This window comes from Coregonus lavaretus (genome assembly GCF_964263955.1).
Source record: "Coregonus lavaretus genome assembly, chromosome: 33".
Taxonomy (NCBI): domain Eukaryota; kingdom Metazoa; phylum Chordata; class Actinopteri; order Salmoniformes; family Salmonidae; genus Coregonus; species Coregonus lavaretus.
The window spans coordinates 12,610,791-12,754,969 of record NC_140020.1 but is presented as its reverse complement, the minus strand read 5'-3'; the positions used below and the strand labels follow the sequence as shown (position 1 = coordinate 12,754,969).

The window sequence follows — 144,179 nt, the reverse complement described above, 5'->3', positions numbered from 1 at the left end:
CTCTATCCCTGCCTAGACCCAATATCCCTAAGCATCCATGAAATAAACAAAAACATCTGAGATCCCCACATGTACCCAATAACAGCAAATATCATTCTTCAAAAATGAATACAGAAAGAATATGACACAAATTATGTATTACACATGCAAATATGTATATATATCATTGCAGACACTGGAAGGTAGTCCACTACACTTCATCTCCTCAGCAGTGTCGACTTCCAATGCAACGTCGATGATGGAATCTGAACCTTTCCACACCTTCCTTGTTCCACTTCCTCCAGTCCATTCATATTGTCCCTTCATATTGTCCCTTCATATTGTCCATGTTTGAGTATTTGAATCCCCTCTACACATTCCCCCATATGCTTCTGGAAGAAAAGAAAATACCACAACCACATATTATGTGGCGAAATGTGCTCCAAAAGTAGAGAGGAAAATACTTGAAAACACTTGGACTATTAAGCCACCTCCATTTACTGAATGTCATAAATCAGTCATTGAGTCAAGGCATCCCATGGAAAATATAATTGTAAATATCATAAGTAAACTGTGGAGAGCAATTTTTTAATTTTTTATTGGAATTCAGCTAAATGCACTTATAACGTGTTTGCTTAATGTTTACTGATTACTGTTTACTGTGTCTATGTGTTATTTGGTATTTGGGGTGATGTTTATTTTTGTACATTCCAAAAATAGAGCTGTTATTCAGTGATGGAAACAGGCAATTGTGCTTTTCTTTTCCACTCCACCTCTCTCTCTTTTTCCCACAGTATTTTGAACAGCACCTGATACCAATAAAATGAGGTGTGTTCCTCTCCATGCTACATCAAAAGGAAGCTAGACATTTCACATCCACAGTTCAACCAAGTGAACTGGGAGTAGTCCACACTGGTATGTGGGGCTGGCAACAATTAAAACAGATAACAACAACCCACCTATACCGCTCAGGCCTTTTCCTATATGGCACTGACTAACTGCATTATGAAAAATAAAGTTTGGCCTTGTAACTTCAGTGAGATGTTGTTCAGTTCCTGGAGCATGTTTAATTTACTTATGCCCATGAAAAGGGGGGTTATTCTCATTGAAATTCATTGGCATGTTGGAAATCACCAATACCAGTAAATGAAAGCTTATGTGAACCACTGGGAAAGTTCCATGGGTTCAGAAACCTCAAAGAGCCTGGGTTTCACTGCAGGAGCCAAAGGTATGACTTAAATGAGAAAAGACCATAGCACATATCACAAAAATGTACTTTTGTGGCTTCAAGTCTGCTCTGGACAGATCTTTAAGTAAGTTAGTATATACCAATAGCAATATCGTAAGCCTTAACAGTGCAGGGTTGACTACCCCCTATTATGGAGATTATACTGTATGGGGTGTTTTTTCCATTGGCTTTCACTGACTACTGTTAGTTTCAAAAACTGTATTTTCTTAGGTAATATTCATTATCGCAATAATAGCACTTTGGTACTGTCACAGGTGTGACAGATGATCAATCCCAGTCACTTTCTGTGGGTTGCCTGGACCACATTCAGTTGCCAAACGTTTTTGAACGTTGCAGACAGAAATGGCATGAATAGAGCTGACGTGATTCCTTATTCTACATGTCAGAGGGGCATGTTTGTTCTACATAACCTATTTTTATCTGAACGTCCCAAATCGTTGCGTCCTGCTGAACACGCCCCTGGTATCAAGGGCAGTCAAAGTCATGGTCTCCTGCTGGCGCCTCCTTTGGCCATGGCAGGTTATGACTGTTTGGTCTTTGTGTCCCAACACAATACAGTAAAACTGTGATAACCCCACCATATTATGTTTCATTATCAGCACACTGCCTATGAAGTTGGTTACCTTTATATACTGAAAAAAAAATATAAACGCAACATGCAACGATTTCAACGATTTTACTGAGTTACAGTCCATATAAGGAAATCAGTCAATTGAAATAAATTCATTAGGCCCTAATCTATGGATTTCATATGACTGGGCAGGGGTGTAGCCATGGGTGGGCCTGGGAGGGCATAGGCCCACCCACTGGGGAGCCAGCCAATCAGACTGAGTTTTTCCCCACAAAAGGGCTTTATTACAGACAGAAATACTACTCAGTTTCATCCGCTGTCCAGGTGGTTGGTCTCAGACAACCCGCAAGTGAAGAAGCCGGATGTGAAGGTCCTGGGCTGGCGTGGTTACATGTGGTCTGCGTTTGTGAGGCCGGTTGGACGTACTGCCAAATTCTCTAAAATGACGTTGGAGGCGGCTTATGGTAGAGAAATGAACATTTCATTCTCTGGTGGACATTCCTGCAGTCAGCACACCAATTGAACGCTCATTCAAAACTTAAGACATATGTGGCATTGTGTTGTGTTACAAAAATGCACATTTTAGTGTGGCCTTCTAATGGTCCCCAGAACAAGGTGCACCTGTGAGACCTTGACAATTTATTGTTAAAACGAGAGGCTGCCTGGATCTTTAATTTAAAGACCCTTGCTCCCTTAGGTCTCAATGTAGACTTTGATCTGAAGCCATTCTTGTGATTATTGTGATTTTGCTATTCATTGTAAATGTTTGTAGGCCTACAGTATGTAGCCAAATTGTATCTATGATTGTATGCTATCCATTCATGTTTTTTGTATGTTCTGTTTATCTGTGAATTAACCAATGATATCAGGCCGCACCTGGCCATGATTACTGACACCTGTTTGTGTGTCCTTTGACACTATATAAACTAGTGACCCGCAGTGTTTGTCACAATACCCTGATGAAGACAGCTTGTCTGTGGAAACGTTGGTTATTAGGTTATTAAATTATTGCATCTGAGCTCCTAGAGTGTGAGGCTCTCCTTTTCTTTTTCAAGTGTTCTACTCCGCTAGCCAGCACCTCGCCTAAACAGGTGTGCGTTTCTTTCGCCTCCAGAAGCACCTGTGTATTGATCATGCTGTTTAATCAGCTTCTTGAAATGCCACACCTGTCAGGTGGATGGATTATCTTGGCAAAGGAGAAATGCTCACTAACAGGTATGTAAACAAATTTGTGAGAAATTTGAGAGAAAAAAGTTTTTTGTGCGTATGGACAATTTCTGGCATCTTTTATTTCAGCTCATGAAACATGGGACTAACACTTTACATGTTGCATTTATATTTTTGTTCAGTATACATTCATTATACAGTAGGCCTACTGATTTTCTTCTATCCCAAACATATTTTAAAAAACGCATACAGGCTATCAAAACTGCAAACACACACATATAACTGTACCAACATGAGTAATTGGATTACTAAACTGGCAAAGATTTCTATTGTAATGCCCAATAATTACATGAATGTGCCTAAACCAGAAGTTACAGTAGTCTGAATGTGGTTGTTCAAGATTAGAAGAAAGAGTAATGATCCCAGACAGTATTAAGGGTCAGCAATTTTTTCTCCTGATGTTTGATATTGCTGAAAGCTGTGTATTGTGGAGGTTTGCTGAACTGTTCTTCACAAGTCTCCTGATTAACCAAGGCTAAGTGACCGCATTTAAGGGTTTTATTAACACCCTCCTGGTACCACCTTCAAGACAAACAATCATTCTGTTTCAATCTGTCTCTTCAGAGTCTAAAGCCCTGTTCAGCTCTATGAGACCATCATGTCTCCCATGTCTTGCTCACCAGCCTGGTCCCATAGACTAGACGTAACATAGTAAACTTAAATCCAGGACACTCAAATTAGTAAGATATGTTACATTTGGTATGGTTACATAAGACAGAAGGTTAGTAGGGTGGTTGGTCGGGGTGGATATAACGCGAACGTCTAGCAACCAAAGGTTGCGTGTTCAAATCTCATCACAGATAATTTGACCTAATTAGAAACGACTTACTACTTTCTAGCTACTTTGCATGTTAGCTAACCCTTCCTCTAACCCTAACCCTAAACTTAACCCCTAGCCACCTAGCTAATGTTCGCATTAGCCACCTAGCTAACGTTAGCCACAACAATATTGGAATTCATTTTACATATGCTCTTATCCAGAGCGACTTACAGTTATTGAGTGCATACATTTTTCATACTGGCCCCCCGTGGGAATCGAACCCACAACCCTGGCGTTGCAAGTGCCATGCTCTACCAACTGAGCTACACAGGACTTCGTAACATTTCATACTTTTTGCTAATTTGTAACATATTGTACGAATTGCAATTTGTAACATATTGTACGAATTGCAATTCATAACATATCATACGAATTGTAATATCGTAACATATCATACGAAATAGATGATGTACATCCCCAAATTAATACATACCATACGAAACGTAACATATCATACTAATTGGGGTGTCCCGGATTTACGTTTACTGTGTTCCATCTACCCCAGTCGAGGTTGTGCTCACACCAAAACCTATTGACTCAGCTCCCTTGAGAATGGTAGATGGTCTGGGAATCTGGGAATCAAAGAAGTCCAGATGGGTTGGTGTAACTGAAGCAGGTTGATCAAAACTTGTTTGCCCTCCATTTAGGTCTTGAGGCTCTGCTGAAAAGTTGGATGGAGGACTGTTTTTCCATCTGCTCCTTATAATCTTACATTGGAGATTTTTGCTCTTGGGTAAAATAAGCAGAGCTGGTTTACTTTGTCTTGCCTGACGCATGATGTAATTGTGTTGTCGTGATGGTAGCTGTGATTAATTGCAGAAGGCTGGGGAGCCTCAGACATGTGTGGTTCCCTGGATCCCCGCCAGGACACTGTATGCTGTAGGGCCCTGAATAGAGGCCTAAACCTGCATGGGGTTCAGACCATGGTCTAAATTCAGCCCTCTTGTGTTATAAGGACATTTTTCTGAATATTTACATTATTTTGTTAACCGGATTTACCCTAATCCAAAACTCCAAACCTGTCAACATTTCCACAGAAATCCAACCCTGACCTATCAAAGACCTAAGTAAGGATTAAAGTCCTCCAACAAACAGACACATTTGTAACAACTAAATACTGTATAGCTCAATCTGCCTGTGTTTATTGGACATACTTACTGAAGTACAGTCCTTTAATACTGTTAGCAGCTGATTAGCAGGGCATGTTTGAGATAAACAGGAGGTCAAGTAGCCAATGCCACCGCATGATATACACTGTAATGCTTCCCATTAGAAGCGTGAAGCATGACCATGAATTCTTATCTAATCCATTGTCTGTATCCACAAGCCAAAATGTCTTCCTCTTGAGGTTAAAAACATGATGGCACTTCAGAGATGGCATGTTACAGCCTGATAAGAGTATCAATAACATCCTTGTATTGACTCAACAATTACACTCCAATGACCACTGCACATTCCACATTCTCCCTCTCATTAAAACAACACAAATCCTTGCCAATGAGAGTTGTTATAACTGAACAGACAGACTTTCATTCAGTTCAGTTATAATAACTTTCATTGGGAGGCATAGAAAATTACTTCTTCCTCTCACTTAATTAAATATTTTTACTATCTCTGCTAAGGGTACACATTCCAACAAGAATACTTCTTCCAAAGCACAGTATGTCCTAAGTATAAGGGTAAAAGTTCTTAGTAGTTGTTGACCCTACTAACCTCATAAAACATTACGCAGACTGGCTCCCTGAGTAAGTGTTTATGAGAAAGTCTCCAGGCGGGTGGAACTTGACAAACAATTTGAAACAGCACTATTAATATGTCTGTTAGGTCACACCGAGACCAGCTCCCGTAGGTGGAACTCGACGTCCAGTCTCCAGACAGAATCCCCTCTCTGTAGCAGAGGTGCCATTTTCCCCTGCTAGTCCACAGCCAGGGCATGAGGTCATTACATTTTTACATTTTAGTCATTTAGCAGACGCTCTTATCCAGAGCGACTTACAGTTAGTGAGTGCATACATTTTCATACTGGCCCCCCGTGGGAAATGAACCCATGGGGGGCATCACAGGGTGCTCATAAGGCGACCAGTTAGACACCCTGCCAGTCAGAGGGTGCACACTGTGTCCTGCTCCAGGTTTAATGGCGTGCACTAGTGTTTTGGAGAGTGGATGTGGATGAAGGGAAATATGGGCTGGTTGGTGAGACACTAAAACGTCATTGACCAACAGACAAACTGGCTACATCACAAGCTACTGGCTACTCCCTTTCTTTCTGAATACCGTAGTCTAGATGAGAAAGCTGTTGATTATTTGATTTGTTCTACTACGGTAAAACAATATCTAGATCTCACAAAGTATTATTAGTAAATGAAAAAGGTAATATGTGTGTAAATCCTATTACATCAAACATCTAATGAATAATAAATCACACTGCTGTTCAAATAACAGCAAATATTTGAGCTGAGAAAAAAAAATAAGTCAAGGTCTGTTGGTGACCATTGAGCAAATAAACATGTGCACCTGAATGTCCTTAGGTCCAGCCTGAGACCTGACGGCTGATACAGGAAGGGAAAATCCACATACTATTTACTAGATGTATGCAAAGCTTTGCTTTTAAAAGTCTAATGAAAGAAAAACACTCTAGGTTTATTTTAAGTTTGAGGAGAAAGTGAGGTCAAATTTGACAGGATGGCAACCTATCACGCTAGCATGCAACACCTGTTTGAAAAATTGAAAACTGTAAAGCATGAGTCTAGGTCAAACAAAACCCATTTGACTAACGCCAATCTTCGTATTCAAAGAGTTTAGCAGGAAACCAATTAGTGAAGGAGCGTAACCACTTGCCAAGGTATATTGAGAAACTGTCATTCCTGTTGAACCTGCTCAATGCTGCGTGTCACTGTTGGCCCATGAAAGGTGTCTAATTGCTGTTTGGTTTCATGGCTTTCTCTCATTTTTAGAATGGGGAGACTTTGCTGAATAAATTAGAGGAAATTAAGGTTCCGTCCTTAGCCACCCTTGTTTACGTAGCCCCACCCCCAGACTGAAGTTTACACCTGGTCAGACATGAAAGTGAGAGTCTTGTGTTTACCGCTCGCTGCCTGACACTAGCAGCTGAGACTGGCGGGTATGAGTACAATCAGGCAGAGCAAAGCCAAGCAAAACAGAATGCTTTTTGATTCCTGGGACCAGGGGAGTTGGACAGGGGCCAACTTGGACCAGTTGTTAGTGGGTCAGTTTGCCGCAGGGCCAGGCAGCCATCTGGCAAACATCTCCCTTGTTGTCACAGGAGGTTAAGTCACTGAAGGGGCCTAATGTAACCAGGGCACTGTCTTCCATAACACAATTTTCAAAGTATAAACAGCAGCAGCACCATCTCAGTTACTTAACATGAGACAGGGTCAACTGTGTGTGACAAGGGCTCTGCCATTCTGGGTCAAGATAGTCAGTGAGTTTTGTCAATGCTTTTACACATAGAAGTCTCTGCTGTACTGTTTACTTCAGCCATCCTTGGTGATGAACACAATGTCCTCTTCAGTGGTCTGGTGAGGACTGGAGTGATTCCACTAATTTCTTTATGTTCCAAAAGACCACTGGTTTCCACTCAAACTTCCTTTTAAGGGAATGTAAGGGAAGCTTTCTGGAAATTGCAGAACTTTTGAATGCAATTTAATAACCAGTGTGGAACAGATATTAAAATGTACTTGAGGTTTGGTTTGCCTGCCTCACAATGTCTCTAGCAGTTCTCCAAGTGGCGGGACAAAGCCAGACTCTGGGCTGATTTCAGCCAGACCAACCACAGAAAGAGCCTGGTTGTATAAACAAGACACGAAACACAACATCTAGGGAAAACCAAAACTTCTGCTGTTGATCTGCATACCAACTTAGTCTGTACCTTGGGTTATTGGAAATCTATTTATACAAGTACATGTATTGATTATTCTCATGTATCTTCTCAAACTGTAGTTGCTGTATGTCGCATGTTGTTTTGGCATAATTTTTAACATTGGTTGCTCAAAGAAAGTCAGCTATTGACTCATTTTTTCCATTTTGTACATTCAGTGAACTGTGCACCAGTTGTGAATGCTGCAGATGAAAACAGCTAGAGTAGTGTTGTGTTTATTCTGCCTCTTAGGTAAAGTAATGGTCTAATCTGATTGGGTCAGTCTGTCCTGCAGGAAAGAGACATGAGTCATTACTGTAATATTCCTCACTGAGGATAGAGATACTGCCCACTGTACCACCAGACCAGATAGTACACACAGACAGGACACTGGTTACCGTACTCTCTGGTTAACTGTTTGTTTGCTATTGTATACCTCAAATTCATATGTTGTTCACCTCTTGTTCATTTGTTCAGAATCATTCCTTTTAGATATTGTTATGATGTTAAAGGTTTCCCAATTAACATCATGCAGGTTGCCCTATTTTGTATTTTCTATATATGAAGAATGATTCTAGGTTAGTTGTAACTTTCAGATGTATTGAGTTAAGCTGTCAGTAATTGCTTTGACATGGTCTAGTGAAGGTCGTTAGACCAAAAGCTTGGCACACATCTCAAATTAAATATGGTCTCATGTTTATCGAATCATTCTGTGATGACAAGTTCACGGTATTGTTATTGTCTGGGGCCTAGTCCTTCTCTCTAACCCTATCCCAGTAAGGGGTGTAACCGGCCGGGAATTCTGTTTGTTTTTGTTGATTTCATTAAAGACCACTACTGAGCTGTGTTGTCTCCCGCCTCAGCTCGGTTGCCATGGCGAGTGTAATGAGGGCATTCCTGGACTGCTTGTCTTGGCACTGGGTCGCTGGCCAACTGCAATCCCATGAATGAGTGCTTTTCAGGGCCCTCAGCCGTTAGCCTATACCCACCGGCCACGTAGGTATCTACGTGTTTTCTGAACAGTTCCAGGAATGCGAGTGGCGGTGATAAAAATCTAATTCAACTAATAAAGACGTATTATATAACAGCAGCTGTTGATGGAGAGGTAGAAATGGAATCCTCAGTTGGCTGGCTTCAGATTCTTCATCCTACTGCAGGTGGTATTTATCACCACCGCAGGTATTTCACCAGCTGGCCTACCAAGGCCATACTCAAACTTATGAAACATCAACTGTTTATGTTATCACATTGCGTTGTAGACTAACTAATGCACTGTGGTGGGATCATAATCAACTGTAACACTAAGTACTATAATGTATTAGAAAAACATTATGGCAGATTGCAGACAGGTCTCTTGTTGTTTTGGCTCTTAACTAAGCCAAGCACTGCTAATGTACTTATTTACATGCTGTCGTGAGGTAGTGGCTGGCTAACTGTTAAGCTTATTTTTTGGGCAAACATTCTTTCCCCTCCACACTTGAAAGTTCTAAAACCTCATTGCATAAAAGTAATCATGTTTCAAGTGGGTCTCTCGGCACCACACTCCGGCCTTTGATGACCTTCTTAGTTCCGTTATGAAGTCTGCTGTGTAAAGAAGGGCAGAGAGGAGATGGAGACAGATTCATGGACAAAGACCTCCTAATGACCGGAGTCCTGGTCAGGAGACAACAAACAGCAACCAGCATAAACAGGATCTTCTGTGGAATGTTCCAATAACTCCTCTGAAAGACAAGAAACATACAGCAGAGTAGTCTGGAGAAATGCTAACATTGGGAGTGTAAGGGTGGGGGTCGGTGAAAGGGTGGGCAGAGTGTGGGGTGTCTAGGCCTGTATTTGGAACTCTGCACTTTGCCCATGAAACTGTTCAAACCATTCTCTCTTTGGATTCCAAAAAGAACAGAGGGTTCAATACATCTTGGACTTCCAGGCCCCCATATGGGATTCCGTTCAGGAAGAATGGTGGGTTTCACAGACATGGGTCAGAGGTCGGACAGAGAGAGAGGGAGAGAGATGCAGCAGACCTGGGCTCCTCATTCACTGTCATTACCATGGTAGCCCTCTCGGAAGGCATGTGTGTGGCAGTAAATCTCTGTGGATGAAATTATTTTCTGCTGTTTGTTGAAAGAAGTTCAGCACCGTGGCGCTTCCCTGGGTTGGCCTTTCTAGTGTAAATAGCCAGTCAGTTTCCACAGCCAAGGCTATTTATAGACAATCTCATCTATCAAACTAATTTCCACTTTCCAGCCCCTCTACATTTCTTTCCGGTTTCAGCTGGATCCTTTATCCCCCAATTATATTTATTTGTTTCATGCTTTCAAAGAACATTTGATTTAGCCATTCCTAGTCTGTGGGTTTGCTCCATGACACTAATTATGTACACTACCGGTCAAAAGTTTTAGAACACCTACTCATTCAAGGGATTTTCTTTATTTTAACTATTTTCTACATTGTAGAATAATAGTGAAGACATCAAAACTATGAAATAACACATATTATGGCAAGAACAGCTCTAATAAGCAAAGAGAAATGACAGTCCATCATTACTTTAAGACATGAAGGTCAGTCAATACGGAACATTTAAAGGACCGCCACAGGAATGGAAGACCCAGAGTTACCACTGCTGCAGGGGTTAAGTTCATTAGAGTTACCAGCCTCAGAAATTGCAGCCCAAATAAATGCTTCACAGAGTTCAAGTAACAGACACATCTCAACATCAGCTGTTCAGAGGAGACTGTGTGAATCAGGCCTTCATGGTCGAATTGCTGCAAAGAAACCACTACTAAAGGACACCAATAATAAGAAGAGACTTGCTTGGGCCAAGAAACACGAGCAATGGACATTAGACCGGTGGAAATGTGTCCTTTGGTCTGGAGTCCAAATTTGAGATTTTTGGTTTCAACCGGCGTGTCTTTGTGAGATGTGGTGTGGGTGAACGGATGATATGTGCATGTGTAGTTCCCACCGTAAAGCATGGAGGAGGAGGTGTTATGGTGTGGGGGTGCTTTGCTGGTGACATTGTCTGTGATTTATTTAGAATTCAAGGCACACTAAACCAGCATGGCTACCACAACATTCTGCAGCGATACGCCATCCCATCTGGATTGGATTTAGTGGGACTATCATTTGTTTTTCAACAGGACAATGACCCAACACACCTCCAGGCTGTGTAAGGGCTATTTTACCAAGAAGGAGAGTGATGGAGTGCTGCATCAGACAACCTGGCCTCCACAATCCCCCGACCACAACCAAATTGAGATGGTTTGGGATGAGTCGGCTACTTTGAAGAATCTCAAATATAAAATATGTTTTGATTCGTTTAACACTTTTTTGGTTACTACATGATTCCATATGTGTTATTTCATAGTTTCGATATCTTCACTATTATTCTACAATGTAGAAAATAGTAAAACAAATTAAAGAAAAACCCTTGAATGAGTAGGTGTTCGAAAACTTTTGACCGGTAGTGTAGTAATGTCCAACAGTCGGCGAGAGTCTGGGCTATGAATTACCTCAGTCAGCCTTGGTATTTCAAAGAGCCAAAAACTGTAGCCCTCATAATTAGCTAATTTTGAGATCTCTGCCACATGTTCAGTTTAAACAGTGGTGGAGGGACGGTCAGTTTGAAGTTTCAAAGCAGGGAACATTCCTGGAGTGCGCTGCCAACTGCCAATTATGGAATTTTAGTTGGAGATGGTGAGGTGGATATGTATAATATTTGTTCTTATTTGCTTTAGGGTTCAGTAAGTTTAGTGTATAGTTGTTCCCAGACACTTGGATGATCAACCTTTCAACTGAAATAGCATGTCAAAACCTTGTTCATTTAATATCTGATCATTTTAATCTTTGATCTGAATAATTAGGTTAAGAAGAATAAAATGTTAACTTTTTTGCTTAATAAATGACATATTCATCAGAATCATCTTGTGTTCTATACTCAATCATTTTCACTAAGGTTAGCCCACTGTACACTTCAACTTGTAATATTTAACTCATGTTCATAACTTTTATTTTTTTATTTTTTAGGGGGTAGATCAGCTTTAATATTTCAGATAGATTGTAACTTCCATCAATGTAATTGTCTGCATCACTTCCAATCCCCCATATGTTATTTTTTCTCGCAAATATATATACAGCTCTGGAAAAAACTAAGAGACCACTGCAAATTGAATTCGAACACAGGCACACCTCATTCTACTGAATTAGGTACTGATTAGGTGATCACCTGAACCAAATCTTATTTAACAAGGAAAAGTATAAAAACCACTGCTGTGGTCATCACTATCCTCTTGCAATAGGACCAGCTGGATGGCAAAAACAGTGCTAATGGTACCTCAAAAGTAATATTAATGAAAAAATAACTATTGACCATGCCAAAAGAGTTGAAAAGGAAAGTTTTGAGTGAGGAAAAGAAGGGTTCAATTCTGGCTACAGTGAGCGTCAGGTTGCTTCCATCCTTAAAATTTCAATGACGGCGGTTCATAAGAACAAGTTCAAGCAGCAGACATTGGGGACAACAAAGCTACAGAGGGCGAAAACGACTCTCTACTGACCGGGATGACCGCCAACTCATTCGAATGTCACTCAACAACCGTAGGATGACATCAAGTGACCTACAAAAATAATGGTAAATGGCAGCTGGGGTAAAGTGCACGGCGAGGACGGTTCGAAACAGGCTCCTAGGGGCAGGGCTGAAGTCGTGCAAAGCTAGAAAAAAGCCCTTCATCAATGAGAAGCAAAGAAGAGCCAGGCTGAGGTTTGCAAAAGACCATAAGAATTGGACAGTAGAGGACTGGAGTAAGGTCATCTTCTCTGATGAGTCCAATTTTCAGCTTTGCCCAACACCTGGTCGTCTAATGGTTAGACGGAGACCTGGAGAGGCCTACAAGCCACAGTGTCTCGCACCCACTGTGAAATTTGGTGGAGGATCGGTGATGATCTGGGGGTGCTTCAGCAAGGCTGGAATCAGGCAGATTTGTCTTTGTGAAGGATGCATGAATCAAGCCATGTACAAGGTTGTCCTGGAAGAAAACTTGCTTCCTTTTGCTCTGACATTGTTCCCCAACTCTGAGGATTGGTTTTTCCAGTAGGACAATGTGCCATGCCACACAGCCAGGTCAATCAAGGTGTGGATGGAGGACCACCAGATCAAGACCCTGTCATGGCCAGCCCAATCTCCAGACCTGAACGACATTGAAAACTTCTGGAATGTGATCAAGAGGAAGATAGATGGTCACAAGCCATCAAACAAAGCCGAGCTGCTTGAATTTTTGTGCCAGGAGCAGAGCATATGAGCGGAGTGGAGCGGTGAGAATCTCAGCTCCTCGCTCACGGAGCTGTTCACCCCTCCGCTCCCCCCGCTCAAAGCCACATCAGGCCAGTCCGCTCATTATCGCTCAGCGCTCAACGCAGTTTGCATCGCGCTCCACTCAAATCGCCCCCCGCTCACTCCAAAAAAGGAACAAAATCTGCATGTATTTCACTTTTAGCTTAAACCACAGCCTTACTTTATCTCCCCGAATTTGTTGCATACAGACTCATCTCGGATTATCCATTCTGTCTTGAAACGGGGATCTAACACTGACGCTAAAATGAGATGTTAATCAGTATAGTATATTCCATAGCGAATTGACACGTTGTTTGCCAATGTTTCTGCAAAAGCAGCGATGCCCATTGGAAGTGCAGCGTGAGTGTAATCGGTGAGCAGGGATTTGATTTCTGTGACAGCAGGGAGGATCATCCCCAGGTTCCCCAGCTCCTTCTGCATTTTGTCTGTGAGGTCTGCTAGTGGTGTCAGCACACTGACAAGGTGCGTCAGCTGCCGTACTTGATTCAGGGTGATGTTAGCAACATTAGACTTGAGTTTGTTTTACCATAACGGGTCTTTTTGGAACAACCGGATGAACGACTGAATCATCCGCAGCTGGCTGCTCCATCGAATGGCGCAGGCATTTGTGGGGCGGACACCTAATTGGTCGGTTTCCTCTGTGCTCTTGCGTACACTTTTCACCAGGTGCCCGACTTTCACTAACAGCCTATTAATGTTGTCGTGCTTGTTAACGGCGTTTTTGATCGCCAGCTGAAGCATGTGAATGGGGCATCTCAGATGTAAATTTGACAAAGTAAAGTACTGATTTATCATAGTTTCTTGGGGGAGTGTAGCCCGGTTGAGCTGCGCTGGCGAAGTGTTGCATCCCTTCGCGTTCTCCTTTACTCAGCGGTTCATAGTCCATGAAAATCATTTCAAAAAATGCTACATCCAGCTCTCTTTTTCTCTCCCTTGTTATGGTTGGGCCTTTGCGTGCAGTGAATAAACTTTTGAATTCCTCAACCCTTTTCTCTTGTTGCTGCTGCTGCTCCTCTCGCTCTATAAAATACAAATTAATGGATGACACAAATTAAATTAAACAGATGGATTCTGGGTCAGGCTTGAGCATGCTTCAGACTCGTGGTGTGAGCGAGCGAAATTGGAGCGGGACATAGGGCGACGCTCCGTCCTTTTAAAAATGCCGCTCTGCGCTCTGTTCAAAATCCGTCCGCTCACGCTCCACGCTCGCTCCCGCTCCACTCCGCTCATATGCTCTGGCCAGGAGTGGCATAAAGTCACCCAACATCAATGTGAAAGACTGGTGGAGCGCATGCCAAGATGCATGAAAGATGTGATTGAAAATCAGGGTTATTCCACCAAATATTGATTTCTGAACTCTTCCTCTGTTAAAACATTAGTATTGTGTTGTTTAAAAATGAACATTATTCGAGGTCCGACAACACTGCATCTTTTTTGTTATTTTGACAAGTTGTAATTTTCTGCAGATAAATGCTCTAAATGACAATATTGTTATTTGGGAGAAATATTGTCAGTAGTTTATAGAATAAAACAAAAATGTTATTTTTACCCAAACACAAAGCTATAAATAGTAAAACCCGAGAAACTGATAATTTTGCAGTGGTCTCTTAATCTTTTCCAGAGCTGTATATATATATATATATATATTAGGGCTGTCAAAAATAGCGCGTTAACGACGTTAATTAGTTGTTTGCTGTTAATTACGTCAATTTTTTTAACGCATTTCACGCATGCGCAGTGTGACAAATTATTCAGGTCAGGAAAGTGGTTGGGAGCTAGAGGCGAGATGGAGCAAGGTGAGCAAAGTGGGCCTATTGACGGATTCAAATATAAAAAGAATGATGATGGTACAGTTAACAAGTACAAGGTTATTTGCAAGATTTGTAAGAAGGAGTTTCAATTTCACCGGAGCTGTTCAAGCTTGAAGTACCATGTCAACGCCAAACATGCGTTTGCTGGGCCGTCAGATTCAGCAAGTGGTTTGCGCCAGACCACGCTGAATGTTTGCAGGCAATTAACAAAATCAACCTCAGATAATTTGACCAACACAATAGCAAAATGGATTGCAAAGGATTGTAGACCCATTAGCATTGTAGAAGACTCAGGTTTCCTTGATGTTTTGCAAGTGGCGTCTCAAGACTCATTCTATAAGCCACCGTCAAGAGCCACAGCCAAAGACAAATATTATGGTGTGTAGTATGTTTCAGCTTGATTTAAAACACCATTATTTGGCTGTGTTAATAAACAGACATAATATGAAAATTATGTATCTGTGTCCTGTTATTTATCTTTTGGTATGCATTTCAGAAAAAAAATGGTTAGGATTCAGGTGTAATTGCAAATAGTGATTAATCATGATTAATCCACTGAAAATTCTGATTAATTTGATTAAAAATTTTAATCATTTGACAGCCCTAATATATATATATATATATATATATATATATATATATATATATATATATATATATACATACAGCTCTGGAAAAGATTAAGAGACCACTGCAAAATTATCAGTTTCTCGGGTTTTACTATTTATAGCTTTGTGTGTATATATTGTGTATATATATGTGTGTATATATACACATATACAGTCGTGGTCAAAAGTTTTGAGAATGACAAGTATTGGTCTTCACAAAGTTCGCTGCTTCAGTGTTATGAGATATTTTTGTCAGATGGTACTATGGCATACTGAAGTATAATTACAAGCATTCCATAAGTGTCAAAGGCTTTTATTGACAATTACATTAAGTTTATGCAAAGAGTCAATTTTTGCAGTGTTGACCCTTCTTTTTCAAGACCTCAGCAATCTGCCCTGGCATGCTGTCAATTAACTTCTGGGCCACATTCTGACTGATGGCAGCCCATTCTTGCATAATCAATGCTTGGAGTTTGTCCACCCGCCTCTTGAGGATCGACCACAAGTTCTCAATGGGATTAAGGTCTGGGGAGTTTCCTGGCCATGAACCCAAAATGTCGATGTTTTGTTCCCCGAGGCACTTAGTTATCAATTTTGCCTTATGGCAAGGTGCTCCATCATGCTGGAAAAGGCATTGGTCGTCAACAAACTGTTCTTGGATGGTTGGGAGAAGTTGCTCTCGGAGGATGTGTTGGTACCATTCTTTATTCATGGCTGTGTTCTTAGGCAAAATTGTGAGTGAGCCCACTCCCTTGGCTGAGAAGCAACCCCACACATGAATGGTCTCAGGATGCTTTACTGTTGGCATGACACAGGACTGATAGTAGCGCTCACCTTGTCTTCTCTGGACAAGGTGTTTTTCGGATGCCCCAAACAATCGGAAAGGGGATTCATCAGAGAAAATGACTTTACCCCAGTCCTCAGCAGTCCAATCCCTGTACCTTTTGCAGAATATCAGTCTGTCCCTGATGTTTTTCCTGGAGAGAAGTGGCTTCTTTGCTGCCCTTCTTGACACCAGGCCATCCTCCAAAAGTCTTTGCCTCACTGTGCGTGCTGCCATTCCTGAGCAAGCTCTGCACTGGTGGTGCCCCGATCCCGCAGCTGAATCAACTTTAGGAGACGGTCCTGGTGCTTGCTGGACTTTCTTGGGCGCCCTGACGCCTTCTTCACAACAATTGAACCTCTCTCCTTGAAGTTATTGATGATCCGAATTTTTATTTATTTAGGTGCAATCTTACTAGCAGCAATATCCTTGCCTGTGAAGCCCTTTTTGTGCAAAGCAATGATGACGGAACGTGTTTCCTTGCAATGATTTCAAGAACCACCCTCTTTTTATAGCTTCCAGTTTGTTATTCTAACTCAATCAGCATGATAGAGTGATCTCCAGCCTTGTCCTCGTCAACACTCTCACCTGTGTTAACGAGAGAATCACTGACATGATGGCAGCTGGTCCTTTTGTGGCAGGGCTGAAATGCAGTGGAAATGTTTTTTTGGGATTAAGTTCATTTTCATGGCAAAGAGGGACTTTGCAACTAATTGCAATTCATCTGATCACTCTTCATGACATTCTGGAGTATAAGCAAATTGCCATCATCAAAACTGAGGCAGCAGACTTTGTGAAAATTAGTATTTGTGTCATTCTCAAAACTTTTGACCACGACTGTATATATATATATACACATACACACATACATACATACATACATACATACATACATACATACATACATACATACATACATACATACATACATACATACATACATACATACGACCCAGCATTATTCGTCGTCGGGTGAGGTTGTGTCTCTCTCTGGCGGGAGGTACGCTTGGCTTATATGGCTTATATACATAGTTTAAGCTTTGTCGAGTAAAGCTTGAACTATGTACTTAGGTTGTTGTATGTAATTATTGTAGGTATTGTATTCGGCTGAGCCCGGTGAAGCACGAAACTAGCTAACCCACTACCTGGACTAGCTAGCGGGTAGCTACTGGTAACTATTAGCAACTGTGGATAGTTGTTTCACGCCTGAGAGTACCTGTAATTACGCCAGCTAGCTGCCTACAATAATTACATACAATAATGCCTATCATTCAGCTGTTTTTCTAACCTCATTGTTTGAAGCGTTAACGTTAGGTAGTAAGTGGCTACTGTGCTCGAAATGTAGCTAGCTTGTTGCTACCTGGATAGCTACTAAACAATGGCTGGAACGACCTAGCGAACAGACGCGAACTGGCTGAGTCGATTCAGTGGCTAGCTTTGCACTTGGCTAGCTAACAGTAGCTGCTAGGGGTAAGTTATAACCTACATTTGTGTTTTGTTTTTACATACTGGTAGCCAGAGTCGTTCAAGGGAATTCGGAAAACATGGGTGACTAGTTAACGTTAGCTTGGCTCTCTCTGTGTGTTCGTGCCGTGGGAGGAGGGGTTTCTTCGTTGGCAGATAGCAATGGCTAGCTAGTATGCTAACTATTCTAGCTAACTAACTGGCTGAATAAGTTGACGACGGACTCGCTCAAGCTGTCGGGACTAACCCACAACGTTAGACACGGACACAAATGATCTGCTTGGCGTGTTGACACACTGGTGGTTTGTTGTGGCCGAGTATTGGTGCTAAACCGTGTTGTTGGAGTCCGGCATGCTAGTTGGCTGTGGCCTCATATGACTAGGTGCCCTGGACGGATTTCACGGAAGAATACTGTACCAAGTTAGCTAGCTGAATAAACTAAGTTAGTCTATTCCTAGAAAACATTGAACCGCTGTAGTTTACAACAATTTTAGTTTGTGAGGTGGAAGTTGGGAGAGTTATATTTGGGTGTTTCAGTGAAATGTAAATGAGGGAGGCCCCGCTCTCTCGCTTTCCCAGATGTTTAGTTCATTTCATTCCGATCTCCTTTACATTATTGTAGCCATTTTCTGTAGCCTGTCAACTATGCCTCTGTCTATCCCTGTTCTCTCCTCTCCGCACAGGCTATACAAATGACTCACACCGCGTGGCTGCTGCCTCTCTAACCTGGCGGTCCCTGCACGCACGACCCACGTGGAGTTCCAGGTCTCCGGCAGCCTCTGGAACTGCCGTTCTGCGGCCAACAAGGCAGAGTTCATCTCAGCCTATGCTACCCTCCAGTCCCTCGACTTCTTGGCGCTGACGGAAACATGGATTACCACTGAAAACACTGCTACTCCTACTGCTCTCTCCTTGTCTGACCATGTGTTCTCGCATACCCCGAGAGCATCTGGTCAGCGGGGTGGTGACAGAGGAATCCTCATCTCTCCCAAGTGGACATTTTCTCTTTTTCCCCTGACCCATCTGTCTATCTCCTTATTTGAATTCCATGCTGTCACAGTCACTAGCCCATTCAAGCTTAACATCCTTGTCATTTATCGCCCTCCAGGTTCCCTTGGAGAGTTCATCAATGAGCTTGACGCCTTGATAAGTTCCTTTCCTGAGGATGGCTCACCCCTCACAGTTCTGGGTGACTTCAACCTCCCTACATCTACCTTTGACTCATTTCTCTCTGCCTCCTTCTTTCCACTCCTCTCCTCTTTTGACCTCACCCTCTCACCGTCCCCCCCTACTCACAAGGCAGGCAATACGCTTGACCTCATCTTTACTAGATGCTGTTCTTCTACTAATCTCACTGCAACTCCCCTCCATGTCATCGACCACTACTTTGTATCCTTTTCTCTCTCGCTCTCCTCCAACACTACTCACTCTGCCCCTACTCAGATGGTAATGCGCCGTCGCAACCTTCGCTCTCTCTCTCCCGCTACTCTCTCCTCTTCCATCCTATCATCTCTTCCCTCTGCTAAATCCTTCTCCCTCCAATCTCCTGATTCTGCCTCCTCAACCCTCCTCTCCTCCCTTTCTGCATCCTTTGACTCTCTATGTCCCCTATCCTCCCGGCCGGCTCGGTCCTCCCCTCCTGCTCCGTGGCTTGACGACTCATTGCGAGCTCACAGAACAGGGCTCCGGGCAGCCGAACGGAAATGGAAGAAAACTAGACTCCCTGCGGACCTGGCATCTTTTCACTCCCTCCTCTCTACATTTTCTTCATCTGTTTCTGCTGCTAAAGCCACTTTCTACCACTCTAAATTCCAAGCATCTGCCTCTAATCCTAGGAAGCTCTTTGCCACCTTCTCCTCCCTGCTGAATCCTCCCCCCCCCCCCCCCCCCTCCTCCCTCTCTGTGGATGACTTCATCAACCATTTTGAAAAGAAGGTTGACGACATCCGATCCTTTGTTAAGTCAAATGACACTGCTGGTCCTGCTCACACTGCCCTACCCTATGCTTTGACTTCTTTCTCCCCTCTCTCTCCAGATGAAATCTTGCGACTTGTGACGGCCGGCCGCCCAACAACCTGCCTGCTTGACCCTATCCCCTCCTCTCTTCTCCAGACCATCTCCGGTGACCTTCACCCTTACCTCACCTCGCTCATCAACTCATCCTTGACCGCTGGCTATGTCCCTTCCGTCTTCAAGAGAGCGAGAGTTGCACCCCTTCTCAAAAAACCAACACTCTGATGTCAACAACTACAGACCAGTATCCCTTCTTTCTTTTCTCTCCAAAACTCTTGAGCGTGCCGTCTTTAGCCAACTCTCTTGCTATCTCTCTCAGAATGACCTTCTTGATCCAAACCAGTCAGGTTTCAAGACTGGTCATTCAACTGAGACTGCTCTTCTCTGTGTCACGGAGGCTCTCCGCACTGCTAAAGCTAACTCTCTCTCCTCTGCTCTTGTCCTTCTAGACCTGTCTGCTGCCTTTGATACTGTGAACCATTAGATCCTCCTCTCCACCCTCTCTGAATTGGGCATCTCCGGCGCGGCTCACTCTTGGATTGCGTCCTACCTGACCGGTCGCTCCTACCAAGTGGCGTGGCGAGAATCTGTCTCCGCACCACGTGCTCTCACCACTGGTGTCCCCCAGGGCTCAGTTCTAGGCCCTATTCTCGCTATACACCAAGTCACTTGGCTCTGTCATATCCTCACATGGCCTCTCCTATCATTGCTACGCAGACGACACAGAACTAATCTTCTCCTTTCCCCCTTCTGATAACCAGGTGGCGAATCGCATCTCTGCATGTCTGGCAGACATATCAGTGTGGATGATGGATCACCACCTCAAGCTGAACCTCGGCAAGACGGAGCTGCTCTTCCTACCGGGGAAGGACTGCGCGTTCCATGATCTCGCCATCACGGTTGACAACTCCGTTGTGTCCTCCTCCCAGAGTGCGAAGAGCCTTGGCGTGACCCTGGACAACACCCTGTCATTCTCCGCTAACATCAAGGCGGTGACCCGATCCTGTAGGTTCAATGCTCTACAACATTCGGAGAGTACGACCCTGCCTTACACAGGAAGTGGCACAGGTCCTAATCCAGGCACTTGTCATCTCCCGTCTGGATTACTGCAACTCGCTGTTGGCTGGGCTCCCTGCCTGTGCCATTAAACCCCTACAACTCATCCAGAATGCCGCAGCCCATCTGGTGTTCAACCTTCCCAAGTTCTCTCAAGTCACCCCGCTCCTCCGCACACTCCACTGGCTTCCAGTTGAAGCTCGCATCTGCTACAAGACCATGGTGCTTGCCTACGGAGCTGTGAGGGGAACGGCACCTCCATACCTTCAAGCTCTGATCAGTCCCTACACCCAAACGAGGGCATTGCATTCATCCACCTCTGGCCTGCTGGCCCCCCTTCCTCTGCGGAAGCACAGTTCCCGCTCAGCCCAGTCAAAACTGTTCGCTGCTCTGGCACCCCAATGGTGGAACAAGCTCCCTCACGACGCCAGGACAGCGGAGTCACTCACCACCTTCCGGAGACACTTGAAACCCCACCTCTTAAAGGAATACCTGGGATAGGATAAAGTAATCCTTCTACCCCACCTTACCCCACCCCAAAGAAAAAATAAATAAAAAGAAAAAATAACATATTGTAAAGTGGTTATCCCACTGGCTATGAGGTGAATGCACCAATTTGTAAGTCGCTCTGGATAAGAGCGTCTGCTAAATGATGTAAATGTAAATGTACATACATACATACATACATACAGTGAGGGAAAAAAGTTTTTGATCACCTGCTGATTTTGTACGTTTGCCAACTGACAAAGACATGATCAGTCTATAATTTTAATGGTAGGTTTATTTGAACAGTGAGAGACAGAATAACAACAAAAAAATCCAGAAAAACGCATGTCAAAAATGTTATAAATTGATTTGCATTTTAATGAGGGAAATAAGTATTTGACCCCTCTGCAAAACATGACTTAGTACTTGGTGGCAAAACCCGTTTTGGCAATCACAGAGGTCAGACAGTAGTTGGCCACCAGGTTTGCACATATCTCAGAAGGGATTTTGTCCCACTCCTCTTTGCAGATCTTCTCCAAGTCATTAATATTTCGATGCTGACGTTTGGCAACTCGAACCTTCAGCTCCCTCCACAGATTTTCTATGGGATTAAGGTCTGGAGACTGGCTAGGCCACTCCAGGACCTTAATGTGCTTCTTCTTGAGCCACTCCTTTGTTGCCTTGGCCGTGTGTTTTGGGTCATTGTCATGCTGGAATACCCATCCACGACCCATTTTCAATGCCCTGGCCGAGGGAAGGAGGTTCTCACCCAAGATTTGACGGTCCAGTTGATGCCAAAGAGCTCGATTCTGGTCTCATCTGACCACAACACTTTCACCCAGTTCTCCTCTGAATTATTCAGATGTTCATTGGCAAACTTCAGACGGGCCTGTATATGTGCTTTCTTGAGCAGGGGGACCTTGCAGGCGCTGCAGGATTTCAGTCCTTCACGGCGTAGTGAGTTACCAATTGTTTTCTTTGTGACTATGGTCCCAGCTGCCTTGAGATCATTGACAAGATCCTCCCGTGTAGTTCTGGGCTGATTCCTCACCGTTCTCATGATCATTGCAACTCCACGAGGTGAGATCTCGCATGGAGCCCCAGGCCGAGGGAGATTGACAGTTCTTTTGTGTTTCTTCCATTTGCGAATAATCGCACCAACTGTTGTCACCTTCTCACCAAGCTGCTTGGCGATGGTCTTGTAGCCCATTCCAGCCTTGTGTAGGACTACAATCTTGTCCCTGACATCCTTGGAGAGCTCTTTGGTCTTGGCCATGGTGGAGAGTTTGGAATCTGATTGATTGATTGCTTCTGTGGACAGGTGTCTTTTATACAGGTAACAAGATGAGATTAGGAGCACTCCCTTTAAGAGTGTGCTCCTAATCTCAGCTCGTTACCTGTATAAAAGACACCTGGGAGCCAGAAATCTTTCTGATTGAGAGGGGGTCAAATACTTATTTCCCTCATTAAAATGCAAATCAATTTATAACATTTTTGATATGCGTTTTTCTGTATTTTTTTGTTGTTATTCTGTCTCTCACTGTTCAAATAAACCTACGATTAAAATGATAGACTGATCATTTCTTTGTCAGTGGGCAAACGTACAAAATCAGCAGGGGATCAAATACTTTTTTCCCTCACTGTACACACATACATATATACACATACACACATACACATACACATATACACATACATACACACACATACACACACATACACACACATATACATACATACATACATATATACATACAGTTAAAGTCGGAAGTTTACATACACTTAGGTTGGAGTCATTAAAACTCGTTTTTCAACCACTCCACAAATTTCTTGTTAACAAACTATAGTTTGGCAAGTCGGTTAGGACATCTACTTTGTGCATGACACAAGTAATTTTTCCAACAATTGTTTACAGACAGATTATTTCACTTATAATTCACTGTATCACAATTCCAGTGGGTCAGAAGTTTACATACACTAAGTTGACTGTGCCTTTAAACAGCTTGGAAAATTCCAGAAAATGATGTAATGGCTTTAGAAGCTTCTGATAGGCTAATTGACATAATTTGAGTCAATTGGAGGTGTACCTGTGGATGTATTTCAAGGCCTACCTTCAAAATCAGTGCAATTTCCAAATGTCTGAAGGTACCACGTTCATCTGCACAAACAATAGTACGCATGTATAAACAGCATGGGACCACGCAGCCGTCATACCACTCAGGAAGGAGACGCGTTCTGTCTCCTAGAGATGAACGTACTTTGGTGCGAAAAGTGCAAATAAATCCCAGAACAACAGCAAAGGACCTTGTGAAGATGCTGGAGGAAACAGGTACAAAAGTATCTATATCCACAGTAAAATGAGTCCTATATCGACATAACCTGAAAGGCTGCTCAGCAAGGAAGAAGCCACTGCTCTAAAACCGCCATAAAAAAGCCAGACTACGGTTTGCAACTGCACATGGGGACAAAGATCGTACTTTTTGGAGAAATGTCCTCTGGTCTGATGAAACAAAAATAGAACTGTTTGGCTATAATGACCATCATTATGTTTGGAGGAAAAAGGGGGATGCTTGCAAGCCAAAGAACACCATCCCAACCGTGAAGCACGGGGGTGGCAGCATCATGCTGTGGGGGTGCTTTGCTGCAGGAGGGACTGGTGCACTTCACAAATTAGATGGCATCATGAGGAAGGAAGATTATGGGGATATATTGAAGCAACATCTCAAGACATCAGTCAGGAAGTTAAAGCTTGGTCGCAAATAGGTCTTCCAAATGGACAATGACACCAAGCATACTTCCAAAGTTGTGGGAAAATGGCTTAAGGACAACAAAGTCAAGGTATTGGAGTGGCCATCACAAAGCCCTGACCTCAATCCTATGGAACATTTTTGGGCATAACTGAAAAAGCGTGTACGAGCAAGGAGGCCTACAAACCTGACTCAGTTACACCAGCTCTGTCAGGAGGAATGGGCCAAAATTCACCCAACTTATTGTGGGAAGCTTGTGGAAGGCTACCCAAATCGTTTGACCCAAGTTAAACAATTTAAAGGAAATGCAACCAAATACTAATTGAGTGTATGTAAACTTCTGACCCACTGGGAATGTGATGAAAGAAATAAAAGCTAAAATAAATCATTCTCTCTACTATTATTCTGACATTTCACATTCTTAAAATAAAGTGGTGATCCTAACTGACCAAAGACAGGGATTTTTTACTAGGATTAAATGTCAGGAATTTTGAAAAACTGAGTTTAAATGTATTTGGCTAAGGGGTATGTTAACTTCCAACTTCAACTGTACATCCATACACACACACACATATCTTTTTTTAAATTATATTTCCCCTCGTTACTTTCCAACCCCACCACCCCTTCTCCAATTGGAGTAAACTAGTGAACAACTTACTCATTACCCTTAATCAGTATTATAGTGCTGATGACTCAATCATCCCAACAGAGCTCTGTGTACAGAGTAAACTGGGCGTTGGAATATCAGACATACAGGCTGTAGTCTTTCCATCGGTACATCTTGTGTTTATGTTGCTGTTGGTAAAGCACTACAGCTTCTAACTACCTGACCACCTAGGAAACTCTATGAGCTGAGCAAGGTCCCACCTTGCCTAAATGGGGAAACTGGAAAATTCATATTAATAACGTTGCCTGTGCTATTCCAAATGTAGAAGTAAATGTAGTGGATAATGAATTAATGAAGACGCAATGAGAGGAAATGCTGAGTTAACCTGTGTGTTCGGAGGACAGAGGCACTGTACAGGGCGTACTGTGACATCACCTCACCTCCTCTCCTATAACATGGCCAAGGGCTCCCCATGGAAAACTCTCCCAGTGAGGAGATTCTGTGGAGCGCCTTTGGGGAATTCCTTCGTCACAGGGCCCATTCTGGCATCTTGTGAGGTCATCCTATTCCTTACTGGGAGATGAGCAGAGAGGACGAAGTTGTCTTGAGGCAAATCCCACGAGGAATGCACTGCAACAATCTCACAGGAATGCTATGCTGCTGTGGCTGAAAATGGGAATCCATCATGGGGCGCTCCGCCCTCCAGACAGAGCTAGGAAAATGTTGTCCAACTGGAGGCTCTCCATGCCACTACAGTAACACGTGGGTGTCCATTTGCTAATGTATTTATGTCATTATTGCAGTATTATTCCACACAAACACTTCAGCAGAGGAAATCATTGGAATAATACTAGGGAAAGCACAGTGGGGCTATAGCGTGTGACAGTAATCCATGAGTTCCCCCCTTCTCTAGAGGACTTACTATGATTACACTAAGCTTGAACTAGGTTTGGTTTCCCGTCAGCAGAAACAGAAGTTCAGTTGTTATATGCTCTTATAAGCGTCTCAAGGTTTTGCTCGCCTGAGGTAGAGTATCTTATGATAAGCTGTAGACCACACTATTTACCAAGAGAGTTTTCATCTATATTTTTCATAGCTGTCTATTTACCACCACAAACCAATGCTGGCATTAAGATTGCACTGAATGAGTTGTACAAGGCCATTAATCAACAGGAAAACGCTCATCCAGATGCAGCGCTCCTAGTAGCCGGGGACTTTAATGCAGGGAAACTTAAATCCGTTCTACCTCATTTCTACCAGCATGTTAAATGTGCAACCAGAGGGGAAAAAACTCTAGACCACCTTTACTCCACACACAGAGACGCATACAAAGCTCTCCCTCGCCCTCCAGTTGGCAAATCTGACCATAACTCTATCCTCCTGATTCCTGCTTATAAGCAAAAACTGAAGCAGGAAGCACCAGTGATTCGGCTAATAAAAAAGTGGTCAGATGACGCAGATGCTAAGCTACAGGACTGTTTTGCTAGCACAGACTGGAACATGTTCCGGGATTCTTCAGACAGCATTGAGGAGTACACCACATCAGTCACTGGCTTCATCAATAAGTGCATCGATGATGTCGTCCCCACAGTGACCGTACGTACATACCCCAACCAGAAGCCATGGATTACAGGAAACATCCGCACTGAGCTAAAGGGTAGAGCTGCCGCTTTCAAGGAACGGGACTCTAACCCGGACGCTTATAAGAAATCCCGCTATGACCTCCGACGAACCATCAAACAGGCAAAGAGTCAATACAGGTCTAAGATTGAATCATACTACACTGGCTCTGACGCTCGTCGGATGTGGCAGGGCTTGAAAACTATTACAGACTACAAAGGGAAGCACAGCCGCGAGCTGCCCAGTGACACAAGCCTACCAGACGAGCTAAACCACTTCTATGCTCGCTTCGAGGCAAGCAACACTGAAGCATGCATGAGAGCACCAGCTGTTCCGGACGACTATGTGATCACGCTCTCCGTAGCCGATGTGAGTAAGACTTTTAAGCAGGTCAACATTCACAAGGCCGCAGGGCCAGACGGATTACCAGGACGTGTACTCCGAGCATGTGCTGACCAACTGGCAAGTGTCTTCACTGACATTTTCAACATGTCCCTGACTGAGTCTGTAATACCAACATGTTTCAAGCAGACCACCATAGTCCCCGTGCCCAAGAACTCTAAGATAACCTGCCTAAATGACTACCGACCCGTAGCACTGACGTCTGTAGCCATGAAGTGCTTTGAAAGACTGGTCATGGCTCACATCAACAGCATAATCCCAGAAACCCTAGACCCACTCCAATTTGCATACCGCCCCAACAGATCCACAGATGATGCAATCTCTATCGCACTCCACACTGCCCTTTCCCACCTGGACAAGAGGAACACCTACGTGAGAATGCTATTCATTGACTACAGCTCAGCATTCAACACCATAGTGCCCTCAAAGCTCATCACTAAGCTAAGGATCCTGGGACTAAACACCTCCCTCTGCAACTGGATCCTGGACTTCCTGACGGGCCGCCCCCAGGTGGTAAGGGTAGGTAACAACACATCTGCCACACTGATCCTCAACACGGGGGCCCCTCAGGGGTGCGTGCTCAGTCCCCTCCTGTACTCTCTGTTCACCCATGACTGCATGGCCAGACACGACTCCAACACCATCATTAAGTTTGCCGACGACACAACAGTGGTAGGCCTGATCACCGACAACGATGAGACAGCCTATAGGGAGGAGGTCAGAGATCTGGCCGTGTGGTGCCAGGACAACAACCTCTCCCTCAACGTGACCAAGACAAAGGAGATGATTGTGGACTACAGGAAAAAAAAGAGGACTGAGCACGCCCCCATTCTCATCGACGGGGCTGTAGTGGAACAGGTTGAGAGCTTCAAGTTCCTTGGTGTCCACATCACCAACGAACTATCATGGTCCAAACACACCAAGACAGTCGTGAAGAGGGCACGACAAAGCCTATTCCCCCTCAGGAGACTAAAAAGATTTGGCATGGGTCCTCAGATCCTCAAAAAATTCTACAGCTGCACCATCGAGAGCATCCTGACTGGTTGCATCACCGCCTGGTATGGCAACTGCTTGGCCTCTGACCGCAAGGCACTACAGAGGGTAGTGCGTACGGCCCAGTACATCACTGGGGCAAAGCTCCCTGCCATCCAGGACCTCTATACCAGGCGGTGTCAGAGGAAGGCCCTCAAAATTGTCAAACACTCCAGTCACCCTAGTCATAGACTGTTCTCTCTGCTACCGCACGGCAAGCGGTACCGGAGTGCCAAGTCTAGGTCCAAAAGACTTCTCAACAGCTTCTACCCCCAAGCCATAAGACTCCTGAACAGCTAATCATGGCTACCCGGACTATTTGCACTGCCCCCCCACCCCATCCTTTTTACGCTGCTGCTACTCTGTTAAGTATTTATGCATAGTCACTTTAACTCTACCCACATGTACATATTACCTCAACTACCTCAACTAGCCGGTGCCCCCGCACATTGACTATGCAACGGTACCCCCCTGTATATATAGCCTCCCTACTGTCACTTTATTTTATTGTATATATAGCCTCCCTACTGTCACTTTATTTTACTTCTGCTCTTTTTTTCTCAACACTTTTTTGTTGTTGTTTTATTCTTACTTTTTTTGTTTAAAATAAATGCACTGTTGGTTAAGGGCTGTAAGTAAGCATTTCACTGTAATGTCTGCACCTGTTGTATTCGGCGCATGTGACCAATAGAATTTGATTTGATTTGATTTGATTTGAACAGTATTTTTTGAAGGCAGATTAGGAGGTGTGTCTTATAAAACTAATCCAATGGGCCTCCCGAGTGGCGCAGCGGTCTAAGGCACTGCATCACAGTGTTGTGGTGTCACTACAGCCTGGGGTTCGATCCGACCATGACCGGGAGTCCAATAGGGCGGCGCACAATTGGCTCAGCGTTGTCCGGGTTAGGGGAGGGTTTGGCCGGGGAGGCTTTACTTGGCTCATCGCGCTCTAGCGACTCCTTGTGGTGGGCCGGACGCCTGCAGGCTGACTTCGGTCGTCAGTTGGACGGTGTTTCCTCCGACACATTGGTGCGGCTGGCTTCCGTGTTAAGCGAGCGGGTGTTAAGAAGCGCAGTTGGGCGGTTCATGTTTCGGAGGACACACGACTCGACCTTCATCTCTACATAAATAAAACTAATCCAAAGAACATCTGGGTATGGTTACTGTATTGATCAAATTGTTGCTTTTGAGTTTAAACACAGATTCTTAGTCATTTGTGAGTAAGAAATTCAATTTCTGTACCTGTCTCTTCTACTGTATTGGGCCTGTCAATTTTTTGTCCTAATCATCCATTCACTGTGGTATTTAGGCTAATATTTATATTAAAGGCCAAAGGAAATACTTCCAAGATGGTAATAAGCTTTGACTAGTAGGCTGGCTACACGTTAACACATAAGCCAGGTTTTCTCACAAGTTTATGTCTATAATTTATCAAGATCATTTCTGAATACTGTGGAGAACTGGCACGGCTTGTCAAAGACATTCCATTATTAGAAGGAAATAGTCATTTGTTTTCCTCATATCGTTGATAAGACAGTCCAGTCCTGTTTAGTTGACATTCTTCTTTTGAATTTCCTACATAAATTGCCTGGAGGCAATATGAATTGCTTCTATCCAGTCCCATTTCAATCTTACATGTCGTGTCTTTTCTGGAAGGACACAAAAATTGCGATAATAAACCTTGGAAAAATGAAAACAGAGGGGTTTTAGACCACGGAATGTCAAATTCCAGCCTAATCATAGATTAGATCTCTGGTTTGGTTAGAAATACAATCATCATATGATGGAATACCTCAGAGTGAACATTTGCAATTTGAACACAGTCACGTAAACTTCAGACAGAAAAGGTCTGTCTCCCAAATGGCACTCTATTCCCTATATAGTGCACTACTAATGACCAGGACCCACAGAGATCTGGTCAAAAGTAGTGCACTATGTAGAGAATATGGTGCCATTTGGGACGCACTTTGGAAGTGGACATGGAGATAACTGGAATCCCACTGCACAGACAATTACTCCTTGGCAGAACATTTAATACACTGATGTAGCTAGCTTGTATATACACTACCGTTCAAACGTTTGGGGTCACTTAGAAATGTCCTTGTTTTCGAAAGAAAAGCATTTTTTTTGTCCATTAAAACAACATCAAATTGATCAGAAATACAGTGTAGACATTGTTAATGTTGTAAATGGCTATTGTAGCTGGAAACAGCAGATTTTTTATGGAATATCTACATAGGCATACAGAGGCCCATTATCAGCAACCATCAGTCCTGTGTTCCAATGGCACGTTGTGTTTGCTAATCCAAGTTTATCATTTTAAAAGGCTAATTGATCATTAGAAACCCCTTTTGCAATTATGTTAGCACAGCTGAAAACTGTTGTGCTGATTAAAGAAGCAACTGGCCTTCTTGAGACTAGTTGAGTATCTGGAGCATATGCAATTGTGGGTTCGTTTACAGGCTCAAAATGGCCAGAAACAAATAACTTTTTTCTGAAACTCGTCAGTCTATTCTTGTTCTGAGAAATGAAGGCTATTCCATGCGAGAAATTGCCAAGAAACTGAAGATGTCGTACAACGCTGTGTACTACTCCCTTCACAGAACAGCGCAAACTGGATCTAACCAGAATAGAAAGAGGAGTGGGAGGCCCCGGTGCAAAACTGAGCAAGAGGACAAATGCATTAGAGTGTCTAGTTTGAGAAACAGACGCCTCACAGGTCCTCAACTGGCAGCTTCATTAAATAGTACCCGCAAAACACCAGTCTCAACGTCAACAGTGAAGAGGCGACTCCGGGATGCTGACCTTCTAGGCAGAGTTGCAAAGAAAAAGCCATATCTCAGACTGGCCAATAAAAAGAAAATATTAAGATGGGCAAAAGAACACAGACACTGGACAGAAGAAGATTGGAAAAAAAGTGTTATGGACAGACAAATCAAAGTTTGAGGTGTTCGGATCACAAAGAAGAACATTTGTGAGACGCAGACCAAATGAAAAGATGCTGGAGGAGTGCTTGATGCCATCTGTCAAGCATGGTGGAAGCAATGTGATGGTCTGGGGGTGCTTTGGTGGTGGTAAAGTGGGAGATTTGTACAGGGTAAAAGGGATCTTGAAGAAGGAAGGCTATCACTCCATTTTGCAATGCCATGCCATACCGTGTGGACAGCGCTTGATTGGAGCCAATTTCCTCCTACAACAGGACAATGACCCAAAGCACAGCTCCAAACTATGCAATAACTATTTAGAAAGAAGCAGTCAGCTGGTATTCTGTCTATAATGGAGTGGCCAGCACAGTCACTGGAGCTCAACCCTATTGAGCTGTTGTGGGAGCAGCTTGACCGTATGGTACGTAAGAAGTGCCCATCAAGCCAATCCAACTTGTGGGAGGTGCTTCAGGAAGCATGGGGTGAAATCTCTTCAGATTACCTCAACAAATTGACAAGTAGAATGCCAAAGGTCTGCAAGGCTGTAATTGCTGCAAATGGAGGATTCATTGATGAAAGCAAAGTTTGAAGGACACAATTATTATTTATATTAAAAATCATTATTTCTAACATTGTCAATGACTACGTTTCCTATGTGTTTTGCTATATTTCCTATTCAAACTCATTTAATGTATGTTTTCATGGAAAACAAGGAAATGTCTAAGTCACCCCAAGCATTTGAACGGTAGTGTATATATATATATATTTGTTTTTGGAATGGGAACAATAAGGTAGTTTTTTTTACCACAACACCCTCCCCCGTACAGGTCATGGGAAAGTTAGTAACATGGTCAGGTCTGCCACATCCCACAGTGAAGTACATATCTGCCGGGTACTTTATTTACACTGAATGTGGAATCCTTTCCATTACGTCACCAGCTCTTGACCTCTGACCCTAGCTAACTGCTGCCTGTCACTCCAACATAAGCACCCTGTCACTTATTCCAAATTGGACTTGCGGACAGTGGAATCTCTAAGTCATGATCCCATTGGATATACTGTACATACTGTACCTATACCTGTCCTCAAGGGGGTACAGACACTAAAGGGGAAAATTGCTGTGCTATTGTCTGCACCCAATGTGGAATGTTGAATTTGGAATACTTGCCATGCCTAAGCTTGAGTTTCAGACCCCTTTTAGCCACCATGGAAAACCAGAAAGCATGACATTAAAGGTTAACAGACCTGAAAGTATTTACCTATGCGCAATTGAGTGAGGAATGTCTTTGGGGAAAAGGTGTACACCAGCAGGCACTGGCTGAGGAGAGAGAGAGAGAGAGAGAGAGAGAGAGAGAGAGAGAGAGAGAGAGAGAGAGAGAGAGAGAGATCCAGGACAACAGCCTAAGACAGGGAATCTGATGCTAATATACAGCTAAGTTTTACCTCACACAGAGTGGTTTATTAAACACTGCCCTGTGGAGGGGAGTTCAGGTCATCCAGACACCCAACAATTGAAAGCCACACCACACTGTTATTGGTCCAGGAAATCGAGCACACAGTCAAATACGGATTCGCGATAAGCTGCTACTATTTTGACACGACGGGGTTAAGGAACTGGCAACCTCTGCTTGGCCACGAATGAATCTCTGTTGACAGACAGGGTACATTACCATGCCACACACTGTCCAGAGAGAACTTTTTCAGACAGTACAGCCCCTGATGTGCTGCTGCAGTACTGTGTGCTCAGAGCACGTTGGAAAAAATGGGAAAGACAAGCTGCTAGTGAAGATTCCCATATAAGGCCACGCTTCCTCCCAGTCGGTGTGTGCATGCAGTAATAGTATGTCTGGGGCAGCCGCGCATTCCTCCAGCTCTAAGTTCTCTCTGGGAGTTTTTCATTTCCGATTCGGTGGCTGGTGAGGAGCAGGGCTGCCTTTCATAAGATTGAGGTGGAGAGTCTGGTGCTTGTGTGATCCTTTTATCAAAAATATACAAACCCTAGAGTCTAGCCACTTTCCTGCAATCCTCAAGTCTGCTCAGTGTCTAGAGCCTGATGGAGCAAAATACGATCCCACACCTGGAATGTGAAACACCTTTGCTTTAAAGTCCATGGACTAAACTTTATTATTGAGGTGAAAGCACATGGCTATAAAAAGGTATGTGATTGAAACCAACAAATATAACTTATGAGAAAGAGTCTGTAAACTAGACAATTTATACAAACTCCCATTTAAGGACTTGGTTGATTAAATCCCAATACCACTTACTTATTAGACTTATGAAGGATATTGCATAATCTAATATAATATACACTGAGTAAACAAAACAAAACATTAAGGACACCTGCTCTTCCATGACATAGACTGATCAGGTGAATCCAGGTGAAAGCTATGATCCCTTATTGATGTCACTTGTTATATCCACTTCAATCAGTGTAGATGAAGGGGGTGAGTCAGGTTAAAGAAGGACTTTTAAGCCTTGAGACAATTGAGACATGGATTGTGTATGTGTGCCATTCAGAGGGTGAATGGGCAAGACAAAATATTTAAAAACCTTTGAATGGGGTATGGTAGTAGGTGCCAGGCACACCAGTTTCTGTCAAGAAATTCAATATTAGGAAGGTGTTACTAATGTTTGGTATACTCAGTGTATATATAAAGGTTAAATAAAAAATTACAAATAAAAATGTTGTTTTCTTTCAAATAAAAAACACCCCTGAAGGTGTACAGGGGTTTTATAACGGTACCGTTTTGTAACGGTGACTAAATCCAGCCCTGAACTACACTACAGCTCATCCTTTCACAATAAAGTACACTTGTAAGAATAGGTATTGAAAGTATTTGAAGTCACTAGTGAAGAATCCATGTGTGATGAGCTAAGACAACAGTGAGGCAGCTATTCCCAATAACAGGGGAGGTTTACAGTCTCTCTACAGGATAGAACACAACCACCGATTACACATAAAAAGGAAAGTTGAGGGATAGTGCTAAGACTGCACTTTTATTTTGATATGTGACAGCACTTTGGTTTCAGACAGGAGGAATGCTGGATGTCGGGGGGTGGGGGGGAGTCTAGAGAGAGGGGGGCAGGAAACTAGGAAAGAATGCCAAGAATGTCCATGTTTGTCCAGGACTCCATTCAGCCATTTGCACGTCACGGCAGCCCTGGGTGTATAAATGCAGGGAGAGCTCCTAGCTTCAGACACAGAACAACTCCTGCTCCAAGAGAGAGCAACAGCTATACTACTGAAGCTAAACTCTAGCTTTAACCAAGAGAGCTACGAGAACTTAACAGAGAAAAGAACCAGAACGAGAAATTCCTTACAAGATCTACTCAATCCAACGGCAAGCTCCCTGACTACTCGCAAGAGACTAAGGAAGACTTTTGAAGAACCTAAAGACTTATTTTTGTCTAAGATACACAGAGAAAAACGAAGAAAAGCAAAATGTCTGCTGGAATGAACATGAGACTGATTTCTTTCTTCTGCCTCACTCTCTCCTACCTGGTAAGTCAAATACCATTTTACTGAGACTGTCAAGTAATATGGGAACTGTATTGCTGTGTCTATGCACCATTTCCAGAAAGACCGCAATAAGGTGTCAGCATGTCTAGTCCATTACTCCAGCAGTTGAAATGTAAATAGATATATTGTTAACACAGTTATATAAGGCTGTATATGCTCTAGCTCTTGGTGTACTGTAACATTAGTAGTTCTGACCATGTGCTCAGGGTCTAACAGAGCTCCTATCTCTTTGCCCCTCAGGCTGTGGCTCAGGAGTGCAGTGGGCAGTGTAGTTGTCCCGATGTGGCCCCCCAGTGCCCTCCTGGTGTGAGCCTGGTGCCCGACGCCTGCGCCTGCTGCAGGGTGTGTGCCAAACAGATGGGCGAGTTCTGCACAGAGAGGGACGTGTGCGACCCCCACAAAGGACTCTTCTGTGACTTTGGCTCCCCCATCAACCGCCGCATAGGAATCTGTACAGGTGAGTCCCTCTAAACAGGCTCCTTTGTAGTTCTAGTACAATGACTCTGATATTTTTCCTCTGCTGATGTTTGTGTGACTGGAGATGTGACGTTCTCTTCTTATCCTCCGCCTCCCACAGCTAAGGGTGGCGCCACCTGTGTGATCGGAGGGATGGTGTACAGGAGTGGAGAGTCCTTCCAAAGCAGCTGTAAATACCAGTGCACGTGCCTGGACGGTGCCGTGGGCTGTGTGCCCCTGTGCAGCATGGACATCCGCCTGCCCAGCCCTGACTGCCCCATGCCCCGCCGCGTCAAAGTGTCCGGGAAGTGCTGCGAGGAGTGGGTGTGCGATGCCCCCCAACACACAAACAGCTTTGTGGGCTCTGTTCTCGCTGGTGAGTCTCAGTCTTAGACACTTGGACATAAAGCTACATTGTAGTGATATAATCTGGTCAGCTTTTGAATGTGGGGATAAAGAGTCTAACGCCACCTCTCCTTCTCTGCCTGCAGCTTACAGAGAGGAGGAGACCTACGGGCCTGACCCCTCCATGATGAGGGAGAATTGCCTGGTCCAGACCACTGAGTGGAGTGCCTGCTCTAAGACCTGCGGCCTGGGCATCTCTACCAGAGTCACCAATGACAACCGCGAGTGCCGCCTGGAGAAACAGTCCCGCCTGTGCATGGTCAGGCCCTGCGAGTCCCACATGGAGCAAAGCATTAGGGTAAACACATCCTTGAACCACTACCCAAATTAGCCTACCCATTCACTAGAATAGAAACACTTCCTCAAATCAAGAAGGAAGGAATGGTCACTAATGTTTGTCTTTCGATTTGCTTTGCTCTTACAGAAAGGAAAGAAATGCATCCGCACTCCAAGAGTGTCCAAGCCCATGAAGTTTGAGATCTCTGGCTGCACCACCACCAAGTCCTACCGCCCCAAGTTCTGCGGAGTGTGCACCGATGGTCGCTGCTGCACCCCCCACAGAACCACCACCCTGCCCATGGAGTTCAAATGCCCCGACGGTCAGGTCATGAAGAAGCAGATGATGTTCATCAAGACCTGTGCATGCCACTACAACTGCCCCAGCGAGAACGACATCTTTGAGTCCATGTACTACAAGAAGATGCTTGGAGACATGGCATAAACCATTACATCACCAAAGAGCAAAAAACAACCAATGAGTCTTAACTTGAATCCAACAGATATCCATCTCATCTCGCAGCACAAAATGTGTTTTTCTTTTGATTTGTTATTTTCTTATTTGACTATTTTGTATTTTGTACAAGGACAGAAATCTATATGCATATATTCAATGTATATATGTATGAGTGTATTGATGGATGTTTAGGGCCACTTGCCCTAAAGAGGGGGGAAAGACAGGGGGCTGCTCTGCGGCCCCAAGAAAAATACTGCACTATAGTTCTACTATGTGACAACCTATGTTGTTGTCACAAATTGGCTGATGCCATGTTCCCCTCCCCCTAAACTGAGGTGGGGATCCAACTAACTGGGCCGTTTCCAACCTCGGAGCACTTGCAGTAACGAAGAGTGAAGACTTTTAACCCCAGTAGGGAAACTGAAATCCTTTACCCACCAGAGTGCTAGTTGAATGTGGCCTTGTGTATAGTTCACTGTTTGCAGAGCCTAACTGATGCAGTGTTAATGACAGGTCATGGTTTATCCCATGCTGAAAAACAGCCGTCCTCCCAGACAAGGAGCGTAGTGTGCATGCTTTGAGGGTTTGCCACAGCACTGAGAAAAGAGGTGTTTGACTTTGACTGACTGATTCAGGTTGCAAGGAAGGAATCTGTATTTTGTCAAAAAAAAGACTGGATGCTTTGTAGCTTCATTCCTTTTTGAGATATTATTGATGCTGTAAATATTGTACATATTGTTGTACAGTTGTTAATTTAAAGTTGAAAAAAAACGTTTGTCTTTTGTTTTTCTCTTGCTTCAATATGTTTATTGATAGCTTATTTGCTGGGTTTGACTGTTCCTGTGACAGTTTTGTGTACTATTTTATTGAGAAGTGTGACAAAAAAGTTACATGTTTTTACTTTTGTAGTTTGGAATAAAATATTATATTTTTTATATAAAACATAATGCCTTCCTCCCTTCTTTTGCTCCACTCTTTCAGTGTGTTATTCCAGCTGAGATTTAAAAGGTAGCCTACCCTACAGAACTTTTCCCCTCATCATACCCAAATGATGTCCCAAACTTTGACATATGACTTCAACCACTAATAAGTTATAGCATTTTTACACAGCAGTTACGTGTTCACACATTCTGTTCAACAACAGCAGTCAGACCACTGAAATTCCACTCATTGGATTGTGTGTGGTCCAGGTCCATGCTTTGTCAGACCACCCAGTCTCTAAGCCTAAGGTGTAGTCTATGTTTCACTTTTTAGCCACAACACCAGCAGCAGACTGCCGGCTCATCCGACATGTTTTTCTAAAGTTCTCTATTCTCTGCCCTGTGATGCATGGAGGGAGCAGCAGGCTGCCTGTTCTGTTACACACTAACCAGACAGCAGACTGAGGAAACTGACTCTGGCAGTGTCTGAGGAAAGGAGCAGTCTCAGGCTGTGTCTACATAGGCAGACCAATTCTGATCTTTTGCCCAATTATTGGAAAAAGAGCTGATTTTCGTAACATTGCAAAAATCTGAAACCTTTTGTCCAAGGATTATGCAGAAAAGCTAATCCATGCTTTTAACACTTCTAGAATAGACTACTGCAATGCTCTACTCGATTAGACTACTGCAACGCTCTACTCGAATTAGACTACTGCAATGCTCTACTCGATTAGACTACTGCAATGCTCTACTCGAATTAGACTACTGCAATGCTCTACTCGATTAGACTACTGCAATGCTCTACTCGATTAGACTACTGCAATGCTCTACTCGAATTAGACTACTGCAATGCTCTACTCGATTAGACTACTGCAATGCTCTACTCGATTAGACTACTGCAATGCTCTACTCGAATTAGACTACTGCAATGCTCTACTCTCCTGCTACCCGGATGAAGTACTAAATAAACTTTAGTTAGGTGACAAGACGCAGGCCTCCTTATTGTCCCTAGAATTTCTAAGCAAACAGCTGGAGGCAGGGCTTTCTCCTATAGAGCTCAATATTTATGGAATGGTCTTTTTTATTTCACCTTTATTTAACCAGGTAAGCCAGTTGAGAACAAGTTCTCATTTACAACTGCGACATGGCCAAGATAAAGCAAAGCAGTGCGATAAAAACAACAACACAGAGTTACATATGGGGTAAAACAAAACATAAAGTCAAAAATACAACAGAAAATAGAAAATATATAAACAGTGTGTGCAAATGTAGCAAGTTATGGAGGTAAGGCAATAAATAGGCCTTAGTGCAAAATAATTACAATTAGTATTAACACTGGAATGATAGATGTGCAAGAGATGATGTTTAAATAGAGATACTGGGGTGCAAATGAGCAAAATAAATAACAATATGGGGATGAGGTAGTTGGGTGGGATAATTTCAGATGGGCTGTGTACAGGTGCAGTGATCGGTAAGGTGCTCTGACAACTGATGCTTAAAGTTAGTGAGGGAGATAAGAGTCTCCAGCTTCAGAGATTTTTGCCAGTCATTGGCAGCAGAGAACTGGAAGGAATGGCGGCAAAAGGAGGTGTTGGCTTTGGGGATGACCAGTGAGATATACCTGCTGGAGCGCATACTACGGGTGGGTGTTGCTATGGTGACCAATGAGCTAAGATAAGACAGGGATTTGCCTAGCAGTGATTTATAGATGGCCTGGAGCCAGTGGGTTTGGTGACGAATATGTAGTGAGGGCCAGTCAACAAGAGCGTACAGGTCACAGTGGTGGGTAGTGTATGGGGCTTTGGAGACAAAACGGATGGCACTGTGATAGACCATCCAATTTGCTGAGTAGAGTGTTGGAGGCTATTTTGTAAATGACATCGCCGAAGTCAAGGATCGGTAGGATAGTCAGTTTTACGAGGGCATGTTTGGCAGCATGAGTGAAGGAGGCTTTGTTGCGAAATAGGAAGCCGATTCTGAATTTAACTTTGGATTGGAGATGCTTAATGTGAGTCTGGAAGGAGAGTTTACGGTCTAACCAGACACCTAGGTATTTGTAGTTGTCCACATACTCTAGGTCAGACCCGTCGAGCGTAGTGATTCTAGTCGGGTGGGCGGGTGCCAGCAGCGTTCGATTGAAGAGAATGCATTTAGTTTTACTTGTGTTTAAGAGCAGTTGGAGGCTACGGAAGGAGTGTTGTATGGCATTGAAGCTCGTTTGGAGGTTTGTTAACACAGTGTCCAATGAAGGGCCAGATGTATACAAAATGGTGTCGTCTGCGTAGAGGTGGATCTGAGAATCACCAGCAACAAGAGAGACATCATTGATGTACACAGAGAAAAGAGACAGCCCGAGAATTGAACCCTGTGGCACCCCCATTGAGACTGCCATAGGTCCAGACAACAGGCCCTCCGATTTGACACATTGAACTCTATCTGAGAAGTAGTTGGTGAACCAGGCGAGGCAGTCATTTGAGAAACCAAGGCTATTTAGTCTGCCAATAAGAATGCGGTGGTTGACAGAGTCGAAAGCCTTGGCCAGGTCGATGAAGACGGCTGCACAGTACTGTCTATTATCGATCGTGGTTATAATATCGTTTAGGACCTTGAGCGTGGCTGAGGTGCACCCATGACCAGCTCGGAAACCGGATTGCATAGCGGAGAAGGTACGGTGTGATTCGAAATGGTTGGTGATCTGTTTGTTAACTTGGCTTTCAAAAACTTTCGAAAGGCAGGGCAGGATGGATATAGGTCTGTAACAGTTTGGATCTAGAATGTCACTTCCTTTGAAGAGGGGGATGACCGCGGCAGCTTTCCAATCTCTGGGGATCTCAGACGTTACGAAAGAGAGTTTGAACAGGCTAGTAATAGGGGTTGCAACAATTTCGGCGGCTAATTTTAGAAAGAAAGGGTCCAGATTGTCTAGCCCAGATGATTTGTAGGGGTACAGATTTTGCAGCACTTTCAGAACATCAGCTGTCTGAATTTGTGTGAAGGAGAAGCGGGAGGGGCATGGGCAAGTTGCAGCTGAGGGTGCAGAGCTGGTGACCGGGGTAGTGGTAGCCAGGTGGAAAGCATGGCCAGCCGTAGCAAAATGCTTGTTGAAATTCTCGATTATTGTAGATTTATCGGTGGTGATAGTGTTTCCTAGCCTCAGTGCAGTGGGCAGCTGGGAGGAGGTGCTCTTATTCTCCATGGACTTTACAGTGTCCCAAAACTTTTTGGAGTTAGTGCTACAGGATGCAAATTTCTGTTTGAAAAAGCTAGCCTTTGCTTTCCTAACTGCTTGTGTATATTGGTTCCTAACTTCCCTGAAAAGTTGCATATCGCGGGGGCTATTCGATGCTAATGCAGTACGCCACATGATGTTTTTGTGCTGGTCAAGGGCAGTCAAGTCTGAGGAGAACCAGGGGCTATATCTGTTCTTAGTTCTGCATTTTTTGAATGGGGCATGCTTATTTAAGATTGAGAGGAAAGCACTATCCATGTGAGAGATGCAGACTCAGTCTCGACCTTTAAGTCTTTACTGAAGACTCATCTCTTCAGTAGGTCCTATGATTGAGTGTAGTCTGGCCCAGGGGTGCGAAGGTGAACGGCAAGACACTGGAGTGATGAACCGCCCTTGCTGTCTTTGCCTGGCCAGCTCCCCTCTCTCCACTGGGATTCTCTGCCTCTGACCCTATTGCAGGGGCTGAGTCACTGGCTTACTAGTGCTTTTCCATGCCTTCCCTAGGAGTGGTGCGTCACGTCGTGCCAGGCTTTTTGCGCTGTACTCGACTTGAGTGGGTTGAGTCACTGACATGATCTTACTGTCCGGTTTTGCGCCCCCTCGGGCTCGTGCGGTGGAGGAGATCTTTGTGGGCTACACTCAGCTTTGTCTCAGGGTAGTAAGTTGGTGGTCTGTTGATATCCCTCTAGTGGTGTGGGGGCTGTGCTTTGGCAAAGTAGGTGGGGTTATATCCTGCCTGGTTGGCCCTGTCCGGGGGTATTGTCAGACAGGGCCACAGTGTCTCCCGACCCCCCCTGTCTACGGCCTCCAGTATCTATGCTGCAATAGTCTATGTGCCGGGGGGCTAGGGTCAGTCTGTCCTATCTGGTGAAATTCTCCTGTCTTATCTGGTTTTCTGTGTGAACTTAAGTATGCTCCCTCTAATTCTCCCATCTGTGTGAACTTAAGTATGCTCCCTCTAATTCTCCCATTCTCTCTCGCTCTCTCTCTCTCTCTCTCTCTCTCTCTCTCTCTCTCTCTCTCTCTCTCTCTCTCTCTCACTCTCTCGGAGGACCTGAACCCTAGGACCATGCCTCAGGACTACCTGGCCTGATGACTCCTGGCTGTCCCCAGTACACCTGGTTGTGCTGCTGATACAGTTTCTGCTGTTTTACCTGTGGCTATGGAACCCTGACCTGTTCACCGGACGTGCTACCTTGTCCCAGACCTGCTGTTTTCGACCCTCTCTCTCTCTTTCTCTCTCTCTCTCTCCCTCCCTCTCTCTCTCTCTCTCTCTCTCTCTCTCTCTCTCTCTCTCTCTCTCTACTGCACCTGCTGTCTCAACCTATGAAAGCCAACTGACATTTACTCCTGAGGTGCTGACCTTTTGCACCCTCTATTTGACACTGCTGGTCATCTATGAACGTTTGATCATCTTGAAGAACGATCTGGCCATGTACTCTTATAATCTCCATCCAGCACAGCCAGAAGAGGACTGGCCAGCCTGGTTCCTCTCTAGGTTTCTTCCTAGGTTCCTGCCTTTCTAGGGAGTTTTTCCTAGCCACCGTGCTTCTACTTCTGCATTGCTTGCTGTTTGGGGTTTTAGGCTGGGTTTCTGTATAAGCACTTTGTGACATCTACTGATGTAAAAAGGGCTTTATAAATCAATTTGATTTGATTTGATTAATTAGTGGAAAAATATCAGAATTGGTCTGCCTGTGTAAAAGCAGCCTTACTGGCAGCCTTCCCACTGGGCACAAACTGGTTAAATCAGCGTTGTTTCAACATAATTTATCTACGTATTGTGATGTGGAATCTATGTGGAAAATTCATTGGATTTGCAAAAAGTTGTTTTGTGGGTGAAAATTCAACCACAGAATTATTATTATTTTTTAAAGTCATTTAGCAGACGCTCTTATCCAGAGCGACTTACAGTTAGTGAGTGCATACATTATTACATTTTTCATACTGGCCCCCCGTGGGAATCGAACCCACAACCCTGGCGTTGCAAACGCCATGCTCTACCAACTGAGCTACATCCCTGCCGGCCATTCCCTCCCCTACCCTGGACGACGCTGGGCCAATTGTGCGCCGCCCCATGGGTCTCCCGGTTGCAGCCGGCTACGACAGAGCCTGTATTCGAACCAGGATCTCTAGTGGCACAGCTAGCACTGCGATGCAGTGCCTTAGACCACTGTGTCACTCGGAAGGCTATGTCGTCATGGTAACCAATTTTCAACACAGACAACCCTTGTATAAAATATGTTACATTTGTACCTTTGAAACAATGTCAGATCTTCAACATTATATCCACTATCAGAAAGGGAAAAAAACAATAGGCTAGGCAGCACCTCCTACTGGAGCCATGGTCTATCCATTTGGTCTCCCATCTTGGGTTTTAACCAAGCTCTGCTTAGCTTTGAAATGTGTCACTGGCTCCTACAAATGTGCTATCATGAGAATTCATTCCAAAGGGTAGGTTTAACAGAGCAGATGAAATGTTACCATACTCTATGTCATTTATCATCAATGATGCTATTTAGGCCTATATAGCATTTGCGAAGTCATCAACAGCTTTTTTTCAATTCAACCCAGGATTCAACTAAAAATAGACAATACATATAAGCCTAGCTGTTTCAAGCTTTGATTGATGTCAAATTTAATCTTCATGTTTATAATGAATATGTTGGATTCACGTCTCCATTTCAACCAACAATATAAATTAAAGAATTGGGCTAAATCAAATCAAACTTTATTTAAAGTGCATTTAAAGTTTGCTTTGATTTGATTTAGCACAGTGATAACATATTAAATTGTTGTATAAATACAAAATATCTCACATTGTATTCCCATTTGAACTTTGTTGTGCTTTTAAATGGTTGAAAGTGCGTTGAGATGACATCTAAAACCAAACTCTGACATTGTTTTTCAATTTGAATTTGGTTGTGCTTTTAGATGGTTGAAAGCATAGGGATAACACATTGGGAATTCAACAAACTTCTGGCTGTCTTTTTGAGTGGGTGAATAAAGGTTGAAACCTCATTGATCAACCTCTCAAACAAAAATTACCCACATTTCCACGTTGAAGTGACGTGGTGTGCCCAGTAGGTTGTGCTTTAACACTCACTATCAGTGTCCCGCCACTGGGAAAACTCACATCACACTGAACTGGGCCTGGGTAAACATCAAAGACAACACAGACACCTATGATGGTGATCGGCAAACGGGACTTACCTCATACCAAAGGATAAGCCACAAAAATATTTACAGTAATTGGCTGATTAACACAGTGGAAATACTTTTCCTGTCACTGATTAGCAGGGTCTTTGGTTGTTTTCCAGAAGAAATGAAAGAGCCATTGGGTCTAAAACCTGTAAATCCCCCTCAGACTTTCCACAAAGGGCTCTTTTCATCTACCTATTGGCTTTTTTCAACAACAAAAGAATCTTGACTGAATTTAGCCTTAGTCTGGCTCGTGTTGTTGTTGGGGGGTGACTAGAGTGTTAGACAATCATATCAACAATATAGTGTGATTTGTTTTATCAATGGTATTGAGAAGGCTTTAACTTTGAGAACATAGGCCGTAGGCTAGTTAGATTATCAGATATCACATGTGGAAGACAAAAAAAAATTATCAGGCCAGATGTAAACTCAAAAGTAAGCAAAAGTACCCAAATCCCTTTAACAGTACCTCATGATTTGAACAAAGTGCTTCACCTGTAGTAAATGTTTTCCCTCCAGAATGCTCTCCCTTGTAGCTCTCTAAACTCTCATGCATTTTAGACTTCCTACATTATCCCTCAATGCTGGGTTTAGAATGAACCTGTACTGCCCCCCAGTGTATATTCAATGACCTGGGGTATTCACTAAGACATGCAACGTTTTTTAGTCCCAAATGAACCACTACATGGCTGCAGCATTAAGGAACAAAAACATTGGATGGCCTTATTGAACAATTAAATTAAATTAGGTTACCCACAGAAGCAGGCCAACCTATGCTAAATGCACAAATACAGAAGGGTCATACGCTTTAAATGGTTATCACTGTATAATTGAGATTATTGAATAGGTTATCTTCTATACAATCTATAAATTATCTATACCATGTCATGAGTCCTTGGGAGCCCAGTGGCTGCTCTTACTGATATACATATCTTATTTTGTCCATTGAAAGTGGTCTAAAGCCTCTTAGTTTACAATTCAGTGACGGGTCCGTTTTGTAGGTCTGAGTTAGAATAGTAGCAGTGGGGAACCGTAACAGCCTTCTACACCTTCAGATCAGGCCTAAGGATTTATACAATTATGTATTATTTTTTCTTTAAATTCCGTTTTAATTTCTATTTAATATTTTCTATAATTTAAATTATATTCTGATTTCATCTCTTCAGCTTGTGTTGGAAAGGTAAGGGTTAACACTGAAGTGAAAAAAAGATCCAATCAGTATTTTTTCTTTGGTGGCCTCTGGGGAGAAAAATCTAGCTAGCTGTACTCCTGAGTGGCGCAGTGGTCTAAGGCACTGCATCGCAGTGCTAACTGTGCCACTAGAGATCCTGGTTCGAATCCAGGCTCTGTCGCAGCCGGCCGCGACCGGGAGACTCATGGGCGGTGCACAATTGGTCCAGGGTAGGGGAGGGAATGGCCGGCAGGGATGTAGCTCAGTTGATAGAGCATAGTGTTTGCAATGCCAGGGTTGTGGGTTCGATTCCCACGGGGGGCCAGTATAAAAATAAAAAAAAGATGTATTCACTAACTGTAAGTCGCTCTGGATAAGAGCGTCTGCTAAATAATGTAAATGTAGCTAAGTGAGCCATTGGCCAGGCCCTCAGAAGCTAGACAGAAGGCATCTGTCATTCAACTGCATTAGGGCAGAATTTTGGAGTGACTGGGAAATCAACCAACCACATTTCTAACTTGCAATGGGTGGGACCGTGTTTAAAATAATGTTTTTTTTAAACTTCCTCACTTCTGCCTTTTCTAATGCCTACATGCAAAACACATGTCACTCCTGAGAGCACAATTAGTAGTTTAGTTTTCCCACCTATTGTTGTAGTGTGTGGTGGCTGCAGCCACAGCAAGACAGTGTTATCAAGGAGGATGTTTTTGCTAATTTGTTAACATTGCCCTTCAATATAACTTTCGACAATAAGTTAAGTTCCAAATGATCATCTTTTTTTTTTTTTTGCAGTTCGTTTGATGTTAGCCAGCTGATTAGCCTCATTACTTTTTAAATTATTTATTTTTTTACATAGCCTAGGCCTACTGGTTGTATGAATTTGGGATCTGTCCCAGAGTCTGTTTGCAAGGCTATTTATTTATCGCGCAGAATGACAAGCTGACCAATAGAATAGGTAAACTTCTCTACTATGGGGAATATTAGATTGACATAGGCTAGTGATTTTGCTGTTCGTTACTCTTCTTGTTGGCTGAGGAAAAGTAAATGTGGCAGTTATTCTAACATCTTCAAAGTGCGCAGTGGAATGTTCTGTTAAATGAATAACCATAATCTAAATGTGATTTATGTAATTCTGAGCACCATGGCTGGATGCCCTACTCAGGTTACATACCAATGCATATGGGTCCGGTAAATTTCTCAAATGTCCATTAAATTAAAATGCTGCTGGTCAAATGTCTAGCGCCACATTTTCCTAACGGAACCCTGGTTCAGAGATAACACCTAAGTTCTTCCGACTGGCATGGAAGTGGCTCGTTTCTAGAAGTGTAAGGATAATTAGAGTCTGAAACTAGGGTATTTGGTGCAGTGTCTCTTGTTATGTCAGTCACGGACAGTCACTCAATTAGCCATGTCAGCTAACAATTTTTTGATTAGTAAATTAGTCTAGCCAGCTATCTAAACTTGTAGTTATCATGGCTGAATACCGACTAGGCACGTGCCCAGGGGCCCTGACCTCCAGGGGGCCCACATTGATTTTGTTAGTCACTCTCACTCAGATATCATATTAACATGGCATAAGTAATGGAAAAATGTGTATAATTGCAGGAAATTAGCTTTGAAACTGCTACAATTTCTCACCACACCATGACAAAATGGAAATGGACTTTAACTGCAAAAATTGTATCTCTGCCCTATGGCAAAGTGAGTAGAATCGCATTACATTTAGTATACAATTGCAGCATTTTCTCTCCGCCCATGGGAAAATGTGTAGAATTCCAGAAAACTTGCTTTAAAACTGCAACATTTTCTCTAAGCAAACATGGCAAAATGTGTAGAATTGCAGGAAAAACTTACATTTTTCTCTCCACCCTCAAGACAGGGGCCAGTAAAATGTTTTGCCCACAAGTTGGGTGGGGCCCCCCAACAAAATCTCGCTTAGGGCCTCCAAAAGGGTAGGGCCGGCCCTGGCTACTGGTATAATGCATTTAGTTAAGAGCATTAAGCAGTTTAACTGCACAAATAGATTGATTGCACAAATCAATTGACTGCATGTGTGGGTACTATGATTGTGGGTAGGCAAGCCACTGCGGCCCCTTGTGATGAGTTCAGATTTTTTGTGGCCCCTACCCCCATCAACGTTGCCCATACTACATGGTAGTTACATAGGCATGTACAGTATAATTACAGTGTAGGGAGATATTGTTAAATAGTAACCTTATACCTAAAACTGTGACCTGTTTGTGCATTAGTATACACATCAAAAACGTCAATCTGAGTTATAGGACTATCTCCATTTTGAGATTAGTTGCAAATCATTGAAACAGCATGCTGTAATGTAACAAATAATGTAACATAGGTTTCAGGCAACTTGATGTAAAGTGGGAATTTCCATAAAGGCCAAGTCAGAAGTGTCATGGACAAAATGTTTGTGGAATGAGCCTATGACCATGTTGTTGTCTCTTTAAAGCCACACTGTAAAATGTTCATACCATCAAAGAGTGGGCCACCAACAAAACACAAACAGTGGAGCAAGTAGTATTGCACGGTATACCGAAACTTCAATGATAGAATGATAGAGGCCTCTAGCGCCAAAAGGCCATTTTAGCATGGTCAGTGCCATTGAGGGTTTTCGCCATTTTAAAGTAGTCAATGTAGCACAGACAGAAGGGGAAACCAAGACACGTCACCGGGCTATAAAGCTGAAGCATCCATTTAGAAAGTTTTCTCACCACCAAATATGGTAGTGAGAGGAAGTCCAGTCACGGGTAGTGGGAGGGGATGGAACTAGGTGAAACTGGGCCTAGGTTCTGCACATTTTCTAATCGATGAATCATCTGATCTTAATAAATTTTTTCTGTTCCCAAAACTACAATCTATTACAACCACAGTACACTAAGTTTTATAGACTTGAAGCTTTGCCAAAGTATTAAAAACATTTGTTGTTTAGGAGTTCAAGGTCGAATTTAGTTTGTGCACACACGCACTTCACAGAGGAGGCGTTCCCTAACGGTAATATGCAAATACTGCTACAACTCGCCAATAGGATCTCGCTAGCTCATGCTTAGCTTTGCCCACCTTGCTTGTTTTGCCCACTATGCTTAATTGGCTCCCACTGTAAACGACACATATGAACTATCTTGGGTTAGTTATAAATATATTTGAAAGTAGTCAACTGTGTGGGGATTCCTATGGTTGTAGCCTCAATGGCGCTGCCGATGCTGTCACAGACACTATAATGGCACAAATATAAAGATGAGTCCTCTATCTATCTCTATGGATCATCTATGCTCGAGCCTCGCACTGAGTGTGCGTGAATGATGTCATGTGTCTTAAAGACACAGTGCACACTTTTATAAAAGAAGAGAATGCTTCTTCTATGCAAATGTTGTTGATCAGTACAATAAAGTAAGTCCCAAATGTAAGGGAAACAGATTGTTTTTCATTTGTAGCCCCATGAAAACAGCCAAAACAAGCTCAATAACAAGCTCAATAACTATTGAATATGCATTCACCTGTATCGTAAATAGGCCTAGGCTAAATCTTGATTTACCCAGTTTATCAATAGACTAGAGATTTCCATTCAAATAAATGATTACCATTATGTTATATAGTTATATTGGTTAAAAAAAACAGTCAAATTGATTGTATGATTGTATAATTGATTCATTTAATGCATATATTCAAACATTTCAAATGTAATGATATTGAACTCAAAAGATATGTCTGGATCAAGTACCATTCTGTGACTTTGGCTAATAAGCCTTCTTTTTTTTATCTTGGTATTGTTTTGGTATCGTTTTGGTATCATTTTGGTGTTGAGTATTGTGATGGTACTGAGTATCGTGATGCTAAACCTGGTATCGAAGTCAAAATTCGGGTATCGTGACAACACTAGGAGCAAGTGTAATGTTCACATGCAATGCAAATACTGTAGCACTTGATTACTGTGATGTATAGGAATGACATTCCATGAGAGCAGCATTATTATATTTTTATGATTTGAAGTTACTATGTGTTTACAGTATATGACAACAAGAACATGAACGATTGATGGATGATAAGGTAATATACTTGTATTATTCTAATCAGGGTAGGCCTATTTTTAAGTAATGTACCTCAAAATCAAGGAGAGTTCTTCATTAGTTAAAATTACTGGAAATCTTATTCTAACTGGAAAAATTGCAGACTGTGGCTTTAAGGGGGAATACGCGCCAACTGTTCCAAATATGGTCATGTCACCGTCCGTAAACAAGGTTCAACCTCCACCCAGTGTGCGTGAGCCTTTGCAGGAAAGATAATAGTGGAAATAGGGCAGGTTCAGGGACTGGATATAATAGTCGCGTTGGCATGATTTCTAAATGACAGGATATTCATTGCGCCGCTGCACACATTTTTCAACAACAACCCTGATCTGCTTTCTAGGACGGTGGATCTACCTACAACAAGCTCACCATGGGTTTGTAACCATTGCAACCTGCGCTCGTGCTCAACTTCGGAAACTATGAGGAGTAGATTTGGAGACGCGCAAGAATGTTGCAATTCAGCGGTAACTGTTTCTTACCATAGGGTCGTTAGCTGTATATGAGTAGCCTATGTGTCGTGACTTAACAGTAGCAGTGACTGTCAATGGTGGTAGTGCCCACTATCTTGGTTTATTATCATTGCAGATTGCACAATTTCATGCGAAATCAGACATGAATATACAGGAGGTGGACCTGGTGTCTGTGAGGAAACGTGCGTAATGTTGACTTTGGATGTATGGAGATGTCGAGCAACTGAGTATCCATAAGAACACATAACAGTGATTGTCAACCAAAACAGACATTGAAAAAATGAGTCAAGTTGAAGGGATATCATTGACGGTCCCCTCCTTTGGTCCTGGCTCGGACCCTGAGGGTGCCCACGGGGACTCTGCTGGCTCCCGGAAAGAGAGTGTCAGCGGTGCCCCCATTCCGGCCGCCGGGACACTCTGGCACGACTCTGTGGTCAGCGGAAGCATCAGTCCTAATATCCTGAGCTGCCGGAAGGACAGTGGCGGCTTGTTGTCTACGGGGAAATGTAAAAGCAGGGCTGTCACGGTGGCATATGTCGTCAACAGCGAGCTCACTCAGCCACACACCTCAGAGAACATGGCCCTGCATTGCCTGAAAGACGCGTGCGACTCCGTCGGAAGTAAACTGGAAATCATACACTTTGGGAAGATCGACTTTGGAGATACGTGTGTGCTTGACCAGTTCTATAATGCAGGTACGAGGTGGTGGTGACATGCAGCATGCATCTGATGGGCTATTGAATGTGTTGCCCTCAAACTATCAGAACCAAACCATATCAACTTTTGTCATTGTCTATTCTTCTGAATCAAACTCCAGCCATCAAACCTCAACCTACACATACCATATATCACCAAAGTAGAACAGGTTCACTACTGTTCTATAACCATTGCAGTGGGTGGGAATGGGGCCATACACATGCCACACCAGTTGTCTCTCTCTAAGGTTGCTTCCATTGTGGTTGCCATGAGCACACAGGAAACTGCACATAACATTGTGTGACCATGTCTTAGAAGCATTAAATGAACTAACCTCCCCAGCCTACTTCTTTCCACATTGCCTATCGCCTAGCCATTTGTCTTAACCTGGAATCCATTGGGCACTGGAGAGTCTCAACAAGGGAATGTCTCATTTGCTCCACAAATTGGGGAATGGGGATAATTTTCCCACACACATTTTCCTTTACCATTATGTGCCCCTAGAAGTGAGGCTCCCTAGCATCATGGATCATTTTGCTTAGTTTGGGTGGAGGTTCGAGTTTCCATTACACTCCAGAAGTGAACTGAACCTTTTAACTCAAACTAAAGTACTTTTCATTCCTTGCCCATTAGTGATGACGGAAAACAAATCGATTGTTACATATTGCAATATTATTTTTGACTTCAAGTATCGATTTGTAAAAATATATATATATATATTTGCTACTGTAGGTAGCGTTAGCTAGCGCTAGTCGTCTGTACCTGCGTCAATTCTCTGGTATTTTTCATCCTATAACTTGTTCTCCATCTTCTTTTTAAATAGTGAGCCAACATGTTTTCAGCACTTTTATTTCCCTGACTGATCAAACATGGTCTTTCTTGCCTCTCTGCAGCAGACTAGCCTAGTGAGCAATATGTTTGGAACATCAAATCGCAATAAAATCGCAGTATGGAATCGTAATACATATAGAATCGTGGGAATCGCAATACATATCGTATCGGCACCTAAGTATCATGATAATATCGTATCGTGAGGTCCCTAGCAATTCCCAGCCATATTGCCCATGTCTCTAATTTTGCCCTTAATCCCAATGGAAATGTGCTGCCTAGTGGGGCCTCTTAAAAAATCAGATTTTTATTTTACTGTGTTTTTACAAGGATTAGGCTATGCCTTCAAATGAATAGCAGCTGATGCCCGGGATTTTGTACCATGGTCCACTCTAGTCAACTATGATGTTATTTTCCAACCCTAAAGGTTTGAAATATAGGATGGGAGATGGTGAGGGACATACTATAAAGGATTCAAACCATGTTGCAGAAAAATTTAAGTTGTAAATAGGTTGATAATGCAATTGTATCCATGACATGCATAAAATACACTGTAATAACACTAAGTACATACACTGAGTATACCAAACATTAGGAACACCTTCCTAATATTAAGTTGCACCCCCCACGTTTGCCCTCAGAACAGCCTCAATTCGTAGGGGCATGGACTCTACAAGGTATCGAAAGCATTCCACAGGGATGCTGGCCCATGTTGACTCCAATGCTTTCCACATTTGTGTAAAGTTGGCTAGATATCTTTTGGGTGGTGGATAGGGCTGTGGCGGTCATAACATTTTGTCAGCCGGTAACTGCAGGTCTCACGGTAATTGACCCGTTAATTAACATAAACACATTTAGCATCTCCTGGCTTCCACACACAGCCTACACACATTACATTGGAAGACAGTCATATGGAGGTGTTTGGTCATGGATGCCTCTGATGATGATGAACGCCACTGATGCAGACCTTTGGAACATCTACATTTTAACAAATATAATAAATCCATAGCCTACACCATCACAATAAATCCATTATGTATTTTAGACAGGTCTAAAGGAACATGATATGAAGAAAATGTAGTCTATTTCAGAAGAACAGAATAGCATACTCTGAGTTGTCCTTATGTTAGGTCCTGATCTGGCTATGCCAAATGGCTATGGGTTACACTAGTTCATTTAGCAGACAAGATTTGCTTATAATTCCGTGGCATTATTTTATAGTATTTTATAGTATAAAGAATACAATTGAACATAGCTGAATAAAATAGAAAGTATGTTTTCTCCAAAAGATTTCTGAGGGAATGCGCACATGAGGCTATTCTGTGTTGAGCGGTTAACAAAGAAGCAGTTCTTCCTATATGCTTAATTTAGAGTTATTTATGCAACTTTAGTTGTGATCAAAACATATAGTCCAACGTTTGTATTTTTAATACATTCTAAGGATGCATGATGCGACTCTAATGATGATTTGAAAAAACTTGCATGAAAGGCATGAGCGCTGCTTTGTTATTTTCGCAGACTGCTCACATTTCATCAGTCTCTCATACTCAATTTGACAAGCACTTGATAATGCCTCGAATTTCCCGGCGGCATCCCCTTTGTGTGGCCTTAATGCCCCCTAAAAAAATCATAGTACAAAAGTTGATCTATTCTATTCTGTGTGAGAAATAAATATTCCAAACATAGTCTGGGACAGTTGTGGGATGTGATAGATCCCAAATTAATACAACCACTAGCATCAAAAAACCTTTTTTAAGCAATGAGGCTGACGCAACAGATCAGAACGTTTAGCTTAAAAGGTTGATAAACGATTAGGCTATTTCTTCAAATTATAAGCGCAGCAATGCGCACACGGCAGTATTCTATAAGCGCGAATGTTCCAAAATGCAATCAATTAACGGGAAAACACCATTCTCAAAAGTGACCACAAATGCGATTATGCATGTAATGCTTTTATTATAAAGGCATATTTTTATGGTGAAAATGTACTTCCCCAAACTTGAAACTCACACGCTGTCTATGTATGCCAGTTATGCTCTACACCTGTTGTAAAGCAGATTCATGTGCTTCATTTTAAGAAGTTATTTGGCCACTTTAGTTGTGATACAAACCGTATCAAAACATATAAGCCTATGGGCTAGGCTACATGAGGTATGCGACTATGATTTAAAAAATTCGCAAAAAAAGTAATTAGCTGTTTCTTACCTTACTGTACACTAGCTGGGCATCATTCACAAGTGATAATATATCATTCACAAGTGATAGGCTAATATTGTCACCCATCAGACTATTCTTGATTTAATCTTGTCTTTACATATACTAAATAATATATGTGTGAATTTTTATTTTATTTAGAATGGACCATTATCATGCACCTGTCTCGAAACAGAGGCAGGGGGAAAAAATACATGTCATCTATGCACTTAAATAGCAAATGGAGGATGCTTTTCCCGTTGTTCATTTTCATGCCAGCCAGCCAAGTGCTTAATATTTAGAAAGTTGAGAAATACACTGAACAAAAATATAAACGCAACATGTAAAGTGTTGGTCCCATGTTTCATGAGCTGAAATAAAAATCCCAGAAATGTTCCATACGCACAAAAAAGCTTATTTCTCTCAAATGTTGTGCACAAATTTGTTTACATCCGTGTTAGTGAGCATTTCTCCTGAGCCAAGATAATACATCCACCTGACAGGTGTGGCATATCAAGAAGCTGATTAAACAGAATTAATATTCTGATTGGCTGGGCATGGCTCCCCAGTGGGTGGGCCTGGCTGCCAAGTGGGTGGGCCTATGCCCTCCAAGGCTCACCCATCGCTGCACCCCTGCCCAGTCATGTGAAATCTATAGATTAGGGCCTTTCAATTGACTGATTTCCTTATATGAACTGTAAATCAGTAAATCTTTGAAATTGTTGCATGTTGCGTTTATATTTTTGTTCAGTATAAATATAGTAGGCCTAGCCTATAGAAAGCTGATGGGATCCTCATCTTTTTAATAGAGGCCATCACTCTGTTTTCTCGTGCAATTGCATAGCCTATAGAAATGTTGCACAACATGAGCTCATGGGCTCTCATGAAGTGTTTGATTAGATCTTTGATTACATTTGCATTGATGTCAGAGTGATTAGAGGGACAATAGAGTGCTGAGTACCAGGCAGTTAGCAAGTTTGGTAGGCTACTAATGACCATCAGCAGCATCAGAGCTTGGAGAAGCCTAATTACCGTGACTAAACGGTCACGTGGAATTTGACTGCCTTCATGACTGTGGACCATTCTTGAACCTAGCAGCGTTGCAGTTCTTGACACAAACCAGTGCGCCTGGCACATCTTTTGCCTTACCCATTCACTCTCTGAATGGCACACATACACAATCCATGTCTCAATTGTCTCAAGGATTAGAAATCATTCTTTAACCTGTGTCCTCCCCTTCAGCTACACTGATTGAAGTGGATTTAACAAGTGACATCAATAAGGGATCATAGCTTTCACAGTCTGGAAAGGTGTTCTTATTGTTTTGTATACTCGGTGTATACTCCATAGCTCTGTAGTTCAATTGGTAGAGCATGGCGCTTGTAACGCCAGGGTAGTGGGTTCGATCCCCGGGACCACCCATACGTAAAATATTTATGCACACATGACTGTAAGTCGCTTTGGATAAAAGCGTCTGCTAAATGGCATATTATTATTATTACTATTAATACAATAGGGCATTTTCTAGATGAAGAAATGATAAAACACCTGTGTTGTAAAGACTTAGCTGACATCACAGCTAACGCGTTGTTGGTTGTCATAACATAACATTATTGGTTGTGTAAACAGAACTCAATTTGTTCCCTTTCTTTGGTTTGGCTATTTTAAACAGGGCCTCTGTGGAATTTTCTGTATAATTCGCACGGGAGGTGGGAAGTGGTTCCCAGAAACCCTTTTTGTATCTATTCAAAATGTACACAAGCTTTATTGAAATGACAGAAGCTCCCTAAAGATTGCCAACTTCTTTATCATGTTCCTACAACAGGACATTTTAGGGATGGAATCATGGAACACAAGGAAGAGAAAAAAACTAAAGCTTTTGTATACAATGAACTAGATGCCTGACCGCTTGACTCCTTATTTGGAAAATGTAAACTACCATGAATTCCCACATTATGAATGACAGTCCAGACCTCATAAGAAGGGAGCATTCACAGAACATGTAAATAAGTGCATCAGGAATGTGTAAGTGGAAGCACATGTTCACAGTATATCAAATAGCTGTTCTGATCCACGTTTGATGTTCACATGTTGTGACCTCGCTGAGTAAACGCAGCAGTGGCTATTGACTTAACCCAGAGCTCTCTGAAATGAGATGTTCTGGTCCCCCTTGGTCAGTTCAGAGTAATGATCGAAGACCTCTATGTTGATAAATGTGTCTGTTTTTCTTAATATGTATTGTATATTGTACAGTGCATTCGGAAGGTATTCAGACCCCTTGACTTTTACCACATTTTGATACGTTACAGCCTTATTCTAAAATTGATTAAATAGTTTTTTCCTCATCAATCTAGACACAATACCCCATAATGACAAAGCAAAAAAGGTTTTTAATTTGTTTTGCAAATTGATAAAAATAAAACATCTGAAATATGACATTTACATAAGTATTCAGACCCTTTACTCAGTACATTGTTGAAGCACCTTTGGCAGTGATTACACTGCCTGTCTTCTTGGGTATGACGCTACAAGCTTGGCACAACTGTATTTGGGGAGTTTCTCCCATTCTTCTCTGCAGACCCTTTCAAGCTCTGTCAGGTTGGATTGGGAGCGTCGCTGCAGAGCTTTTTTCAGGTTTCTCCAGAGATGTTCAATCGGGTTCAAGTCGGGCTCTGGCTGGGCCACTCAAGGACATTCAGAGACTTGTCCCGAAGACACTCCTGCGTAGTCTTGGCTGTGTGCTTAGGGTCGCTGTCATGTTGGAAGGTGAACCTTCGCCCCAGTCTGAGGTCCTGAGTGCTCTAGAGTAGATTTTCATCAAGGATCTCTCTGTACTTTGCTCCGTTCATCTTTGCCTCGAATGTGACTAGTCTCCCAGTCCCTGCCACTGAAAAACATCCCCACAGCATGATGCTGCCACCACCATGCTTCGGCGTAGGGATGGTGCCATGTTTCCTCCAGACGTGACGCTTGGCATTCAGGCCAAAGAGTTCAATCTTGGTTTCACCAGACCAGAGAATTTTGTTTCTCATGGTCTGAGAGTCTTTAGGTGCCTTTCTGGCAAACTCCAAGTGGGCTTTCATGTGCCTTTTACTGAGGAGTGGCTTCCGTCTGGCCACTCTACCATAAAGGCCTGATTGGTGGAGTACTGCAGAGATGGTTGTCCTTCTGGAAGGTTCTCCCATCTCCACAGAGGAATTCTAGAGCTCTGTCAGAGTGACCATCGGGTTCTTGGTCACCTCCCTGACCAATGCCCTTCTCCCCCAATTGCTCAGTTTGGCCGGGCGGCCAGCTCTAGGAAGAGTCTTGGAGGTTCTAAACTTCTTCTATTTAAGAATGATGGAGGCCACTGTGTTCTTGGGGACCTTCAATGCTGCAGAAAGGTTTCAATCGTTCACCTACTCTGCATCTCACAAAGACACGGCGGTTGGAACCAAAAATCTCAAATTTGGACTCATCAGACCAAAGGACAGATTTCCACCGGTCTAATGTCCATTGCTCGTGTTTCTTGGCCCAAGCAAGTCTCTTCTTATTATTGTTGTCCTTTAGTAGTGGTTTGTTTGCAGCAATTCGACCATGAAGGCCTGATTCACACAGTCCCCTCTGAACAGTTGATGTTGAGATGTGTCTGTTACTTGAACTCTGTGAAGCATTTATTTTGGCTGCAATCTGAGGCTGGTAACTCTGCAGCAGAGGTAACTCTGGGTCTTCCTTTCCTGTGGCGGTCCTCATGAGAGCCAGTTTCATCATAGCGCTTGATGGTTTTTTCGACTGCACTTGAATAAAGTTCTTGGCATTTTCCGAATTGACTGACCTTCATGTCTTAAAGTAATGATGGACTGTCGTTTCTCTTTGCTTATTTGAGTTGTTCTTGCCATAATATGAACTTGGTCTTTTACCAAATAGGGCTATCTTCTGTATACCACCCCCTACCTTGTCACAACTGATTGGCTCAAACGCATTAAGAAGGAAAGAAATTCCACATATTAACTTTTAACAAGGCACACCTGTTAATTGAAATGAATTCATGAAGCTGGTTGAGGGAATGCCAAGAGTGTGCAAAGCTGTCATCAAGGCAAAGGGTGGCTATGTTGAAGAATCTGAAATATAACATATATTTTGATTTGTTTAACACTTGTTTTACTTTGGTTACTACAGGATTCCATATGTGTTATTTCATAGTTTTGATGTCTTCACTATTATTCTACAATGTAGAAAATAGTAAAAATAAAGAAAAACTCAGGAATGAGTAGGTGTGTCCAAACTTTTGACTGGTACTGTATATATATACAGTGGGGAAAAAAAGTATTTAGTCAGCCACCAATTGTGCAAGTTCTCCCACTTAAAAAGATGAGAGAGGCCTGTAATTTTCATCATAGGTACACGTCAACTATGACAGACAAATTGAGAGAAAAAAATCCAGAAAATCACATTGTAGGATTTTTTATGAATTTATTTGCAAATTATGGTGGAAAATAAGTATTTGGTCACCTACAAACAAGCAAGATTTCTGGCTCTCATAGACCTGTAACTTCTTCTTTAAGAGGCTCCTCTGTCCTCCACTCGTTACCTGTATTAATGGCACCTGTTTGAACTTGTTATCAGTATAAAAGACACCTGTCCACAACCTCAAACAGTCACACTCCAAACACCACTATGGCCAAGACCAAAGAGCTGCCAAAGGACACCAGAAACAAAATTGTAGACCTGCACCAGGCTGGGAAGACTGAATCTGCAATAGGTAAGCAGCTTGGTTTGAAGAAATCAACTGTGGGAGCAATTATTAGGAAATGGAAGACATACAAGACCACTGATAATCTCCCTTGATCTGGGGCTCCACGCAAGATCTCACCCCGTGGGGTCAAAATGATCACAAGAACGGTGAGCAAAAACCCCAGAACCACACGGGGGGACCTAGTGAATGACCTGCAGAGAGCTGGGACCAAAGTAACAAAGCCTACCATCAGTAACACACTACACCGCCAGGGACTCAAATCCTGCAGTGCCAGACGTGTCCCCCTGCTTAAGCCAGTACATGTCCAGGCCCGTCTGAAGTTTGCTAGAGTGCATTTGGATGATCCAGAAGAGGATTGGGAGAATGTCATATGGTCAGATGAAACCAAAATAGAACTTTTTGGTAAAAACTCAACTCGTCGTGTTTGGAGGACAAAGAATGCTGAGTTGCATCCAAAGAACACCATACCTACTGTGAAGCATGGGGGTGGAAACATCATGCTTTGGGGCAGTTTTTCTGCAAAGGGACCAGGACGACTGATCCGTGTAAAGGAAAGAATGAATGGGGCCATGTATCGTGAGATTTTGAGTGAAAACCTCCTTCCATCAGCAAGGGCATTGAAGATGAAACGTGGCTGGGTCTTTCAGCATGACAATGATCCCAAACACACCGCCCGGGCAATGAAGGAGTGGCTTCGTAAGAAGCATTTCAAGGTCCTGGAGTGGCCTAGCCAGTCTCCAGATCTCAACCCCATAGAAAATCTTTGGAGGGAGTTGAAAGTCCGTGTTGCCCAGCGACAGCCCCAAAACATCACTGCTCTATAGGAGATCTGCATGGAGGAATGGGCCAAAATACCAGCAACAGTGTGTGAAAACCTTGTGAAGACTTACAGAAAACGTTTGACCTGTGTCATTGCCAACAAAGGGTATATAACAAAGTATTGAGAAACTTTTGTTATTGACCAAATACTTATTTTCCACCATAATTTGCAAATAAATTCATAAAAAATCCTACAATGTGATTTTCTGGAATTTTTTTAATCATTTTGTCTGTCATAGTTGATGTGTACCTATGATGAAAATTACAGGCCTCTCTCATCTTTTTAAGTGGGAGAACTTGCACAATTGGTGGCTGACTAAATACTTTTTTTCCCCACTGTATATACAGTGGGGGAAAAAGTATTTAGTCAGCCACCAATTGTGCAAGTTCTCCCACTTAAAAAGATGAGAGAGGCCTGTAATTTTCATCATAGGTACACATCAACTATGACAGACAAAATTATAATTTTTTTCTCCAGAAAATCACATTGTAGGATTTTTTATGAATTTATTTGCAAATTATGGTGGAAAATAAGTATTTGGTCAATAACAAAAGTTTCTCAATACTTTGTTGTATACCCTTTGTTGGCAATGACACAGGTCAAACGTTTACTGTAAGTCTTCACAAGGTTTTCACACACTGTTGCTGGTATTTTGGCCCATTCCTCCATGCAGATCTCCTCTAGCGCAGTGATGTTTTGGGGCTGTCGCTGGGCAACACAGACTTTCAACTCCCTCCAAAGATTTTCTATGGGGTTGAGATCTGGAGACTGGCTAGGCCACTCCAGGACCTTGAAATGCTTCTTACGAAGCCACTCCTTCGTTGCCCGGGCGGTGTGTTTGGGATCATTGTCATGCTGAAAAACCCAGCCACGTTTCATCTTCAATGCCCTTGCTGATGGAAGGAGGTTTTCACTCAAAATCTCATGATACATGGCCCCATTCATTCTTTCTTTCCTTTACACGGATCAGTCGTCCTGGTCCCTTTGCAGAAAAACAGCCCCAAAGCATGATGTTTCCACCCCCATGCTTCACAGTAGGTATGGTGTTCTTTGGATGCAACTCAGCATTCTTTGTCCTCCAAACACGACGTGTTGAGTTTTTACCAAAAAGTTATATTTTGGTTTCATCTGACCATATGACATTCTCCCAATCCTCTTCTGGATCATCCAAATGCACTCTAGCAAACTTCAGACGGGCCTGGACGTGTACTGGCTTAAGCAGGGGGACACGTCTGGCACTGCAGGATTTGAGTCCCTGGCGGCGTAGTGTGTTACTGATGGTAGGCTCTGTTACTTTGGTCCCAGCTCTCTGCAGGTCATTCACTAGGTCCCCCCATGTGGTTCTGGGATTTTTGCTCACCGTTCTTGTGATGATTTTGACCCCACGGGGTGAGATCTTGCGTGGAGCCCCAGATCGAGGGAGATTATCAGTGGTCTTGTATGTCTTCCATTTCCTAATAATTGCTCCCACAGTTGATTTCTTCAAACCAAGCTGCTTACCTATTGCAGATTCAGTCTTCCCAGCCTGGTGCAGGTCTACAATTTTGTTTCTGGTGTCCTTTGACAGCTCTTTGGTCTTGGCCATAGTGGAGTTTGGAGTGTGACTGTTTAAGGTTGTGGACAGGTGTCTTTTATACTGATAACAAGTTCAAACAGGTGCCATTAATACAGGTAACGAGTGGAGGACAGAGGAGCCTCTTAAAGAAGAAGTTACAGGTCTGTGAGAGCCAGAAATCTTGCTTGTTTGTAGGTGACCAAATACTTATTTTCCACCATAATTTGCAAATAAATTCATAAAAAATCCTACAATGTGATTTTCTGGATTTTTTTTCTCAATTTGTCTGTCATAGTTGACGTGTACATATGATGAAAATTACAGGCCTCTTTCATCTTTTTAAGTGGGAGAACTTGCACAATTGGTGGCTGACTAAATACTTTTTTCCCCCACTGTATATATATATATATATATATATATATATATATATCAATTGAATTTACCACCGGTGGACTCTAATCAAGTTGTAGAAACATCTCAAGGATGATCAATGGAAACAGGATGCACCTGAGCTTAATTTGATCAATTTTAATATAAAGCTGTAATGTAACAAAATGTGGAAAAAAGGAAGTCTGAATACTTTCCAAATGCGCTGTATGTGTTTGATGTATTTACGCAGGGCTCATCTGTAAAATAGACCCTAGTCTCAGTATGACTTCCCTGTCAAAATAAATGTTAAATAAATAAATCCCATCAATAGATAAAGGTCAAACCACATGTTCAAGCCACATAAGGTGAGCCGGTGGTGTAGGCTACTGTTAAAAAGTTTTAAGGCTTTTTGCTCTATGCTGGTGGATAGAACGGCTGACTCCAGTAAGACAAGGGGTGGCGGTCTGTGTATATTTGTAAACAACAGCTGGTGAATAAAATCGAATACTAAGGAAGTCTTGAGGTTTTGCTCGCCTGAGGTAGAGTACCTCATGATAAGCTGTAGACCACACTATTTACCGAGAGAGTTTTCATCTATATTTTTCATAGCTGTCTATTAACCACCACAAACCGATGCAGGCACAACGATTGCACTCAATGAGCTGTATAAGGCCATAAGTAAACAGGAAAACGCTCATCCAGAGGCAGCACTCCTAGTGGCTGGGGACTTTAATGCAGGGAAACTTAAATCCGTTCTACCTAATTTCTACCAGCATGTTAAATGTGCAATCAGAGGGAAAAAAACTCTAGACCACCTTTACTCCACACACAGAGATGCATATAAAGCTCTCCCTCGCCCTCCATTTGGCAAATCTGACCATAACTCTATCCTCCTGATTCCTGCTTATAAGCAAAAACTAAAACAGGAAGCACCAGTGACTCGGTTAATAAGGAAGTGGTCAGATGACACAGATCTTAAGCTACATGACTGTTTTGCTAGCACAGACTGGAATATGTTCCGGGAATCTTCCGATAGCATTGAGGAGTACACCACATTTTTTCCCCCACCTTTATTTAACCAGGTAAGCCAGTTGAGAACAAGTTCTCATTTACAACTGTGACCTGTCCAAGATAAAGCAAAGCAGTGCGATTAAAAACAACAACAACATAGAGTTACATATGGAATAAACAAAATGTACAGTCAATAACACAATAGAAAATCTATATACAGTGTGGGCAAATTTAGTAAGTTATGGAGGTAAGGCAATAAATAGGCCATAGTGCAAAATAATTACAATTTAGTATTAACACTGGAGTGATAGATGTGCAGAAGATGATGTGCAAATAGAGATACTGGGGAGCAAATTAGCAAAATAAATAACAATGTAAATAACAATATGGGGATGAGGTAGTTGGGTGGGCTAATTACAGATGGGCTGTGTACAGGTGCAGTGATCGGTAAGCTGCTCTGACAACTGATGCTTAAAGTTAGTGAGGGAGATAAGTGTCTCCAGCTTCAGAGATTTTTGCAGTTCGTTCCAGTCATTTGCAGCAGAGAACTGGAAGGAATGGCGGCCAAAGGAGGTGTTGGCTTTGGGGATGACCAGTGAGATATACCTGCTGGAACGCATACTACTGGTGGGTGTTGCTATGGTGACCAATGATCTAAGATAAGGTGGGGATTTGCCTAGAAGTAATTTATAGAAAACCTGGAGCCAGTGGGTTTGGCGACGAATATGTAGTGAGGGCCAGCCAACGAGAGCGTACAGGTCACAATGGTGGGTAGCATATGGGGCTTTGGTGACAAAACGGATGGCACTGTGATAGACTACATCCAATTTGCTGAGTAGAGTGTTGGAAGCTATTTTATAAATGACATCGCCGAAGTCAAGGATCGGTAGGATAGTCAGTTTTACGAGGGCATGTTTAGCAGCATGAGTGAAGGAGGCTTTGTTGCGAAATAGGAAGCCGATTCTAGATTTAACTTTGGATTGGAGATGCTTAATGTGAGTCTGGAAGGAGAGTTTACGGTCTAACCAGACACCTAGGTATTTGTAGTTGTCCACATATTCTAAGTCAGACCCGCCGAGAGTAGTGATTCTAGTCGGGCAGGCGGGTGCAAGCAGCGTTCGATTGAAGAGCATGCATTTAGTTTTACTAGCGTTTAAGAGCAGTTGGAGGCCACGGAAGGAGTGTTGTATGGCATTGAAGCTCGTTTGGAGGTTTGTTAACACAGTGTCCAATGAAGGGCCAGATGTATACAAAATGGTGTCGTCTGCGTAGAGGTGGATCTGAGAATCACCAGCAGCAAGAGCGACATCATTGATATACACAGAGAATAGAGTCGGCCCGAGAATTGAACCCTGTGGCATCCCCATAGAGACTGCCAGAGGTCCAGACAACAGGCCCTCTGATTTGACATATTGAACTCTATCTGAGAAGTAGTTGGTGAACCAGGCGAGGCAGTCATTTGAAAAACCAAGGCTATTTAGTCTGCCAATAAGAATGCGGTGATTGACAGAGTCAAAAGCCTTGGCCAGGTCGATGAAGACGGCTGCACAGTACTGTCTTTTATCGATCGCGGTTATAATATCATTTAGGACCTTGAGCGTGGCTGAGGTGCACCCATGACCAGCTCGGAAACCAGATTGCATAGCGGAGAAGGTACGGTGGGATTAGAAATGGTCGGTGATCTGTTTGTTAACTTGGCTTTCAAATACTTTCGAAAGGCAGGGCAGGATGGATATATTTTGGCTGTGAATTTTTGAAAGAATGGGTCCAGATTGTCTAGCCCAGCTGATTTGTAGGGGTCCAGATTTAGCAGCTCTTTCAGGACATCAGCTATCTGAATTTGGGTGAAGGAGAAGCTGGGGGGGCATGGGCAAGTTGCAGCGGAGGGTGCAGAGCTGGTGGCCGGGGTAGGGGTAGCCAGGTGGAAAGCATGTCCAGCCGTAGCAAAATGCTTATTGAAATTCTCGATTATCGTAGATTTATCGGTGGTGATAGTGTTTCCTAGCCTCAGTGCAGTGGGTAGCTGGGAGGAGGTGCTCTTATTCTCCATGGACTTTACAGTGTCCCAAAACCTTTTTGAGTTAGTGCTACAGGATGCACATTTCTGTTTGAAAAAGCTAGCCTTTGCTTTCCTAACTGATTGTGTATATTGGTTCCTGACTTCCCTGAAAAGTTGCATATCGCGGGGGCTGTTCGATGCTAATGCAGTACGCTACAGGATGTTTTTGTGCTGGTCAAGGGCAGTCAAGTCTGGGGTGAACCAGGGGCTATATCTGTTCTTAGTTCTGAATTTTTTGAATGGGGCATGCTAATAGAAGATTGAGAGGAAAGCACTTTTGAAGAACATCCAGGCATCCTCTACTGACGGAATGAGGTCAATATCCATCCAGGATACCTGGGCCAGGTCAATTAGAAAGACCTGCTCGCTGAAGTTTGACCGCGGACCCATTACGGACGCAGGCAATGAGGCAGTGATCGCTGAGATCCTGGTTGAAGACAGCGGAGGAGTATTTAGAGGGTAAATTAGTCAGGATGATATCTATACGGATTTAGGGTTGTCCTGGTAGGTTGCTTGATAATTTGTGTGAGATTGAGGGCATCTAGTTTGGATTGGCCAGGGTGTTAAGCATATCCCAGTTTAGGTCACCAAGCAGTACGAACTCTGAGGATAGATGGGTGGCAAGCAATTCACATATGGTGTCCAGGGCACAACTGGGGGCTGAGGGGGGTCTGTAGCAAGCGGTAACAGTGAGAGACTTATTTCTGGAAAGGTGGATTTTTAGAAGTAGAAGCTCAAACTGTTTGGGCACAGACCTGGATATTATGATAGAGCTCTGCAGGCTATCTCTACAGTAGTTTGCAACCCCTTTGGCAGTTCTATCTAGATGGAAAATGTTTTAGTTCGGAATGGAAATTACTGAATTTTTGGTGGCCTTCCTAAGCCAAGATTCAGACACTGCTAGAACATCAGGGTTGGCAGAGTGTGCTAACGCAGTGAATAACTCAAACTTGGGGAGGAGACTTCTGATGTTAACATGCAAGAAAACAAGGCTTTTTTTTTTTTAAAGTCGACAAATGATAGCGCCTGGGGGGTAGGAGTGATACTGGGGGCTACAGGGCCTGGGTTAACCTCTACATCACCAGAGGAACATAGGAGGAATAGAATAAGGATACGGCTAAAGGCTTTAAGAACTGGTCGTCTAGTGCGTTGGGTACAGAGAAAAGGGGCAGATTTCCGGCCGTTGTAGAATAGATTCAAGCCATTATGTACAGACAAGGATATGGTAGGATATGAGTACAGTGGAGGTACACCTAAGCATTGGGTAACAATGAAAGAGATAGCATCACTGGAGGTATCGATTTAGCCGGTCTCCGCGTGTATGGGGGGTGGGACAAAGGAGCTCTCTGAGGCTGGTTGAGCTGAACTTGGGGCTCTACAGTGAAATGGTATAATAAGAACTAACCCAAACAGCAATAGGCTAGGCATATTGACATGGGAGAGAGGCATATTGACATGGGAGAGAGGCATAACGCAATCACAGGTGTTATTCGAGAGGGCTAAGGCAACAACTGGTAATGGCGACGAAAGTTTGGGCTGAGGCTAAACAGATAAACAGGATGGGGTACCGTGTAAAGGAACAATCCAGCAGGCATTAGCTGTGTAGCTGAGTGATCATAAGGTCCAGTGAACAGCACTAAGTAAGTCTGGGAGCAGATAGTAGGCTAGGAGGTCCCGTCCGGTTGACAGAGAGGTAGATAGCCGGGAGATGGGCCTGGCTCGAGGCTAGCTCAAGGCTAACTGGTACGTCGGGAGGTGGTGATTAGCCAACAACAGCAATTCGGGTTGCAGCTAGCTAGTTGCGATGGTCCGGTGTTAAGGTCCAGTGATTCAGTGATTCCTGGCAGAAAATCAGATATGCTCTGGGTCGATAGCACGCTGTGCAGACTGGCCGATAATTGTCCAGGCTAGAGCTGGCTGGTAGGTAGTGCAGGCCACGGACAGTGGTGAAGACCGCTAACGGTGGCTAATAGCAAGTAGCTAGTTAGCTGGCTAGTTTCAGCCTTAGGTTCTTGATAAAAATAAAGAAATAATAGAATCCGTTCCACATTGGGTGAGGCGGGTTGCAGGAAGGTATATTTAGTTAAAGGATGGAAAGTGAGATAGAGAAATATATACGAATAAAAGATAAGTCACTGGCTTCATCAACAAGTGCATTGACGACATCGTCCCCACAGTGACCATACGTACATACCCCAACCAGAAGCCATGGATTACAGGCAACATCCGCACTGAGCTAAAGGGTAGAGCTGCTGGTTTCAAGAAGCGGGACTCTAACCCGGACGCTTATAAGAAATCCCGCTATGCCCTCCGACGAACCATAAAATAGGCAAAGAGTCAATACAGGACTAAGATTGAATCGTACTACACCGGCTCTGACGCTCATCGGATGTGGCAGGGCTTGCAAACTATTACAGACTACAAAGGGAAGCACAGCCGCAAGCTACCCAGTGGCACAAGCCTACCAGACGAGCTAAATCACTTCTGTGCTCGCTTCGAGGCAAGCAACACTGAAGCATGCATGAGAGCATCAGCTTTTCCGGATGACTATGTGATCAAGCTCTCTGTAGCCGATGTGAGTAAGACTTTTAAGCAGGTCAACATTCACAAGGCCGCAGGGCCAGACGGATTACCAGGACGTGTACTCCGAGCATGCGCTGACCAACTGGCTAGTGTCTTCACTGACATTTTCAACATGTCCCTGACTGAGTCTGTAATACCAACATGTTTCAAGCAGACCACCATAGTCCCTGTGCCCAAGAACACTAAGATAACCTGTCTAAATGACTACCGACCCGTAGCACTCAAGTCTGTAGCGATGAAGTGCTTTGAAAGGCTGGTCATGGCTCACATCAACACCATTATCCCAGAAACCCTAGAACCACTCAAATTTGCATACCAGCCAAACAGATCCACAGATGATGCAATCTCTATTGCTCTCCACACTGCCCTTTCCCACCTGGATAAGAGGAACACCTACGTAAGAATGCTATTCATTGACTACAGCTCAGCGTTCAACACCATAGTGCCCTCAAAGCTCATCACTAAGCTAAGGACCCTGGGACTAAACACCTCCCTCTGCAACTGGATCCTGGACTTCCTGATGGGCCGCCCCCAGGTGATAAGGGTAGGTAACAACACATCCGCCACGCTGATCCTCAACATGGGGGCCCCTCAGGGGTGTGTGCTCAGTCCCCTCCTGTACTCCCTGTTCACCCATGACTGCAGGGCCAGGCACGATTCCAACACCATCATTAAGTTTGCAGACGACAACAGTGGTAGGCCTGATCACCGACAATGATGAGACAGCCTATAGGGAGGAGGTCAGAGACCTGGCAGTGTGGTGCCAGGATAACAACCTCTCCCTCAATGTGATCAAGACAAAGGAGATGATTGTGGACTACAGGAAAAAAAAAGAGGACTGAGCACACCCCCATTCTCATCGACGGGGCTGTAGTGGAACAGGTTGAGAGCTTCAAGTTCCTTGGTGTCCACATCACCAACAAACTATCATGGTCAAACACACCAAGACAGTCGTGAAGATGGCATGACAAAGCCTATTCCCCCTCAGGAGACTGAAAAGATTTGGCATGGGTCCTCAGAACCTCAAAAAGTTATACAGCTGCACCATCGAGAGCATCCTGACTGGTTGCATCACCGCCTGGTATGGCAACTGCTCGGCCTCTGACCGCAAGGCACTACAGAGGGTAGTGAGTACGGCCCAGTACATCACTGGGGCCAAGCTTCCTGCCATCCAGGACCTCTATACCAGGCGGTGTCAGAGGAAGGCCCTGAAATGTATCAAAGACTCCAGCCACCCTATTCATAGACTGTTCTCTCTGCTACCGCACGGCAAGCGGTACCAGAGCGCCAAATCAAGGTCCAAAAGGCTTCTAAATAGCTTATACCCCCAAGCCATAAGACTCCTGAACAGCTAATCATGGCTACACAGACTATTTGCATTGCCCTCACTCTAATGTCTACACCTGTTGTATTCGGCGCATGTAGCAAATAACATTTTGATTTGACCTGTCCCTACTCATTTCAGGTTGTCCCAAAAGGAAGAACTGAACTGCAGCACCATATCCCTGGAGGGAGGCTCTTATAAAGGAAACAGTGAACAGTTGTTGTGATACAGTACATCTCTTATGGAGGGAACAACAGTCCCCAAACAACATTATTTAATCTCATGTGGTACCAAGTGGCTTTTGTATTAAATGAGACAGAATACTGAATGTAAAGTCAAGTCTGTGTCCTTTGATAAGAGCTCATGCTATTTTGGAGAAGCACCTATAGAGTATATACTGGATTCAAAGGTTATCAGTCACTCTACATTACAGTATAACCCTACACATTCCACGTTCAGCATTGTTTTGACTGCCAGAGGATTCCTGTACAAGATCCCACATGCACTCTGGTCTGACCTGAAGGCTGGCTGACGGCTGTCATCCTCTGCTCCCATTGGTTGTCAACTAAGTTGTTTATCCAAATCAAATCAAATCAAATTGTACAGTGAAATGCTTACTTACAAGCCCTTAACCAACAATGTAATTTTAAGAAAGAATACCAAATAAATAAATAAATAAAACAAAAGAACACAAAAAATACAAAAATAATAAGAAATAAAAGTAATGAATAATTAAAGAGCAGCAGTAAAATAACAATAGTGAGGCTATATACAGGGGGTACCAGTACCGAGTCAATGTGCGGGGGCACCGGTTAGTCGAGGTAATTGAGGTAATATGTACATACACTTAGGTTGGAGTCATTAAAACTTGTTTTTCAACCACTCCACAAATTTCTTGTTAACAAACTATAGTTTTGGCAAGTCGGTTAGGACATCTACTTTGTGCATGACACAAGTATCACAATTCCAGTGGGTCAGAAGTTTACATACACTAAGTTGACTGTGCCTTTAAACAGCTGGAAAATTCCAGAAAATGATGTCATGGCTTTATAAGCTTCTGATAGGCTAATTGACATAATTTGAGTCAATTGGAGGTGTACCTGTGTATGTAATTCAACGCCTACCTTCAAACTCAGTGCCTCTTTGCTTGACATCATGGGAAAATCAAAAGAAATCAGCCACCACAAGTCTGGTTCATCCTTGGGAGCAATTTCCAAAAGCCTGAAGGTACCACGTTCATCTGTACAAACAATAGTACGCAAGTATAAACACCATGGGACCACGCAGCCGTCATACCGCTCAGGAAGGAGACGCATTCTGTCTCCTAGAGATGAATGTACTTTGGTGCGAAAAGTGCAAATCAATCCCAGAACAACAGCAAAGGACCTTGTGAAGATGCTGGAGGAAACAGGTACAAAAGTATTTACAGTAAAACGAGTCCTATATCGACACAGAGCATATGAGCGGAGTGGAGCGGTGAGAATCTCAGCTCCTCGCTCACGGAGCTGTTCACCCCTCCGCTCCCCCGCTCAAAGCCACATCAGGCCAGTCCGCTCATTATCGCTCAGCGCTCAACGCAGTTTGCATCGCGCTCCACTCAAATCGCCCCCCGCTCACTCCAAAAAATGAACAAAATCTGCATGTATTTCACTTTTAGCTTAAACCACAGCCTTACTTTATCTCCCCGAATTTGTTGCATACAGACTCATCTCGGATTATCCATTCTGTCTTGAAACGGGGATCTAACACTGACGCTAAAATGAGATGTTAATCAGTATAGTATATTCCATAGCGAATTGACACGTTGTTTGCCAATGTTTCTGCAAAAGCAGCGATGCCCATTGGAAGTGCAGCGTGAGTGTAATCGGTGAGCAGGGATTTGATTTTTGTGACAGCAGGGAGGATCATCCCCAGGTTCCCCAGCTCCTTCTGCATTTTGTCTGTGAGATCTGCTAGTGGTGTCAGCACACTGACAAGGTGCGTCAGCTGCCGTACTTGATTCAGGGTGATGTTAGCAACATTAGACTTGAGTTTGTTTTGCCATAACGGGTATTTTTGGAACAACCGGATGAACGACTGAATCATCCGCAGCTGGCTGCTCCATCGAATGGCGCAGGCATTTGTGGGGCGGACACCTAATTGGTCGGTTTCCTCTGTGCTCTTGCGTACACTTTTCACCAGGTGCCCGACTTTCACTAACAGCCTATTAATGTTGTCGTGCTCGTTAAAGGCGTTTTTGATCGCCAGCTGAAGCATGTGAATGGGGCATCTCAGATGTAGATTTTTCTTGGGGGGTGTAGCCCGGTTGAGCTGCGCTGGCGAAGTGTTGCATCCCTTCGCGTTCTCCTTTACTCAGCGGTTCATAGTCCATGAAAATAATTTCAAAAATGCAGCTCTCTCCAGCTCTCTTTTTCTCTCCCTTGTTATGGTTGGGCCTTTGCGTGCAGTGAATACACTTTTGAATTCCTCAACCCTTTTCTCTTGTTGCTGCTGCTGCTCCTCTCGCTCTATAAAATACAAATTCATGGACGACACAAATTAAATTAAACAGATGGATTCTGGGTCAGGCTTGAGCATGCTTCAGACTCGTGGTGTGAGCGAGCGAAATTGGAGCGGGACATAGGGCGACGCTCCGTCCTTTTAAAAATGCCGCTCTGCGCTCTGTTCAAAATCCGTCCGCTCACGCTCCACGCTCGCTCCCGCTCCACTCCGCTCATATGCTCTGTATCGACATAACCTGAAAGGCCGCTCAGCAAGGAAGAAGCCACTGCTCCAAAACCGCCATAAAAAAGCCAGACTACGGTTTGCAACTGCACATGGGGACAAAGATCATACTTTTTGGAGAAATGTCCCCTGGTCTGATGAAACAAAAATAGAACTGTTTGGCCATAATGACCATTGTTATGTTTGGAGGGAAAAGGGGGCGGCTTGCAAGCTGAAGAACACCATCCCAACCATGAAGCACGGGGTGGCAGCATCATGCTGTGGGGGTGCTTTGCTGCAGGAGGGACTGGTGCACTTCACAAAATAGAGTCTCCCAGTCCCTGCCGCTGAAAAACATCCCCACAGCATGATGCTGCCACCACCATGCTTCACCGTAGGGATGGTGCCAGGTTTCCTCCAGACGTGACACTTGGCATTCAGGCTAAAGAGATCAATCTTGGTTTCATCAGACCAGAGAATCTTGTTTCTCATGGTCTGAGAGTCTTTAGGTGCCTTTTGGCAAACTCCAAGTGGGCTGTCATGTGCCTTTTACTGAGGAGTGGCTTCCGTCTGGTCACTGATTGGTGGAGTACTGCAGAGATGGTTGTCCTTCTGGAAGGTTCTCCCATCTCCACAGAGGAACTCTAGAGCTCTGTCAGAGTGACCATCGGGTTCTTGGTCACCTCCCTGACCAAGGCCGTTCTCCCCCAATTGCTCAGTTTGGCCGGGCGGCCAGCTCTAGGAAGAGTCTTGGTGGTTCCAAACTTCTTCCATTTAAGAATGATGGAGGCCACTGTGTTCTTGGGGACCTTCAATGCTGCAGACATTTTTTGGTACCCTTCCCAAGATCTGTGCCTCGACACAATCCTGTCTCGGAGCTCTACGGACAATTCCTTCGACCTCTTGGCTTGGTTTTTGCTCTGACATGCACTGTCAACTGTGGGACCTTTATATGGACAGATGTGTGCTTTTCCAAATCATGTCCAATCAATTGAATTTACCACAGGTGGACTCCAATCAAGTTGTAGAAACATCTCAAGGATGAGCAATGGAAACAGGATGCACCTGAGCTCAATTTCGAGTCTCATAGCAAAGGGTCTGAATACTCATGTAAATAAGGTATTTTTTAATTTATTTCTTTATAAATGTGCAGAAATTTCTACAAACCTGTTTTCACTTTGTAATTATGGGGTATTATGTTGAGATTGCTGAATATATATATTTTTTTCATCCATTTTAAAATAAGGCTGTAAAGTATCAAAATGTGGAAAAAGTCAAGGGGTCTGAATACTTTCCGAAGGCACTGTATGCTAGTGTGAACAGAAACTAAACTATCAAAAGCCGAGTATTCTTTCTGCCAGATTACTCACATTTCCTGTCGGGGCTGGGGCTTGTCTCTTTCCTCCATTTTGCAGTTATTTCAAAAAAATAAAGTAGTATTTCTTATTTTTGGGCAGGGTTTCCAAACGGCTGAATAACCATTGTGAAAGGACCCTGCATGCTATGGGGGTTTATTTATAGAAGCAGGAATGGCACGCACAATTTAAACACCAATATAGTGTCTCATTCCCTGGGTTGTTTTAGCAGAACAATACTGAACCTAATTTGGGCACTTAAACCTATTTAAGTGGTTTGGTTTCTTGGGCAAGTAAACCTGATCTGAAAATAACTATATACGTCTGAGTGCTTGAATTACTTCCTAGAAGCAGCTAGCAACACTGGTTGCTGTGTGAATTGAATATTAGTCCCGTTGGCTATTTCTTGACTGACTTTATGACATCATGGTGCACTGATGGTTCCCTCTTCAAGTCAGCTCCTACTTGACGGCATGGAAACATAATGACATGTGAACAGAGCACACTCGGCAGATAGAGGTCTCCAAGAACATGAACTCTGCTGTTCTTGGAAATGTCACATTTCTCTGGGCTTTACGTCACCCCTGTACCAGCAGACACAAGGTCATGTTGCATCCTTGGGGAAAAGAGAAGTGCAGTCTGGGAAACATTCATTTCCAGTGGAGACTAGGGACGGTCATTATTCTACACATGGGTTTGTTCTGTCCTGCGTCCTCCTCGGTAGGGCTGAGCGACAGGGAAATCCATTCACACTAGTGCACTAGTAAACTCTCCTCATTCCTCCTGAGTGATAAGGGGAAAGTGCACATCATGGATGGAAAGACAGTGATGTCTTTATTCAACACTGTCATAGTTTGATAATAGATGGATTATCACTGATTGAAATTTGTTTAAAAATGAACGATTAGCCTAAGCTTCTCAGTCATTCTATTGTCTATCCACCATGGTGCGATACCAAAAGCTCAAATTCCCAGCAAATGCCAGAGAATTTTCATGCTACAATCTGAAATAAGTATGATTTATTTTCTGAAGTGTACTCATCTTGTTGTATAGTGCTGTGGAAAAGTATTTGCCCCCTTTCTGATTTTCTCTATTTTTGCATATTTTTGATACTGAATGTTATCAGATCTTCAACCAAAACCTAATATTAGATAAAGGGAACCTGAGTTTACAAATGGTGGCACAACCACTGTTTGGTTTTCACCAGACATAATGGGACCCATCTCGTCCAAAAAGTTGACTAAAGTTTGTCAAAAAGCACCTGGAAGCACCTGGATGATCATCAAGACTCTTGGAAGAATGTTCTATGGACAGATGAGTCAAAAGTATTAACCTTTTGGATGACATGGTGGTAGTAGTGTGATGGTTTTGGGATGCTTTGCTGCCTCAGGACCTGTATGACTTGCCTTAATAGAAGGAACCATGAATTCTGCTCTGTATCAGATAATTCTACAGGAGAATGTCAGGCCATCTGTCTGTGAGCTGAAGCTGAAGCGCAGCTGGGTCATGCAGCAAGACAATGATCCAAAACACACAATCAAGTCTACATGAAAATGGTTAAAAAACAACACATTTGAAGTTTTGGAATGGCCCAAACAAAGTCCAGACCTAATCCCAATTGAGATGTTGTGGCAGTACTTGAAACGAGCAGTTCATGCTTGAAACCCCACAAATGTCGCCGAGTTAAAGCAGTTCTGCATGCAAGAGTGGGCCAAAATTCCTCTACAGTGATGTGAGAGACTGATCAACAACTACAGGAAAGCATTTGGTTGCAGTCATTGCAGCTAAAGGTGGCACAACCAGTTATTGAGTGTAAGGTGTAAGGCAATTACTTTTTCACACAGGGGAATTGGGTGTTGCATAACTTTGTTAATAAAATAAAATAATTGTTATTTGTAAACTCAGATTTCCTTTATCTAATATTAGGTTTTGGTTGAAGATCTGATAACATTCAGTATCAAAAATAGAGAAATCAGAAAGTGGGCAAATACTTTTTCACTGCACTTTTTCATGTGTGGTCAGAGATAAGCTTGAAGTAAAGGTACAGGAAGTAATTTTTTGATATGCTTGAGATACGGGTTTCTTGCCTGTCTACATTTGCATACATATTCAAGTGGTTTTCTGAGGCTCTGATACACATTGTGTGGCTTGTTTGAAAATGAAAGCTCTGTGAATGTGAGCATTTCATGAGAATGTATGGGAATTCAAGATTCAAGAGTATTTATTCAAGTGTTTGCATAGGCCCATGGGTTTAAAATAATTGATTCTTTGTCTCCCAGACACCTGCCAGGCGGGCACACACTCTGGCATGGACTAAAAGAGGGAAGATCCACAGAAACCGACACAATCTATAGCATTTAGCCATGACACTCCCATGTGTTCCTCTGATCTTTTTCTGATTGACCAGTAATACTCCCACGGAGGTATAATAATCATGGGTGGAGGGCAGGACGGCAGGACGGCAGGCAGAGTGAATTAGTGAAATTAATCTTTAAACCCAGTCCAATAATGACCACTCCAGTGGCTCCAGGCAGAACATAGCATAGCTTCCCAGCCCACCTCCCTTCATCCCTCCCAGTCACTGCTACTACTATCTGAAGGCTACTGCTGGAAGAACAGGCTGGTGGTTGTTAAAAAGTGGAACTGTTAGAGAATATTGAATTTCCACTTCTGCTTTGAGCAGGATTAAGGGAGTCAATTTAGTTTGGTCCTCAGTGTATGCACTTGATTAGAAAGCTATCAGAACTCTTACTACTTCTATTTTGTTACGTTTCTTCCCCCACCTCATTTTGGTCCAAATGAGAGTCACTGACTGCTCTCACTGTGTGTTTACGAACCACAGGCAAGGAGTTACAATGGGTCAACACATCGGACACAGCAGCAGGTCCTCAAGATGAGGACTAAGGGCTGGACTAGAGTACCTCTGAGGCACTGGGTCTAAGCAGCAGCCCTGTTATTAGAACACCCATCATCTGAGGAACATTTAGGAGCCCATTCTTCTTTTCTCCAGCTGTTTGTGTGCACCCTCTGGGGCAAAGGGTCAGATAAAACTAATGTTTTTTTTGTGACTTATTTGTAAATGTTTTGGTTTTCTCAATGATTTAGTGTTTGTTGTTCATCAGAATAAGTATCAGTAAAAGTGCTTGGTAAGGAGAAACATCAGTCTCAGTCCCAAGACTATTCAACACTGTATTACCAAGAGTCACGACTGCAGCAGTAGCAGTCAAGTTCACAGAACAGTTAAGGACACAGAGTATAAGTAAGAGCTACAGTCTGTCCTCGCCCATTGTTGTGTCTGTGTGCTGTTCTAAGGAGTGAAATGAAAAGTGGTTGGTTCTGGCTGTACATGGATAGAGCCTACTCAGTAAAAGGCACAAGTTCCAAGAACTCACACATTGTTCGTCTACTATTTCCAGAGCCCCATGTCCTCCCCTGTTGTTCACCGTTCAGTTTTTTTGGAAAAGGTCAGCCCTGGGGGAGATGTGAGAAATGGGCAGTGCCAACAAAGGGGGTGGCCGATTGTGACATCTCATGTGTCACAGTTTAGACGCTCAGGTGTTCCAACCTTGGTTTGAGGATTCAGGGCAGGCCATAAGCAAACAAGAAAATGCTCATCCAGAAGCAGTGCTCCTAGTGGCCGGGGACTTTAATGCAGGCAAAATTAAATCAGTTTTACCTCATTTCTACCAGCATGTCACATCTGCAACTAGAGGAAAAAATACTATAGACCACCTTTACTCCACACACAGAGACGCATACAAAGCTCTCCCTCGCCCTCCATTTGGAAAATCTGACTATAATTCTATCCTCCTGATTCCTGCTTACAAGCAAAAACTAAAGCAGGAAGTAGCAGTGACTCGCTCAATACGTAAATTGTCAGATGACGCGCATGCTACGCTACAGGACTATTTTGCTAGCACAGACTGGAATATGTTCCGGGATTCATCCAATGGCATTGAGGAGCATGCCACCTCACTCACCGGCTTCATCAATAAGTGCATCGACGACGTCGTCCCCATAGTGACCGTACGTACATATCCCAACCAGAAGCCATGGATTACAGGCAACATCCGCACAGAGCTAAAGGCTAGAGCTGCCACTTTCAAGGAGCGAGACACTATAAGAAATCTCAATATGCCCTCAAGACAAACCATCAAACAGGAAAAGCATCAAGATTGAATCCTACTACACCGGCTCTGATGCTCGTCGAATGTGGCAGGGCTTGCAAACTATTACCGACCACTACCGTGGTCCTCTGTAGCTCAGCTGGTAGAGCACGGCGCTTGTAACGCCAAGGTAGTGGGTTCGATCCCCGGGACCACCCATACACAAAAAATGTATGCACGCATGACTGTAAGTCGCTTTGAATAAAAGCGTCTGCTAAATGGCATATTATTATTATTTATTATTACAAAGGGAAACCCAGCCGCGAGCTGTCCAGTGACGTGAGCCTACCAGACGAGCAAAATGCCTTTTAAGCTCGCTTCGAGGCAAGCAACACTGAAGCATGCATGAGAGCACCAGCTGTTCCCGGACGACTGTGTGATCACGCTCTCCATAGCCGATGTGAGCAAGACCTTGAAACAGGTCAACATTCACAAGGCCACGGGGCCAGACGGATTAAATCAAATCAAAATCAAATTTAATTTGTCACATACACGTGTTTAGCAGATGTTATTGCGGGTGTAGCGAAATGCTTGTGCTTCTAGCTCCGACAGTGCAGTAATATCTAACAAGTAATATCTAACAATTTCACAACATATACCCAATACACACAAATCCATGTAGGAATGGAATTTAAGAATATATACATACAGTTGAAGTCGGAAGTTTACATACACCTTAGCCAAATACATTTAAACTCAGTTTTTCACAATTCCTGACAATTAATCCTAGTAAAAATTCCCTGTCTTAGGTCAGTTAGGATCACCACTGTATTTTAAGAATGTGAAATGTCAGAATAATAGTAGAGAGTGATTTATTTCAGCTTTTATTTATTTCATCACATTCCCAGTGGGTCAGAAGTTTACATACACTCAATTATTATTTGGTAGCATTGCCTTTATTTCGGGTAGCCTTCCACAAGCTTCCCACAATAAGTTGGGTGAATTTTGGCCCATTCCTCCTGACAGAGCTGGTGTAACTGAGTCAGGTTTGTAGGCCTCGTTGCTCGCACATGCTTTTTCAGTTCTGCTCACACATTTTATATAGGATTGAGGTCAGGGCTTTGTGATGGCCACTCCAATACCTTGACTTTGTTGTCCTTAAGCCATTTTGCCACAACTTTGGAAGTATGCTTGGGGTCATTGTCCATTTGGAAGACCCATTAGCGACCAAGCTTTAACTTCCTGACTGATATCTTGAGATGTTGCTTCAATATATCCACATAATTTTCCTTCCTCATGATGCCATCTATTTTGTGAAGTGCACCAGTCCCTCCTGCAGCAAAGCACCCCCACAGCATGATGCTGCCACCCCGCGCTTCACGGTTGGGATGGTGTTCTTCGGCTTGCAAGCGTCCCTCTTTTTCCTCCAAACATAACAATGGTCATTATGGCCAAACAGTTATATTTTTGTTTCATCAGACCAGAGGACATTTCTCCAAAAACTACGATCTTTGTCCCCATGTGTAGTTGCAAACCGTAGTCAATCTTTTTTATGGCGGTTTTGGAGCAGTGGCTTCTTCCTTGCTGAGCAGCCTTTCAGGTTATGTCGATATAGGTCTTGTTTTACTGTGGATATAGATACTTTTGCACCTGTTTCCTCCAGCATCTTCACAAGGTTTAATTTGAGTAGCTACACTGTTTGCATTCTGCCATATTCCCAGTCACCTTGTCATGGTTAAATTCGGTGGTTCGCGCTTTCAGTTTTGCGCGAATGCTGCCATCTATCCACGGTTTCTGGTTAGGGTAGGTTTGAATAGTCACAGTGGGCACAACATGACCTATACACTTCCTGATAAACTCAGTCACTGTTTCAGTGTATTTCCAGGATGTGTACTCAGAGCATGTGCGGACCAACTGGCAAGTGTCTTCACTGACATTTTCAACCTCTCCCTGACCGAGTATGTAATACCTACATGTTTCAAGCAGACCACCGTAGTCCCTGTGCCCAAGAAAGTGAAGGTAACCTGCCTAAATGACTACCGCCCCGTAGCACTCAGGTCGGTAGCCATGAAGTGCTTTGAAAGGCTGGTCATAGCTCACATCAACACCATCATCCCAGAAACACTAGACCCACTCCAATTCGCATACCGCCCTAACAGATCCACAGATGGCGCAATCTCAATCGCACTCCACACTGCCCTTTCCCACCTGGACAAAAGGAACACCTATGTGAGAATGCTGTTCATTGACTACAGCTCAACGTTCAACACCATAGTGCCCACAAAGCTCATCACTAAGCTAAGGACCCTGGGACTAAACACCTCCCTCTGCAACTGGATCCTGTACTTCTTGACGGGCCACCCCCAGGTGGTAAGGGTAGGCGTACAACACATCTGCCACGCTGATCCTTAACACTGGGGCCCCTCAGGGGTGCGTGCTTAGTCCCCTCCTGTACTCCCTGTTCACCCACGACTACGTAGCCAAGCATGACTGCAACAACATCATTAAGTTTGCTGACGACACAACAGTGGTAGGCCTGATCACCGACAACGATGATAAAGCCTATCGGGAGGAGGTCAGAGACCTGGCAGTGTGGTGCCAGGCCAACAACATCTCCCTCAATGTGAGAAAGACAAAGGAGATGATCGTGGACTACAGGAAAAGGAGGGCTGAACAGATTCCCATTAACATCGATGGGGCTGTAGTGGAGCGGGTCGAGAGTTTCAAGTTCCTTGGTGTCCACATCACCAACAAACTATCATGGTCCAAACACACCAAGACAGTCGTGAAGAGTGCACGACAACACCTTTTCCCCCTCAGGAGACTGAAAAGATTTAGCATGGGTCCCCAGATCCTCAAAAGGTTATACAGCTGCACCATCGAGAGCATCCTGACCGGTTGCATCACCGCCTGGTATGGCAACTGCTCGGCATCCGACTGTAAGGCACTACAGAGGGTACATTACTGGGGCCAATTTTCCTGCCATCCAGGACCTATATACTAGGCGGTATAAGAGGAAGGCCCAAAAAATTGTCAAAGACCCCAGTTTCACAAGTTATAGACATGGCAAGCAGTATCGGAGTGCCAAATCTAGGTCCAAAAGGCTCCTTAACAGCTTCTACCCCCTAGCCATAAGACTGCTGAACAATTAATGTCCACCCGGACTATTTACATTAACAACCCCCCCCCCCCCCCCCCCCTTTGTTTTTACACTGCTGCTACTCACTGTTTATTATCTATGCATAGTCACTTTATTTTAATGTGTTACATTTTATTTTATTTTTTACTTTAGTTTATTTAGTAAATATTTTCTTAACTCTATTTCTTGAACTGCATTGTTGGTTAAGGGCTTGTAAGTAAGCATTTCACGGTATTCAGCGCGTGTGACAAATTTGATTTGAAGTATCTCTTGTCCCATTACATAGCACTATAGTACTTTTGAAACACACAGTGCCAGTGCAACCATGCATCATGGAGTCAATTTTACAGTAGTGTATCATTCCTCACAAGACACCTCAGTGTTGTCAGCTCCGAGCTGAGGATCTCTTTGCTCAGAGACCACTCATGTCTCCTCTTACTCTCTAATACAATACTCTCATTCTCTGTGTCTCAGTGGAGGCTCCTCAGAGGAGGAAGGGGAGGACCATCCTCCTCAGTGAATTTCATAAACATTAAAATAATGAAACATTAAAGTTATCCTTTTTAGATAACAACTATACTAAATATATTAACGTCACCAAATAATTGATTAAAACACACTGTTTTGCAATGAAGGTCTACAGTAGCTTCAACAGCACTCTGTAGGGTAGCACCATGGTGTAGCCGGAGGACAGCTAGTTTCCGTCCTCCTCTGGGTAAATTGACTTCTATATAAAACCTAGGTTGCTCATGGTCCTCACCCCCTTCCATAGACTTACACAGTAATTATGACAACTTCCAGAGGACATCCTCCAACCTATCAGAGCTCTTGCAGCATGAACTGACAGGTTGTCCACCCAATCAAAGGATCAGAGAAGGAATCTAGTACTGAAAGCATAAGCTACAGCTAGCTAGAACTGCAGTGCATAAAATGTGGTGAGTAGTTGACTCAAAGAGAGAGAAAGACAATAGTTGAACAAATTAATTTCTTAAAAAATGAAGGAGAAGCAATAGAGAGAGAGAGAGGGAGAGAGAGAGCTATATTTCGTAGTATTTTTTTTCACTTTCACTTTCACTTAGCTAGCGAATGCAGCTATCTAGTTTAGCCTACTCAAACACCCGGCTCAAACTGTCACGAATTCAGCCGAGGCTGCCCCTCCTCCTTGCTCGGGCAAGTTTCGGCATTTGTCGTCACCGGCTTACTAGCCACTACCGCTCCATTTATCATCACTCCATTTGTCTTTTCTTGTCTTGTCTTGTCAATCACACACACCTGGTACTCATTCCCTCATTAGTCTGTGTATAAGTGTTCCCTCGCCCCCTTGTCTTTTGTGAGTGATTGGTCATTGTGAGAGTAAGTAGCTCGGTTGAGCTACTCTTTCCTTGTATGTAGCCAAGGTGGATTTTCCCTTGTGCTAGTTTCGTTTTGACGCTTGCTGCGCTTTATTCATGTACACTGAATAAACTCTGGATTTCGGTGTTTTACCTCCTGCGCCTGACTCCGTCATTCACACCTCATCACAGAATCACTCACCTCTATGGAGTCAGCAGGAGAGGAGTGCATGCCTGGAATAGTGGCAAGGGTCCAGGAACATTCCACTATGCTGGCCAGCTTGGGGGAAGCTATGTATTGGGTTCTTCAGGTCGTCCAACGCCTGGAGAGAAGAGGAACCGATCCGTCGAGACCAGCTGGCCAACCGGATCCAGCCACCTACATCACAGCACCCGGAGGGATCCAGATATCTCGACCACGGGCGTTCGATGGGACGCCGGCTCTATGTCAGGGATTCCTTCTCCAACTGGAGCTCTACTGCTCCAGTGTCAGGCCGGCGCCATCAGATCGAGAGCAGGTGTCCGTCCTCATTTCCTGCCTCTCGGGGAAAGCCCTGGAGTGGGCCAACGCGCTTTGGAGAGAAGGAGGAGCCGCGTTGGAGGACTACAGGGCGTTCGCCCGCCTATTTCGGGCGGTTTCGATCACCCGCCCGAGGGTCGAGAGGCGGGTGAGCATCTGGTCCACTTGAGGCAGGGGACAAGGACAGTACAGGAGTTTGCGCTGGAGTTCCAGATTCTGGCAGCAGGATCCGGGTGGAACGAGCGGGCCCTGATCAACCAGTTCCGGTTCCATCTACGGGAGGACGTCCGACGGGAGCTAGCCTGCCGTGACACCAGTTTGTCTTTTACCGAACTGGTGGACATGGCCATTCGTCTGAATAACCTGCTGGCAACCAGAGGACGTCCTGGAGGAGGTCTGCCCGTTCCCGCCCCGACCAACGTGGATCCAAAGCTCATGGAGCTGGGTGGTACCGCACACAGAGAGAGCGAAAGACGACAGCGCCAGTACCAATCGGATGGCACAAAGGGACATTCCACCACACGTTGTCGTCAGTGCTCTTTTGGGTCAGGAGGCGGCCGGCAGGGCACTCTCGCATCACTCCAGGTATTGAGCACCCACACTTGTTCAGAGCCCTCTGCTGCGCACTGTACCATACCCATATACTTCCCTGATTACATGAGAGTTCCCAAGTGTAAGGCGCTAGTAGATTCAGGCGCAGCTGGGAACTTTATGGATAAAACTTTCGCACGCCTCCAGGGCATTTCATTAGTTCCCCTATCCATTCCACGCCCCATCAGAGCACTTGATAGTCGACCATTAGGGTCCGGGTTGATAAAGGAAGTCACGGTACCAGTCACCATGATCACACAGGAGACGCATTGTGAGCAGGTCACTTTTTCCATCATTGAGTCTCCTGCTTTCCCTGTGGTGTTAGGGATTCCGTGGCTAGCACTCTACAACCCCACTTTCTCATGGCCGCAGAGGGTTCTCACGGGGTGGTCGTGTTGGGTGTTTCTGTTGGTGCAACCACGGTGGAAAGTCCAGACGGTGCCTCCACAGTGCGCATTCCCCCCGAATACCATGATCTGGCAAAAGTTTTCTCCAAGAATAAAGCCACTAAATTTCCACCTCATCGGGCGGGGGATTGCGCAATAAACCTTTGGGGAGACGCTGTACCTCCCTCGTCATGTGTATCCCCTATCGCAGGCGGAGACGGAGGCTATGGAGACATACGTCACCGAGTCCCTGCGCCAGGGGTACATACGTCCCTCCACTTCACCCGCCTCCTCAAGTTTATTTTTGGTGAAGAAGAAAGACGGCGGTCTGCGCCCGTGCATTGACTATCGACCACTGAACAGGGAGACGATTAGAATTAGTTATCCTCTCCCCCTCATTCCGTCAGTGGTTGAGTCATTGCATGGAGCGCGCTTCTTCACTAAATTAGATCTCAGGAGTGCGTACAACCTGGTGCGTATCCGAGAGGGAGATGAGTGGAAGACAGCATTCAGCACAACCACGGCGCATTATGAATACCTGGTGATGCCCTATGGTTTGATGAATGCTCCCTCAGTCTTCCAGTCCTTTGTGAACAAGGTGTTTCGGGACATGCTTGGTCGCGGTGTAGTGGTCTACATCGATGACATCTTAGTGTATTCCGCTACGTGCGCCGAGCATGTGTCCCTGGTTCGCAAAGTACTGGCCCGACTGTTGGAAAATGACCTTTATGCTAAGGCAGAAAAGTGTATGTTTTTCCAGCAGTCCGTCTCCTTCCTCAGATACCGCATTTCTACCACAGGTGTGGAGATGGAGGGCGACCGCATTGCAGCTGTGTGTAATTGGCCGACTCCAACCACGGTAAAGGAGGTGCAGCGCTTCCTTGGCTTCACCAACTATTATCGGAGGTTTATCCGGGGCTTTGGCAAGGTCGCAGCTCCCATTACATCTCTGTTGAAGGGTGGGCCGTCCCAGCTCCGCTGGTCTGCTGAGGCTGACAGGGCCTTCAGTAACCTGAGGGAACTGTTCACCTCGGCCCCGGTACTGGCCCACCCCGATCCATAACTACCGTTCGTAGTCGAGGTGGATGCGTCCGAGGTTGGGATGGGAGCAGTCCTGTCTCAACGCTCGGGCACGCCACCCAAGCTCCGCCCCTGTGCGTTCTTCTCAAAGAAGCTCAGTCCGGCAGAGCAGAACTACGGCATTGGTGATCAGGAGCTGTTGGCTGTTGTCTGAGCTCTGACCATGTGGAGACATTGGCTCGAGGGGGCGAAACACCCATTCCACGTCTGGACAGACCACCGTAACCTGGAGTACATCCGGGCAGCGAGGAGGCTGATCCCTTGCCAGGCCAGGTGGGCCCTATTCTTCACCCGGTTTGATTTCACACTGTCATACATTCTGGGTACGAAGAACTTGAAGGCAGACGCACTGTCCCGGCTGTATGATACAGAGGAGAGGCCCAGAGACAATACCCCCATACTGCCAGACTCATGCATTGTGGTGCCGGTAGTATGGGTTGATGGACGCGGATATAGCGCAGGCATTACGCACAGATTCATCTCCACCGCAGTGTCCAGCTGGGCTGCAGTATCTGTGATCGTCTGATCTACTGGGCACACACGTTTTTCCCTTGTACTAGTTTCGTTTTGACGCTTGCTGCGCTTTATTCATGTACACTGCATAAACTCTGGATTTCGGTGTTTTACCTCCTGCGCCTGACTCCGTCATTCACACCTCATCACATAAACAGAGAGGGATGCTATGTTAGCTAGCTGGCTATGGCTATCCAACACTGGAACTCTTCCAAGTCAAGGTAAGCTTTTGGTTTTATTAATTTATTGCCACCAGGGCCCGCCGGTGTAACTGCTAAACTGCTTGCTGACTGTAGACTGTACTGCATGATTGTAGCGGGTTTACTAACTCGTTAGTTGTAGTAGCTATGTTGACTAGCTATGACGTTAGCTAGTATGGTGACAACGATGTAGGCTGTGTGTAGCGGTTAGCGGTTATGATATGAAGGTTTGGCCAGGAAAGATTTTTTCGCCTGGTCACAGACAGCTGATGTGTTGTGCACTGAAGTCCACAAGCGAAGGGAAAAGGTGAGAGGAAGAGAGCGCGTAGATGCGAGAAGAAATTCTACAATGAGCTAAATGATCAGGCTGTTTTTTATGTGGCTGCTATGTAAGTGAACTGTGTTTGCATGTGATCAGGGGTGTGTTGTATTCATTTTGCCGATTCTGTTGAAAAACGTTTCTTAAACGGAAGCAAAAGGAACGAAACGGGGATAAACATACCAGAATTTGTCCAATAGAAACTCTTGTTTGTAACTGTTGGACTAATGATTACAGCCTAGATTAACTAGATGCAGGCAAGATTGTGCAAGGCGGTATTGAATGTGTCACTGTCTGTCACCTTCATTACTCTAATACTTCTCTCAACATCTGCACCTCCGTTGTAAACTTTCATTCATAGGCTAGGTTGTAGCAACCTCATGATGGGTATAGGGAAAATTTGAGTATCATGTAGTAGCCAAACCTATCGATGTCACATAGAGCTGGGTGAATAGAATATGAATGACAGTCATTCAATATGCTGTAATAGAAATAAGGCCATGCTAAAAAAAAAAAATAGTCCTCTCTCATCTTAAACGTCAACGACCGCCACTGGTGTCTACAACATTTTCCATATGTCTATATGTTCCTAAGTTACCATTCATGTAAGCTAATATTTGCTCTGGCTCAAACCTAATCTTACAGTGCCTTTAGAAAGTATTCACACCCCTTGACTTTTTCCACATTTTATTACGTTACAGCCTTATTCTAAAATGTATTAAATTGTTTTTTTTCTTCATCAATCAACACACAATACCCCATAATGTCAAAGCAAAAACAGGTTATATATATAAAAAAATATATATTTAATCAATTTTAGAATAAGGCTGTAACGTAACAAAATGTGGAAAAAGTCAAGGGGTCTGAATACTTTCTGAAGGCACTGTATATAAGGCAGAAGTTTCCAAGGAGAGCGCTGTATATAGCCTACCCCACCCATTTCAAGCCAGGCTGTCTCCACTGGGACCTTTTTCTTTGTGTCACCACACAGCAGCACACACAACAGTACGCACATTAAAATAGATTGCCTATTTGCTTTGATTATCCTTTTGGCGTTGGCTGTCTGTATGGATGTTTGGTTCTCAGTGAGTGAGACTAGCGTTGGGTCTGTAGTGGACTGGAACCCAGGTATTACAGTGAAAGGGTGCTCCATTGGAAGGGATTACAAGCTCTATGCTAAGCTATATGTAATGTGTATGTTGACATGGAAGGGGAAACTTGGAAGCACATGAAAAGGTGGGGTGGGTCTGTTAAATGTTATCTCTCTGGAGAGCACTGTCATTACAAAACACTGAAGCACTGTTTTAGCCCAGTTTTATTTTTGCTGTTATCAGTCAGTGGGAGCTACCAGAGGGACCTCTGGAAAAATCACACCCCAGACTTAATACCAGACAATGTTATTTTGGCCTTTTCTTTTGGAAGATTTAGTGACGTCACTGTCTGGTCCAAAAATGACGATTTGGGCAAATTGAAGATCCTACTCCAAATCAACTGTACAGGCATTATTGTCCCATCAGGAAGCATCAATCTCATCTCATCTAATTTCATTTGACACTTAAACAAACTGGTAAATGTGAAGAAACTGCATAGGAAGCTACAATACGTTATAGGCATAACATATGTTATACTATAGACCTACGTACAGTTGTTCAGTGTTAAGCCCACTAACAGGCTATCTCTGTCCCTCCCAGACATAGCTGTGGTGGAGATGACGGACGCTTTCCGCCAGCCCTCCCTGTTCTACCACCTGGGTGTGAGGGAGAGCTTCAGCATGGCCAACAACATCATCCTGTACTGTGACACCAACTCCGACTCGCGACAGTCCCTGCAGGTAAGCTGTGTGGTTCACACTCGCGCGCACACACACACATGCACACATGCCTTACATAAATGTATCTGCAGCCTGTCAGCCTTTTTTCTCATCACTTTGTACATACTTTAATCAACTTAATGTTTCCACAATGGATGTAATGTCTTAAGGTTCATCAGGTTAATGACAAAGGTCTATATTTAGAATCTGAGTGTGTGGGGAACATGTAATAGCTGTCATTGCTGTTATAGTGACAGTTCAACACATTAGTTATTTGTTTGAAGGGGGATGCATTAACACCTAGACAGGAAATTGTGTGTTTCATAAGACATTAGGCCTATGTAAAATAGCATTTGACTGAGGAAAAACAATCAATTTGGTTTAATATTGCACGCCATTACATCCATTACATCCATTTAGCCCTCTAGTCTTGTAAAAGAGAATTTTGTAGACAGGGAAATGTAATTGATAGACTGACTCATTTCCTGGCATTTGCAGAAGAGGTTTGCATATGTGTCAATTTTGGTGTTGTCTATGCCCTTGGGCCTGAGTCCTCAGGTGATGTACAGTTGATTAAACATTAGCCTAAACTGGTTTGCAAAGTGAGAGAGCCCTTGCAGCTGCAAGGGAATCCCCTAACAATGACCACCGCCAACAACACACAAGCATGCAAATTAGAGAATGTGGGGAGGGGAGACTATGGTTTCCTGTGCATACAATGCCTTCAGAAAGTATTCACACCCCTTGACTTTTTCCACATTGTGATGTGATACAGCCTGAATTTAAAATAGATTAAATTGAGATTTTGTGTCACTGGCCTACACAAATACCCCATAATGTCAAAGTGGAATTATGTTTTTAGACATTTTTACAAATCAATACAAAATGAAAAGCTGAAATGTCTTGAGTCAATAAGCATTCAACCCCTTTGTTATGGCAAGCCTAAATACGTTCAGGAGTAGAAATTTGCTTAATAAGTCACATAATAAGTTGCATGGACTCGAACTGTGTGCAATAATAGTGTTTAACATTATTTTTGAATGACTACCTCATCTCTGTAACCCACACATACAATTATCTGTAAGGTCCCTCAGTCAAGCAGTGAATTTCAAGCACAGATTCAACCACAAAGACCAGGGAGGTTTTCCAATGCCTTGCAAAGAAGGGCACCTATTGGTACACTGCAGTGGCGGTCGGTGTCGTTTAAAATGAGAGAGGATGATAAAAAAAATTATGAGCATGGCCTTATTTCTATTACAGCATATTGGATGACTGTCATTCAATGTAACATCGATAGGTTTAGGCTACTACATGATACTCAAATTTTCCCTATACCCATCATGAGGTTGCTACAACCTAGCTTATGAATGAAAGTGTACAACGTAGGTGCACACAGGTCGAGGGAAAGATTTGAGGTGATAGACATTGACACATGGACAGACAGTGACACCACCTTGCACAGTCTTGCCTGCATCTAGCTGACCTAGGGTGTAATCATTAGTCCAACAGTTGCAAACAAGAGTTTCTATTGGACAAATTCATGTATGTTTATCCCATTTTCGTTCCGTTGCTTCCGTTTAAGAAACGTTTTTCAACAGAATCGGCAGAATGAAAACACCCCTGATCACACGCCACATATAAACATTCATTCTGTGATATTTTGATTGGGTGGACAACATGTCAGTTCATGCTGCAAGAGATCTGAAAGGTTGGAGGATATCCTCCGGAAGTTTTCATAATGAATGTGTAAGTCTATGGAAGGGGGTAAGAACCATAAGCCTCCTAGGTTTTGTATTGAAGTCAATGTACCCAGAGGAGGACAGAAGCTAGCTGTCCTCCGGCTACACCATGGTGCTACCCTACAGAGTGCTGATGAGGCAACTGTAGACCTTTATTGCAAAACAGTGTGTTTTAATCAATTATTTGGTGACGTGATTATATTTTGTGTAGTTTTATCTAAAAAGGACGATAACATTTTAAATGTTTCACTATTTTTATTTTTATGAAATTCACTGAGGAGGATGGTCCTCCCCTTCCTCCTCTGAGGAGCCTCCACTAGTACACTGAACAACAATTTGAACACAACATGTAAAGTGTTGGCCCCCTGTTTCATGACCTGAAATAAAAGATCCCAGAAATGTTCCATACGCACAAAAAGCTTATTTCTCTCAAATTGTGTGCACAAATGTGTTTACATCCCTGTTAGTGAGCATTGCCAAGATAATCCATCCACCTGACAGATACCTGTGGCATATCAAGAAGCTGATTAAACAGCAGGATCATTACACAGGTGCACCTTGTGCTGGGGACAATAAAAGGCTATTCTAAAATGTGCAGTTTTGTCACACAACACAATGCCACAGATGTCTCAAGTTGAGGGAGCGTGCAATTGGCATGCTAACTGCAGGAATGTCCACCAGAGCTGTTGCAGGAATGTCCACCAGAGCTGTTGCCAGATAATTGAATGTTCATTTCTTTACCATAAGCCACCTCCAACGTCATTTTGGAGAATTTGGCAGTACGTCCAACTGGCCTCACAACCGCAGACCACGTGTATGGCGTCGTGTGGGCGAGCGGTTTGCTGATGTCAACGTTGTGAACAGAGTGCCCCATAGTGGCGTTGGGGTTATGGTATGGGCAGGCATAAGCTACGGACAACAAACACAATTGCATTTTATCGATGGCAATTTGAATGCACAGAGATAGAGTGACGAGATCCTGAGGCCCATTGTCGTGCCATTCATCTGCTGCCATCACCTCACGTTTCAGCATAATAATGCACGGCCCCATGTCGCAAGGATCTATACACAATTCCTGGTAGCTGAAAATGTCCCAGTTCTTCCATGGCCTGCATACTCACCAGACATGTCACCCATTGAGCATGTTTGGGATGCTCTGGATCAACGTGTACGACAGAGTGTTCCAATTCCGCCAATATCCAGCACCTTCGCACAGCAATTGAAGAGGAGGAGGCCAACATTCCACAGGCCACAATCAACAGCCTGATCAACTCTATGTGAAGGAGATGTGTCGCACTGCATGAGGCAAATGGTGGTTACACCAGATACTGACTGGTTTTCTGATCCACCCCCCTACCTTTTTTTAAAGGTATTTTTGACCAACAGATGCATATCTGTATTTCCAGTCATGTGAAATCCATAGATTAGGGCCTAATGAATCACCATGAGACCAATGGTGACTTTAAAACAGTTACAGTTTAATGGCTGTGATAGGAGAGACATTTGGATGGATCAACAACATTGTAGTTACTCCAAAATAAGAAAGAAGCCTGTAGAGAATAACAAATATTCCAAAACATGCATCCTGATTGCAATAAGGCACTAAAGTAAAACTGCAAATAAAATGTGGCCAAGAAATGAACTTTATGTCCTGAATACAAAGCATTATATTTGGGGCAAAACCAACACAACACATCACTAAGTACCACTATTCATATTTTCAAGCATGGTGGTGCCTGCATCATGTTATGGGTATGCTTGTCATCAGCAAGGGCTAGGGAGTTTTTTTTAAATTAAAATAAACGGAATAGAGCTAAGCACAGGCAAAATTCTGGAGGAAAACCTGGTTCATTCTGCTTTCCAACAGACACTGGGAGATAAATTCAGCTTTTAGCAGGACAATAACCTTAAACACAAGGTAAAATATACACTGGAGTTGCTTACCAAGACGACATTAAATGTTCCTGAGTGGCCTAGTTACAGTTTTGACTTAAATCAGGTTGAAAATGTCTGTCTAGCAATGATCAACAACCAACTTGACAGAGCTTGAAGAATTTTCAAAAGAATAATGTGGAAGTATTGCATAATCCAGGTGTGCAAAGCTCTTAGAGATTTACCCAGAAAGACTCACAGCTGTAATCACTGCCAAAGGTGATTCTAATATGTATTGACTCAGGGTTGTGAATACTTATGTAAATTAGATATTTCTGTAATTCACTTTCACTAAATGTACAAAATGTTCAAAAATACATGTTTTCACTCATTATGGAGTATTGTGTGTAGATGGGTGAGAAAAATTTAATCCATTTTGAATCCAGGCTGTAACACAACAAAATGTGGAATAAGTCAAGCGTAATGAATACTTTCTGAAGGCACTGCAGAAATCAAGATACACCACACACACTCATATGACCTGCAATGCTCTGCTCTGACATTGTCATTGACATAAAAAAAGCATTGCAATATTTTGAAATTGTCATAAAATCCTCAAAGAATAACCTCTTCAAATAATAAGTAATCAAATAATCTATTGCAAAGTGTACCCTAAAATAAATATTATGCCTGTAATCTTGATGAACTGCCCTGCATCTCCACTTGCCTACACTTCGACACCCTGCAGTAAAGAAAACGACTTTCTGTAGTGGTTTTACCAGATCTGTACCAGCTCCCTCATTGAAGGTTAAGAGTAACAATGGCTGTTAACCTTTATAGAATGTTAGAATAACTCCTTAAGAGCCTGTGGTTCAACCTCTTTTTAAAGTGCCTTTTCCCACATACAGTGGGGAGAACAAGTATTTGATACACTGCCGATTTTGCAGGTTTTCCTACTTACAAAGCATGTAGAGGTCTGTAATTTTTATCGTAGGTACACTTCAACTGTGAGAGACGGAATCCAGAAAATCACATTGTATGATTTTTAAGTAATTAATTTGCATTTTATTGCATGACATAAGTATTTGATACATCAGAAAAGCAGAACTTAATATTTGGTACAGAAACCTTTTACAGAGATCATACGTTTCCTGTAGGTCTTGACCAGGTTTGCACACACTGCAGCAGGGATTTTGACCCACTCCTCCATACAGACCTTCTCCAGATCCTTCAGGTTTCGGGGCTGTCGCTGGGCAATACGGACATTCAGCTCCCTCCAAAGATGTTCTATTGGGTTCAGGTCTGGAGACTGGCTAGGCCACTCCAGGACCTTGAGATGCTTCTTACGGAGCCACTCCTTAGTTGCCCTGTCTGTGTGTTTCTGGTCGTTGTCATGCTGGAAGACCCAGCCACGACCCATCTTCAATGCTCTTACTGAGGGAAGGAGGTTGTTGGCCAAGATCTCGCGATACATGGCCCCATCCATCCTCCCCTCAATACGGTGCAGTCGTCCTGTCCCCTTTGCAGAAAAGCATCCCCAAAGAATGATGTTTCCACCTCCATGCTTCACGGTTGGGATGGTGTTCTTGGGGTTGTACTCATCCTTCTTCTTCCTCCAAACACGGTGAGTGGAGTTTAGACCAAAAAGCTATATTTTTGTCTTATCAGACCACATGACCTTCTCCCATTCCTCCTCTGGATCATCCAGATGGTCATTGACAAACTTCAGACGGGCCTGGACATGCGCTGGCTTGAGCAGGGGGACCTTGCGTGCGCTGCAGGATTTTAATCCATGACGGCGTAGTGTGTTACTAATGGTTTTCTTTGAGACTGTGGTCCCAGCTCTCTTCAGGTCATTGACCATGTCCTGCCGTGTAGTTCTGGGCTGATCCCTCACCTTCCTCATGATCATTGATGCCCCACGAGGTGAGATCTTGCATGGAGCCCCAGACCGAGGGTGATTGACCGTCATCTTGAACTTCTTCCATTTTCTAATAATTGCGCCAACAGTTGTTGCCTTCTCACCAAGCTGCTTGCCTATTGTCCTGTAGCCCATCCCAGCATTGTGCAGGTCTACAATTTTATCCCTGATGTCCTTACACAGCTCTCTGGTCTTGGCCATTGTGGAGAGGTTGGAGTCTGTTTGATTGAGTGTGTGGACAGGTGTCTTTTATACAGGTAACGAGTTCAAACAGGTGCAGTTAATACAGGTAATGAGTGGAGAGCAGGAGGGCTTCTTAAAGAAAAACTAACAGGGCTGTGAGAGCCGGAATTCTTACTGGTTGGTAGGTGATTAAATACTTATGTCATGCAATAAAATGCAAATGAATTACTTAAAAATCATACAATGTGATTTTCTGGATTTTTGTTTTAGATTCCGTCTCTCACAGTTGAAGTGTACCTATGATAAAAATTACAGACCTCTACATGCTTTGTAAGTAGGAAAACCTGCAAAATCAGCAGTGTATCAAATACTTGTTCTCCCCACTGTATAACATTTCCCTGGTTGTTTGCTGGCACTTACAGTATGACACTGCAAAAATAAGTGCTAGCGAGACTGTATTAGCATTTCTACTGGTTCTGTTTACAACTACAGGAATCCATTTATAGCAGGAGTCCATTTATGATGTAAAGATATCTCTAGTCAATGAACCGTGGCCAATGTAATGTTTCAGTGATTTTTCTACATCAGCCTTGCAAACTCACTTACTCACCACAATACAGTATTGACTTTTCTCTTTTTCTTTTGCAGGATATTATTTGCCAGAAGAACACTGTAAGTACACAAACTTCTAACTCTCTCTCTATTTCAAAGCTGTTAGAAGCAAAACCTCTCCTCTCTTTCTTCTTGCACCTTTCCTGTGTGAAAGTAAGTGCAATAAACAGTTATTTTTTTCTCACGGCAGCATTCAGCAACACACCAGTGTCTGCTACAATCAGCCCATTTTAATTACCCAGTTCAGTATCCCTCTAGTTTGGCTTTGTGCATTCTGCTTTGTGTACAGTAAACTAAAGCATTTTCCCTTACTCAGAGATTTTTCCAGGATAGCTTTACTTGGTTGACAGGCAGCCTTATTATCAGGGTGACTGGGGAATGTGCTGTGGAATGCAGCAAGAGAATGAGTTCACTTTCAATTTCACCTCTCATTTTCGATTTCCTGCCACTGTGCTGTGTCGACACAGCAGTGGTTTAAGCTCCCCCGTCTGTAACACAGTGTCTGCCACTCCTTCTGCCCAGTGATAGCTAGATTAGAAAAGGAGACAACACACAGTCTGGCTGGCTTTCTTATATAGAATAATAGGATATGGTGACACTGATGCACTGTGGAATGAGGGGGGGGGGGGGGGGACTGTGAGTTTGAGGCAAGGGCATGGACATGGAGCCTCCTGAGCAGCTGGCCTAAGTGGCTTATGGAGTGGAATATGGTGGCTTGTGCTCCAGGAAGCAGGTTGATGGGCTGATCTGTGTGTGGCGACAGAGCCTTGTGAAGAGGACTGATTACTGCATTATAGTGAGAGTGCACTACTGCACTCCGTGACTGACTATCTCTCTCCATCTGTGTCTACACACCACTTTCCTTCCCTTTGCTCTGAGAAAACAAACACACCACGCCACAGATATGACACATTAGTGGCACTCTGACCTCGTCACACACACACTACTCAGTCCCGTCTACCCCTCCCCCTTTATACGAATGGGTTAATCTCATACTGCCTAACTGGGTGATTTAACTCCTTAATTACTGTAACATGCAAACACCCTGGCTTCATCCCAAATGGCAGCTTATGTATTCCCTTTATAGTGCCCTACTTTTGACCAGGGCCGATAGGGCTGTGGTCAAAAGTAGTGCACTATGTAGGGAAGAAGTTGCGATTTAGGACACCCGCCTAGTGTTCTGTCCGTGTGCTCCTTGTGTTGTTTTTGGGACCTTCGTGTCACCTACCCTCAGAGACTTGCTGCTGAGGTGAGAAGCATCCAGCTACAGATTATTCGCGCTAACGCCGCCTGGTCTGCGAACCTCAGTGCGCATATGTGTGCGTCTCAGATGGTATGTGTGCGCACAACCTGTAGACGCTTGTTGATTACCTGTATCACGTGAGTCACTAGCTTTGTTCCAGGGCGTCAGTGTGCTACGCACATACCAGTCACGCACTAGCTCTGGTCCAGGGTGTTATATTAACTACTGTTGCTTCTGCAGCTAGCCAGTACACACTAGCTAGGCTAGCTAGCTATTACACGCTAGCTAGTACACACTACCTAGCTAGTACACACTACCTAGCTAGTACACACTATCTAGCTAGTACACACTATAGCTAGCTAGTACACCCTAGCTAGTAATGTTACATACCAGCTAGCTAGTAGGCCTACAACACTAGCTAGCTAGCTAGTACACACTAGCTAGTACAATGCTAGCTAGCTAGTACACACTAACTAGTACAGACTAGCTAGTGCAAAGCTTCTAATTATAAATGTAATTTCACCACCAGGCTGTAAAAATAAGCATCATGACATTTTTCTACAGTACCAAGCCTATTATTCATTGTCTTTATGCCCTCATTTTAAAGGGTAACGCACCATCCTTTCTGGCACCATTAGACCTGTCTGAGCTCGTATGTCGACTCTCACAGTGTCTGTGTCATGAAAAGGTATCTGCTGGAGCCAGACCCCAATAAGGTTAGGCTCCAGCAGATACCTTATCACACCACATATACTGTGAGACATACAAGATGAGACAAGATGTCAAATGGTGCCAGAGAGGATGGTGCATTACCGCCACCAACAGCACAGGTGGTGAAATTACATTTAGAATTAGAAGCACTAGCTAGTTGCACAGACAAAAGCTGTTGGTTATCAGTATCTTTGCTAGTAGTACTAAGTATCTAGCTAGCGCTACTAGCTAGCCGGTAGCTTGGTTGTAGTGATTTTTGGCATTAAGATTGTATCAAAAAATTATCAAAACCAAACTCATCCTGAACACATACAGTGCCTTCAGAAAGTATTCGTACCCCTTGACATTTTCCACATTTTGTTGTGTTACAGCCTGAATTTGTGGCCTACACACAATACCCCATAATGTCAAAGTGGATTATTATTATTTGTTTTACAAATTAATGAAAAATGAAAAGCTGAAATGTCTTGAGTCATTAAGTATTCATCCCCTTTGTTATGGCAAGCCTAAATAAGTTCAGGAGTAGAAATGTAAATGTGCTTAATAAGTTGCATGGACTCACTCTGTGTGTATAATTGTGTTTAACATTCTTTTTGAATGACTACCTCATCTCTGTACCCCACACATAAAATTATCTGTAAGGCCCCTTAGTCGAGCAGTGAACACACATTCAAACACAGATTCAACCACAAAGACCAGGAAGGTTTTCCAATGCCTCACAAAGAAGGGCACCTATTGATAGATGGGTAAAAAAAAAGCTGACATTGAATATCCCTTTGAGCATGGTGAGGTTATTAAATACACTTTAGATGATGTATCAATACACCCAGTCACTACAAAGATACAGGCGTCCTTCCTAACTCAGTTGCCGGAGAGGAAGGAAACCGTTCAGGGATTTCACCATGAGGCCAATGGTGACTTTAAAACAGTTACAGAGTTTAATGGCTGTGATAGGAGAAAAATGTGGATGGATCAACAACATTGTAGTTACTCCAAAATACTAACCTAATTGACAGAGTGAAAATAATGAAAAGAAAGCAAATGTTTGTATTCTCTACATGTTTGCAATAAAGTAAAACTGCAATAAAAATTAACTTTATGTCCTGAATACAAAGCGTAATATGTGGGGCAAATCCAACACAACACATCACTGAGTACCACTATTCAATTTTCAAACATGGTGGTGTCTGCATCATGTTATGGGTATGCTTGTCGTCGGCAAGGACTAGGGAGTTTTTTTAGGATAAAAATAAACGGAATAGAGCTAAGCACAGGCAAAATCCTGGAGGAAAACCTGGTTCAGTCTGCTTTCCAACAGACACTGGGAGACAAGTGTTTTATTTTTCATAAATCTTCTACAAATGTTAGAATTTGTCTTCCACTTTGTCATTACAGAGTGTTTTGTGTAGATCGTTAACAAAAAATGACAAATAAATCAATTTTAATCCCACCTTGTAACACAACAAAATGTGTAAAAAGTCAAAGGGTGTGAATACTTTCTGAAGCACTGTAGCTAGCTAACTCATCCAACTTTGACCACTATGATACTAACATAATGCCCTGGACCAGAGCTAGTGCGCCATCTGGTATGTGCGTAGCACCCTGATGCCCTAGAACACGTTGAGAGTTGAGGTTGCACGCGCACATACCAACTGAGACGCAAAAATACAATTTGAGACACATGTGCTTTGCGATTTGCAGACCAGGCGGCGTCAGCGCGCATAATCTGCAGTTGGATGCTTCTCATTGGCTGACATTGCCGGGGAGAAGGACAGTCTCAATGGCACCTAGCGATTAAAAAATGTATAAATCTGTGATGTGTTGTCATCATGTAATCCGCTAGGGCATGAATCACGCAGTGTGTGGCTCAATATAGGACAGGATGTTGTAATCTGTGTCTGTACCTAGCCGTGACAAGATTTCACTGGTTATTTTGGAAAGATATGGCATGACTGGTGATGATGTCATAAAAAATAAGATTGCAGAGGAGGAAGCAGTTTTACTGTGGAACGTTCCAATTTCTACAGGCAGAAGTTGAGCCTCTGTTTACTTCCTTTTGTTGCAAGTGTGAGTAGCAAGCAGCCGGGATGTGTTCTTGAAGATGGAATTGAAACAGAGAGGTTAAAATAGCCACTGACTGTGCACTCAGGATTCATCCCTTTCCGTACCCTACTGTAGCCTATATGTTCAAGTATATTTAGCCTCCATCAACTCAAGCTTTTCAAGTGCTGAGTGTTGAGTCTACTGTAAATGACAGACTAAAATGACATCAATTATCACGTTTCAAGAGAAGACACAGATGCAGACATTGTTGAAGTAACAAAAGTTTATTACAAAAACAGGGGGCAGGCAAAGGTCAGTAATCCAGATCAGAGTCCAAAAGGTACAGAATGGCAGGCAGTCTCAGGGCAGGCAGAATGGTCAAAACCGGGAAAACTAGAAAACAGGAACTTGAGAAAGACAGGAGCAAGGGGAAAACCGCTGGTAGGCTTGACGAAACAAAATGAACTGGCAACAGACAAACAGAGAACGCAGTGTATAAATACACTGGGGATAATGGGGAAGATGGGCGACACCTGGAGGGGGGTGGAGACAATCACAAAGACAGGTGAAACAGATCAGGGTGTGACATCAATGATAGATTTACTGGTACTCTCTACAAATACCACATGCAAATACAGTTGGACGAGAGTAGTAAGACAGACGTGGTTTGAATTGATTTCCATGAGCAACATGAATGGAGTTTTAAGGCTAGTTCTGTCCTGAGGGAAGTGTGAGCAGCCCGGTTAAACAGATCCTTATGCCACTGTCATTACTACTTTAGACAGACTCAATTATGTCCATGGGTACAACCACACCATTGTCTCTGCAGATCAGATTCTCCTCCTTATGTCACAACACTATGTCACAAAATGACCAGCACGAGGCAGGCACTTACCACTGTCCTCCCATTGTATATACAGTGGGGAGAACAAGTATTTGATACACTGCCGATTTTGCAGGTTTTCCTACTTACAAAGCATGTAGAGGTCTGTAATTTTTATCATAGGTACACTTCAACTGTGAGAGACAGAATCTAAAACAAAAATCCAGAAAATCACATTGTATGATTTTTAAGTAATTCATTTGCATTTTATTGCATGACATAAGTATTTGATCACCTACCAACAGATCCAACCTGTTCTCCCCACTGTAACGCATGCAGTCAACATGCAATGTAATATAATCGAACAGAAACAACCTCTACATTAGCACGGTCCCAGATCTGTTTGTGTTTTAGAATCATAGAGCACAAACAGATCTGGGACCAGGCGACCTCCGTATGTTTACAACCCAACACATTGCTGTTCTGTTTCCATCCAGACATGCTCAGCCAACTACAGCTTCATCCCGTACATGGTGACGCCCCACAACAAGGTGTACTGCTGTGAGAGCAGCCTGATGAAGGGCCTGACAGAGCTGATGCAGCCCAGCTACGAGATGCTGCTGGGACCCATCTGCATGCCCCTGCTGGACCGCTTCATCCAGCTGTTCAAGGTGCCCCAGGCTAACTCCTGGTGAGTAGTAGAGAGATGTGTAGGGTTAGACGCTAGGTCTAAAGCTCCTGTTGACTAGGTTGTTGGGGTTAGACACTGGGCTGCTGGGCCTAAGTCACATGTTTGCTGTACTCACACCTTGCTGTAGTGAAACAGGTGTCGCCTCGCTAGGGAAGTTGTGAACATGCACAACAAGGTGATGATTACAGGGCTATTATTGCCAACAGAGGTGTATTAACGTGACCTAAAGTGTACTGTATAACAGCTGGATTTTGCGTTGTCTTGTGTAATTGTCTGTGGTTGATTAAGCAACATGTATGACTAGCTGATGAAGTGCGGTATGACTGTAGCCATACTATAGTTTAATGGAGTCATTGAAAGTGTGATTACCCGATAAGCTTTACCTAATTTCAAATGTGCAATGTTTTTTGTTAGTCTGTTCTTCTTTTCATCAGATATTGCACTTCATGAGTATTCCTCAGAGTCCATTGTATTATCCAATTCACTCATTTTGGATAATACATGGTGCATTACTTTATTTGGTGTGTCCCTCTGCAACACTTTGGCTTGCATAGCAATCTCAGTTTTAATGTTAGCATTGCTTAGTTCTGTCCTAATGTTTAAGGCTTCTCTCTCTGCCAATTTTCAGCATCACAGTCTCTTCCAGGAATAGGGAGTCATATTTTAGAGAGCTGAGAGAAAAGTGCAGCTCCAACATTACAGTGAAGAATACATTGAAGGGGCTTACCAGGGAAGACATTCATGAGCTCCACATTCAGCTGCCGCGAGGAAGTAAATAACTGACATACTGCATATGTTTAAGAGGGTAGACTATTTATAATCGTGTCAGGCAAGGCAAGATCAAAGACATTGTAGCCAATATCAAAAGTTGCCTGAGAGGAATAGATACATGTTTTTCAATTATCAATGGTTGATTCTATCCCCATTCCCCATATTTATTTCCCCAGAAAGTCACACCAATACATAATAATGGTTTATTTGCAGAAAAGTTGATTTCTAGTGTGAAATAACATCTCTCTGTGAATCTCTCCGTTTCCCCACAGCCAATACTTCAGAGAAACCATTCTCAACGAGATTCGGAAAGCACGGGAATTGTTCACAGGGATGGAGCTGGCCTCAGAACTCAGCCGAATTCAACAACGATTGGACAACGTAGAGTGCCTTTCAGCTGACATTGTCATCAACCTGCTTCTGTCCTACAGGGACATCCAGGTACATTTGGCCTTCTTCAGCTTGTCAGATGCTATCGGCGTGGGCCATTTAGACGGACTGAAATGCTCAGCATAAATGTTTTATGGCCTCCCTCAGTCCCTTTGCTAACTGAATTTTATATCAGAAGAATTACTATTTTGGGCTTCCTGTGGAAAGCTGCAGATTAAGTATTTGTCATCTTCCTGTGGCTCATCTGCAACTGCACTGCAGTATGTTCTCTATGCATTGCCATTCACCCTACACCCTCCCATCCTGCCAGCCATAGGCAACCACCCGCCACATTAATAAATGATGCCAACAACAAGAGCTACAAGGAGAGGCTGAATTATTCAACGTGTTTTGGATAAATATATACTGGACCAAAAATGTTGGAAGAGGGGACATTCGATTATTGAAGTACTTGAAGAAGCCGACAATGTCCTTCCCAAAGTAGTGACTTTGTAAGGGAACATGGACATAGATATTTTAGGTTTCATGTAAACTATAGCAACCAAGATGTGGCTGAGTGGGTACATGATTTTCAATACAACGATCTGTTTTTCTATGCTTGTATGTAACGTAGGATTATGAATCCATAGTGAAGCTGGTGGAGACCTTGGAGAAGCTTCCTACATTCGACCCTGTGGCCAATCCCCATGTCAAGTTCCACCATGCCTTTGCACTGAATCGGTAAGACCCCCAGCATGTAACACCTGTTTTTTCCTACGCACGCACACGCACACACACACACACACACACACACACACACACACACACACACACACACACACACACACACACACACACACACACACACACACACACACACACAGACAGACACACACATAACATGCATGTGCTGAACATGTGTGTCTGTGCTCTGAGTCGGAACATCACACATGTTCAGCTTGGAAAGTATTTTACTGCCTGCTCTTTAACATGCTGCCTCACTTGTAAACGCACACTGGGTTTCCACCTGTAATAAAGCAAGTTGCTCTTTCATTTCGGAGCCATTGGAAAATTCCTGCATGCTACAACGCAACATTGGTGTCTAGCCAGTTAAGAGAACATTTTACTGCATTTTACACACTCAAAGAAATCTGTTGCACATTCTTTGCATAATTGGGAAAACATTGAATGGCCCATAAATTAAGATTGTTGCCATGAGTCTGTGTGATTGTTTAGACAGCAGCCCATTTGTTCCCAATTTCCCCCAACTAGAGGTGGTCCATGACTCAGCAGTTTAGTGCACCATAGCAAAAATATTGCCATTATCCTGCAACAATGAAGCATGGATAATTATATTTAAATCTCTTCTTTTAAACATGTCTGACAAGCAGAGTTTTCTGTTGAGTAATTGGGTTAAGCTGGTGAGAAAACAGCAGCAGCAGGGATGTAAATGCTAGAGTCGAAGCCTTTCCTGTTGCGCTCCCTCCCTACTTCCCCTCCATGTTTGACTGTTGGATGACTGGAGTGGGCTAGGCTGACTCACTGCTTAGCTTTGGCCCCCTCCAGTTGCCCTTCAGCGGCACACTAGTGTGAAGTGAAAGCTAGGGAGCGGAGAGCAGCCTGAGCTGCAGCCTCCATAAGAGGTGCCGTAATCCCATTCCCTCTGGATAGGCTCCATGGAAAAAGCTGCTAGTTCCTTTGCTTTATTTAACATCCATCTGTCATTAATTAGGTGGCTAGCTAGTTCACCAATTCACTGTCCAGGTCTTCATAATTTGCACATGCCTGAATTTACAATAAAAATTGGTTAGTTTAGCTTTTCATCTAGATAAACAGCTGATGAACACATTTGGATGAATGCTAGCTCGCTAGATCGTGTCAATCGTTAGCTAGCTAGCTTGACTAGTGGGCTGATAAGAGCAAACTCAGCATTGTATGTCCAAATTATTGAATTGAAAATGCATATCAAAGTAATTTGTTGAACATTTTAACATTAATTTTGTTAATAAATAAACGTAACACTCACATTCCACAAAGTTATTCCTCTTTCTTCTGGAAAATGTTCTATGAAGAGGTGACTTCCGTCCGCCATTAGTTGTTGCCAGAAGTTGGGAGTTTTACCTGTGGCGCAAGGTGTTATGGGATATCCTACCCGGCGAAGGAAACACCAGAGAGGAAGGGGCGAAATTAATAGGCCTATATTCTAAAATCAGTGATAGGCCTACATTGGATTCTGACTCAAAATCTTCCAAATGAAGGTAGGGCATACCTCGGAGAAGGCATCATTTTAAGTTACCTTGGGAATAGGACATGGCAATTTGAATGTCCTGCCTTGATGCACTATCCTTGCCGATTGAAGGCACCCTATTCCCTATAAAAAGGGAATAGGATACCATTTGGGACTCACCTCTTGTCTGTCTCTGATCATTGGTTCTTCCCTCTGCTGTTTTCAGGAGGAACCTCCCGGGGGACCGTCACAAGGCCCTGGACATCATGCTGCCCCTGGTGAAGGCTGACAACCAGGTGGCTTCAGACATCTACTGTCTGGTGGGACGCATCTACAAGGACATGTTCCTGGAGTCTCACTTCGCTGACAAAGAGAGCAGGGACAGTGGCACGGCCTGGTGAGAGCTGCACACACACACACACGCACACACACTGGTGAGAGACTGGCTGCTGATGAGAGTCATTACCTCTCACTCCCCTCTCACTCCTCACTAGCCAGAGAAGAAGCGAAGACCACCTCTCAACTACAGATAATGAACATCCGTGTCATCTGACATGGAGCAAAGAGGCTGCAAGGTCTGACAGAAGCTGATTTGAAACGGCACAACCACCAGTGATAATATGAAGATAATTGCGGTCTTCCTGGAATGATTATGTCTCGCATCGAGAAGATTTATGGCATCTCATTAGAATAACTCCCCATCGGGCTATCCTTGTCCTCTGTTCCAACCCAGGCAATGTCTTTGGAGAGCCTTCTCATGTTATTCACACTCATTCCCTCAGTGGAACAGATTGCTCATTAAGTAAATTAGGGTTTTTATCTGCGAGTGCCAAGCTTTGTGCAAGTGGTTCATCTGTGCAGCCTGCAAAATAAGTCTAATTGTTTTGGATGCTTTTTACAAAACTAGGGAGGTGAAAAGGATATAAGTTCTCACTAAGGACACATCAGCAATTACTGTAGGAACATAATGTCTGATTTAAAAATGAAGCATGTGTAATATTGGTGATTCTACGTTAGCTTCTCTGTCTTTCCTCTCAGGTTTAAGAAGGGGTTTGAGTCCGAGCCGACATTACACTCTGGCATCAACTACGCCGTTCTACTCCTGGCAGCGGGACACCAGTTTGACGCCTCCTTCGAGCTCCGCAAAGTCGGTGAGTATTGACTAACACTTTATTCTCATTGATATCTAATGTTTTGCCTTGAGCTGCCTGACGGTGCATTGGACTTGGCTGTTTTCCATTAGAACTGCTGATGACTAATAATAATTGAGTTACTGACCTGCATTCTCCCTTTACAGCACTTATTCTCTTATCATAAAATGTGAGATCAATATATACTTAAGTGACAGATACTGCTCATTCAAATGAACAGCCTGCTTATGATGAGACACTCCCATAAAAGGTAGTCTGGGTGTGAACAGAGAGCCTGATACTGTATTGCAGGGGTTAATATGAAACATCAGATTGCACATACACAACAACGTTTCTATTTTTTTCATTTTTTGCAAGGGAGTTTTGTGCTGTTTGGCTCCCAATCCTTTGTGTTTGCTGTGAAATCTGAGGCTCAGAAAGTAGCTCAGGAATGTGAGAAACAGGACAGACAGTCCTAGGAATCAACCGTGGGCCCCCTCCCAGTCCTTGCCCCCCCTCCCTGCCCTCCTCTACTCTGCCCTATCCCGGGCTGCCTGAGCAAGACATGTAGTGGCAGCGTCCCTCAGCGAGGTCAAAAACAACAACCATGCTCCATTATCACTCTGCAATTTAGTAGCAACATGTCAAGCAACTACATTGCATGTTAAGATTTATCCAAAGTGGGTACTGAGATTCTCCAAGCTACATTTCAGGTGAAATGCTTGACATAAGGGTAAGCGTTACAGTGCCCAGCCCATTCCCAAACCCCCGCTGTGCAGTACATCCCATTGTGCTCTCCTTCGCTAAGAATCTGATCTCTATGAGGAAATAACAGACGGTATAAAAATAACACAAAATAGGACATAGTATCTCGAAACGTTGCACAATAAAACGGTGGAAGGATTCAACAGTGTGGAGTATCTTTCTTTTATATTATAATAATACACAGGAGGTTAGTGGTGCCTTAATTGGGTAGGACTGGCTCGTGGTAATGGCTGGAGCGGAATTGGTGGAATGGTATCAAATACATGGTTTCTTTTTGTTTGATGCCATTCCATTTGCTCCGTTCCAGCCATTATTATGAGCCGTTTTCCCCTCAGCAGCCTCCACTGTTATAATATGTTCCTGACCTGACCTTGTTGTTCTCTCCAGGAGTGAAGCTGAGCAGCCTACTGGGGAAGAAGGGCAGCCTGGACAAGCTGCAGAGCTACTGGGATGTGGGCTTCTTCCTGGGGGCTAGCATCCTGGCCTGTGACAACACCAGGGTCATACAGGCCTCCGAGAAACTCTTCAAACTGAAGGCTCCTGTCTGGTGAGCGAGGCTTTTTTTTACATTTAAAGCTCAACATATAGAGAAATTATTTCAACCTATTTTGCACAATTTAAATGTCCTTTATCTTCTTGTAGTCAGTCAGTGACCTATTTTCTTTTGATGCTTAAGATTTTGACAATCTATTCAAACTTATTTAGCTCTGTTTAACTGCCTTTTCTTTTCCTGCAGTCAAAGGCCTTTTACATTTCCTTTAAGCTAACGTCTGTGTTGACTGCACCCCAGGTATCTGCGCTCTCTTGTGGAGACCATCCTGATTTACCAGCACTTCAAAAAGCCCTCTGTGGAGCAGCCGCCGCCCATACAGGAACTGGTGGACTTCTGGATGGACTTCCTGGTGGAGGCCACAAAGAAAGACGTCTCGTCTGTCCGCTTCCCCGTATGTTTCCCATGCTCTCTTTGCCTTCCTTCCTGGCATTCTTCACTGTTTAGACTTGACCTTGACAGTTAGACATATACAGCGCCTTTGAAAAGGATTCAGACCCCTTCCCTTTTTCCACATTTTGTTAAGTTACAGCCTTATACTAAAATTGATTAAATAAAAAAAATTCCTCATCAATCTACACACAATACCCCATAATGACAAAGCAAAAACAGGTTTTTAGACATTTTTGCAAATGTATTAAAAATTAGAAACAGAAATATCACATTTACATAAGTATTCAGACCCTTTGCTATGAGACTCGAAATTGAGCTCAGGTGCATCCTGTTTCCATTGATCATCCTTGATGTTTCTACAACTTGATTGGAGTCCACCTGTGGTAAATTCAATTGATTGGACATGATTTGGAAAGGCACACACCTGTCTATATAAGGTCCCACAGTTGACAGTGCATGTCAGAGCAAAAATCAAGCCATGAGGTCGAAGGAATTGTCCATAGAGCTCCGACACAGGATTGTATCGAGGCACAGATCTGGGGAAGGGTATCAAAACATTTCTTCAGCATTGAAGGTCCCCAAGAACACAGTGGCCTCCATCATTCTTAAATGGAAGAAGTTTGGAACCACCAAGACTCTTCCTAGAGCTGGCCACCCGGCCAAACTGAGCAATTGGGGAGAAGGGCCTTCATCAGGGAGGTGACCAACAACCCGATGGTCACTCTGACAGAGTTCCTCTGTGGAGATGGGAGAACCTTCCAGAAGGACAACCATCTCTGCAGCACTCCACCAATCAGGCCTTTATGGTAGAGTGGCCAGACAGAAGCCACTCCTCAGTAAAAAGCACATGACAGCCTGCTTGGAGTTTGCCAAAAGGCACCTAAAGGACTCTCAGACAATGAGAAACAAGCGCCACATCTAGAGGAAACGTGGCACCATCCCTACGGTGAAGCATGGTGGTGGCAGCATCATGCTGTGGGGATGTTTTTCAGCGACAGGGACTGGGAGACTAGTCAGGATCGAGGGAAAGATGAACGGAGCAAAGTACAGAGAGATCCTTGATGAAAACCTGCTCCAGAGCGCTCAGGACCTCAGACTGGGACGAAGGTTCACCTTTCAACAGGACAACGACCCTAAGCACTCAGCCAAGACAACGCAGGAGTGGCTTCGGGACAAGTCTCTGAATGTCCTTGAGTGGCCCAGCCAGAGCCCGGACTTGAACCCGATCGAACATCTCTGGAGAGACCTGAAAATAGCGACGCTCCCCATCCAACCTGACAGAGCTTGAGAGGATCTGCAGAGAGGAATGGGAGAAACTCCCCAAATACAGGTGTGCCAAGCTTGTAGCGACATACCCAAGAAGACTCAAGGCTGTAATTGCCGCCAAAGGTGCTTCAACAAAGTACTGAGTAAAGGGTCTGAATACTTTGCAAACATTTCTAAAAACCTGTTTTTGCTTTGCCATTATGGGGTACTGTATGTAGATTGATCAGGGAAAAATATTTTTTAAATCCATTTTAGAATAAGGCTGTAACGTAACAAAATGTGGAAAAAGTCAAGGGGTCTGAATACTTTCTGAATGCACTGTACATACATCAACCATAACAATGGTACCAGCTGAGGCAGTTTTCCTAGACTGTTTACTTTCTCAGCTTTATTGTGAAATGTCTTGATGTTCTATTGGTTGTCCTTTTTCAAGGTGTTGATATTGGAGCCCACTAAAGTCTATCAGCCTTCGTACTTGTCCATAAACAACGATGTGGAGGAGAACACTGTCTCCATCTGGCATGTTGCCCCTGATGACAAGGTAAGTTACTGACCACAGGAAGAGTGTGTGACAACTTCCTTGTGTCTTTGCTTTGTGTCTCAGAAAAGAAGTACAGCCCTGGAGTACAGCTCTCTCTCTCTCTCTCTTTCTCTCAACACATTTTGATCAGTCATCAGAGGTACATTTTGAGGTGTCAGTCATCGTCATATTTTCTGACGTTCATGTTTTTCTGATCTTTCTAACAGCACAGGGGGGTCCATGAGTGGAACTTCAGCGCCATGTCAGTACGGGGTGTCAGGTTGGTGATCTCACAGCTGTCCTGATCTACACACTCATTGTAATGTATGGGCAATAACGCCACTGCTCTCTACTCTTCTCCTCTCTACTCTCCTCCGCTTTACTCTCCTCCTGTGTAACTTATGCCAACAACATAACAGATAATAATGTGGCCACCTAGTCCCCAAGGCAATATTTGTCAGAGGAGGTCCCTCAATGCCTCTCCCTCCTTCACCCTCCCTGCCAACCTCCAACTGATCTCCCACTTTAGAGGGCCTTTGTGAGATGTTGCTAGGGAGCATATATTTCTTAGTGCCCACTTGCCCTCCAGTGCACTAGGAGACAATGGCAGTTCCCTTGCCTGCAGCAGTGTGCCATGGTGTGCTGAATTCAACCACTCATTCACTGCTCTGCTCCACTCCGCTCAGCCCTGGCCTTAGTTAACTGGCTTAAAATCCCTGTTCGCTCAGCTGAACACTGGTGGAGACTCAACAGTGTGTATGTGTGTGTGTGGGAACGAATGCTCAGAGTTATACTCGTTCTTTCAGAGTTACTGTAACTTGTTGTATGTGAATAAATGAAGAAGATTGTTTGGTAGTAAGAGACTCTTGCAGCTCTGGTGAAAATGAAAAGCTTCTGCAGTTAGATACTACTGGAATGATTTCTCAGAAGATTCTGGCTACACCCAGTTGTCCAGTCTATGCCAGTGTTCTATAGATGTCATGTGAATTCCCTTGTCTTCAATTCTTTAACTGTCAACTCCTCTTCCTCAGTATTTCCAAGTTTGACGAGCGCAGTGCCTTCCTGTACGTGCTGCACAACTCAGAGGACTTCCAGATCTACTTCTGCACAGAGATGCACTGCAAAAGGTCTGTCTGTCACTCTGTGCCGTGATCGCTCCATCTCACAAGCATGTGAGCTGTTCTCCAAGGGAGCGTCTGTACTGTAGAAACTTGTGACTCTCACAGAGAAGAATCAAAGCACAGCCAGCCAGTCTCAGCTCCACAGTTTGATTCAGTGAGTCAGTGCTGGTGTGATGGGGGTTTATGAGTGTGTGAAAGGGTGCCTGTCTGGGCTCTGTGTTATTTCACAACTGCTCTTGTGACATATTTGTAAGTGCAGTAAAGGTTATCTGGTGTTAGTGTGGGTGTAAGTTGAGTATTTCAACTCAAATATGGAATTGTACTGATGTGACTGCTCTGTGTGTTGCAGGTTCTGTGATCTGGTCAACAGCCTCGCAGAGGAAGCATGGAAAGGCCCGGAAGATGGGGAGTGTGACACTGATGCCCTAGAGGTGAAGGAGGAGAGAGGGATACTCCTTTTCTAGCCACAAACTTTTATTTCTATGTTGTTTCCAACAGGATTACCTGATGTACAGTATATGTATATATGTACTGTATACAAGGTCTAGGATGTATTCTGCAGAAACAGTCTCTCCGATTGTTTCCCAAATCTATATAAAACCAGATACAGGCCATGTAAAGTGTTGAAATGGATAGAGACAACTTCCTACAGTGTGAAAGTGGGTCACGCTGTTCATGCAATGGAAACCAACAGAGTGTACTGTAGGAAAAGCACTTGCTCGTCTATTCACCTGTTCTCCCAGTGGTGCAACAAAACAATTGCCTGTGAATAATTACCCAAAACAATGACACAGCCTCTTCCTGTCTAACACTAGCATGGCCCAGATCAGATGCCCCAACTGTTTTTTGAACACTGTTTGATCTGGGCCACACCTTTGTAAAGCTCCTATTTCCCTTTGTTTCTATCAGTTAGTACCCAGCCACAACTATCCCTTTATAGCTCACCTGTTCTTAGATGTACCTATATCCCTGTTATAACTCTAGATTGTAATGGTCCTTGAAGTTAAAATGCAACAAAATGTCATCTTTAACATAATTTCCTCCTGTGGTTGACTCCTCAGTACGACTATGAGTATAATGAGCACGGGGAGAGGGTGGTTCTGGGAAAAGGCACGTTTGGAGTGGTGTACGCCGGCCGGGACCTTAGCAACCAGGTGCGGCTGGCCATCAAGGAGATACCGGAGAGAGACAGCAGGTAAGAGAACATGTTAACTGGACTTTCTCCAAAAAGATCCTACCACTCAGCTCCTACCATTCACCCATCCATGACACTTTCACTGTCTTTTTATGACGCACTTTGCTAATGGAAGGCTGTATAGCAACAGGTCCCTGTGTCGTTATGTAAAGTGAGTGAGTGGTAATTCAGAGCATAACAACTGAAGTGGTTTCCTGAGAGTGATCATTTGATTGGCAGATCGAAGGGGCGCGAAAGCACTCGTTTGAGCCGTCCACTGTGTTAGCTCTGTGCTAGACCTGCTCTCCTGTGGTGGGTCCTTTCCTTGGGACATACTATACACCTGATCGAGTGACTGGGCAATGAACGAATAGTGGGGAAAAGGGTCGCCTAGCAACTAATGTACCAAGTACTCCACTCCACTGCCTTGCGCTGCCTTCCACCACCATCTCTGGTCTACTCATTGTTCTAACTACTCCTGGCTTATTATGGGACTCCTTCAGAGCCCAATCAGCCCAGAAGATTCCTCTGTCACGCATTGTTCCACTGATGACATCGCAAGTCATTAGAGGGCTCTCATGGGCTAACTCAAAAGTGTGAGGAATGATTATTGAGAGAGAGAGAGACAGAGAGAGACAGAGAGAGAGAGAGAGAGAGGAGAGAGAGAGAGAGAGAGAGAGAGAGAGAGAGAGAGAGAGAGAGAGAGAGAGAGAGAGAGAGAGAGAGAGAGAGAGAGAGAGAGAGAGAGAGAGAGAGAGAGAGAGAGAGAGAGAGAGAGAGAGAGAGAGAGAGAGAGAGAGAGAGAGAGAGAGAGAGAGAGAGAGAGAGAGAGAGAGAGAGAGAGAGAGAGAGAGAGAGAGAGAGAGAGAGAGAGAGAGAGAGAGAGAGAGAGAGAGAGAGAGAGAGAGAGAGAGAGAGAGAGAGAGAGAGAGAGAGAGAGAGAGAGAGAGAGACTGTCCTTTCTCCTGGGAGATGTAACAGTGGATGTTCTGTCCAAGGTACTCTCAGCCCCTCCATGAGGAGATTGCCCTTCACAGACACCTGAAGCACAAGAACATTGTGCAGTACTTGGGCTCCATCAGCGAGAATAGTTTTATCAAGATCTTCATGGAGCAGGTTCCCGGAGGTAAGAAGGCTATCCGTGCAGCATTAGAAAGGTAAAATGATCTAGTCAATGCCCAACCATGTCTTATAAGCCTATGTTGCATCTTTACTCAGTGAAGGACAACAAGAAGTGAGTAGATTTCCTCCACTACACCTAGAAACAAATAAAAACACATATCTTGTCTGATTTATGTAATATGTAGCCTGGCTTACTGATTGAATACTCTACCGTCCTGCTGATAGTAAAGCAGAATGTGTTGATTATGTATTCAACTTTGTCCTGTGGTTGGTCTCCAGGAAGCCTGTCTGCTCTGCTGAGGTCTAAATGGGGCCCTCTGAAGAACAACGAACCCACCATCGGCTTCTACACCAGACAGATCCTGGAGGGACTCAAATACCTCCATGACAACCAGATCGCTCACAGAGACATCAAGGTGAAGCCTGCTCTACTTCAAAGCCTTTGGCCATTGTGCAGTATGCGCCTGGCCAATAGGGAGGCCACATTCTTGTCAGTGGTACAGAAATGATTTGATTTGTAATTGTTGCCTGGCTCTAGTATGATGACTTCCCCTTATCATCCTACCGGAAGGTTAACATGACGTGACGTAACTCAATCTCAGTCATAAATAATAAAACACACTGACCACACTCCCATCCCATAATAGAAACATTCATTTAGGTTAGCATACTCTTTCTCACATACCCAGGACAAGATAGGTCTCAAAATTTTGCCTCATTTAACAATAGTGTCTCATAAAATGACCTCAACAGCCATTTACATGAAGTGGTGAATATAGCCCACTGTAAGAACTGTTGCTGATTGCCTTCTAGGAAACACCTTAGATTACCAGGCTGTTATCATAGTCCTTGGGTTAAGGTTAATGAATGGAGATTACTTGGAATGGAGCTCTTTTCTCATCCCCTTGGTTGTCTTTATATCCACAGGGTGATAATGTGCTTATAAACACATATAGCGGAGTTCTGAAGATATCTGACTTTGGTACCTCTAAACGGCTGGCTGGGATCAACCCCTGCACTGAGACTTTCACTGGTATGTACTGGTCTGTCTGACTGGGTTTATAACAACTGGTATGTACTGGTCCGTCTGACTGGGTTTATAACAACTGGTATGTACTGGTCTGTCTGACTGGGTTTATAACAACTGGTATGTACTTGTCTGTCTGACTGGGTTTATAACAACTGGTATGCACTGGTCTTCCTGACTGGGTTTATAACAACTGTTATGTACTGGTCTTCCTGACTGGGTTTATAACAACTGGTATGTACTGGTCTGTCTGACTGGATTGATAACAACTGGTATGTACTGGTCTTCCTAACTGGGTTTATAACCACCGAGCTTCCTCTCCCTACATTGTAAAAATGCCTTGATGGAACAGGCTGTTCGAAAATGGGCTGAACCCTCAACCCACACAGTGATCCCACTCACTATTTACAATAACTATAGTTTTGCTGAGATTTAATCTCTAAGAAACTATTTGTGTTGTGGGCTTGAGGATTTATCTTGTTTTAGCTCATCATCCTGTAAATTACGTATCTCAGAATAGCCTGCCGTTGATATTCAGAGTGGTCAGGTCAGTGTGCCAGGGTTATGCCAGCGTTGACATTGTGTCAGCTAATGGTAGCACAGCTTGACCCTTTTGTTAAGATCATCTGATTGGAGTACCTTTGCATCTTGAAACCATCCAGTACAGTCAGTTTCTCCTGTGTAAGTTGTACGCCAATGTGTCTCTGCTAGTTTCACCATAGCACTTAGCTTACCTTTTTAAAAGCTCAATTAAAGCTTCACTTAGGATAGCACTTAGCGGAATTTCACTTGCACAGAATTAAACTTAGCCGTAGAGCTAGGGTTCCAAATCCGTGAACATTTAATAAACCAGGATTTCTGGAAAACCAGGGAATTTATTGAAATTTCCCGGAATTTTGCAGCCCTACCTAGAGCCCATGTTCAATCTCCCTAAAGTCACCATACCCCTATATATATCTACCTCCATCACTCCAGTATCCCTGCACATTGTAAATACTTATTGTGTTCATATTTCTTCTTATTTCTTGTGTTTTTTTTCTAGTATTACATTGTTATTGATTATTGCATTGTTATTGATTATTGCATTAAAACTTGAACTTGAAAACCTGATTTGCTTGTATCAGCACTGATATGCAAATTTTACAAATGCAACTTGTAACTAGTAGCTATGATATTTGTATAATTTCCTGTCTGTTTGGTGTGTTGTTGTTTTGCAGGGACACTACAGTACATGGCCCCTGAGATCATAGATAAAGGCCCTCGAGGCTACGGCAAGCCTGCGGACATCTGGTCTCTTGGCTGCACCATCATTGAGATGGCCACTGGGAAACCTCCCTTCTATGAGCTGGGGGAACCACAGGCTGCCATGTTCAAGGTCAGAGTTCAGAGGTCAACTAAAGCTCAGATCATTGACCTTAGTTCACTTTCCATTGGTGAATAGTGTTTTTGTCTGGCTGGCTAAAAACGTAGTAGTAGCCCTATCAAAATGATGGCTTTGAATAATGAGCCTACCCTCATTCTGTTGTTCATTGTGATTTATGGTTCTGCTGACCTATTTCTCTCAGTAGTGACGTCAGAAACAGAAATAGGTCAAATAAAATCACATTTTATTAGTCGCGTACACATATTTGCAGTATGAAAATGTATGCACTCACTAACTGTAAGTCGCTCTGGATAAGAGCGTCTGCTAAATTACTAAAAATGTTTTAGTTTTTTTTATAATATCGCAGGTGCAGCGAAATGCTTGTGTTTCTAGCTCCAACAGTGCAGTAATACCTAGCAATACAAAACAATACCCACAAATCCCAAAAATAAAAATATATCAGAACGAGCAAAATCAGAGTCCGGAATATAAATATACAGCATGTGGACACCTGCTTGTCGAAAATCACATTCCAAAATCATGGGTAGCATCCACCCTTCTGGGAAGGCTTTCCACTAGATGTTGGAACATTGTTGCGGAGACTTGCTTCCATTCAGCGAAAGAGCATTAGTGAGGTCGGGCACTGATGTTGGGCACACAGGTGGACTTTATTTAACTAATTATGTGACTTCTGAAGGTAATTGGTTGCACCAGATCTTATTTAAGGGCTTCATAGCAAAGGGGGTGAATACATATGCACGCACCACTTTTCCGTTATTTATTTTTCAGAATTTCTTTAACAAGTTCTTTTTTTCATTTCACTTCACCAATTTGGACAATTTTGTGTATGTCCATTACATGAAATCCAAATAAAAATCTATTTAAATTACAGGTTGTAATGGAACAAAATAGGAAAAACGCCAAGGGGGATGAATACTTTTGCAAGGCACTGTACATATGAAGTAGGTAAAATATTATTAAAGTGACCAGTGTTCAATGACTATGGCGTGACCAGTGTTCAATGACTATGGCAGCAGTCTCTAAGGTGCAGGGTAGAGTACCAGGTGGTAGCTGGCTTTTAACAGTGACTAAGGTTCAGGGCAGGGTACAGTCTGATGGCCTGGAGATGGAAGCTGTTTTTCAGTCTCTCCGTACCAGTTTTGATGCACCTGTACTGTCTCCGCTTTCTAGATGGTAGCGGGTGAACAGGCCGTGCCTCGGGTGGCTGAGGTCCTTGATGATCTTCTTGGCATTCCTGTGACACCGGGTGCTGTAGATGTCCTGGAGGGCAGGCAGTGTGCCCCCGGTGATGCGTTGGGCTGACCGCACCACCCTCTGGAGAGCCCTGCGGTTGTGGATGGTGCAGTTGCCGTACCAGGCGGTGATACAGCCCAACAGGATGATCTCAATGGTGTATCTGTAGAAGTTTGTGAGTGTCTTAGGGGCCAAGCAGAATTCCTTCAGCCTCATGAGATTGAAGAGGTGCTGTTGTGCCTTCTTCACAACACTGTCTGTGTGAATGGACTATTTCAGGTCATCAGTGATGTGCATGCCGAGGAACTTTGGCGGCCCTGTGGATGGGAGTGTGCTCTCTCTGCTGTCTCCTGAAGTCCACGATCAGCTCCTTCGTTTTGTTGACGTTGAGGGAGAGGGTATTTTCCTGGCACCACTCTGCCAGGGCTCTCACCTCCTCCCTGTAGGCTGTCTCGTCATTGTTGGTAATCAGGCCTACCACTGTTGTGTCGTCAGCAAACTTGATGATTGAGTTGGAGACTTGCGTGGCCACGCAGTTATGGGTGAATAGGGAGTACAGGAGGGGGCTGAGCACGCACCCCTGTGGGGCCCCCATGTTGAGGATCAGAGTAGCGGAGGTGTTTTTGCCTACCTTCACCACTTGGTTTCGGCCCGTCAGGAAGTCCAGGACCCAGTTGCACGGGGCGTGGTTCAGACCCAGGGCCCCAAGCTTAATGATGAGCTTGGATGGCACTATGGTGTTGAAGGCTGTGCTGTAGTCGATGAACAGCATTCTTACATAGGTATACCTCTTGTCCAGGTGCGATAGGGCAGTACGATGGTGATTGCGTCGTCTGTGGATCTGTTGGGGCGGTATGCAAATTGTAGTGGGCCTATGGTGTCGGGTAAATTGGAGGTGAAATGATCCTTAACTAGCCTCTCAAAGCACTTCGTTATGACAGAAGTGAGTGCTATGGGGCGATAGTAATTTAGTTCAGTTACCTTCACTTTCTTGGGTACAGGAACAATGATGGACATCTTGAAGCAAGTGGGGACAACAGACTGGGATAGGGAGATATTGAATATGTCCTTAGACATTTCAGCCAGCTGGTCTGCATATGCTCTAAGGACGCGGCTTGGGATGCCATCTGGGCCGGCAGCCTTGCGAGGAGGGTTAACACGCTTAAATGTCTTACTTACGTCAGCCACAGAGAACGAGAGCTCACAGTCCTTGTGAGCGGCAGTGGCCCGTGTCGGCGGCTCCGTATTTTCCTTGAAGCAGGCGAAGAAGGTGTATAGCTTGTCCAGGAGCGAGGCATTGGTGTCCGCGATTTGGCTGACTTTCCCTTTATAATCCATGATTGTCTGGAGTCCCTGCCACGTACATCTCGTGTCTGAGCCATTGAATTGTGACTCCACTTTGTGCCTGCACTGTTGTTTTGCCTCTTTGTTCGCCTTACGGAGGTCAGAGCTGATCTGTTTGTACTCGTCCATGTTCCCAGTCACCTTGCCGTGGTTAAATGCAGTGGTTCACAATTTCAGTTTTGCGCAAATGCTGCCATCTATCCACGGTTTTTGGTTTGGATAACTTCTAATCGTCACAGTGGGAACAACATCCCCCCCCCCCCCCCCCCCCCCGCCCCAAATTGTAAAGTGGTTATCCCACTGGCTATAGGGTGAACGCACCAATTTGTGAGTCGCTCTGGCTAAGAGCGTCTGCTAAATGACGTTAATGTGCCCTTGAGCAAGGCACTTAACCCTAATTGCTCCTGTAAGTCGCTCTGGATAAGAGCGTCTGCTAAATGACTAAAATGTTAAATGTAAATGTTATGCACTTCCTGATGAACTCAGTCACCTACTCAGTGTATATGTAAATATTATTATTAGAGACAACCCGCAACATTTCCCAGTCCGCGTGATCAAAACAATCTTGAAGCATAGATTCCGATTGGTCAGACCAACATTGAACAGTCCTTACCACGGGTACTTCCTGTTTAAGGGAGGGAGGACCTTTTAGCCGTCCCGGAAGGGAGAATAGCAATGATCGAGAGTGTTCGATGCGCGAGTAGCACAGAGGTGTTGATCAAATTTCGGTAGCGTTTTCCTCATATTTCTTTTATTAAAGTCCCCAGCTACAATAAATGCGGCCTCAGGATATGTGGTTTCCAGTTTGCAAAAAGTCCAGTGTAGTTCATTGAGAGCCGTCGCAGTGTCGGCTTGGGGGGGAATATACAGGGCAGTGATGATGACAGATGGCTGTCCTTACACGCCTCCAGGCACATGCCTCCATGATTGACTCACCAGGACAGTAGTATCTCAAACATAGCATGCTGTCAGCCCTGTGTTTGTAAGGAAAAAGCTCAACGTTTTGTTAAGTTTGTGGTTAGTAGCTAAAAACATAAGCGTGATTGGATTACATACAGTGGGGAGAACAAGTATTTGATACACTGCCGATTTTGCAGGTTTTCCTACTTATAAAGCATGTAGAGGTCTGTAATTTTTATCATAGGTACACTTCAACTGTGAGAGACGGTATCTAAAACAAAAATCCAGAAAATCACATTGTATGATTTTTAAGTAATTAATTTGCATTTTATTGCATGACAAAAGTATTTGATCACCTACCAACCAGTAAGAATTCCGGCTCTCACAGACCTGTTAGTTTTTCTTTAAGATGCCCTCCTTTTCTCCACTCATTACCTGTATTAACTGCACCTGTTTGAACTCGTTACCTGTATAAAAGACACCTGTCCACACACTCAATCAAACAGACTCTATCCTCTCCACAATGGCCAAGACCAGAGAGCTGTGTAAGGACATCAGAGATAAAATTGTAGACCTGCACAAGGCTGGGATGGGCTACAGGACAATAGGCAAGCAGCTTGGTGAGAAGGCAACAACTGTTGGCGCAATTATTAGAAAAGGGAAGAAGTTCAAGATGACGGTCAATCACTCTCAGTCTGGGGCTCCATGCAAGATCTCACCTCGTGGGGCATCAATGATCATGAGGAAGGTGAGGGATCAGCCCAGAACTACACGGCAGGACCTGGTCAATGACCTGAAGAGAGCTGGGACCACAGTCTCAAAGAAAACCATTAGTAACACACTACGCCATCATGGATTAAAATCCTGCGGCGCACGCAAGGTCCCCCTGCTCAAGCCAGCGCATGTCCAGGCCCGTCTGAAGTTTGCCAATGACCATCTGGATGATCCAGAGGTAGAATGGGAGAAGGTCATGTGGTCTGATGAGACAAATATAGAGCTTTTTGGTCTAAACTCCACTCGCCGTGTTTGGAGGAAGAAGAAGGATGAGTACAACCCCAAGAACACCATCCCAACCATGAAGCATGGAGGTGGAAACATCATTCTTTGGGGATGCTTTTCTGCAAAGGGGACAGGACGACTGCACCATATTGAGGGGAGGATGGATGGGGCCATGTATTGCGAGATCTTGGCCAACAACCTCCTTCCCTCAGTAAGAGCATTGAAGATGGGTCGTGGCTGGGTCTTCCAGCATGACAACGACCAGAAACACACAGCCAGGGCAACTAAGGAGTGCCTCCGTAAGAAGCATCTCAAGGTCCTGGAGTGGCCTAGCCAGTCTCCAGACCTGAACCCAATAGAAAATCTTTGGAGGGAGCGGAAAGTCTGTATTGCCCAGTGACAGCCATGAAACCTGAAGGATCTGGAGAAGGTCTGTATGGAGGAGTGGGCCAAAATCCCTGCTGCAGTGTGTGCAAACCTGGTCAAGACCTACAGGAAACGTATGATCTCTGTAATTGCAAACAAAGGTTTTTGTACCAAATATTAAGTTCTGCTTTTCTGATGTATCAAATACTCATGTCATGCAATAAAATGCAAATTAATTACTTAAAAATCATACAATGTGATTTTCTGGATTTTTGTTTTAGATTCCGTCTCTCACAGTTGAAGTGTACCTATGATAAAAAATTACAGACCTCTACATGCTTTGTAAGTAGGAAAACCTGCAAAATCGGCAGTGTATCAAATACTTGTTCTCCCCACTGTACTTATTCAACTGTGAGATTAGACCTAGTACCTAGAGGTAGACTGTGTAGTACAGTCTATCCTTTGTGTGTTGTTTTAAGTCTCCGTTCCACTGATGAGCCCTCCTCAAGCTTTTTCCACTTGTATTAATCTGAAGTGGGCATTTCAGGTGTTTTCCTCATCAGCAATATTACATAGACTGCACATATGTAGTCCATTAAACACTAGTGTAGTCCAGGAAGCACCAGTGATTCGGTTAATAAAAAAGTGGTCAGATGACGCAGATGCTAAGCTACAGGACTGTTTTGCTAGCACAGACTGGAACATGTTCCGGGATTCTTCAGACAGCATTGAGGAGTACACCACATCAGTCACTGGCTTCATCAATAAGTGCATCGATGATGTCGTCCCCACAGTGACCGTACGTACATACCCCAACCAGAAGCCATGGATTACAGGAAACATCCGCACTGAGCTAAAGGGTAGAGCTGCCGCTTTCAAGGAACGGGACTCTAACCCGGACGCTTATAAGAAATCCCGCTATGACCTCCGACGAACCATCAAACAGGCAAAGAGTCAATACAGGTCTAAGATTGAATCATACTACACTGGCTCTGACGCTCGTCGGATGTGGCAGGGCTTGAAAACTATTACAGACTACAAAGGGAAGCACAGCCGCGAGCTGCCCAGTGACACAATCCTACCAGACGAGCTAAACCACTTCTATGCTCGCTTCGAGGCAAGCAACACTGAAGCATGCATGAGAGCACCAGCTGTTCCGGATGACTATGTGATCACGCTCTCCGTAGCCGATGTGAGTAAGACTTTTAAGCAGGTCAACATTCACAAGGCCGCAGGGCCAGACGGATTACCAGGACGTGTACTCCGAGCATGTGCTGACCAACTGGCAAGTGTCTTCACTGACATTTTCAACATGTCCCTGACTGAGTCTGTAATACCAACATGTTTCAAGCAGACCACCATAGTCCCCGTGCCCAAGAACTCTAAGATAACCTGCCTAAATGACTACCGACCCGTAGCACTGACGTCTGTAGCCATGAAGTGCTTTGAAAGACTGGTCATGGCTCACATCAACAGCATAATCCCAGAAACCCTAGACCCACTCCAATTTGCATACCGCCCCCAACAGATCCACAGATGATGCAATCTCTATCGCACTCCACACTGCCCTTTCCCACCTGGACAAGAGGAACACCTACGTGAGAATGCTATTCATTGACTACAGCTCAGCATTCAACACCATAGTGCCCTCTAAGCTCATCACTAAGCTAAGGATCCTGGGACTAAACACCTCCCTCTGCAACTGGATCCTGGACTTCCTGACGGGCCGCCCCCAGGTGGTAAGGGTAGGTAACAACACATCTGCCACACTGATCCTCAACACGGGGGCCCCTCAGGGGTGCGTGCTCAGTCCCCTCCTGTACTCTCTGTTCACCCATGACTGCATGGCCAGGCACGACTCCAACACCATCATTAAGTTTGCCGACGACACAACAGTGGTAGGCCTGATCACCGACAACGATGAGACAGCCTATAGGGAGGAGGTCAGAGATCTGGCCGTGTGGTGTCAGGACAACAACCTCTCCCTCAACGTGACCAAGACAAAGGAGATGATTGTGGACTACAGGAAAAAAAAGAGGACTGAGCACGCCCCCATTCTCATCGACGGGGCTGTAGTGGAACAGGTTGAGAGCTTCAAGTTCCTTGGTGTCCACATCACCAACGAACTATCATGGTCCAAACACACCAAGACAGTCGTGAAGAGGGCACGACAAAGCCTATTCCCCCTCAGGAGACTAAAAAGATTTGGCATGGGTCCTCAGATCCTCAAAAAATTCTACAGCTGCACCATCGAGAGCATCCTGACTGGTTGCATCACTGCCTGGTATGGCAACTGCTTGGCCTCTGACCGCAAGGCACTACAGAGGGTAGTGCGTACGGCCCAGTACATCACTGGGGCAAAGCTTCCTGCCATCCAGGACCTCTATACCAGGCGGTGTCAGAGGAAGGCCCTCAAAATTGTCAAAGACTCCAGCCACCCTAGTCATAGACTGTTCTCTCTGCTACCGCACGGCAAGCGGTACCGGAGTGCCAAGTCTAGGTCCAAAAGACTTCTCAACAGCTTCTACCCCCAAGCCATAAGACTCCTGAACAGCTAATCATGGCTACCCGGACTATTTGCACTGCCCCCCCCACCCCATCCTTTTTACGCTGCTGCTACTCTGTTAAGTATTTATGCATAGTCACTTTAACTCTACCCACATGTACATATTACCTCAACTACCTCAACTAGCCGGTGCCCCCGCACATTGACTCTGCAACGGTACCCCCCTGTATATATAGCCTCCCTACTGTCACTTTATTTTACTTCTGCTCTTTTTTTCTCAACACTTTTTTTTTGTTGTTGTTTTATTCTTACTTTTTTTGTTTAAAATAAATGCACTGTTGGTTAAGGGCTGTAAGTAAGCATTTCACTGTAATGTCTGCACCTGTTGTATTCGGCGCATGTGACCAATACAATTTGATTTGATTTGATTTGACTAGAGCTAATGATCCAACTGGGTATTCTGCGGAGTGTGATGAAGATCATGTGGAATGCGGGCAAGAATTGAATTACAGTAGTAAATTGCTGTGCATTTTCCAGTGCTTTTAAACCACTGTTTTGTAGCAGGTTTTATTAGATCTCTAATGGAACACATGTAACCACCTTTTAGAAGACATTCAGCAGCTATTCTGTCTGTCTCATCCTGTGTGACTTAAGAAAGTGCAGATTCATCACTGGTGTAATGCTTTTCCTAACACTGTCATCTTTCTATGTAATGGCTTACATGAGCAACTACCACTTAGAAATTCATGCAGTCATTTTTCATCTATACTGTTATACAGATGAGAAAGCATTTGGCAACAATCCTCACATAAACTTTCCTGCTCCACTTAATATTTTGGAATGTCTCCACTGGGAGGGGCATTACATTCCTAATCTCAAGCCTACATTCCGGAGCAATGTTTGGAATTTGTAGTGCCTATCATCAGACGAGCTTCTTGCCTGGAGTTGCTGCATTCGTCCTTCACTGTCAACTTGACCTCCTGTACTGTGATGGCATGAGCTCACCTGCATAGTGTTACAGCGCCACAGAGCGATGGGTTAAAAGAGATCAGTTCACCATCCATAAACTAATGTCACCTCAATCAAGCCAACTCTCCTCTTACTGACTTTCTTCTAAGTGACTGCCCTCTCTGAGGTTCCCTTGGTCCTGTATGCTCTTAGCTTTAGCATGACTTGGCTAGGTGATTTGGCTAGGTCACTTGACTTGTTGTTTTGACTTGACTACAGGTTAGGCCCTTAGCTCTAACATGGCTGGGTTTCATCTTGGCTGTAGCTGCAGGTTCTTAGCTCAAGCATTACTGTGCTGTGTTTTATCTTGGCTACAGGTTGGCATGTTCAAGATCCATCCTGAGATCCCAGATTCCATGTCAATGGAGGCCAAGGCCTTTATCCTACGCTGCTTTGAGCCCGACCCCGACCAGAGGGCCACCGCCCTGCACCTACTCACTGATGAGTTCCTCACCGTCACCAGCCGCAAGAAGAGGGGCAAGAGCAGCTTTACAGGTAGCTAGGACAACGCTTCACCGGTCAATCAGTGAAGTAGTTAGTAGGATATAGATATATCTGAATAGAAAGACTATTGCTACTAGATACTTTATGTTTTAGATACTTTTTGTTGTTGTTTTTCCATAATTCATATCATTGAATAAAAATATCTGTTTTTCTCCTCAGCTCTGACACCAGGAGGTTCAGGTGAGTTCATTTGAGCGCTTGTCTGTGCTTCTTCCTCTTTAGAGTACACTGAGTCTGAGCCTAACGACATTAGGCTAAACCAATTGTCATGTTGACAACCCTACCCTGAGATGATTCACTCACAGAAGTAGTACTGTAATGTAAAAGAACCAGAAGGCTCTGGTTTTCTTTGTGTAACAGTGTTGTAACTGTGTCCGCCTGCCTGTATCTGTCTCTGTGCCATCCAGAGTACCTGCGCAGCATCTCTCTGCCAGTGCCTGTGGTGGTGGAAGACACCAGCAGCAGCAGCGAGTACGGTTCCATCTCCCCTGAGAACGACCTCAACACCAACCCCTTCATCTTCAAGCCCAGCACCAAGTGTTACAGGGATCGGGACGTCAAAGCAACCCGCTCCCTGTTCCTCAGGTAACACAACATACAGTCAGCACCATATGTATTTGTGAAACTAAAATTTTTATGTGTCTCTTCACTCCAGCATTTTGGGTTTGAGATCACAAAAACACACTAACACTGCACCTCTACCATCTCAATTCATCTGACAATAAGCAGTGCCAGAAAAACAAAATCTGGAGGAAAGAGATAAACGCTGACGCTCTACATGATCTGGAAATAATGGACAACGTAGGTATCTTGTACATCTACGGAGTACATTAGTTCCAGATAACGTACAGAGCGGAGTCATTTATCGCATTTATACCACGATGCCAAAGAATGTCATGTAATATTTGTGAACTTTGTTATTCTGCTGTACAAATATGTTTACAAAAAATAATCCCTGGTCTCTCTAATCTAACCTGTGTTCCCCACCAGTATCCCAGTGGAGAACTTTGAGGACCACAGTGCTCCTCCGTCTCCTGATGAGAAGGACTCTGGCTTCTTCATGCTGAGGAAGGACAGCGAGAGGAGGGCCACTCTACACCGCATCCTCACTGAGGACAGAGACAAGGTGGTGGCCAACCTCGTGGAGGCTCTCAAACAGGTCAGTTAGCATCTAGTCTGGTAGTGGACAGGGTGAGGGGTAGCCTGGGCATAGTTCTGTTTGTGCCCTGGTGTGTCACGCGGCATGACAATGACCATATGAGTTGGCAAGACAGCACAAACAGATCTGGGACCAGGCTAGATGAGGGACTGTCTAAAGAGGAAAACAAACCCCTTATCATCTGGACTCCTTTCTTCACCTTCACCCTCCTCTCATCACCCCTTCTCTCCATCCTCCTCTCCCCTGTCTGTGCAGGGTTCTGAGACATCGGACACTAAGTTGAGACATCAGCATATCTCCACCCTGGTGGTCAGTCTGGGGGACTTTGTGCGCATGGCGGACAGGAAGATCATAGCCAGCACCCTCTCCCAGCTCAAATTGGAGCTAGACTTTGACAGCACGGCCATTAGCCAACTACAGGTGGTGCTATTTGGGTTCCAGGACGCAGTAAGTGCTCTTTCTTCACCTATTAGTAGCTCTCTCTATAAGCATTATATGGCCTATGATAATTAAAATATCCCATTGTCTATTTATCCACTGTGAATGGGTTGGAATTTAAATTGTCCTTGTATAGACCAAAGGCTCTGGAGACATTGAAGTATGATTCAAGGGGATTTCTGTGAATTGTTCTCAACTGAATTATGTCGCCATGCTGCCATTGTTTAAACAAACAGTTCAGACAATTGACTGTGAAACACTTTTGACCTTTAAGAAAGGGTAATAGAAGGGAAATGTGTCAGCTTAAAGCACATCATTTAAAGAGGCTGATTCTGTCCTCTGCCTCACAAATACAATTATGCAAATGAAATGACACTAGCCTGTAGCTGGCTGTGAGGTATTACGTCTCAGTCAATACTGAGCTTTGATACCCCCTAGTGGATACATATGAAACCAGCTCTGGTCTAATGGGTGCACTGTCTGAAAAATATGATTATCAATTCAATTCACGATACAGACTTGTTTTTCACACTTGGATTTTCCAGAATGCATGGCTTTTTATAAATGGCTGTCTCTCTTTATTTCTGGGAAATGCTGTTTCCATAGACTCATTATATAGGGGGATATCTCAGATTACTGGGCAACCACCACATGCAATGTAAACAGACACCCGCTGGAGTCTGTTTTCCTTTCCACAAATGTGGAGGATACTGGTAGATGTGGATGCATACGTGTCTGTAGTACGTGTGTGTGGATCAGCTGTTTATTAATGGATTGTGTGTGTGTGTGTGTGTGTGTGTGTGTGTGTGTGTGTGTGTGTGTGTGTGTGTGTGTGTGTGTGTGTGTGTGTGTGTGTGTGTGTGTGTGTGTGGTGTGACTGACCAATGCATCGCCAGGTAAACAAAGTACTACGAAACCACAACATCAAGCCCCACTGGATGTTCGCCCTGGACAATATCATCCGTAAAGCGGTGCAGACTGCCATCACCATCCTGGTGCCAGGTAATAGCTGTGTCTCTAGCCCCAGAGTTTTAAACGATATATTATGCCCCCTAGGGCCCAGGACACTGGCCGCCAACTAAACATAGGAGTATGACTTTAAACAGAGCCCCAATCTAATCATAAGATAGATGTGTAACCTTGGATACAGAGATGCACTAGATACTATGTATATGGGGCATTTAACAAGAATATTATAGAAATGTGTCAACCAGTCAGATGTTGTTATAACAATTGCATTTAAAGATTATTGTAATCATACTGTGATCTTTATTGAGGCTTAATGTTTCATGTTACCTCTTTCAAGGTGCAGTTTAGCTGTTGGATATGAAGTAGTTGTCATGATATTGCTAGTATTGCTGTAACGGTGTAATGATGTATCATGTGTCCTTACTCAGAGCTGAGGCCCCACTTCAGCCTGGCCTCGGAGGATGATCCGGCCGATCAAGATAACATCGACGATGACGTGGAGCCTGAGGATAACTCCGCCCATCAGAGCAGAGCCCCTCCCAACACTGTCCATGACGACACGGTCGCCACCTCCGGCGTGAGCACGCTCAGTTCCACCGTTTCACACAGATCCCATAATGCCCAGCACTCCGTCACCATGGAACTAGGCAGGATGAAGCTGGAAACCAAGAGGTGGGTCGTCGTGCTGTCGTAACCATGACAACGACTGTCAGACACAAAACTACAACCTTTGCTACTAACACCACATCTGTGATCAATCAGTAGTAGTTATTGCCTGTAGCTTCACATTGTTTCTTCACCAATGTAAATTATGTTATGTAGAAGGGCCCCAACACAGGGGCCTAAACACAAATATGTTTATTTTGGCTATTTTCATCATGGCGCCTGCAGTAACCGTGTTTAGTAGTATTGCATTACCTCATTGAATGACCCTGTGTCTCCCCCTCCCCTCCTCTCTCCCTGCTGTGTCACCACAGGCTGATGGAGAAGTTGCTGGCGAGGGAGAGAGAGTACCAGGCTGTCCTCCAGGATGTCCTGGATGAGAGGGAACAGGAGATCAAACTACTGAGGATCCGCTCAGAACACGTCGGTGAGCACATCCCAACATACACTAGTACACACCTTTATCTGAGAGCACGAGCATTAAAAAGACTGCTTTTTAAAGGACTAATGGAAATATTTGTACAAAACAAACATCAGGAAACAGACAATGCATATTATTTGATATGTCTTCTATGATTGGTTATATGGTAGATGTTAATAGTTGGACATGTACTTATGTGTGTGACAGATATGCCTACATCATCTGTGAGCCAGAGGAGCCAGTCCACTGCGAGCCATGGGGACCCAGAGCTGATCAAGTGGCTGAGACTCCATGGGGCTGACGATGACTCCATGGACAGGGTAGGTCCTATGTAAACAAACTCACGTCCATGTAACCCTATCCCCCTATACTACAGTAAACTGTTTGCATTGTTGTAAAGCTGTTAAGACTAACGGCCTGGGTGTACCTGGAGGCTATTCATTGATTGTTAGTACGCTTTATGCATACTGTATGTGTAAAGCCTTTATAACAGATACACAGTTGAGCACCATCTATTGGCCCCGAGCTTAATCTCTTTCAGGTACCTATGATTTTATCCATGAACCATTTTCCATTTTGTAGATTTTGACCGAGGATTACACTTTGGATGACCTTCTCCAGTATGTGATGAGAGATGACCTGAAGAGTTTGGGATTAAGGTATACAACATACAGTATTCTCTCCCACACTGTCAAATACCCAGCCATGTCAAATACCTGATTGAAACACTGTAATATCGCAAGTGGTGATAACAGTCTCTCTTCATCTTTCTCATGTTTTCCTCCTCAGAGGTGGGATGCTGTGTAAGCTATGGAAGGCCATCACAGACTACAGACAGAAACCAGTGTGTGGAGCCCTTGTGTCTAGTTAGCCACCTCTATAGTACAGGACATTTACCACAACAACAACAACAACTCAGTATTCTCAACACTCACTACTGCACTTTAATCTCAGTATTTATCAGACCAAGACTCAGTCCTGATGGGGGACAGCTCCAGTGTAGTTTATCATGTATGGAGTATTGACACGTGAGTTGTAGAACTCTGTGTGTGTGTGTGAGAGACCTTGTTGGGTTATGGAAATTGTTTTTGGAAATTACTATTTTCAAATGGGGTTACTTTTTCATGTAAAAGTAAATAAGTGCCACTGGTTTTATCATGTTCAACAGTTATGACACATTTTAAGCAGGTGCTCCAAGATTCACAGGGCAAACAGTGAAACATATCTGACAATTTAACCTTTAAATGTTAAATGTTATTTGGTTGTAGAATTCTCCCCTTACATGTGTTTACTTTCATTAGATTGACCATTTTCTAAAACAAGCCTGAGAGACAAAATACAACGTTAACTGATGTGTTTGATCTGTACATTATCTTGATAAACAACATTGTTATTGCTAGTGGCTTCTTATCACTGTTTTATTTAAATGTGCTTTTATGGATATGGCCTACTCTCAACGCCATCACTGCATGCCTGCCCTTTTGTACCTTTGTTTAACTGGCTTTGAAGGCTTTGAAACATCATAGCTCTTGACTTATTTTGTCCAAGTAATTTTTTTACATCATTTACATATGATGGGGTAAATTATCTAAATATATAGCACATTTTATTGACAGTAAATTACTATTTTCAGTTAAACAATTTACAAACGGCTAGATGTCATATCAAATGTGTAACGCAAATTTGTGTTGGCTAATCAGGGGTTCACAGCAAAGCTGGCGTTGTTATAAGTATTCTCACTTAAACCCTCATATCCGCCGCCCTGTTTGACCTAGAGACTTGAAACTTTGTAAGTAGGCCTCTTTCCTCATGCTGAACAAATTTGCCTCAAGGACCCATAAGGTCCGTCAGGATAGATTTTCCTCCATCTTTGAAACTTATTTACATGAACCATAGTACCAAATGACACCAAAATTAAGTTTTGTTGAAATGTGTCCATTTTGTTTCATATTCATGAAACATATTGTTCTGTAACACAAAAATGTGTCTTAAAAACGTAACTGTGAAATAAAGTGTAAACTGAAATAATACTTAGGGACTATTATGGACCTTACATTTCTACAACTGAACACAAATAATGTGTCATGATTTCAAAATGTTCACAGGTCTAGTAGCCTAATAATATTAAATAAATATTCAGTTCTTCTTAATCCTGCAGACATATCTCTATCATAGGGAGATGCATAAAACCAAAACTGACTGAATATGAAACATCATCCGTGACGTCAATGCTAAGGGATTGGTCAAAAGATGGCTGAGTTATTGTTAAATCAGGAAATCCGATTTTACGTGTCCATCTAAACAACTGTAAATCCACTCCACAGTGGCCTATCACATTTTAAACTTGTCATCGCTATCATGGTAAATGTGGTATTGATATCTCAAAAAACAAGGAAACTATTAACAACTCATTCTTTGCATATGTAATGCTAATGCTCAAAATCATCTTCTCCTCATCAACCATATGTCAGATACTCCATATTTTGATTGCACATAAAGGAAGATGGTTCCAGCATGACAGAGTGCTTGCTTTGTTACCCAACCGAGCTTGTCCATTTTGTCATCCTGTGAACCCTATCCATTGCTGCCTTCAGCTATATTTTAGAGATATTATTGATACTGGCAATGGAACAAAATTATGATGTAATTTACGCATTTTAATTCAAATTTTGTCAAATGTTTATATTTGATAGGAAAAACCTGAGGACCCAATTAATATTTTACTCTGTAAGATTTATGGCGGTATGGAGTTTTATTTAGCCTGCTTTCATTTGTAGCCTATATATTATCTTTAAAAATTGCTTTCAATCAAATGTATATGTTTGAATTAAAATCATAACTGAAAAGACATTTTCATATTGTTATACCACCAACCTGTTCTTTTTTATTTAAAATATTTCTGTCAGAAATACACAAATTATGTTTCGTTCAAATGTGTCCGTTTTGTTTCATATTCATGATAGATTTATGACGTTATTTGTGCAATAACATATTGTTGTGTAACACAAAAATGTGTCTTAATGTACATGTGAAATAAAGTGTAAACTGAAATAATGAACTGAACACAAATAATGTGCCATGCAGTGGCGGCTGGTGAAAAATATTCTCGGTGGGGCTGTGCCATACTTTTTTTTTCCTGTAACCATCGCGATATATTTTAACACAAACTGCAGGACAGCAGTGCTCAGTGAAACATTCAGTAATTATTTAATGCCAATATTAAAAAGTTGAGGCATTCTTACACAAAAACATATTACACAAACCCAAGCCTTTCATTTGCATTTAAAGTGAACTTTTCACCATTGGTAGTAAACAGGCAACGCAACAGGCATGCTGTCAGAACAGAGTGGAAAGTGGACAATAACATGAAATTATTATAAAGTTTATAGGAAATCTTACACTGTATAAAAGGATGTATAATATAGAAATGGATATCAAGTGGATGAACTCAAACCTTTGACTGGAAGAATAGCATACAGTATTTTATGATCATACTAAATGTGACTAATTGTTAATGTGCTCCAGAACTGCAACAATTAATTGATACAAACAACATATATACAGTAATATTAGCAAAGACACTATTAAGACTTTCTAGAGTACCATATATAACTGGATTTTTTATGCTAAGGTCAACTATATACAAAGAAACATGCGGCCAGAGCTGCTCTGTGTGTGTGTGTCTGTCATCTTATTTGTACAGGAATTTTGCCCGTCTGTCCTTCTGAGTGGCAAACCTCTCAATGACCCTTTGATTAAAGTCAGGAATGTCCCTGACAAGTTTCTTCTCCATGGAGAGCATGGCCAGAGCGTTCAGGCGATCCTGTGTCATGCTGTTTCTCAGGAAGGTCTTGATCCTTTTCAGTGTAGAGAAGCACCTTTCTGACTCAGCAGTTGTCATGGGTGTGGTGATGAGGATCTTGAGGAGGCTGGCAGTCTCTGTGAAAGTGCTCTGAAGGTTGTTCTCCATGAAGAACTGGTACAGGGGCACTGCACCACTACAAGCCTTGAACTCACTGTTCTCATAGATGAGGGACAGTTCGGTTTTGAGCTTGGCCTTGTTCAACATGGGGTACGCCTCCACGGTTGTTTCAAGCGCTGTATCGGGGAACTTCACACTGTGTTGTGGGAACAACTCTCCGTGCAATAGTGTTGCGCTGATGAGGTGCTGGGTGAAGGAGAACCTCTCTTTGGCATGACTCAGGATGGTATCACATACCTGTAAAAGATACATCATCAGCTTTAATTTGCAATTAAGCTATTTTGATGCAAGTGATCCTGACTGACACATGCCTATGTCCAACTCAAGTATATGATTACCAAGGTGCTGATTGTTCAGGGTTTTGGCTACATACTACCAGGCCTGAAAATAGTTCTAGGGGGAAACACTGACAATTACATCACAACTTACCTCTATAGCCAACCTCTGTTGTTCTCCTGGTCCCAGCATCCTCCGTCGCTTGATGGGCTGTTGCTGCTCGTCAGATGCGCTGTCCCCACACAAAGAGGGAATTGAGGCCCTGGGTCCAAAAAATAAAGTTTAATTTGATAACTTGCAATCAGACTTCTTAACTCACTGTAATTCCCCCTCAACACACAACCAGTGACTTTTATATTTATATATATATATATATATATATATATATATATATATATATATATATATATAGACAGACAGACAGACAGACAGATAGTGTGTATATACACACAAACTATGTCTAGTAACTGCTTTTAACCTGTGATGTACATAATTAACTGATGTTATTACGTTTTAAAGCCTTTTTCTATTACATTTGTGAGAGGGATGCAACATCATTTTGTTCTGCTGTGCACTTAGCAATAAAGTTAATCTTCAATAACAACTAGGCCTCTTCTAGAAATTGACCTGGTGGACACCTGAATAATTATTACAAACTGTGTAGTACTTTCCTGCATTATTATCAACGTCTGATTGTGTCTTCTCTTTCCTTTTAAAATACTAAAACAAATATAATTGTGACGGCTCTATGATAATCACTCACTTTGATGACCAGACACATTTAGGCTTTTAAACTGTTGTAAGTGAACTATTCATCTTTCTAACAACATCTTTATCAGCCAATAGTAAATATAGTTATTTACCTGATTGTTAGCATGCTGTCTGTGAACCTCTGGACAAGTGCTTTAATGAAGACAGGGTCGATGTTCCTCTTCTGCAGCTGGCTGAAAAGCATGTCCACATTTGGCATGATCTTGTGGAACAGTGCCAGGAAAAAACAGAAAGCCTCGTCTTCGAGCATCCTCACAAAGCCCCCCGCCTCTCTGACAGTCGGGGCATCAAAGTTCCCAGAGTCTCTGATGGTCTGGAAACACGTTAGGAGGTCATCCCTGTACTCGTACACAGTGTTTACAGCGCGACTGTGGAAGTTCCACCGTGTTGTAGAGGCTCTGGGGAGTCTATGCGCAACCACTTCGTCAAGCACGGTGGTTCGCTTGGGAGACCTGGAGAAGAAAGCAGAAAATCCTGCAAGGTCGGAAAAGAAAGTGCCGATCCTGGGGATGCGTGAAGTAGCCTGCTGCATGATGAGGTTCAGCTGATGTGCATAGCAGTGGACGTAGTGCGCATTTTCGTACACATCCACTATTTTACGCTGCACTCCGCCGGTGGCTCCCCTCATCACACTTGCTCCGTCGTAAGCCTGGGCAATAAGTTTGGCCTTTTGTCCATGTGAGAGTATGGTGCTGAGCCTCTCCAGCAGCGCTGTAGCGATGGTGTCGGCGGTTGCGTTCTCGATCAAAATGAACTCGAAAAAACGCTCTTGGACGTTACTTTTAGCATCGATGTAGCGTATCACAAGCACCAACTGGCAGTGGGTGGAAACGTCAGTCGTCTCGTCAGCTTGAATGGCGATAAAATCAGCACTCTTTACTTCCTCCAGGATGTAATCCTTAAGCACTGACAGCATACAGTCCAACAGCTCGTTCTGTATCGTCTTTGACGTGCCCTTAAAAACGGTAGCTGTCTTCAGGTGCTCCTCCAGCACACTGTCGAGGGAGGCAACAAAATCCACTAAGCCCCGGAAAATGCCGGGGTTGTCCGAGGAGTCAGTCTCCTCGTGCCCACGCAAGGCCAACTCAAAAGCCCCACAGAACTTCACACAATCGATAATTTTGGATAGAATGTGCCTGTTTTTATCCACCTCCTCATTGTGTTTCCTCACCGCAATCCTGTGGCCGTCATCCAGCTGCGTAGCAATGTTCACCCTTCCTAATACAGCTAGCTTTACAGAGTTGTCCATGTGTGCCCTGGTGTTCTCATGTTTCTTTACCTTCTCTGACAGGTGCTTCATATCCCTCACTCCGGTACCTGTCCATGCTGAATCTGACCCCGTCGTTTTAAAAAGCAAGCACGGAAAGCAAAATAAAGCATTAGCATCAGTGCACCCAGCTAGCCAAGCCTTCCTGGTGTACCAGCTACGGGAGAAGCCGCGCATATACTGCTTCCCTTTCTCGCTAGCCTGCTGTCTGATTGAGAGGTCAGGTTGATCTGGGCCCAGCTCTTTCACCCGAACTTTCTCTGACAAAGTTCTCCTCTCAAACGGATCTTGGAGGAGAGATTTCACCGAGTTAGGGTTGGGTCTTGGAGGAGTAACGTTTGCGCTCGCCATTGTCGTCTAGTAAAAATGGCGCCACTGGAGCCCGGTCCTTATTTTATCAGGGGCGAGCTTGGGGCGATAAAATAATCGCCCTCCTTGGATTCGAATTAAAATCGCTGATTAGCTACATTTTATGTCATACATTCATATCTTAAATTAGCAATTGGCTTAACTGCTACGTAGACCCGCCTCCTCGGGGCACTTTCTGTATCGCCCAGAGCTGACGAGGCGTTTGACAGGCAGAGGAAAGGTTGCGAATATGATTTTCTATCATATCTTACACATATTACTGTGTGCATTCCATATTTCAAACACACAAATATTGACATACTGATGTTTTTATTATTATTATTATTATTATTATTTTTTTATTTTTATTTTTTTAAATAATTTTATTTAAGGGGGCGGCGCCCTAGCGCCCTCTATCGGCCAGCCGCCACTGGTGCCATGATTTCCTAAGTTGAATGCACCAATTTGTAAGTCGCTCTGTATAAGAGCGTCTGCTAAATGACTTAAATGTAATGTAAATTATGTCAAAATATTCACAGGTCTAATAGTCAAATAATATTCAGTAAATCTACAGTTTTTCTTAATCTTGCAGACATATCTCTATCATAGGGAGTTGCATAAAACCAAAATTGACAGGTGTGCAGAGACTGAGTATGAAACATCATCCGTGACGTCAATGCTTTCTTTAGGCCTCCAATCACTGTGGCTGGATGTGGATGTCCTGCGCTACGGATGTTGGGCGCTCCCTGCGCAGTGCGGTCATGATACCGACAAAAGGCCTTTAGCATCGCAGAAAATAATAATAATAAGAAGAAGAAGCACAAGTGCTCACCAGGGACTCTAGATTATTGGATATGAAACAAGCAGATGGAACAATATGATGATTTTTCTTTTGCGTTATAGGTTTCTGGTGTTGAAATAAGAAGGGCCTCTGCTCATCTGTCGGAAAATAGCTGAGAGGGATGCTATTTAACTGCGTAAACATAATGGCTTTGGCTCAGCATCATCGACTCATTTCGTGTATGCTGCTGCTCTGTATAGTGACTAGTATTCAAACCCGATCCTCTCAAATATCGGACTTGAAATCTAAAATATCGGGGGTGGAGGAGCTCTTAGAGGAATTCCGCAAGCAGCTCCAACAGGACCAGACGTATACCAGGGAGGAGGAGGAGGTGGTTGACGTCTGCCTGGCTGATTTCAACGCCGTAGAGGAGCACATCATCCGAGCCAGTGCCTCCATTGAGCAGGGGGCCACCTTCCTCTCGGCTCCTGACCGGGTGTACAGTTGGAAAGACTGTCTCCATGCCTGCTGCGCAGACCCTCACTGCACCGTGGCGGTGGTCCAGGAGGACCTGATACAGTCGGACGACAGCCTCAGCTGCTATTTGTTCAGCTGCACCTATAGAAATAAAAACGTATGTTCATTCGCAGCACAGGCAGGGTTTAGCACCTACAGTCGGTATCACAATACAACAGGACACCTCACCTCCTCCAGTGGCAATGGAGATGTGAACAAATTGGTCAATTTGATTAGGAGACCTGAGGAAAAACCTAGAGTTGATGATGACACTCAAATGCCAGGTGAGGTTCTGTCTGCTGTTAATTATATTGAATATAAATCACAGGTTTTCAATAAGATACAATATACATGCAAGTGTATTGCTTATGATAAAACATTCATAATGCATACCTAACTGGTTGCTGTTAATTCTGTTCCCATAACCCCTAGCAATTATCAGACTGGTGTTTGGCTTGGGTTAATAATTTGCTATTGCCCCCTGCTTCTAAAATTAGATTTAATCTGAGTGAGTGAATCCAGGTGCGTTTGACAAGGTTAGCTCTGACTGGGTTGTTTTCAGACATGGACGAGCCACCCCGCAGTGATGCCGGCCAGGATGTAGTCATCCAGCTGCCCACTAACTGGGCGGTACTGGACGGCCGGGACAGTGTGGACGACCATGGGGTCACCCGCTACGAATGGGCCATGGTGAAGGGTGACCCGGCCATCAACATGAAGGTAAACACTGAAACACAGAAGAGTGCACTGAAAACAATGAAGCAGGTGTCATTGGTTGAAAATGTGGGGCAGGTAGACTAGCGGATAAAGAGGCTAGCCAGCAGCCGGAGGGTGGTCAGGTAGAATCCCGGGTCTAACGGAAAAAATTGGTGGCAAGTGAGCTGGCAACTGGAGGGTTGCTGGTATCAAATCCTAGATGCCATTGCCTGCCGGTGTGCCCTTGAGCAAGGCACTTAACCCCCCATAACAACAGCTCCACGGGCGCCCAGTGTGGCAACCCCCCACTCCAACCTGTATACCGGTATGTATGTGTGTCCTGTCCGAAGATGGATGACTAGGAGGAGACCTGGCTGACGACTGTGGCACGTTTTGTGAGCATGGAGATGCCAAAAATAGCCAGACTAGTAAAATTGGGCTAACGAACAGAAGGTGGGTTTTGTAGAAATGCCATCAGTGCGTGTTCTGCAAACAGTACAGCGGATGAAGGCGCGGCATGAGCGTGGGGAACGGATAGACGTGGTTATGGACAGCGAGGAAGAAGGAGAAGCGCCGAGTGCAGAGGGAAGATGTGTATTGAGGAAGAATGGTGTCAAGTACTACAAACCGTACTCTGCTGTCTCTGATGGCTCAGTAATTGAACCTGACGAAATGAGGATGAATTATCTGCTGTGGCAGTTGTGGTGAAGACCTCCGAGTAAGAGGCTCGTCCCGATGGTCATGCAAAGGATGATTCTGGCCCAGTGGGAGTGAGATTTTGGGAGAAAGTTGATCCCTGCCTTTTGGCTGACCCATATGTAGTCTCAGGCTGGGTAGAAAATAAATTAGCTACTGTTAAATCGGTGAAGGTAGCTTGAAGTATACTTTTTTCTGTGTTTCTTCCGTCCAGAGGGAGCGGGCACTTCGCGTCACACGCCTCATGACAAGACCTGTGACTTGCTTTGCTCTCCGGAACAGGGCGCCTTTGAACGGAGTGATTACTGGGGTGGCGTTGAGGTGGAGCAACTGAAATGGAAGATTCCCTGTGTCTGTGATGCCCGCCATTTGGTGCGACGCAGACCCGGTGGCAAGCGTGGTGAAACTGAGAAGACACTGTCTGTCCTTTTGAGTTTTGAAGCAGAGTCTTTACGTGACAAAGTCATATTAGGATATGTCAGTTATCCAGTGACAGCATTTATGCCGAACCCACTAAGGTATTTCAGATGCCAAGCTTATGGTCATGTTGCAGCAGTGTGTAGGAGGGAGATTCCGAGATGTGAGAAGTATGCAAGAGGGAGGGCATGGGACAAAGGAATGTGTAGTATCGGTGGAAAAAACTGTGTGTGCCAATGTTGCTGGGGATCAGAAGTGCCCGGTGCGAGAGAGACAGGTTGAGGTTGCCAGTGTCAGAGTAGAACAGAAGGTGTCGTATGCTGAGGCAGTGAAGAGAGTAGAGGATGATGGTCAAGGGTGAGTAGTAGGCCTAGGCCAAAACAGAGTGGTATGGCTTCTTAGCATTCATTGCCATGGTTATCAACTGTACCGCAGAAATTGAACATAAATCACAGAGAATAGATGATGTGGTGGCAGCTGCAAAGACTTTGGTGTATGAGGTTTTACTGCAGAAGTTACAAGGTGTGTTGAACGAAAGAGTCCCGTCCTCCCAGGCCATTGGCCTGGTGTAGGATCAGTTAGGGTCAAAGTAGTGGAATGGGGTGGTGTTTATTTATTTTTATTTTTTATTTTTTATGAAATAGTGGTATATAGGTGTAGGGTTAGTTGGTGCTGCAATTTTAACCTTCCTTTTTATTTTTGTATCACAAAATGTAACGGGATCGACCACAGACTCCCACACAGTAGGTGGCGTCATGCACAAACAAATGTGCCAAAGCCATGATACCAAAGAAGAAAAATAAGAAGTATGTGGCCTTTGGATGGTTTGGGATAAAGTGGAAGTCACATTTCGGTTGGTGTCAAGTCCTCCTCTTGTTCACCATCCAAAGGACACAGGGACAACTCAAATTTCCAACTCAATCTTTTTTATTTTTAGTTTGCTTTCAGTTGATTGGTCTGTCCAGTAAATTAGCCAGTACATTAGGTTGTAAACCTTTAAAGACAGAATAAAAAGTTACCATTTTAATTAAACATTTTAATTAACTTAAATTAGTTTAAACATTTAAATAAACATTCTAAATAACTTAAATGAATTAACCATTTAAGCCTTTTACCATTGGCGTCTTTGGACTGAACCTGTGAGTGAACTTGGAATCTTCTTTCTGAAGTTTGTTCTTCTGAATGACTGAGCCCCTCCATGCCTTCACAGGTGCTCCAAATCAGTGAAAATGATTGATCAGGTGACAAGCAGCCGGTTTGCTGCTGCTGGTGCACTCTGGGAAGTGTAGTTCTTTGATTCACTCCTGAGATTCAGCTCAACAGTTGGACCTTGTGTACAATTGACAAATAAAGTGATCTTCATATACTCCTGAGAGTTGTAATCTTGAATGTCATAATGTTGCACTGTAGTTAGCTCTGATATAGCAGGTCTGAAAATCACGGCTGTCTCTTTGTTATAAGGTGAGCCATACAATGCGGTAGTATAGTCAACATGGATTTTTGCATGGTGCAGCCAGAGATCCATAATACCCTGCTGCACAGATGTAGATAAGAGGTTGTTATATCCGACCTGCCCCAGGGACAAGAGCCCTGTTGTGGGCTGAGAAGTGATATGAAATAGTGAGTTTTTAGTTAGTGGAAAACTCGTAATAAACATGACTCTCTTAACAAACTTGGGATTGATAAACGCTTTGTGTCATTTAGATTTTACTTTAGAAATTGTGTTTTGGTCTTTGTTTGTAACTAGGACATGGCGTCCTTGAAACCAGCCCAATGTTTCCAGTAGGCTGTGTCTTTGCTTTCTGTCTAAAATGTTATCCCTTTACCTCTGTAGGTGACCCAGCCAGGGTTACTGAAAATCAGTGGTCTACAGAAGGGCGCCTTTACCTTCCAGATGACTGTCACCGACACCGCGGGACAGAAGAGCTCAGACAATGTCACTGTGACAGTGCTGGCTCCAAAACACCAAGCTGAAGGTGACAAACACTTCAATCTCCTCTCTGACTGAAAGTTATTACTAGCCAGATGTGACTCCTCATGTTCATCTATCATTCATTAGTGGATCTCGCCTCATTTCTGCTAATGTCAATAGCAATGTTGTGTTGTTGTGGTAAAATTGATTTGTGCTTCTCTGTGATCCTGTTAACTGTACAATTGCAATACAGGCAGTGAACTTTGCACTGCAATTGAATCCATGCCTCCATGGATTGAATCCATTGGATAATGAAAGAGAACCTGCTATTTAGTGCTCAAACGAATTGAGTAGTTCTCCCCTAGTCAATTGGCTGGCGGCCTGATACGGCCATTCATATGGCAGGGAATCATTTTGATCTATTCACTGCATTGAGGGGCCATGGATGAGATATGCAGATATGGATGAGATAAGGAACTCAGTCCGGCGTTCAACTTACTCTTGAAAGTTGTAATAGTAGAATGCACAAGGTGCAATTTCGTAATTGGGTAGTGCATCATCAGCTTTCCTCGTCATGTCAGTCATTGCATACCTCAGAGAGCTATTTAAACTTGTCAGAATTGTCCATATCAACTAGCCCATGACAGTTAAACAATTTTAGCTAGGTTTTTTAGCCCATTTTGTTGTAATGTTTGAGTCACTGAAATATCACATGGACATACATAAGACATGACAATATGTGTACAATTGCAGGAAATGAGCTTTCAAACTGCAAAAATGTATCAACACCCATGACAAAATGTGTAAAATTGCAGGAAATCAGCTTTAAAACTGCTAAATGTTCTATCTGCCAACAAGAGGGGTGTAAACAGTTTGTGTAATGAACAGTGCTTGTGCCCATAGAAATAGATGTGGCGCGTGGGATGTTCCCCAATGCTGGAAGGGGGGCCTGAGTGAAAACGTTTGGGAACCGTTGATCTAGAGTAATGAACAGACGAAGAGGGTGGGGGTTGTTTCTGGAGCTGGAGTATGAAGGTCACTGTCACAAGGCCTATATAAGATGTGTCTAAACCTATAAGGGATGAATATCCTCAAAGACCGATATTACAGTAACATAATGGGTCCAATGTACTATTATCCATTTCTTCAGTCTTATCCTGAATTCCAACAAATATAAGATGGGTGACCTATTGAATACACAGAACAGCACTTTAACAAAGCATCCATAGGAAGAATGTTAAGTATACCTGGGGACTGTCATACCATGACGGGAAGCAGCATTGTCCGGACCGCTGGGACAAGGTTTTTGCCGGAGCTGTGAGTCACTCACATTAGTCTGTCCTCCTCACACTGACAGCCACAGGGAGGCAGGAGCTCCTGGAAATGGTTGGCTTTGCTGTAAAAACAAAGGTTAACCCTGGGAATTGGCCTATATGGAGAGGGCTAAATTGAAATGTTTCTTACAGAAGAAATATGAAAAGCATATGCATAACGATGGTAGCAATTGAAAGGGAACAGTTTGGCGATAATGGGAAAATTATTAGACCAAAGGTGAGAACACAACAGTTCACCTGACACAAGTGTGAATTTTACATTTACTGTACTTTTTGCCGCATTTGTTGATAGTGAAATCTTCTGGATACATTCAGTAAAATGCTAAGACTATTCCTGGAGAATGTGAGGTAGGTGCAACATAAGACAAAGAAATGACACGGGTTTGAGTAAGAGGACAAACTGGTGTCTCCATGTGGACTCTCCACAGTGTGCACAGTTCCTAAGCAATTTCAATGCATTTTATGACTCAAAGAAGAGTTTTCAACTATAAGGTACTTTTTTGAGCTCTCCTAGCTGTGCCGTTGAGGAACTAGAGCAAGCACACTTGTAGTTGTTTAGTTTGGAACACAACCCTGCATCCCCGCCATCACACAACTACTGTTGTTGTTTACGCAATCCCCAAAAACAGCCCATTATAAATTGCAATCTGGGTCAGGTGGGCATGATTTGAAAGCTTGTTCTATTACCAACATGACTAGCTAAGTTATAAAATACGATCTTACAGTGGTAGGCTTTTACATGGCAATTCAGAGAAACAGATCGTCATTTTGGTGTGCATAGAAAGGAGTCATGCGTGAATTCAGGTGCGTGTGCTGCGGCGACTTTTCTTCACAATAAACAAACATACCCAGGGTATGACGACATGTCATCTTGTAACTATACATCAAACATAGTGATCATAAACGTTGACACTGTATAGGACATGCGTTTTATGATTTAGAGATGTTAAGTACACATTTGGACTGTCTGGCTTGCTTGTATGACATCAACGCGGTATTTATTATAATCCTCAACATCTCATCTTTCAAAATACAAAGAGTAATCTTCATTTACAGCATTTCCCTCACTCAGACAAAAATAAAAAGTTGCCCTATTACCGGGAGGGATGGGGGCAACTTGTCACGAGTGGTGTTCATGTTCAGAACATCTGTCACTCAAAACCCATACAGCAGCTGTCAGACAACCCACGTTACCGGACAGCCACTACGTTCCAATTTAGGCGCTTATTAGTGCCCAAATCTGCCATTTTCAACCCGTATACAGGTACCAGTGTAAAGGGCTACATGAATCAAATGTTGTTGTAATATATTACAATCATATTCTAATATAATAATAATATAGAGGGCTGTAGGTTTCCTGTGTGGACTTGCGTGTACTAGGTTGGATTGTAGTTTGAGACTTGATGAGTGTACTAGGATGGAGAGTAGTTTGAGACTTTAGTGTAGTTTTAGACTTGATAGTACCAAGATGGAGTGTAGTTTGAGACTTGACTATACTAGGATGGAGTGTAGTTTTAGAATTGAGTGTACTAGGATGGAGTGTCGTTTTAGAATTGAGTGTACTAGGATGGAGTACAGTTTGAGACTTGAGTGTAGTTTTAGACTTGACTATACTAGGATGAAGTGTCGTTTTAGAATTGAGTGTACTAGGATGGAGTGTCGTTTTAGAATTGAGTGTACTAGGATGGAGTACAGTTTGAGACTTGAGTGTAGTTTTAGACTTGAGTGTACTAGGATGGAGTGTAGTTTTAGACTTGAGTGTACTAGGATGGAGTGTAGTTTTAGACTTGAGTGTACTAGGATGGAGTGTAGTTTTAGACTTGAGTGTACTAGGATGCAGTACAGGCTGGAATATCAGAGCAAGGAGGGCTGCCGTAAATGAATGATGAGCAGGTGAATGTGTGTTTGCACTGTGTCTGAGAGCCCAAGATGACCCTACCCTCTCCTCTCTACAGTTGATGGGAACAGGAAGTCAGTGACCATCCCTGCAGGTCTACCCAGCCCACACAGGCCTGTGGCCCAGCCAGAGGAGACTGAGGACCACTCCATGGCCCAGGGTGGGCCCAGGAAGACCATGGAGGAGGCCAGACCACCTCCACCACAAGCCCCACAGACTCCACAGTCTGGTGACTGGAGCAAGCCAGTGCCCCGAGTCTTACCACAGCCAAGTCACAGTGAAGAGGAGAGCCCTGTCAGTCAAGGTACTGTCATTGTGTAGCTATTATCTAGCTACAGTATGTTACTACCTAGCTAGCTAAAAACCCAGTAGGCAATTTAATGCACATCAAAACACCATATAAATAGCTTTAAACAAAAACCTGTAAGGGTTAACATCAACTACAGAATAAAGGTTTTGATCAGCTGTGAAGGAATTCTATCCATTTGGCATGGCTGCACATCATTCTAGTTGGCCAGAGTTTTGTCTGTGCTAGCGGTGAGCGGAAGACCTTTGTGTGTTAGTAAGTGCAGAGAGAGGCAGATTCTGCCCCTGCAGGCAGCCATTGAGCCTCCCCCACCACCAAACACACAGAGCTGATCTGGAAACTTTGGAGCAAGGTAGAATGCAGGCCACAGGGGCGATATGTGAGACATGTAGGGCTGGGATTGGAGTGAGCAGGCCTGGGATAGGAGTGAGCCTGGCAGGGGGCCTTCATCCCCATGACCCCCCTGAGCGCTGGAGCAAAGCACTCCTCTGTCCTCTGTCCTCTGATCCCTGGGTTAGGCTAGCCTGAGACAGACGAGGCGGTTGACTTCCCATGTTACCTTATCGCAGACTTATCAGAGACCACCTGACCAAATCTCTCCCTCCCTCTCTCTGCTCTCTCTATGTTCCACCAAACCAAATATCCCCCTCTCTCTGTTCTCTCTCTGTCCCAGCAGAGCTCTGTGCAGCGCCCCCTGCTGTGGGGCCATGTAAAGGCGTCTTCCCACGCTGGTTCTATGACCCTGTGGCTGAAGAGTGCAAGCACTTCATCTACGGAGGCTGCAAGGGCAACCATAACAACTTCCTGCAGCAGGCAGACTGCGTCAATGAATGTATAAAAAAAACAGGTGGGATTTTGCTAGTAGAGTACATTTTTTCAGAATTATCTGGATTCTGATGTGCATGCTCATTACATATTGTATGAGGTGTATATAATGTAGGAATACAATTATGCAAATGAATAATGGAAACAAAATGATTCAGGTCCTGCTATCAAGCAAACGACCATGGCACCTCCCCCCACCACCAAACACACAGAGACAGGTACATTTAATTATCTTGTGATGATTACTCCTGAACATGATAATGAATGAGCTTAATACAATCTCTCACCTGTTTCAGTCTTAACCAGTACATTTACAGCAGAGGCCCCTAAAGTGACCATGAAGTGGCCAGAGACCAAACCACTACCAGAGAGTGACATGTTCCCAATATCCAAACCACGTTTAGTAATGGGAGGACACCCAGGGCCTGAGTCAGGTTTGTTCAGCAGCTGCTCATCTGTTGTTCTTTACAAATGCTGTTTTGAATTAAAATAAAATTGTACCTACACCCTGAAGAAGGCTGTAAAAGCGAAACATCTGTGTACTTTATCCCTGATGCAGTGAAAATAATTAAGAATAATGAAGTGGGAACCCATTACACCCCTTTGTTTGTCTGAATTCACGGGTTTTACGCTCCAGCCAAGCTTCTGGGAGAGCGCCATGGTTCTCTTTTGATCTGTTCAACATCCTTACCAACTTATTATAACTCTGTAATATTATGTTATACATGCAGAAATACAGATAGTATATGATAGTGCCTGTGACTTGCCTTTCTCTGTCTTCTCCCCTGCAGGTGCGATCCTGCCATTAGCTCTGGGCCTGATCATCACAGCTTTGCTGCTGCTCATGATTGGCTGTCGCCTGCGGTTGGTCCGCCACAAGCTGAAGAAGGCCCGCCCCCTCACCACCGAGGAGTCTGATTACCTCATCAACGGCATGTACCTGTAGCAGCACAGACAGGGATGGATGTACCACAGAACTAGAATGAGAGGGGTGCATCCTGTAGAAAAGGAATGAGGTTCCAAGTCTGTTCAATTCATTCTATTTCTATGGGATGCACCCTATGCACTGAATCCCCTCAGGCAGAAACACCAAAACAACCAACACTGTCAGTCAACTGTTGGCCAGGTGGAGTCTTCATGATAACCAAACTAACTTTCTATATCATGATTGTGTACAACTTCTTTAGGTGCACTCGATTTAGATAACTCGACGTGTGAGGTAGGCAGAGATCACTCTTTGGAATGGTCCCATTGGAATGGTCCCAAAAGTGCAAACTCTACCCACCCAGCACTCCAGGGTCATGGGTGAGCTAAATCAAACAGCTTTTAACAGGGAATAAAATGTTTTTTGCCACTTTTGTATACTTGCTTGGTGTAAAAACCGATGCTTGTCTGCACTTAGGTTTGGAAAGAGATGCTTTCCTTTTTCTTTCATGATTTCTCTTTCACCCTCAAAGATGTGTTATTTTAATATTACAAGGAAATGTCAATTTCATGGATTATGGATGTATATTTTGGGAGATATATAGTACTTTATCCCTTATGTAATACTTCTGCCACTGAGTGGCACTGTTGTGCTATTTGTGCCACGAGGCTCTGTATCTATTAGGCTTGGCCTCAAGTTTTATTTTTTACCAGACTACTTTGAAATATGGGGATAGCAAGATATGTAACTAATTGTAAATTCCAAAACTACAATCATTACTGAAAATTATTATTTTGTTATAACACCAAGTAATTCCAGGAAAGCCCATATCAAGCCATAAAGCATTCTAGGATGTGTCTGATATGGTACGTTGCTTTTCTTTATCATCTATGTAGTTATACAGTGTTGATGTGTAGATGTATCTCAAAAGTCTGTATGCATACAGTTTGTGTGAGATAGTAAAGTTAACTCTTGATCAATACGTCTTTTGTGATTCTTTGCCAAAGTGTTAGTATTTTGAGTTGGTAAGGGATGCAATTTGAATATACAGTGTGGATTCTTCCTAGCCTGGTTGCCATCTCTGTTCAGCTATTATATTCCACTTTTTGCCACTCTGGTCATTTGCCAAAGATGTGGCAAGAAGTGGAATATTAGCTAAAAAAGACTGGTACCCAGACTAGATTCTTCCTGCTCTACCACATTTTCTTGTGACTAGGAAATAGCAGTATAGAAGCCGTCTTCAACGCATAGACAGCTTGTAGCAATAAACACTCCATAGCACAAAGCAGGACAAAAACATAAGCATTTCTTTATTTTCATTTTGCCATTCCAGAAATTGTGAAAGCCATAGCTCATCCAATATTTATTTATTTAAACAGACATTCAATCTCTTTGCATTAAAGTTTATTTTGGCAAAGCACCGGCTACTTTGTTCAGAGTCATATATTTATATATACACACATATATGGTTCTGCTTTGTTTAGTGTTGGTCATCAGTAAAGCTTGCACACAGTGTTGTCATGGACACCAGAGGCAGCACTCGATAAATCACAGGGGAAAGCACAATGCTGGATGTGTGCATGTGTTCACCTGTATATACACTCCCTTACATATGTATTTGGACAGTGAAACTAACATTTTAAATGTGGCTCTGTACTCCAGCATTTTGGATTTGAGATCAATTGTTTCATATGAGGCAACATTACAGAATGTCACTGTTTATTTTAGGGTGTTTTCATATCTGTTTTACCGTTTAGAAAGGAAAGCACTTGATGTATCTAGTCCCCCCATTTGAAGAAGTCATAAGTATTTGGACAAATGCACTTAAGTGTATTAAAGTAGTCAAAAGTGTAGTATTTGGTCCCATATTCCTAACACTTGACTACATCAAGCTTGTGACTCTACAAACCTGTTTGATGCATTTGCAGGTTGTTTTATGTTTTGCCCAATAGGAACTGAATGGTGAATAAAGAAGAGTAATTTTCTTTCTAATTGAGTAGGTAAGATGTTTCTGAACACTTCTAAATTCATCCTGACAGTGCCATGATTAAGAAAAATCATGCATAATGATGAGTGAGAAGTTTACAAAGGCTGCAACAAAACATGATAACCTCTCACCATTACCACTGACAGAGGTTATAATTTGGGGGGGGGGGGGGGTGTATCTTTGTGCTTCTAACCTTCTCACTCATCACTATTCACGATGTGTTCATGATCACCCATAGCATCCATATGAATGTAGAATTGTTCAGAAACATCTTCTATTCTTACTTACAATAAAAGTGACTCAGAAATGACCCAATACATCATTGACCATTCAGTTCCTATTAGGCACAAAATATTATCCAAAACACAACCAAAACAAACTGCAAATGCATCCAACAACGTTGTAGAGTCACAAGCTTGATGTAGTCATTGAGTGCAAGGAACATGGGAACAAATACTAAAATATGAAACATTTGATCTCAAATCCAAAATGCTGGGAGTATAGAGCCAAATTTAAAATTGTAGCTTCACTGTCCAAATACATATGGAGGGGAGTGCATGTCCCCGCTCTTGTTGTAGGGGGTTGTGGTTGGGCTATTTCCTGTATTTCCAACTTTATAAGTAACTCTAGGTCTAATAGGCCTATCTACAATACCATGTAGTGTCGTCATGTGCTGCATATCAAACAACTGGATGTGGGTTAGAGCAGCCATTTGTGCAGCCTGCGTGCGCCTCTGTTTAAATACTGTTAGCTGGGAGGGGGGGAACGCTGATATATGTTAGCAGAGCAGCAGTAGATATCTAGTCAGATCTTCAGATGCACTTTACAGCAAGTGGCTGAATAATCTCTTCAACTCAGGCTTTCCTCATCAGAACAGTTTGGCAACCTCTTTACACTCAGCTTTGATTGGAGCTGAAATGCATTATTGTAGAAATGGTTGATTGCAACTCAAGATGTAACCACAATAAAATATATAAAAAAAATCTTGCAGCAAAATTAAATTTAAAAATCACAACCCAAAAAATGCATGCCTCATTTTTTATTTTTATTTTTATGAACCCCAGACACTTTCTTCTGTTCAATCTCCAACAGTCTTTTTTTTTAAACCAACTTCAGGGGTTATTCCTCAGCATGATACTCTAGGTAGAGTTGAAGAAGAAAAAAAATCACCATGGTTTGTTGTTTTGAAAGAAATCCAATGGCTGTTGTTGGAACCCAAAGGAGTCTCCTCCAGGTTCACACTGAAATGTGGAATATGGACAGTCTGTCGCCTCAAAGTTCATCCCTGTGAGAAAGAGGCAAAACATTAAGAGATGGACAGAAAGAGGAAATACACTATGTCAAATCATATCAACATCCTCTTGTCATGCAACTGTAGGTCAGAGTTAGACACTCCCATGCACAAACTGTTATAGAATGTCCCACACCATGTACAAAATCCAAATGTCCCTATGGTTATTGGATTTCTCCATCTCTTCAGATTTAACCAATGAAGAACTAGGATAGTATGCAGTAGGGGAGAGTGAGGTAAGTTGAACAATTTTTTACATTCATTATCACTCTGTCAAGGGGAATATAGTATAATTTCTAACAAAGATATCTACATATATTTCAGGATGTTGTGTATCCCTGGAAATAATCAGCATTCATATAAACAAGATAGTTTTGAAAACATAGCTTATTAAAGAAAAGTGGTCTCTTGGCACAACTTACCCCGGTATGGGGTAAATTTTGTACTGAATAAAATATTACAAGTACCTTTTTAAAAACATGTCTATTTTTATTTCCCAAACACAATTCAACACAAATCACATTTTTGTCTTTTAATCATTATAATAATATTTTAACACCGGCTTATATCCTACCTCATATCCTAGTGATAATGCCTTGCATTACGCCTGGGAAGAAAACACTTCAATTTGCTCAACTTACCCCATGGCTCAACTTTCCCCAAGGCAAACATTTTGACAATATTAGCCCACACAGCTACAAGGATGCC

The 144,179-nt window shown here is 43.6% G+C and overlaps 4 protein-coding genes across 7 annotated transcripts in view; 3 read left to right on the top strand and 1 right to left on the bottom strand.

Annotated features, from left to right (window-relative positions):
* Nucleotides 1–33,863: 33,863 nt before the first annotated feature.
* On the top strand, nucleotides 33,864–36,715 carry LOC311108368 (CCN family member 2-like). The gene is made up of 5 exons (XM_084151003.1): nucleotides 33,864–34,165; nucleotides 34,424–34,640; nucleotides 34,761–35,015; nucleotides 35,131–35,342; nucleotides 35,469–36,715. Exons 1-5 carry the CDS (start codon nucleotides 34,106–34,108, stop codon nucleotides 35,763–35,765), a joined length of 1,041 nt encoding a protein of 346 aa, XP_084007129.1. The 5' UTR covers nucleotides 33,864–34,105; the 3' UTR covers nucleotides 35,766–36,715.
* An 11,907-nt stretch (nucleotides 36,716–48,622) lies between these two features.
* Nucleotides 48,623–126,301, top strand: LOC311108557 (mitogen-activated protein kinase kinase kinase 5-like). Its single transcript, XM_084151211.1, has 30 exons — nucleotides 48,623–49,545; nucleotides 84,958–85,097; nucleotides 91,440–91,463; nucleotides 96,721–96,914; nucleotides 97,958–98,126; nucleotides 98,689–98,795; nucleotides 100,508–100,678; nucleotides 101,320–101,432; nucleotides 102,564–102,723; nucleotides 102,967–103,120; nucleotides 104,819–104,926; nucleotides 105,133–105,185; nucleotides 105,937–106,032; nucleotides 106,376–106,457; nucleotides 107,088–107,221; nucleotides 108,199–108,326; nucleotides 108,602–108,738; nucleotides 109,250–109,355; nucleotides 110,567–110,724; nucleotides 119,407–119,584; nucleotides 119,753–119,773; nucleotides 120,001–120,178; nucleotides 120,584–120,752; nucleotides 121,008–121,199; nucleotides 122,087–122,192; nucleotides 122,588–122,831; nucleotides 123,137–123,249; nucleotides 123,451–123,563; nucleotides 123,826–123,902; nucleotides 124,033–126,301. Exons 1-30 carry the CDS (start codon nucleotides 49,131–49,133, stop codon nucleotides 124,112–124,114), a joined length of 4,122 nt encoding a protein of 1,373 aa, XP_084007337.1. The 5' UTR covers nucleotides 48,623–49,130; the 3' UTR covers nucleotides 124,115–126,301.
* A 4,548-nt stretch (nucleotides 126,302–130,849) lies between these two features.
* LOC311108532 (low-density lipoprotein receptor-related protein 11-like) lies at nucleotides 130,850–140,214 on the top strand (the record flags this gene model as incomplete). The annotated part of the gene is made up of 8 exons (XM_084151179.1): nucleotides 130,850–131,468; nucleotides 131,747–131,904; nucleotides 134,828–134,969; nucleotides 138,195–138,440; nucleotides 139,120–139,290; nucleotides 139,427–139,486; nucleotides 139,565–139,702; nucleotides 140,060–140,214. The coding sequence occupies 8 exons, from the start codon at nucleotides 130,850–130,852 to the stop codon at nucleotides 140,212–140,214; spliced, it is 1,689 nt and encodes a 562-aa protein (XP_084007305.1).
* A 2,992-nt stretch (nucleotides 140,215–143,206) lies between these two features.
* Nucleotides 143,207–144,179, bottom strand: part of pcmt (protein-L-isoaspartate (D-aspartate) O-methyltransferase) — a 15,333-nt gene continuing 14,360 nt past the window's right edge. For 3 of the 4 annotated variants that reach the window (XM_084151263.1, XM_084151262.1, XM_084151265.1), the window contains one exon: nucleotides 143,207–143,465. Coding sequence is in view for 3 of the 4 variants with exons in the window: in XM_084151262.1 (XP_084007388.1) it covers nucleotides 143,453–143,465 (13 nt within the window). In the remaining variant the exon portion in view is untranslated. The remainder of the gene's footprint in view (nucleotides 143,466–144,179) is intronic. The other variant, XM_084151264.1, reaches the window with a different exon arrangement.

Coding starts and splice junctions, on each gene's coding strand:
- LOC311108368 (XM_084151003.1), top strand. CDS start 34,106: ATGTCTGCTGGAATGAACATGAGACTGATTTCTTTCTTCTGCCTCACT. Junction 35,016..35,130: donor TGTGGGCTCTGTTCTCGCTG/GTGAGTCTCAGT, acceptor CTCTGCCTGCAG/CTTACAGAGAGGAGGAGACC. Junction 35,343..35,468: donor ACATGGAGCAAAGCATTAGG/GTAAACACATCC, acceptor TTGCTCTTACAG/AAAGGAAAGAAATGCATCCG.
- LOC311108557 (XM_084151211.1), top strand. CDS start 49,131: ATGAGTCAAGTTGAAGGGATATCATTGACGGTCCCCTCCTTTGGTCCT. Junction 110,725..119,406: donor CACAGGCTGCCATGTTCAAG/GTCAGAGTTCAG, acceptor TCTTGGCTACAG/GTTGGCATGTTCAAGATCCA. Junction 123,903..124,032: donor CTGAAGAGTTTGGGATTAAG/GTATACAACATA, acceptor TTTCCTCCTCAG/AGGTGGGATGCTGTGTAAGC.